Source organism: Equus quagga, chromosome 12, assembly GCF_021613505.1.
Source record: "Equus quagga isolate Etosha38 chromosome 12, UCLA_HA_Equagga_1.0, whole genome shotgun sequence".
In the NCBI taxonomy this organism is placed as follows: domain Eukaryota; kingdom Metazoa; phylum Chordata; class Mammalia; order Perissodactyla; family Equidae; genus Equus; species Equus quagga.
In genome coordinates, this window is record NC_060278.1 from 60,316,323 (window position 1) to 60,447,038 (window position 130,716).

Sequence of the window (130,716 nt, forward strand, 5' to 3'; positions counted from 1 at the left end):
GGAGGTTTCGGAGTAACAGGCTCACTGGCTGGAGGGGGATATGAGGGTGGACCCAGAGGCCAAGAGGCCCAAGGGCGCAGGTCTGCATCCTGGGCAGCATCAGAGGGGTCTGACGGTGGCACAAGCAAAAAAGATGGTGCAGAGAGGGGCAGGGGAGTGGGGCATGTAGACGGGACAGGGCCTGGCGTGGGTTCTGGGCAGACTGGAATACTGGGCACTGCAGACGGCACAGGACACAGGGGCCCTGGGGTGCTGGGGATGCCCAGAGGGCCACAGATCCTTCCAGATGTGCAGGGCTCCAAGGGTGGTCTTGGGGCCTCTGGGACCCCAGGTTCTCCTGGGGACAGAGAGGCTACCAGTAGGAAGGGCAGGTCCGCAGACCAAGCAGGGGGTATGGGGACTTCTGGGTGTCTTGGTGGTCGAGGGGCAGTGGAGGGTGAGGCCTGGTCAGGGACAGCTGCTCTGGACTCTGGGCGTGAACAGGACTCCTGGAAAGCAGGCCCAGGGACAGAAGACAGGGGTAGAGAGGCTGGTCCAGGGGCACTGGCCCCTCAGGGAGCTGGGGATGCACTGCTGGGGGGCAGGAGAATGGGAGCAGGCTCAGGGAGCTCAGCAGGTGCGGGCCAGGTGCTGGACGGCAAAGGGATGCCCGGGGAAAGGGGCAAATCAAGGCCAGGGGCTGCTGATGGAGGAGGGGAGAGCCGTGCTTGGGCCCCAGGCCAGGAAGACCAGCGGTTTGACCAAGACAGCACTGGTGCTGGGAAGCAGCTCCCAGGCTCCAGGGCTCCCAGTGCACTGCAGGAGAAAGATGCCGCTTTCCATGGGACCCATGAAGGACCAGAGGGCTCCAGGGGCTGGGACAGGGCTCCAGGCCAAGAAGAAGCTAGGGGGTGGCGAGGCTCAAGGTTCCCAGATAGCAAAGGTTCAGGTCCTGGAAGGGGCAGATCCAGTGGCCCAGGGGTCTCGGGTGTCCTGGATAAAGAGACTTACAGTGATGGGGAGAAGGGCCTCACCCAAAAACCTGGGGACACAGGACCTCAGGGAGCCTGGAATGGGCTAGATGGTCCATTTGGCATAAAAGACTCTGGGGACAGATCAGGGGGCGTCCAGGACCTTGGAGCTCAGCCAGGCAAAGGGCTGAGAGGAGGAAGGGGGTCCCTAGGGGGTGAGGGGTCTCTGGAGGCTGAGAATGACAAGGCCCGAGGTCCAGGGGCCCTAAAGGAGTCTCAGGGATGGGGAGCAGCAGAGTCTAGCAGGTTAGACGGTAGGCTGGGTGCACCCAGGAACAGGGCTCAAACACAATTGGGGGCCGAGGCTGGAGCTGCAAAGAGAGGAGGAGCGGATGAGGCCAGAGGCCTGGGGCGGCTGCCTGGAGAGACGAGCAGAGGGGGCCTGGGAGATGCTCTGTACCAGGACCAGCAGCAGGACCCCCTGAGCCATCCCGGCAGCAGGAGAGGCGGCAGAGAGGCCAGGTGGGACGCCGACGGCCAGGGGCGAGATGCCACCCAGAGTCCCAGATCCAGATACAGGCCTGATGGGCCTGATGCTGGCCGTTTCTCCGAGGAGGCCCGAGGTAAGTATTTCTCAGCAGGCTGAGTCCCATCCGACGCTGGGATTCCTGGGTCGGTCCCCATTCTGCCTCCAGCCCCAGGAGTTTGTCCCTCCAGTGTCCCCATTTTCAGGGATCTCTTCCCAACCCAGGAAGCAACCTCTTCCCCCTCCTTGGGGGGGATCCAGGCTGCCTGGGGCTCAGCGAGGTGTCCTGGGTGTGCATATTGACACCCTCTGTCCAGTGCACCAGAGCTGTTGGACTGACCCTCTCTGTGTTACACAGACTCCGTGTCTGTGTGATTCAGGGCCCCTCCGTGCACCTCACACCCGCATCTCCTGCACGAGCCTAGGCCCTTCGGGAAAAACTAGGGGCCCGGCTTTGCTGGCACCGGCTGAGCCCAGTTGGCAGGACATGGTGCCCTCCAGGGCACAGTGCGGCCAGGGCCTGGGAGTCTGGGCCTTGGGAAAATCCCTGGGCAACCAGCCCCCAGACGCCCCCTGTGTCTCCCCAGGCCCCGCGGGCCACTTCTCCCAGGGCCTGGTCGACACGGAAGTGCAGTGGGGCGAGGACGCCGTGCTGTCCTGCACCCTCACCCGCGACCTGGGCCCCGGGACCTGGTTGAAGGATGGAGTCAAGGTACTGCCACCCCAGCTCTGTGCTGATGCAGGTGCAGGGAGGGACGGGAGGATGGCGGTGCAGAGGGAAGGGGCTTTGCAAGGAAGACTTTTCTTTCTTGGCAATGAAGATTTTTCCTTCTTCATTTTACTCATCTGCCATGGGAGAAGTCTAAACAGCCAGCAGCTGGGTATGTTTAGAATAAACTGGGTTATAAAATGGATGTGTGTCCTGCCTGCTCCTCCCTCGACACACCCCTTGCCTTCCCACCTGCCATCCAGAATCTCCCCATGCCTCTCTCCCCATCCTTCAAGGCCTTGTACAAATGCGTCTTGTCGGCCCAACCAGACGGGATCTCTGGTATCTCTGAAGGGCCCCTCTGTCCTCCATCCTGGCTGTCATCCCAGGAGGAAGGACGCCCCAGGGCTTCAGAGCATGGCTAAGCAGGGCTCAGATCCCAGGTCTGCCACTGACCACTGAGATGGCCTCTGGTCTCCTCATGTATAAAGCGGGGTTAATAACAGCCCCCACTTTGTGGGGTTGTTGGAACAGCTAAATGGGATACTGAGCATGGACAGCTCTGGCACGTGCCTGCCGTTAGTAAAGGGCCCAGAGGAGCGGCGCCGGGAGGAGGTGACCGGCTCCTCTGTGGCCCTTCTTCCAGCTTGGTGCCCAGGATGGAGTCGTCTTTGAGCAGGATGGCCTGGTGCACAGGCTCCTCATTGCCCACGTGCAGGGCACCCAGGCCGGCAGGTACACCTTTGTCGCCGGCAGCCAGCAGAGCGAGGCCACGCTGACCGTCCACGGTGAGGCCCAGCCCTGCTCCCGGCTCAGCAGACTCCCTGTACTGGGGCATATGCTCCCCTTGCCAACACCTGGATATGTGGCTGGTCTGCACCCAGTCTAATCTCATCCTGAGTTTGAGAAGATGCTTTCAAAAGGCCAGCCCACACCCTCCCCGTTCCATGTTGGGACCTCTCTGTGAGGTCTCCCCCTCGTCCTTCCAGCTGCAGGGAAAGCCCCTTCACCCCGTTAGTCCTCTGGAGGTGGGGAGGGGTGCTCTATTCTTACCCAAACCTCCCTCTCTGGCTCCCACTTCCCCACCCCCCGTGCCCAGAACCTGCCTTTCTTTGAGCCCCTTGCCCTGTTCTGTCTCTAGACGCCCCCGTCATCCTTCCCGATGTGAAAGAGAAACTGCGAGAGCCACTGGTGGTCAAGGCTGGGAAGCCGGTGACAATGAAGGTGCCCTTCCAGAGCCGCCTCCCCGTGCAGGCTGCCTGGAGGAAGGACGGTGCCGAGGTGCTGGGCCGCAGCAGCGGGGGGCCCCAGGTGACCCTGGGGGATGACTTCACGCGGCTGTGCCTCTCCAGCGCCAGCAGGAAGGACCGTGGCCAGTACAGCGTGACGCTGAGGAGTGACGGGGGCTCTGCGCAGGCCGAGCTCACCCTGCAAGTCTTAGGTGCCAGCCCCAGCCTTCTCCCCGCCAAAGCCTGGGGCTCCCGGGGTTCTGGGCCCTCCCTGCCGGCAGGGGCAGCCCCGGGGTGGTCCCCTGGCTCTGTTCTGCATTTGCATGCTAAGATCCGAACCTACCCTTACCGCGCTTTGTCCCCCCCCACAGACGGGTTAGGAAGAAGCAGTTTAGATAAATAAAGGGCTGGGCTGGTGCTGGGAGGAGGGAATGTTGTCGGCTGAGAGCTGATGCACGGGGCCCTCGGGAAGTAGCTGGGATGGGGTGGCGGCCCCCAGCCCTGAGTGGTGCCACTGGAGGGCTGAGCAGGTGCCCATGCCAGCCACTAAGGGAGTCCTGCCCTCCGTGTCACCGCCCCGCATGTATGTGCCTGTGCTGGGGTGGGGGAGACCAGGGGCACCTCTAGGTGATGCCCACTTGGGCACCCCATCCCACTGCCAGCTTATCCACCCATGAGGGGGGATGTCCCACATGGCTCCCCTCCAGCTCCTCTGACCCCCCTTCTCTCCCTGCTCCTCTTGCTGGGTCCAGACAAACCCCAGCCCCCACAGGGCCCCCTGGAGGTGCAGGATTGCCAGGGGGCTGGTGTCTCCCTCCGCTGGCGGCCCCCGCGGGACAATGGGGGCCGGGCCGTGGAGCACTACATGGTAGAGAGGCGGCAGGCCGGCAGGAGCACGTGGCTGAACGTGGGCGAGCCCCCCGGGGACAGCACCAGCTTCACCGACGCCCACGTGGAGCGGGGCAAGAAGTACGCCTTCCGCGTGCGGGCCGTGACCTCCGAGGGGGCTGGGGAGGCCCTGGAGTCTGCGGAGGTGCTGCTGGCTCCTGAGGGTGAGAGGACAGGCTGGGGCTGGGGGTGGGGAGCGCTCCCGGGCTCCCCACCGTGCGCAGAGGACGGGCAGGTCTGCCCTGGAGGCTGAGGGACACCAGACAGTGCCTGGGGGTCTTGAGGTCCTTCTAGAATACTATGGAGACCCCTTGCCTCTGCTTTGTTTGAGATCTGGCTGCCAGATCAGGAAGCAAGGTTGATGGGGTCTTCTCCCAGCTGTGGCTGTCCGGGAGTCGGGGATGGACAGGCAGAGCCACTGCCTCAGGACCCTCCTCCATCAGGTGCCCCTGTCTGGAGCATCTCTCAGGGGACGTGGGGCTGAGGGGCCTCAGGGCTGGCTCTAGACTCCTAGGCCACAAGCTTCTCTGGTCCCGTCATTCCTGTCCCCAAACAGCCAGAACAGTGTCCCAGAGCAGGCTGGCTCGGCCCCCGGACACTCGCACAGGGAAGGACAATGTGGCTGTCCCCAGAGGCCCCGCTCCTCCCCCGAGACCTGGCCGAGAGCTGGCCCCTTTCCTTGGCCTCTGGCTGACCTGCACCTTCTCCGCCCCCCAGCTCTCCCAGGGCCCCCTTCCGCCCCGACCATCCTGTCAGCCTCCAGCAAGGCCATCACGCTGACGTGGACGGCGCCTCAGGGCCCCGGCAGTGCCCACATCCTGGGCTACATGGTCGAGAAGCGCAAGAAGGGGAGCCACACCTGGACAGCAGCGAACGACCGCCCGGTGCCTGGTGAGCGGGCCTGACGGGGATGCTCCAAGCCTTCCCGGGACCCCTTCCCAGCTGCAGGGTCCCGTGGCACCGTCATGCCAGACCAATTTAGTTCCTGGGTCTCCCCTGGGGCAGTGCTGCCCCTGGGGACCTTTGGCAATGTCTGGAGACAGTCTTAGTTGTCACGAGTGGGGGTCAGGGGGAAGGTGGACAGTGGCATCTAGTGTGAAAGGCCAGAGAGGCTGATGAACATCCTACAACGCACAGCACGCGCCCTCCCCACCCCCACACCCTCAACAAAGAATTATCTGAAAAATGTCGACAGTGCCTCCGAGTTTGGGAAAGCTGCTGTAAGAGAAGATGTCTTGGGCTGGAAGCCAGAGATGGAGCTGTTGACCCTGGCCGCTCTCCTCCTGGCCTTGACCTCGGGCAGCTCACTCCCCTCACTAGATCTTTGCTTCCTCATCCACAAAATGGGGGAGAAGTGTCCCCTGCTCCTAAGATCTTTCTAAGGAGCTGCCTTCTGAGGTCATAAAAAACAGGAGAGCCCACACCAGGGCTCGTAGGGAAAGAGCGGGTGGGAGCGCCGAGCAGGTTGTCAGGAGACCCAGTTACCAGCCAGGGACAAGCTGCTCGGGCCCCAGTCTCCTCGTCTCTAGAAGGAGGGAGCTGAGCTGAGGCCATCTTTCCGACTTCATTACGTCGTGGTTCCATTTTATTTAAATATGACAATAACGCTGTAAGGCAGACAGAACCGGAAAGGTTCGGGTGCCTGCCTAAGACCACCCGGCAAGTTGGTGGCAGAACCACAGGGCAGGGACTCGGGGCCCTGACTCACAGAGCAATATTCTCCTCCCCTTGGAGAGAACGGAGCCACACCGGGTGGGCTGGATGGGGGGGAGGGATGCAGGCCCCGGCTTGGTCTTCTCCAGAACTCGGAGCCACCGAGCCGCCTGTCTCCCCCATCGCCTGGTCCCATCAGGGTGGGACTAATGTGGGGCGGGCTTTTCACAGAGAGGAAGTGGACCGTGGCAGACGTGCGGCAGGGCTGTCAGTATGAGTTCCGGGTCACAGCCGTGGCTCCCTCTGGCCCTGGAGAGCCTGGGCCCCCGTCGGATGCCGTCTTTGCTCGGGACCCCATGAGTAAGTACAGCACCAAGCCAGGAGGACGGGGTGGTGGTGGTGAGCAGGGGATGGGTCTGGAGCCGGTGGGAGAGGACAGGCAGCCACAGTTCAGGGGCCGTCCTGAAGGAAATGGTCAGGAGGGCTGGAGGATAAAGTCCAGATGGCCTCTGCGGGGGGAGGCACATCATAGGGGCACAGGAAAGGCACGAGCCCCTGAACTGAGATCAAGCAGCCCCCCAGGGGCCAGGCGGTGGGGATTACAACTCCTTGCCAAGATCACCCCGCTGACCCCTCGGCTCTGGGCGGATCAGTCTCCAAGCTGCCCGTGTCCCTGTGCTATAACCTACCACTACCCCCATCACTGCCGGGAGGGTGAGGGGCCACAGGGAAACCTCAGCATCGCTTCTCTATCCAACGACTATTTGCTCATCCCCTGCAATGTGGCCAACATTGTGCAGGGCACCGCAGGTGTTCAGGCTGTTGGAATGAGTCCAGCAAAAATAGTTTAAGTTTAATTGACCAAGTGGCATCTTAGTTGTGGTCCCAGGAAGGGCAGCGTGTGGTCAGTGGATGGGAGAGGAAAGGGGACCCGTGCATCTCACTCCTTGTAAACGGCCCCAACCTGTCCTATTTGATCCATCTTCCTCCTCCCTCATCAATGCTGGGAGGAGACAAGCAGGACGAGCAGTGTCCCGTAGTCGCCACCCCAATCCTACATTTTCCAGACCCTTGTTGCTAAGCGTGGTCCCCGGTCCAGCAGCACTGGCTGGAGGCTTGTTAGCCGTGCAAACTCTCAACCCTCACCCCAGACCACCTGAATCAGGATCCGTAGTTTTAACGACATCCCCCAGGTGATTTGTGTGCAGATTAACTCACTTCGTGCTTAGAAACGCTGGGGGGCTCTTGAAGGTCGCAGTGCTGTCCAATTGACAAAGCCCTTTGACACGCATCAGACAGTGTTCCCAAACCCCCGGGGGCGGGCAGGGCCTGTGTGATGACGCTCGTTCCCGCGTCACAGGAGAAGAATAAGAACTGTGGGCCCAGAAGGCCGTCTTACTAGGAGCTTAGAGCTCAGCATAAAAAGGTAAAGAGTTCTAGTCCTCGCGGATCTCGGAGCCCGAGAAGTCATCAAGTAAATTCCAGCTTTCAGGAATTAAGGAAGGAGCGTTAGGGGGAAGGGGTTGGTGGGTTGGCGAAGGAGTGGAATGAGTTGGGGAAGGCTTCCTGGAGGAGGCGAGATGGGATCTGCGGTGCCTAAGTGAGGCAGGGGATGGGGTGGAGTCAGGGCTTGGTTCCAGGAAAGTCTACACTCCAAATCCCTCGGTGAAAGAAACCCCCAGCCTCCCACAGGAAAACCAATGAATAGCCACACGGAGTGGCCACCCTCAGGGAGGGTGACGCCATTCCTGACGTTCCCATGGGGCCTGGCCAGGACCTCCTGGGCCCGTGAGGGATCTGCAAGTCACAGACACGTCGAACACCAGCATCACCCTGAGCTGGGCCCGGCCGGACACTCAGGAAGGGGACGAAGCTCAGGGCTACGTGGTGGAGCTGCGCGGCTCGGACAGTCTGAAATGGACCCGGTGCCACACGGGCACCGTGCCCGGCCCCACCTACACAGCCAAGGGGCTCCGGCCTCGAGAAAGCTACTTCATGCGGGTGACAGCGGTGAACGACGGGGGCCCCGGCCAGCCCACCACCCTGGACACGTTGGTGCAGGCCGTGCCTGTCACTGGTGAGTGCCACCCCCCTCCTCCCGCGACAGGCCCTTCCCGGGAGAAGGCTCTGAGCGGCATCTGTGCCCTTTGCGGGCCAGGCTCCCCTTCCGAGGTTTGACGAAAGTGGCATTTCTTGAGCACCTGTGATGGACGAGTGAGGCTCTGGGCCAGGCAGGCCCTGCAGAAACGTTTCCTCATTACGACTCATAAAAAATCCTACGAGGTTAATATTTTATCCCCAATTTACAGATAAGGAAACTGAGGTCAAAGGTACTTTGCCCTGGGTCTCTCCACCCGTATGTGGCAGAGGCAGGTTGTAACCCAGGTGGTGACTCTGACGTCCAGGCTCCCTCCAGGGTTCTTGGCTGCCCCCGAGGCTGGGCCTAAGAAGGCACAGGTGTTGCTCACAAGTGTGGTTCACACTCAGGGCCGAAGCCGCCCAGCTCCCTGTTACCTGAGGGTGGACCGTCCCGCCCCTTGGGCTTTAGTTGCCGGAAGCAGCTGACCCGTCTTTGACCCGAGCCGACACTGGGCCACCCCAGCAGACCCTAGTTGTCACTGTGACACAAAGGAGACCAGTACAGTGAAAAGCACACAACACCTGGCGTCCAGAATCCCGGATCTTGTCCCAGCTCTGCCCCTGGCTCGGTTGGTCTCAGGCCTGGCACTTCGTGTCTCAGATGGGGGCCATCTCACCTGCGAAAGCAAAGAGCTGGGTCCATTTTTCCCTGTCCTGCTCTGTGCCAGCCTCTCCCCACCAGCTCCTGGGCCTCCCAACCTCCTCTCCTGTTCCTTCGGAGCCCCCCCCAGCCCCCATTAGATCTCGGCATCCATTCGGCTGGCCCAGCCTTCCCCTCGGGGCCAGGCCCCAACTGCAGAGGGAGGTGACAGCCATCCTGTGTGTTCCAGTGTGCCCCAAGTTCCGCCTGGACTCCAGCATGAAGGACTCGCTGACAGTCAGAGCAGGCGACACCATTCGTGTTCCTGTCCCCTTCGAAGTGAGTGCATCTGGCAGGGCGTGGGGAGGGGAGCCCGGAGCAGACAGGGAGCCGGACTCAGACCCGTGGCTGTCTTGTCTCCCCTGGTCCTTTTCAGGCCCTGATCTGGGACCTGGGCTTGTGCAGGAAATCAGGCCAGCTGTGAGGAATGGGGTGGGGAGGGTCCTCCTTGAAGGGACAGCCCTCACCTGGCCAGTGGGCTGCCACCATGCTCCTGTGCACAAACCCCTCTCGTGGTAGTTTCCAGTGCTGCACCTCGAAACAAGGCCACCCACTTTTCTCCACCTGCCCTCAGTCTGAGGGTTCAGAGGTCCTGCAGTGCGTGATCCCCTTTGACTTCAGAACTCATACTGTGCGGGCCACCACCTGCGTGTGACTTAGGATGGTTCTCAGGCACCACCACGCATCTCTGGACGGACAGGACAGCAGTACAGTGCCCGGGTCAGCAGCCCAGACGGCCCGGATTCAAATTCCGGTGTCGTCACTCACTAGCTGTTTGACCGTGCACAAATATCTTAACCTCTCTGTGCCCTACTTCCTCCTCTGTCAAATGGGGGTAATAATAGTAACTTATCTCAAAGGGTTGCTCTAAGGATTCATGCAATTAATGCATTGAAAGCACGTTGATATAATTAATTGACTTCTTGACTCCTCAGAACCATCTGGGAGGCAGGACTGTTCGCACCCCTGTTTGACTCTGAGCCCCCTGTGCCCAGGACTGAGGGTCTCGAGGGGGATTGGTGGCATGGCCATCAGGGTCACCACTGTCCCCGGCCAGTCCTCCCGGGCTCCTGCAGGGATCCCCAAGGCACCCCCCCTTAGTCTTGGGCACATGGTGCTAGCACTCCCCTCCCCGTGAGCCCCCTCACTCCCATCAGCCACGTCCCCGCCTGGCCGTGGGAATCCAGATCTAATTATAGCCCCCTGCTCAGAGCCTCAACCAGCAGCTCACTGCTCGCAGAAGAAACTCCAGAAGTCTGTGTGGGTGTCACGTTGAGGACACTTGGCGTTTGTGCCTGACTTCACATCCAGCCTCCTCTCCCGTCCCCAGCCGCTCCCTCCCGCTCTGTCTGCCTCGTTCGTTGCTCAGACATCCGTCCTCCCACAGTGCTCCTCTCCCGCCCGCCCCTCAGCCCAGCTCCCATGCCGTGGCTTCCACACCACTTTCCCTTCCCCTCATCTCCCAGGCTGCCCCCATGCCCGAGGTGACCTGGCTCAAGGACGGCTTGCCCTTGCCTAGAAGAAGCGTGACGTCCACCAAGGACGGCCTCACCCAGCTTCTGGTGCCTTCGGCCAGCCCCTCGGACGCCGGCCTCTACACCGTGGTGCTGAGAGGCCTGCAGGGGAAGGAGGCCACCCACAGCTTCCTGCTCCGGGTGGCAGGTGAGGCAGGCCTGGCAGGGGCTCGGGAACGGCTCAGCCACTCTCCGGGGCAGGGAGCTTTCCCTCTGGCCCGATCACAGGTCTCCGCTGTGCCCCCCAGGCCTGGGTTTGCAAAGGGATCGCCCCCCCCACCTCACCAACCCTCCCTACGTGTTCAAAGAGAGAAAGGAGGAGAGGCCGACGGAGGGTCCCCAGGGGCTCATTGCTCTTCTGCCTCGGGAACTCAGGGACAGCTAAGCCACAGCCCCTCACTGGACCCCAGCGATTCCTCATTTTGGGTCAGTGAGTGGAAGCGGTCACCACCAGCCCCTGACTCGAAAGAGCCCTGGGGGGAGTTGTCTGTGGTCCTTGTAGGAGATAAGGGCCGCCCTCCCCACCGCCACCGCCACCGCCACGCGGGCCCCACCCCAAGGGGCTTCTGGAATACGGAATTATGCACTGACAACGGGGGCTCTGCGGCTCGGTCTCATGAAAACCCCTGCTCTGCCCGTGTCCTGTGTCATTTTACTTACAAACCAGTGAATTAAAATGACTCTTTTGGGGGGGTGCCTCCGGCCCGTGGCCGAGTGGTTAAGTGCACACGCTCCACTTTGGCAGCCCGGGGTTCACCAGTTCAGATCCCAGGTGCAGACCTACACGCCGCTCATCACGCCACGCTGAGGCAGTTTCCCACATAGAAGAACTAGAATGACCTACAACTAGGATATATAGCTATGTACTGGGGCTTTGGGGAGGAAAAAAAAAAAGAGGAAACTTGGCAATAGATGTTAGCTCAGGGCCAATCTTCCTTTAAAAAAAAAAAAAAGACAAGCCCTGAGAATGGGGCTGAAAGAAAAACGATTCATTTGGAGAGGTCTTCCTGCTCCAGATGCAACTGCAGACCCCTGGCTGCGCTCTCTCTGGCCCCAGGTCCCTGCCTGCAAGTCTGCGTTCCCCAGGGCCCCAGGAGACATGGGGACACAGAGATGGCCACCGCCGGAGCACATGGGTGATTTCAGGTGGCCCGCTGGGTCCCCTCAACGTGGCTCCCTGTGCCCTCTGTCCTCAGCGTGCCCGCGGGCTCCCGGGCCCATCCACCTGCAGGAGAACGTGCCGGGGACGGTGACGGCCGAGTGGGAGCCCTCTCCGGACGAGGGGGGTGACTCGCCATTGCACTATGAGGTGTTCACGCGCTGCTTGGGGCTTGGGCCCTGGCGCCTCGCGGCCGACGGCCTGCACACCAACCGCTTCACCCTCCTGGGCGTCCTCCCGGGCCTCGAGTACCACTTCCGGGTGGTGGCCAAGAACGAGCTGGGGGCCAGCCAGCCCTCGGACACCAGCGAGCCCTGGTGCATCCCCCGGCATCGAGGTGAGTGTGGCGGCCGTCCCTGGACCGAGCTCGGAGGCCGGGGCAGAGATGCGGGCGTGTGTGTCTCCCCTAGGAGCTGGACCTGGTGGCCAGCCAGACCCGGAGCCACTGCTGTGCCCCCTTCCTGCCCAACCCACTCACCCGGCGGCCTCTGCACCGTGACTCGGGGAGGGCGGGAGGGGCTGTGTGTGTCCTCGTGTCTACGTCCTTTCGTGGCTTCTCCAGTCAGTGGCAGGCAGCCAGGTAAAGAGAGGTTACTGTTTCTCTGAAAAGAAAGTGCATATTAGTCAAATAGACGTGGACCTTCAAAGCAGCGTTACGCACAAAATTGGGGCTCTGTCGTCTGACACGCACAAAGAGCCGGTTATTAAGGCACCAGCTTTGGGGAAAGAAATCAGCTTTATTTTGCAAGATGGATTTGCAAGGAGGCAGGGGTCATGTGCCCTCAGATCTGTCTCCGGGATCCAGGGCTTGGGGCACAGTTTATAGGATGAAGGGCAGGGTGGTCTGCAGCGTGGAGACGGATGATTGGAGGTGAGGAGAGGAGAGGAGAACTGACGGTCTGCGCAAGCGGAGTCAGACTCCGTCCTCTTCATAAGACGCATGGTCACAAAACGACGGCATTACCGTGAGCGGAGCGTGGAGTTTTCAGCTCCTTGACGTCAAGAGGGTCACTGATGGAGCATCTGCGCAGGCCCCGTTGATGGGCTGGTGGTCTCAACCAGCTTCAACTGGACGAGGGGTCTCGGTTCCTCAAAGACCGCTCTTAATTGCTCTGTTGATAAGATGAGGTCGGTTGAACTGGTCCTGGAGGGTCCGCGGTTACAGGAGTTGCTAGAAAAAGCAGGTTACCACATCGCATCACTTGGTCTCTCTAAAATACAAAACCTCTGGAAGTTTCCACACTAAAACGTAGCGTGGTCGTCCGGAGGTGATGAGATGACCCTTGGTTCTGTTCTTTCTCCTTTTGATTTGCTGTATGTTCTAATTTGTCCACCAGGAATGGGTGTTAGTTTTAGTTTAAAAAAAAAAAAAAAAGCCCAAAAGTGTTTTAAGAAAAGGGGGAAAAAGTGAGTCAGCCGTGGGGGCCACATCTGCAGGTAAGCTGAGGCAGGAAGGAACGGGAGGTGCCTCTGTCACCCTAGGACCGTGCCTCAGCCAGCCGTCCCCACCCTCTGACCCTCCTCTCTCTCTCTCTCTGGTTTTCATCGCAGACACCTTCATGGTTAAGACTCCGAGGCACCGGGAGCCCGACCTGCGCCAGAAGCCCCGCTTCCTGGTGGGGCTGCGGGCCCACCTGCTGCCCCCGGGCTGCGAATGCTGCATGAGCTGTGCCGTGCAAGGCTGTCCCCGACCCCAGGTCACCTGGTACAAGAATGACGAGAGCCTGGCGGGCAACCCCGCAGTGTACAGCACCGACGTGCAGGGTGTGTGCTCCCTTATCATCCCCAGCGTCTCCCCCGAGGACAGCGGCCGCTACAAGGCAGTGGCCGAGAACGCACTGGGCCAGGCTGTCAGCACCACCACCCTCATTGTCACAGGTAAGGATGCTGCCCTGACAGGGGGGCAAGCCGCCCGGTGGGGGGGGAGGGAGGGAGGGAGGAAAGGACAGAGGAGCAGCCACCTGCCTGCCTTTAGGGAGCCCTCAAGGCAGCCCGTCCGGTCTAGAGCAATGGGGCGGGGAGTCATGACACCAGTGCGGTCTGTCTGGATCTACAGAACTCTGCCACTTACCCTGGCCATCCCCACCCTCCTGGGGCCTTGGTTTGCCATCTGTAAGATGCAGTATCTGGACTAGATCAGTGACCAGCAACTCGGCTTAAGGGGCCACATAGCCCCCGCTTGCGCTTCCCCGCGTGGCCTTGCGACACAGTTCGAGATGGGAGATGAGTCTCCTTCTGTGCTGCACCTTCATAAATACGCCCAGATGTGGACATTTGGTGCCCCAAAGCCGTGCCAATTCTCTTGTTGGTACTCTCCTTTCAGGAAAGCAAATAATCTATGTTAATAGGGAGACATTTTTCCTCAATAGGATTTAAAACATCTTATATTTTGAATAGCAAAAAAAAAAGGAACCCCTAGGCATTTTTAATTATTCAGAATTGACCTTTGTGCAAGACTGGCCCTTCGGCCCTGGACCGAACAGCTCTCCTCCCTGTGGCTTCTGTGCCGAGGCATCAGGAGGCCGCTCTCTCAGAGCCCAGCTTGAGCACACACACGCCTGGAGTTGGGGGTGGTCGTGGTGGCCCGAGGGGCCAAGGAGGGCTTTGCCGGGGGTCAGAGAGCACATGGTGGCTGTGGATTTGAACCCATGCCCCTTGATGGCAGAGCCCCCGGGCCTGACCCCCTTGCTGTACCGCCTTCACCGCTTGGCATGGGTGGGTGGCAGCTGCCCCCTGGGGACCAGCTGGCATAGCCCCGTCTCTGTCTTGCAGAATCCAGCCCCTAGCCCCACCTCACCCTGGATGGCCCTGCCCGGCCCTACAGCCACAGCATGACGGCAGATCCCCAAAGCTTCACTTGACGCCCACGCTGGCCTGGGGAGCCAGTCCCGAAGGATGGAGGACACTGGCAGTGCCTGGAGCCCCAGGGAGGCCGGAATGAGGGGGCCCCGGGGAGGTTCTGCCAGCAGAGCCTGGACTGCTGGGGGAAGGAAAAGCAGAAGCGGTGGCCTTCAGCCTCCCAGCCCCAAGCTGAGCCACTGAACAGGATGCCAGCGAGCCTCCGCGCTCGCCGCGTGGGTTCCCTGCTCCGCTTCAGGAGATCCGGAGAGAACCTGTCTGTAGGATGGAGGCCAATCCCCATTTGGGGACCCTTGGAGAGAGGGCGGGAAGAGCTGGGTGTGCTGTGACCACGGGGAGGGAGGAGGGAGGCAGGGCGAGGACCTGGGTGAAGACTGGGGCTGGAGAGCATGTGTGTGAGGCTGCTTTCTGTAGTTTTCTTCTTTAAAAGCTTAGGCTAATACAGGCAATCGTTTGCAAAAGAACTCAGGATTGGTGTGTTGGAGGAAAGGTCCCCAATGCAGAGCCCTCATACCAGCTCTGGCTGGGGGGATGGGTGGGTCGGGCTGGAGGGGAGAATTGGGTCAGAGCTGGGCTCTTCTGCAGCCCAGGCTGCCGAGGTCCCTTGGGGGGAGGGCGGGAGAGCGGAGGGTGGTGGAAGGGTCTGCCTGGTGGAGAGACCTCCCTTCCTGCCAGCCCCTGTTTCCTGTACTCCTCTGTCTGCCAAGAATCCTGACCTGATGGCAGCAGACTAGAGGATTCCCTGGGTGGGACACGGGGCCAGGGTTCCTGGGGTGGCCACATGCATGTCACTCCCGGGGCTGGAGAGAGTCTGGGTTGGGGAAATCCTGCTCCAAGATGTGCTCTCTGGGCCCCGTCAGAGGGGCTGAGAGACCATCAGGGGCGTGGGGATTTGACCTGCCCTCAGGGCCCCTCCTTGCCTTCTCCACTGTCCCCACTGCCCCTTGTCCAGACGGGATGGGGCACGTCCCTTTCCTGGAAAGGACCCCTGTGTGACCCACCACCACCACCAGAAGCTGTCATTCTCCCTCATCCTCAAGCCATGGCCTCTGACCCTCCTGGGCTCCCGTGTTCCTGGGTCTCCAGGGACGGGAAGGAAGGTGACCCAGTGCCTGGTGGGGAAATGAGCCCCACTCTCCCAGAATGTCAGCTCCAGGACCTGGCGGGTCACCCAGCGAGCTGGAACACTGTCCGCTCTTCACACCCCAGCTCCAGTCCAGCCTCCTGCTTCTACCACCTCCCCTCACACGCACTGCAGGTCAGACATGTACCGAGGGAGTGCAGGTCACAGGAGAGCGATGGAGCAGGGACGTCAACAGCAGCTTTCTGAGAAGTGGGCACGTGTGACCCAGGAGGAGCTTTCAGAATCAGAGAGAGAATTGTCCACCCGAAACAGACCAAGAGTGTCCCCCCAGAGGCAGGGGATGGACCACATGACTTTTGTCTACCTGGGCCACAGGTCACTCCTGCCCCCACCAAGGAAACCCACAGGAGCCGTTGTCGTTGGGGGTCTCCTTTGCCCTCTTTGCTTTGCTAACAGGAGCCTAACTGGGGCCATGGGGAAAGAAAGAGGTTCTGCAGATCCCAGGGGCAGTGGCTGTTCCCCTGAGAGCTCTTGGTGCTACAGGAACCTGGGGCGGGCAGGGGGGTGAGCAGGGCTTCAGCCTAGAGTCTGCGGTGTCAGAAACAGGGAGAAGAGGTCTTGCACAGAGGGATGACCTGGTGCGTGCGGCCTGCCTGGCCCTGAGCAGGGCTCAGACAGCAAGGAGGGGAGACAGACTTTCTCTGTACCATGAAGGGTGGGCCTGGCCTTCCAAGGAGAAACAAGGACAACAGACTACCGGTGGTGGCTTCTCCACACACATTCACCCGTCGGATGTGCCTTAAGCAGGCGCTGTGCAGGGAGATACAAAGACGGCTCAGATGTGGGTCCTACCCTTGAGGGGCCCACCTTCCAGAAGGAGGAAAGACTTTACACCAAGAGCCATCACCTAAGTAGAAAGTGATATGTACTCTAAGAAAGGCACCGGGAGAGTCCTGAGGAGCTCAGAGGAGGAGAGATGCTGAGGCTGAGAGCATCAAGGAGGGCTGCCTGGAGGCGGCAACATCTTTGAAGGCTAAATGGGGAGGGAGCAGGCAGAGATGGAGAAGGGGTGTCAGATGGGGACGAGCACAGGCTTGGAGGCGGGAAAGCACAGACTGGGTCAAGGACGGCCAGTGGTTTCGTTTGGACACCTGGGCCCAGGACAGTGGCAAGCAGTGACCTGTTTTGGGGACCGCAGAGCGCTCCATCCCGGTGCAAGCAAGGCCATGTGTCCCCGGGAGAGGGCTCCGTGGTTCTTCTGTAACTGGGGTACAATGTGAAGGAGAAGGGAGCAGTCCCGGGCATTCTCCTTCATTCCTGCATGAACCCTGCTGCCCTCGCCATCATCGAATCTGAGCATGAATTTAAGGGTTTGCGGACTAGTTCTGCTACTAACTAGTTGTGTGACCTCAGCAAGTTCTTTAACTGTTTGTGCCCCATTCTTCATTGGTAAACTAAGAATAATAGTTGCCCAACCCCAGGTCACAAAGGTTTGCTCCTAGAAGTTTCTTGATTTCAACTCTTACATTTAGACCCATCCATTTTGAGCTAAGATTTATACGAGGTGTGAGCAGGTCAGGCTTTCTTTTTTTCTTTTTTGGTTATCTAGTTGGTCTAGTGCCATTTAAAAAATAAATAAATAAAGATCTTCCTTTCCCCCGGTGAATTACCTCGGAGCCTTCGTTGAAAATCATTGACCAGACATGTGTGGGTCTATTTTTGGATTCTGGCCCCCCTACTTTTTTTCTATTTTCTGGAAAAGCTTGTACAGAATTGATATAGCATCTTCCTTAAATGTCTGGTAGACTTTAGCAATGCTCCTCATTCCTTTGTGTAGATCACAGCTTCCATTTGGTGTTATTTTCCTTCTGCCTAAAGAATGTCTTTACCATTTCTCATATGGCAGTTCTCTTAGCCATGCAGCCTCTCAGCTATCACTGGTCTGAAAAGTCTTTATTTCTCCTTCGTTTTTTTCTCCAGAGTCTAGCAAAGAGATTTTTATTCCATATTTTGTCATATAAACGTTCACAGAAAAGTTGAAAGAATTATAAGTGACCCATATGTTGGGTTCTACGGTGGATGTTGGTGGGTTTGCTCTATCACGCATCCAGCCATCAGTGCATCTCTCTGTTCACCCACCAACCGTCTTATTTTGGGATACCTTCCAAAGCAGGTTGCCAACTGGAGTACGCTTCACACTTAAGCTCTTCAGCATAACAAAAGATTTTTCTTCCGGTATAGGGTTTGGCCACTAGAGGGCTTCCAGGTGCCATAAAGAGCACTAGAAAGTAATGTCCTAAAGTGTCACATCCTGGGGACATTCCAGAGTGCAAATGGCATCAATGAAAAGGAGAGAATCACACTGCGATCCAGCGAGAAGGTTGTAACCGTTTGATCAGCGCCCTCAGACCAACTTCCTCTTTTTACAGCCACTTTCGTTATAAAAGAGAAAATGCAACCTTGACTCCTCCTTCCTTCCAACGCTTTGCGCTGTTGAAGGGAGCAATTCTTCAGATCGGTCTCCAGAAACCTGACGAAGTCAGGATGTTATTTGGATGATAACCAGGCTTAAACATGTGCCCATTTGTCGATTGCCACTTCCGTGAGGGCGGGGCTGAGTGGATCACATCCCCAGGCATCCCGAGCAGGCCGTGTAGATAGACTGGGCCAGGCCCACGTCAGTGCTCCATAAACACTTAGGGAAGGAGTGAAGTCAAGTGCTCCATCCGAATATGATCTTCACACGTTTAATGTCATTACTAATCAAAGTTAAGACAATTAGCCTGCTTTTGAAGGTAACAGGACTCAACTCAGCTACATAATATCATAGATACCGCTACATTTCAAAAGGGAAAAAAAATCTAAATTGTAACTTTTTTCCAAACACATGAAGAAATCTTGAGGATTTCTCTAAGTTCTTATTGTCATTATTATTACTATTTACAAAAAGGAGCCTTAACAGAAAACATGAGCCCAGTTGCTTGTCCTTGAGCCGGGCTGCCCCCGTGCACGGGGGGCCACGGTTTCCAGACGAGACTCGAGAATCACATAAGCCTTCCTCTCGCCCCCACTCCTTCACGTCTGAACGGTATTGTCATCAGGTATAGAATTCTAGGCTGTTTTTAAAAAAATTTTCAATACTTCAAAGAGGCCACTCCATTATCTCTTGCCTTGCAGTTTTGTGGAGCTCTGCTGTCATCCTTGTCTTGTTCCTGTCTAGATGCGTCTGTTTCCTCTCCAGCTGCCACGTTAACCCCATGACTGTGGGTACCGGCCCCCGTTCATCCTTGGTTTCAGCTTCTTGCTCAGTCCCGGGTACACAGCGGGCTCAAATATTGCTTGATAATTCCTCAAGGCGTTAGTGTCCCTTCCCATTTCTCAGAGAGTCAACCACACACGTATCTTTTCCTCTCTGGACTCTACTTAGTAAAATGCAAGGAGGTTTAAAGCGGGAATAGAAGGCAAAGGTACAGAAATTGAAGTAAAGTTTGATTTGAATGCAACCTTCAGTCATATTGGGCTGAGGCGCCCTACCTGATTCCATGGGGATAAGGAGAGAGACTATATTTAAAGAAAGGAAAAATTAAATTCTTAATGTGAAAATACAACAAATTCTGGCTCTATAGGTAAGAGGTGATGGTGCTTGGGTAATTGATAAACTATGGGGGAAAAAATTAAGTTGGATGCTTCCCTCGTACCAGGCACCAAAGTCCATTTCAGGTGGGTTAAAGAGCTGATAATAGAACACGCACATAAAAGTAATGGAAAAAATATGAGTTATTATTCAATTTATCTTGGGGCTGGAAAAAGACTTAAGCCTTTTACATCAAAGATAAAAGCTTTTTTTTAGAGGTGATTATATAACAAAACAACTTTTGAATTTTAAAAAGACCATAAGCAAAGTTAAAAGGCAAAGGATAAATTAGTTTAAAAAATTCACAACATTTATGATGGTCAAAATTTTAATAATAAATAGAGTTCTGATAAATCAGTAAGAAAAGGCCAAACACTGTGATAGGCCATTGCACAAAGAGTGTAGTTTACCAAAAAATATGGGGCGAATTATTACAATTATGCACGACTTGTTACTAGTCAGTTCAGCAAGAGTTAACAAGAATAGCAATATGTAGCTTTTCCAGTGCTGCAAAGAATATGAACTTTCATACAGTCTGGTCTGTAACTCGATACTGTATCTCTGCAGAGAGATGAGTTCACAGGTGTCAACAGCCTTAACGTGCATAAATCTCCGGGAGGTGTAGTAATTTTACATCTCTGCATTTATTGTTAGGAGGGCAAAATAGAGACTTTTTCAGAAAACCAGAAACTGAGAGAGTTTACCACCAAGAAACTCTGAGCAATTTCCATGCTATGCTTCAGACGGAAGGAAAACAATTCTAGACATAAGTTCCGAGATGCCAGAAAGGATGATCGCAAAGATATTTTTAAATATTTGGGTCAATAAAAAGTACTGGCTGCAAATAATAACAATAATCATATTTAATAGGATAGACTAGAATAGTGGACAGAAACTAGAGGTAATTGGGGAGGGGTGGGGTCAGAGGTAAACCACGGAAGAGGTTTATTATCTTCAAACTTTCGTGCATTCTAAGAGTAACCCGAGTAATGCCTAAAACAGTAGACTCAGAGTCTTTGACTTCCAGACAAAATACGGAATGAGAAAAATAATTGCAGTCAATCCACAAGATGGCAAGTAAGAAAGAAGAAGAAGGGGGGGGGAGCAGAAATCCTGGGACGAATATAAATAAGTAGAAATAGATCAGTAATCATAATGAATGTAGGTCAGTTCTCCAGTTAAAAGTCACCGGGGCTGTGGGGAGGTCTGGCCGGTCTCAGGGAGCATGTGGGCTGAGTGTGGGAACGAGCATCCTGCAGCGGCTGGTGACGGGGGGCTGCACCCCAGGCACGGGCGTGTGCTTGTGTGGGGTCCTGGGCCTGCTTCCCCTAAGTCCCTCTCTCTAGGCCCCTCCTCAACTTGCATCCTCCGCCCCCATCCTTGGGAGGGGGTGTCCAGGCTGGGCCACCACCACTGCAGCTCTGGGGAGGGTTTGGGAATGGGGTCACTTCGGGAGGTGAAAGCTTCACCTGCAGCTGAGTGTGGGAGAGGCATTAACAATGATTTTCGTCTTCCAAAAACCGGGAGGCGGGGGTTGTCGTGAAAGTCGGGAGCCAGGCGGCTGTTACGTCATCGCATTCGTGCCTGGAGCCGGAACGTGGGGCAGCGTCTGTCTTCTGCCCGCCTCCCTCCAGCTGCCCCTCTGTTCAGCTCCCTGCTGGACGCTCTCCAGGAGCCTCGGCTGGGGCTGTGCACACACAGCCTGTTATCATGTGACGTGGGACCCCCGCCTTCACCAGGTCCTTGAAGACTGCCAGCAGAGAACGAAGGTGAGGCTGCGGGAGGAGCGTGCTGGGGAGAAGACGGTGTCTGGGAGCATCTTAGAGCAGGTGGGGGCAGCGTGGGCACAGGGCCCCCTTAGAAGGGCCCCTCACTTGGTTCCATGCTCTGCGGTCTCTCTCTCAAAATTCTTAATCATTTTTGAAAAGGGGGCCTCGCGTTTTCATTTCCACTGGACCTACAAATTATGTCGCTGGTCCTGGGCAGGGGCGCGGACGCCAAGGAGCAGTAGTTTCCAAACTTTATGCCTGTCAAAATCACTCTGGCTGCATCTCACTAACATTACCACTGATAATAATAATAAAAATCCCCTGGAAAATACTTATGAGCTCTGGAGTGAGGCTTCAGAATCTAATTTTAACAAGGAAACACCCCTCCCTCCCAAGCTGATTCTGAAAGAGCCAGAACCATCGTGCAGAAGCCACCTCCTTAAGGAGCCCATAACGCTGTTTCACAGAGCGGGAAACTGAGGCCCAGAGATGGCAAAGGCCCCGCCCTTCCCATCACACAGCTCGAATAGTGGCAGAGCTGAGCCTAGAACCTGGGTCCTGGACCCTTCCCAAGGGCTCCTGACAAATCCGCATGCACATGGGAGCAAGGACAACAGGCCCTCGTTGATATCTCTCCTCGGACCAGACTCGGCCCGGCCTCCCTAAATAGACACTGGCTGGCTTGCAGTGTCAAAGAAAATCGGGTGTGGTTCTCACCGTCACAGCCATCAGAGACACAGCCACCAGGGCCAGTTATCCTCCCCTCTGGCCCCTGAGCCCCTCACTGGGCCTGGAAGAAGGGCTGCCCCCTCCCCCAGGAGCCTCCCTGCCTGCTGCCCAGGCATTGGGTTGTGGCGCCTCTTCCTGCTGCCCATTGGCACTTCTTCACGAGTTAGGCTTCTCCCAGGATGGGGGCATCCATTGGGGAGGATGGAGCTTCTGGGTGCTGACTCGCGTGTACCCCTGCCCTATGCGAGTAAGAAAGGGGATCAACCCCTCCTCTGTCCTCTCCCACCCCCCAAACCCTAAAGAGGCAGAGGAACAGATCCTCCTTCTGGCTGTGGCCAAGGAGCCACCTGGAGGCGGGGACGTCACGGGCTGAGATGGGCAGAGGGATCCAGAAATAGGAAGGCATCCGGTTCCCGGAGAATGAGGGGCTGCGTTTAGCCCTGGTCCTCCCTGCAACCCGCTCAAGGGCCGTGGACAAGTTGTCTAACATCCCTGGGCCTCGGTTTCCTCCTCCTGTAAGACGGGGGCCCCTCCTTTCCTGTCTTGCACTGCTGGCCCCGGGGAATCACTTGATGGACGTGGAGGGAATGAGAAACACGGCTGTGGCCGTCCACAGTGGGTACCTTCTTCGGGGATGTCAGAGCACTCGTCCTTCTTGTTACCTGGGGCCCGGCTCCAGCCCCCTGGTCTCACTGTGCCCCCTGGGAGCCAACTGCAGACACTGCCAGGCCCCACCACACCCCTCCAGGTTGGTGCTCAGATGGGGCCTTCTCTGTGAGGTCCTCCACGGCCACCCTTTTAAAATGGCGACTCCCTCTCTGCCAGCAACGTCTGTCCCTGTTCCTTGTCCCCTGTTTCCCAGAAGTGTTCATTACCATCTGACACTCATTTACCGATTTGCCTTGCACCTGTTTCCTCCAGTGGGCATAAGGGCATATGGCGTTGGCTGTCGTGTTCCTTGCTCCATCCCCAGGCCTAAGGTAGCGCCCGGCACATGACAGGTACTCAAGTATTCGTGCAGTAACGGATGGAGTATGGGCTTTGGAGTCAGACTGTTGTCTCGACTCAAAAAACTGGCCAGCTGTGTGCTGTTGGCTAAGTTACTTAACCTCTCTGAACCTCAGCTTCCTAATCAATAAATTGGGCACAGACAGTACTTCTTTCAAAGAATTGTGTGAATTAAAAAGGCATAAAAGCGTCCCGCTGGGGCTGACATGAGAATGTGACGGGCGGCTTTTGTAGCTGTGAATAATTACGGGTACAGCAATGGTGTGGGACATTTTCCAAATAGGCAAGTGACCCCCTGCTTTGTGGGTTACGGAGCTGCAGTCCAGGGCTCCTGGAGCAAGAGCTGGCCGAGCTTCAGATGGCTCAGGCCCAGCTGGGGAGGAAGCTGCAAGAAGCCACAGGGGTGGCCGAGCAGGTGCTGGCCAAAGGGCCCCCAGAGAGACTGGCCCTGGTGCCCGGGCCAGAGAGGGGCTGCAGGGCTGTTCCCAAATGGAAGAGGGTTCCCTCCTGGCGAGTGAAGTCAGACTATCCACCAGAAGCAGTTGCCTCACAAAGTAAAGTGTATTTGCAGCAAATAGGAGACCATGAGGAACCATCTCCAGAGTCATGGCTCCCCGAACAGAGGAAAGCAGGGACCTTTTATTTCATCTGGAGGATGAATATTCAGAAGGAGGAGGTGGGTATTTCCTTGCACAGGCTCAGCTGGAAAACATGCTCCCACATACACTGCAGGTTAGGGCAATAAGGCCTAAGCTCCTCCTGGAGAGATCTTAGCATTAAAAATAAGGCAGGGGCCGGCCCCGTGGCCAAGTGGTTAAGTTCTCGCACTTGGCTTCAGCGGCCCAGGGTTTCGCCAGTTCGGATTCTGGGCACAGACATGGCACCGCTCATCAGGCCACAGTGAGGCGGCGTCCCACATGCCACAACTAGAAGGACCCACAACTAAAATATATAACTATGTACTGGGGGGATTTGGGGAGGAAAAAGCAGGAAAAAAACAAAAAGAAGATTGGCAACAGTTCTTAGCTCAGGTGCCAATGTTTAAAAAAAAAAATACAATAAGGCAAAAGTCGGCCATTGCTCTTGTGGTGAGGGCTGGTCTGGTTCAGGGAGGTTGGTGACTGCATCTCCTTAACGTAACAAAAGGGAAAAAGCAATTTGGAAAAAGGGTTAAATGCTTCCACAGCCACCCTTGGGTTCCTCAGGGCAACCAGCCAGTGGCAGGGCCAGCCGTTCATGCTGCGGGAGAGGCTGGTGGAAGCCGAGCAGGGGGAGAATTGTCTGACAAACAAATGGTAAGCAACAGGATCTATTGGAGTAAATGAGGAAGCCATTTGGTGTAAACCTAACTTGGCCTGACTTTGTTTTTCCAAAAGGGCCTGACATGGCCGTTGAGCGCGCATTGTATATCTGCCTCAAGCGTTTGCTATGACAAAAACAAAGGCCCTTAAGATAAAGGTGCAACTTCCCCCCAACATGGCATTTCCTTAAGGATAAGCATCTCTCCCGAGGCTAGGAACTGATGGCTGCGCTCACCTGTGACCACGCAGCTCACCTGTGACCACCCGGCTCACCTGTGACCACCCGGCTCCAGACAACAGACCTGCCACCTGCTGTGTCCACCAAGACAGAAGACCTACCTGTTGTGTCCATCAATCACTGTACCAACAGAGCAGTCTCGTGACCATTGTAAAAGGACATTTCAATCCCATGTGGACCATGCTTTCTGAGGGGATATAACCACTCTGTGCACCCCACTTCTTTGGTGCCCTTTCTTCCTTGGGGAAGGAAGGCCCCAGGCTATATGGTCCTCACATTTGGCTCAGAATAGACTCCCCCCAATTTCCATTTATAGATTGGTTATGGATTGGACTGCAGGGAGGGGTCCCCCCACTTGGTCTCCCCAAGCCTCCTTGTCCTCGTCTGTCAAATGGGGGTAAGAACGCCCGGGCTTTGGGTTGTTGGAGCTCAGTGGGGAAATGCGTGTGGATTTGCTGCCCGTGTGGCAGGTGCCCAGCTGGTGTGAGAACTCATCCTGATGCCTCTTCCTAAGGCAGCGATGAGCGCCTCCACCCGTCTGGGGGCTGGGGGTCTGAATCTGTCAGGGAGCCGGAGGCTGACCCAGGAGACGAGAGCTTGGGGAGCGGCCCCGTCTCCACATCTCCTCCAGCCGCTCCTCCCACCTCCCACTCCCAGCCACTGGGTCACGGAAGATGACCCTGCTGAGAGGTGGGCCAGGGACTCTGATCTCCGTGGAGATGGCTCCTGCACCACCCAGGACCACAGACCTCAGAAGATCGCTGGGCCAGGACCTCTGGCCTCGGACCCAGCTGGGAGAGACTGGGCAAGTCCCCTCCTGTCTGTACCCCAGGGTCCCTTCCCGCCCCGTCGGTGTTTCTGATGCTCTCTGGCTCTGTTGGGGCCTCCCTCCCTCCCTCCCACACAGAGGAGGGTACAGCAGGGGCTGGCAGAGATGTGACAGGCATCTTCCTCCGGCTCCCTGTGATGTGGACTCCTGGGGGCCAGCAGGTCAGGCTGGAGTCAGGATTTGTGGTCTGTGGGAGGAAGAGAAACGTGGAAGGCCACAGCACGAGGAAGCCCAGGGTTTTGAGGGAATTGCCAGAAGTGCTTCCTGGAAGTGGGGAGTGGGGGCAGTAAGGAGGTGTCACTGAAGACTCCCCGCACGCAGCCTGAGGCCCATTTCAGCACCACCCCGCAGAACCCTGGGACCTCAGTCAGCACCTCTGTGGGCACACCTGTGACCTGTGGAAGCCGAGGTGTGCTGCAGCCAGCCCAGCCCAGCCCTGGGCCTGCAGCCTGGACCCCAAGCCCACGGAGATTGTCTGGTATGACGCCCAGAGAGGGGAAGCATCTTGCCCAGTGCCCCACAGCGAGCTAGTGGCAGAGCTGGAATTAAAATCAACTTCTCAGTTCAGTGTTCTTTCCGCTCTCCCCTCCAGGCTCAAGCCTGTCCTGGGACTGTGGCTGCGGACCCCTGGGTACCCCACCGACTGCTCTGGGTGTCCCCACAGGGGGAAGCTCTGGGTATCCCGGAGTGAGGGTTGACCCCAGCTATCATCTGCTGGTTGTGTGGCTTTGGGGAATCTATTTAATACCCCGACCCCAGTCCCACGTCTGCACGTGGAGATAAGCACGGACAGAGCACTGGGCTGAGGAGCCCCTGCCACTGTTTTCCTGGGCTGCTGTCATTCCTAAATATCTCCCCAACCCCAGGTGGAGGCCAGTGTGGCCCAGCTCTCCAACACCACTGGGTGGCGGCTGGAGCAGGGGAAGCTGGTGGGCAGTGGGGGCCAGCAGCGGAAGGGCCAGGAGCCCGGGAAAGCTGCAGGGTGGAAGGCAAGGGCAGGGCTGGGAGAGGGGACAGGAGAGGCCCAGCCCCTCCTCGGAGTCCCAGGTCAACCTGGAGGCCATCCCAGATTGACCACCAGGTGGCAGCACAGGCTTTGCAGAGGAGCTGGGGGAGCTGGCAGGTGGAGGAAGGAGAAAGGGGCCCTTTGTGACATCTGGGGACAGCCTGGGGCTAGGGGAGCAGGGGAGGAGATGGAAGATGGGCTGGAGCTGGGTTCTGGTCGTGGACACCGGCAGGTTCTCCCTCCCCCTTGGCCCTCCCCCAGGTCTCTCGGGACAAATGCTGGACCCAGAAGCCCAGTTCCCGGACCTGGGAGAGGATGTCTCCTTCTCCAGGCCCCACCCCTCGCCGCCCTGTGGTCCTCAGCCTGGATAGACCCTCAGCCTGGGACCTTCAGCCTGGGTGGACCCTCAGCCTGGATGGACCATCAGCCTGGATGGACCCTCAGCCTGGGACCTTCAGCCTGGGTGGACCCTCAGCCTGGGTGGACTCTCAGCCTGTGATCTTCTGGAGGTCAGGGGTCAGGCTGTGGGTTTCACTGGGAGGACCCTCATGGTGGAGGTTGGGGGGACACCCCTGAGGGTCTGGGTGTCCTGCAGGGCCTGTGGGTGAGGAAGCAGCTGCATGGTCCCTGGGTGGGCTCAGTGGGCAAGACCAGCGGGGCCAGCCTGGTGCCGTCTTCCCTCTCCTGCTGCTCCCTGGGCCTGCCGGGCCTCCTTACGGCCCGTCCTCAGCACCTCTCTCTGGCACCTTCCATCCTGGATCCTGGGCAGAATCTGGACTTCCTCTTCTCCCCGTGCTGGACACCGGGGAGGACAGGGTGGAGCAGAGGCGAGGCCAAGGCTACAGACCCTCCTCTCTTCTTCCCTGGTCCGAAGCTGGGGGTCTCCTTGAGGGTCAAGGAGTGGTGCCAGGGGCATGGCCAGATGTCCTGGAGAGGACTATAGAGTGTCCCATCAAAGGACAGGGCTCAGCCTTGGCTAAGGAAGAGCGCACAGAGCTGGCGACAGAGGAAACCAAGGCCGGGCCTAACCAGCAGCACAGGCGTGGAGCCAGCATGGGGCTGCCTGACGAGCGTCCTCCCCGGAGGATGGATTGGGGGTCCTCTCCCTCCACCCTGGCCCACCCTAGCCCATGGAGCTGGTGGGGGGGCCAGGAGGGAGGCACCTCAGGGGCGCGGCCTCGCTGCTGAAAGCTCTGTGGTTCTCCGAGGACAGGGCATCCTGGGTGAGGTGGCTGGGACGTGGGGCGCAGGCTGGGCATGGGCTCAGGGAGGGTGGGGTCCCCGAGGGCAGAAGCAGGTACTTCTCCTCGCCGGTCGTTGGCTCTGATGCTGCAGGAGCAGCCTGGCTAGAAGCCACCAGCATGCACGCAGCTTGGGGAGGGCTGGTCCAGCGTAGTGGTCTCCTCACCGCCCTGGGCTGCGCCTGCTTGCTCCGTCCTCCCCACAAAGCCCCAGACCCTAGAGCCAGTCCCAGCCCTGCCAGTCTCCACCCCCTCCCCACAGTTCTCTATGGGGGGCTCTCCTCCCTGTGTGACCCCTCCCCCGGCCCAGGAAACCCAGCCCTGTCGTCTGTGCCCCTCGCCCCCTCTTCCCCACTCCTTAAACAGTTCCCACATCCAGGGTTAGGAGCTCGTGGGCGCCTCACAGCTCACGGCCAGACTGCGGAGGAGATGCACAAGTAAATGCGCTGTGAAGCAGGAGGCACCCCCCACCCCACCATGCCTCGAGCTGCATCCCTGCTCAGAGGGGGTCTCGTGGTGTGGCTGGGGAGCACGTCTCCCATCCATAGGGTGGTGGCCTTGGGGAGCTTCCAGCTGGCACTTCGTGCCCAGCACAGCTCTGCTCTCCTGTCCCATCTCTGCGGGCATCCTCAGCCAGGACAGCTCACTTGTAGCCTAAAACCCGGAATAAGCGCATGTGGGGAGCAGGATGCACCAGGCAGAGCAGCCACTGGCAGAACTGGGCGGAGGCCAGGCTGCAGCTCCTGGGGCAGCAGGACCCTGGACGGCACTAAGACGGCCCCCGGAGGTCCAGGCGGGTCCCTCCCTCTGCTTCTTGGCTTGCCGGGCGAGAGGAAAGGCCCCCAGTTCTGCTGAGCTTACCACTTTCAAACTCCTTCCTGAGGTTTTTTTTTTTTAATGATTAGGGAGTTGGTCCACGTTGGCTCATCCTGGCAGCATCACAGGCATTGCCAAACTCTCGGAACCGCCCGTGGGGCTGGGGCCCGCCTGGGGCGCTCTGCTCCTCCTCTGGTGGGTCCGACAATGCTGGCCTTCCTCCTGGAGCTGGGGGAGGCCGGGCTTGTTCACGTTCCCAGATGGCAGGGGCCAGTCAGGCCGCCTCCTGGGAGTTACGAGAGGTCAGGGAGGTCAGGGGATGGGTTCGGCCCAGAGAGGTGGGGTACGGGAGCTCTCACCTGCTACAGGTGCAAAAGGTGTGGATTTGTTGTTTCTTGAAGGCTGTGGCCAGTGGATCACCCCTCCCCCAGGCCTGGCCTCGCCCTGGGAGCTGTCCCCCAGGAGCCCTCCTATTCCAGAGTCAGGAAAGCCTGCCCCTTCCCCACCAGGGCCAGGCCCAGGATCTAGGCTCTGGACCCCCTGGAAGAGTGCACTCGGTGCATGGAACCCTCACTGCGGGACACCCCCCAACCCCCTGCCTGGGGGGCGCAGCAACCCTGTGGACAGCCTGCAGCTCCGTGGCAGCGGCCCTGCCTGCAAACCCCCAGCTACGTCATCGGAGCTGTCTGCGCTTGCACCTGGCTTCCCAAGCTATGAGACACGGCTCCCGGCCTGCCTCCCCACGCCGCTGGCGGCTCACACCCTGTCATCTGGGGTGGCCGCAGCATCCTGGGGTGTTCCCCAGAGCCCCTCTCTACAAGGCGCCCCTGACTGCCCCCAACTACCCCAGCGGGGGGTGGACCTGGGACCCAGCCCTCTGGAGAAGGGAGACCAGCTGGTGGCCTGTAGGGAAACGAAGCTGCAGTGGACAAAATCCTCCTTCTCCAACTCAGGGACCAATTCTCCCAGCCTCACCCGGGCTCTGTAAGGGGCTGAGGAGCGGAAAAGGACCAAGAGTGGGTGAGCCTCGACCTGGCCGGGTGCAGGTCTCAGTGTGGCCTGTGAATGGGAGCGCGGCCTGTGCGGGGCAGATTCTGGTAAAAATGTGTGCACAGATGGGTGTGTAGGGCCTCGGCTTCTGGACAGAGAATTGGCCTCTCAGGGCCCTGCTCTGAGGAGGAGCCGCACCCACTTCCCAGTGCTGTCCTGACTCTCAGGCTGCTGTCACACCTGTCTGCTGGCCCAGCTCACAGCGTCTTCCGTCTGAGTCTGTCACAGCAACGATTTTTTTCCTTTTAGCTGTTGAGTCTGTTTTACATACAGTCAAACGCAGACCTCAAGTGCCTGTACAACGTGTACACATCAAGACACAGCACAGCCCTCCCCACCCCCCACTGATCTGCCCCGTGAACGGTCACCTGTGGGCGCGACCTGTGTCCTGGTCACCTGCGTCCCTCTAGCACTCAGCACTAGGTGCCAGTTCGTACGTGGGAAGCTTTTTCTTGACTAACCTGCCTTCCCTGGACGCAGGGTCCCTCACACTCTCTCCCCCGTGGAGGGGGCCTTGGATGCCCTGGGTGTGTCCGGAGACAGCCCCACTGAGTCTTCGGGTCCAGGCTGAATCCGCTTTGTGGTCCTGCCCCTGAGCTCTGCCCACAGCTCCTGGCTCCCCTCTCCGCTGGCACGGAGGCTTCCTGGGCCCCTGACCCAGGGAGGCGGGGAGCCGAGGGTCCTGGCCATCCCCGGGGTGCTGAGAGCTGAGGCTCGGTTTGAGCGCTGCCCCGGGAGGCCAGCCTGCTCTGGCCTGGGAGCGGCTCTGGGGGTCTGACCTCGCGTGTCACAGCCTCCCGTCCAGGGCTGGGGCTCGCCCACGGGCAGCCACGAGCGCTCTGTCTTCAGGGCTGGGCCCTGCACCTCCTTCTCGCTATGCCTGGGGCGAGGCCTCTGTTTCTCTATCATGTGAGGGGGTGATAAAGAAGGGCCTTCAAATTTGGGGGGGGTGCACAAGAAATGTATTTACAAACAATGATATTTGAAACCTTAATACGTAAAATAGAGAAAAGTGGAGCCACTCAGGCAGAATGAGGCATGAGGGGCCCAGAACCCCACCCACCAGGACCAACGCTCTCCCCTTCCCCCAGGAGCTCCAGGGGCCCCAGCAAGATGCTTGGCTTCCATGACACGTGCTCCGAAGTCCCTGGTGATGGGGCCTGCTCCAGAGAGAGGTGTGTGGCCCCCAGACTCCTCCGGTCACCCCGAGATTCCTCCTGACCGTGACGGGGGAGGTGAGGGTAGGCAGGCTGTCCCTTGCGGGGGGATCTCCTAGCAGAAAAGGAGAGGAAGTGACCAGCTATTGACTGAGCACTCACTGATATACTGGAAGTCTTTATCCCCAAGACTATCCCACAAGTGGGTTGTTACAACTCCCTCATACAGATGACAATTTGGCTCAAAGAGTTGAGAGGACTCTGCCCAGGATCACACCCCTGGCTCCCTCCAGGAACGGCAGGTCACAGTGAGGAGTCCAGCATGTGGGAGAATCTCCAACCAGACGGGTGCCTCTGCTGTGTTGGGAGATTTATGTCATCCAATAGTCACTCAACAAACACCCCAGGCATGAAGCAGAGAGTCTGCGTCATGGCAGGAAAGGGGTAGTCTTTGCCCAGAGACTGCTGTCACCAGGAAGCCTGACCTTTCCTTAGGACAGCAGGAGGTGGGAACTCAGCGTCTTTCAGGCCTCTGTGACCAAGCAGACCTGCTCCCCTGGGCTGGCCTGAGGGTGGCCGTGGAGGGGTGGGGCCCGGCGCTGGTGGACCCAGGACCTCGTGAGGGGCAGGTGGGAAGCAGAGTGCTGGATTTTGAGCCCAGGGGCAGCCCGGGCAGGACAGGTCAGGAGGAGAGGGGCTCCTCAGGCCTCCTGGGGGGCTGGTTCTCCAGCTCTTTGCAGACCAGCAGGAACCCTCACGACCACCAAGAAAGTGTGCTGCTCTCTGAGGCGGGAGCCTGGGGAGGGCAGGGGCTGATCCAGCCCGCTTACCACGCTCCCCTGGAGGGGATGGTGATGGGCTGGGGGCCGGAGGGGGCGGGAGGGGGTCGCCTGCAGGAAACCTCGTGGAGGTCAGAGGAGGAGCTCACGGGTGTGGAAGGAAGGGAGGAAGGAGGGAGGGAGGGAAGGTGGGAAGGAAGGAAAGAGGGAAGGAAAGCACGTATTATTGTTTCCTGTCCACACCAGTCTCCCGCCGTGAGACCCTTGGTGTCTCTGTCTTGACAATCTGTGCCGTTCGATACCACCCGTGGCCTCAGAGCACAGGTTTCAAACACCTCATATCAGAAATAATTTAAAACGTCTCAGTCATGTTTACATTTATTACATATTGAAATGACAATATTTTGGATATATTAGGTTAAGTAAAATACGTTATTAAAGTTAATTTCCCCTGTTTCTTTTTACTTTCTTAAGTACTATGGCTAGAAAATTTAAATGACGTGCGCGGTTCACGGGACGTTGGCTGGGCACCATGATCTGAGTGAGTCTCTGGTTGGTTCTCTGCCCGCTCTGGATCCCAGGCTCTGCCTATTGCGCAGCCCAGCCCTGCCACCGGGACTGGCTGACCTCTGGGCCTGTGCGTGGGGTCAGGTGGTCAGAGGCCTGGGGGTTGTGCTCGACTCACAGCCCATCAATGCAAGTGAAGGAACGGCCCAGGGAGGACCCCTGACCACCCGAGGGCCCCGGCCTGAGCCCAGATCTGAGTCGGGATCAGCGAAGGAACTCGGCAAACACGACACACAGGCAGGGCTGACCTTGTCAGGCACCCGCCGTGGGTCAGGCACGACCTCTGCACAAACCCATGCGATCCGAGCGGTAGATGTATGGGGCGGACAGCATCAGCTCTATGTCTGGGGAAACTGAGGCTCTTGGAGATTGAGGAGCTCAGCCCGGGTCACAGGGCTCCTCAGTGTCAGAGCCGTGATTTAAACAAAATTTATTGGACTTCAAAACCTCTCCTCTTCACCTCCAGCTTGTCCATGAGGAGGCTTCAGCCTGGAGGCAGGAGTGGGGTTCAGGAACTCCATCCATGGGGAGGGAAGGGATGCGTTTCAAACAGGGGACAGGACCCACATTCTCAGAAGGCATTCTGAGTCCCTCCACGTGTCTGGTCCACGCGTCACTCCCTGCCGTCTACGGCGGGAAGGGCCACCCGGGTTTGCCAAGGCCACCCAGGGGTGCACAATGCGGCTGCGCTTTGAGCCCAGGACTCCCGGACCACGACACTTCTGCCACTCAGGCGATGACCTGTTTCAACGGGGCTGGAGAAGCCTGGATTCCCAGGGCAACCACTCGAAACTGGGCCCTGGAGCTGTGGGTCCCAAGGCCCTGGGCTCTGGGGCCGATGAGGAGGACAGACCATTTTATTGCCACCTGCTCTGTAATTAATGACTTAACGACCTTTTGAGAGGCCAAAGGAGCCCTTGACAGCCTCTCAGGGCATGACCCTGAGGAGAGCTGAGTCTGCGTGCCCTGTGGACTCGGGTGGGCGTACTCACTGCCAGGACCCGCTCTGCTCTCTCATCTTCGTGGCCCCTCCTCTCTTGGGCCTGGGGATCACCATGGGGGACCTGTGGCCGAAAGCAGACACCTCCCGCTGCAGCTGGGGCTGGCGCTGGCACTCAGGATGCTGTCTGCCGTGGCGAGGGATGGCACCGATCCTAGGTCCCTCCTGTCCAGCCTGAAGGCCATTACACCCCGGCTCTGAGGGCCCTCCCTGCTGGGTTCACGCACAGTCACAAGGTCCTTCCTGGGACACACTCCCCTCGGGGGCCTGCCCCAGAGGCCGGGTCCAGGCACAGCTGGTCGGCTTCCAAGCTGCACTTGAGCTCTGCCCTTGCTTTGTGCCTGGTCTGCCGTGTCCTCCCCCGCTCTCCGTCTCTAGGCTCAGTGTCGTCATCCACAGGATGGAGATGGTCCTTCCCACTCCATGGACTGAGGAAGGTTAAGTAAGGTCATCCATGAAATGCCTGGCAAGCCAGTGCTCTCCACACCTGCCGGTTCTCCAAGGTCAGCTCCCACCCCATCTCCTCCTCCGGGAGAGCCCCCCACCCCCATCCTCAGAGAGGTAGCCTGCGCTCACTGGGGAGGGGGCAGCGTATCCATCCCCCAACAGCCCATGGGCCCACCCTTCCGCTCTAGGACTGATTTTTGGCCACACTCCCTTTAACCTTTCCAAGTAGCGATTTTGACGATTTTTTATCAAAATGGTACATGATTATTACAAAAATTCAGACAGCACAGAAGTCTGCAAAGTAGAAAGCGATGAATCACCCCAGCTCCCACCACCCAGAAATAAGCAACCTAGATACGGGTTGACCGTTGGCCCTGACCTGTCTGTAAGCATAAATACAGATGGACTGGTAGGCGGACGATAGATAAACAGAAATAGCTGTAAAAGAATGGGATCATATGTCACTTGCTTTTAAAACATGAAAAAGTTAAGTTTGTTTGTACTTACATATAACAGAAAAAACTGAAGGCGTTATTCTACCTCGGATAAATTTTTCTCAACCACAGAGGCAGTTGTACCTCTAAGATCCCCCTACAGATAAGAAGATTAATTATTTTTGAAAATCAGAGGTGACATTTGTCGTAGACGGACGGCTGAGCCCTCGAGAGAATGGGGAGAAGTCTGAGGTGAACCTGAGTTCTTCCTCCTGGAAGGACTCCTTTCCTCTGCCTGGAAGCCTGAAAATTCCTCTATGCTTTGAAGTTCAGTAACTTAAACAGGCTGCATTTCAGAGATGCTCTCTCTGTCTGTGTCTTGCTGGTTTGCCACGTGCCCTTCCCATCGGTAAATTCAGCCCTTCCTTTATTTAAGGGAAAATGCTTCTGTGCAGAATCCATAAATATCTTTTCTGCTTCCTTTGTGTGGTTCTCTACTTTAGGGATGTTAATCATTCTTGTATTCGCTGATCTTTGCTTATTTTCGTTTTGTCCTCCAAACCCATTATCTTCTCTCTAATTGCTTTTATCTCTCTTTTTCTCAGCATCAGGATGATTTCAAGCCTTTTCTTGGTGGCGTTCTATTTTTATTCTTGTTTGTTGTTGCTCCTAAATTGTTTGTTAGATAAGGAACTGTATTTAGTTCTCAATTTGTTTTCCTAACCTGCAATCTCTTTCCATCTCCTTCCGTGTTGTTACTGTCTGGTCGTTGAGTTCACATTGTATCAACATACTCTCTCAAACAAGAAACACCGGTGACGACTTTGTTTCTGTTTCCACTTTAGCTTTTCTTCCAGACTGGATTCTTCACCACGATTTTTCATGCCGTGGCCCTTCCTTCCCGTCTCCCTGTCCCCAGAGCAGATTCTCATAGTTGCTGTGCTATTTCTTTTTTGTGTTGCTCATGCTAATGTGAGCAGATGTCCACACCCTCTGTTAGCTCCGATATAACGCCGATGAATCACTTCCATCTCGTAGTGTTCCCTGGGTTGCCTCATGCATGGAAATGTTGCCCTCGTGCCTGCAGCGTCCCAGAGACAAGGACCACGCTTCCTTCTTCTCCAGTCCCTGGGACGCTGCTGGACACAGCTGGACGCCTGAGTCTGACCAGAAGGATGCGGAGTTGGGGCTGTTTTAAACTTTCAAGTCCTGAAACACTTTTTTTTTTTTTTTTATAATTACGGAGGATTCTCCACAGCAGTTCTGGGAGCTTCGTGAGGACAAAACAAGAGAAGATGTGTTTAAATTACGAGAGAAACTGAGCTCACTCAAAAAATATCACTTGCGAAATTCCAAGAGTTTGCCTGCCACTAACTAGTTTTAAAGGAGCAAAAACCTTGGGGTAATTTCAGTGGGGGAGGGGGTTTGGTTTATCCCATCCTCTCGGGGTTCAGAGCTGCACACCTCACATCCGCCCTGTCGGGAAAAGCGATCTTGAATAACTCCAACAAACACCACTGTTTCTTGCAAACCTACTCAGTGCCCGGCTCTTCACACTGGTCCTCTCAAAACCATCCTACAAGGCAGTTCTCATGCATCTCCTCTTGTAGACGAGGAAACGGAAGTTGAGAAGAGGTAGGTGACTAGCCTAGCACAAGGGAATTTCAGAAACAGGGACATCAGCCCTCCCCGCCCGGCCCCCAGGCCTATGCACAGCCCCCACCCGCCTGCCAGGTCGGCCTTCGGGAAGCGTGGGTGGGGGGTCGGAAGAGGCGAGGGAAATAGGATGTGCTCGGAAGACAGCAGCCCAGACAGTGCTGGAGGTAATGGGAGCAAAAAGGATGAAAGGACGGAGTTAGGAGGGAGAGAAGGGTCTGGGTGCACGCCCGGGAGGCCTGAGAGCAGGGGCCTGAGCAGACGTTTGCACTCCTGTGTTCACAGCAGCCGAAAAGCAGAAGTGACTCCCAGGGTCTGCTGATGGAAAAATGGACAAACACAATGTGGTCTATACCTACGGTGGAATAGTATTCAGCCTTGAAAAGGAAGGAAATTCTGACACGTGCTACAGATGGATGAACCGGGAAGACGTGCTCGGTGAAGTAAGCCAGACACAAAAGGACAAATAGCATGTGACTCTGCTTATAAGACCCAGAGTAGTCCAATTCGTAGAGACAGAAGGTAGAATGTGGTTGTCAGGGGACAGAGGCAGGGGGAACAGGGACTTATGTTTTTAATAGGTACAGGGTTTCTCTTTGGGAAGACGAAACAGTCCTGGAGGTGGATGGTGGTGATGGTGGCACAGTGATTCGATGCACTTGATGCCATGGAAGTGTGCACTCAAAAATGGTTAAAATGGTAAATTTTATGTTTGGTATATTTTATCACAATTTTTAGGCCACACAAGGAAAGTTTGCTAGATCTGGAGTTTCTTTGAAAATTCTGATTCCTAGGATTCACCCCAGACTTGAGTAGGTTCCTAAAATGCACCTTTTCAAAGCAGTAGCACCAGGCGATCCTTACGCTCTGCGATCGAAGAACCCTCGGCTAAAGAAGAGGCCTGACGGGTGGCAGGAGAGCCGGCTGGAGGAGTGTGTGGAAACGACCATCCTCCCGAGGTCGGGGGGCTGTGCTCAGGAGCCTTGGGGAGCCTGCCTCATCTCACTCTTGCTGCTGGTCCTGGGCCCTCTCCTGGGCAGCCTGCCCTCTCTGGTAGATGCCCATCTTCCCTGCATTGACCGTGGGCTCCAGGCAGGCAGGGGAGAGCTAAGCCACCTCTGCTTTGTGGACAGGCCACCTGGTTCTTCCCGTCACCGTCAGACTCCTCTGTACGTGACCCTCCCCCGTCTGGTTCCCAGGATGATCCATTAGTCACAGAGCCGTGTCCACAGGGAAGTGTCCGCAGCGAGCACCTGGGACAGGGTGGACACTGGCTGGCAGCCAGGAGGGCCGTGCGTGATCATGTGAGCCCATGCGCAGAGCGTCACCTGCTCATGGAGGTGCTGTCATCATTGTTTTCCTTCCCCACGGCCCAGGCCCCTCCCCTGCTCAAAACATACCCTCATTAGTTATCATGTATCCCAAACAGGAGGCTGCCCCAGGCCCCTGGGCAGCCTGGCATCAGGGATGGGACATCCGTGGGGACTCTCACGGCCTCTCCTGTCTCTGCTCTCTTGGGCTCTGCTTTGCTCTCTTTTTTCGTGTCTCTCTCTATGCCCTGGGTTCTCTGTCTGTCAGTCAACATGGGTACAAATGGGGCCGCCCCCGAGGGGCTTGCTCTCGTGCGGTCCCAGTTCTGTTTTCAGGGTCACGATGTTCTGAGCAGTTGAGGTAAGGCTGGAGCGGTCAACCACGGCCTGGGGCAGGGCCACACCGTAGGAACAGGGCTCCTGGCGCCCCGCTGCTGCTATATCCGCGTAAACTGGAGAGAAGGGTCGTTCTCAAAAAAGACCCCAATATGCTTTCATGGCTCCCGGATACCAGGGTGCACATTCCTTTGTGTGGCACCTAAGACCTGTTCAACCTCTGTGCCAGCTGCCTCCTCGCCCACCACCCAGATCTCCCCACACTGCTCCCACGTGCCTCTCTCTGCACAGGCTCTTTCTGCCCAGGAGAGGCAGAACTGGAGGGAACAGCGTGGGCCACAAACCAGCCCTGGGGATCCGGTTCCCAGCTCGTTCCTCTAGCCTGGGTCCCTACGAGCTTTCTGCACCTTGCGGTTGCTGGCTTTCAAATTTCTTCTGACGCAATCCAGGCTTCTTTCTTCCTTTCCCTGCCATTCTCGTGTGATTAGATTAATCCAGGGGAGGGATATAGCAAAGGGGGTGATGTCAGGAAGCTTCTGCCAGACGAGAGGAGGAAGGAGAAAACCCTTGTGTGGGCTGGGAGAGGGGGCAGAAAAGGCAGGGGAGATGGGAGGGTCCTGGCCTACCCCCTTCCCCACAGGGCTCCAGACAGGGCAGAGAGGAAAGTGTAAAGTAGGGGTGGGAACGCCCAGAGAGGTTTGCTGGGGTTCTTGCTCCCGGCTTCTTAGCATGGGGACCTAGAAAACTGCAAGCCCCTCAGAGAAGTCCAACAGTTCACATCAGAAAGGGACAGAGCAGCAGATTACGAATGACCGAGGGAGCCCTCTAGAGAGGTGATCCTGCCATCGTGCCCCATGGCCCCCATGGCCTTCATGGGGCTTGTGGGGCATCCTGAAGTCCTGCGGGCCCCCGAGGAAGCTGCGAAGGAGGCCGAGGGTGCGGACTGGCAGGTTTGCCAAGGAGCCACCGTTGGGCTGGGCACAGCAGCCAGAGGCTACAGGTGGCCCTTGCAGGCTGGCATGGAGTTTTTGTCATCACCGGGACTCAGGGCATCTTCAGGACCAGTGAGAGCTGAGATGGTGTCTGGCCACCAGGGGAGATGGCCACGCTCGCTGGGAGCAAGCACAGGGCCTGGGCCCAGACACGACAGAGGACCTGCACAGGGGCAGAGGGCAGTGTGCAGACCCCACCCTCAATACCACAAGGGCTCCCGGGAGCCAGGCAGGAACAGCCCTGACAGGGAGTTTTAATTTTGAACTGGTCACTCACCCAATGACCTGTGATGAATACAAAAGAGACTGTTAGAAATAAGCTCCCAGTTACCTTAAGTGGGAAGGCTGGTTCATTTTCTGCTGTTGATCCCCTGCCCTCAACAGAATCAGAAATGGGCAACTGTGAGTTCCATAGGATTGGGTACAGACAATAAGGTCATTTATCTTTTTTTGTTGGGTTTTTTTTTTGCAGATTTAAGTATACTATGTAAACATCACCCATCTGCAGACCTACCCTTCGTATGCAGAAACTAAGAGACATCCCACTCATGGTCAGAGACCCCCGGAGGCCTGGAGTGTGGTGCAGAGTGCACCTGGGTCCCGACAGGCCTGGGCTGGGCATCGGGGTCCGCCTGGGCCCTCCTCTCCAGTGGCTGGGGCCCCGGCCTGCGGCAGGCTGCTGTGCTGTGGCTGGTTGGGGTGCGTAATGCCCATCCCATTGTCAGACTGATGATGACAGTGTCATCAGCGCAAACAGCAATTACGGTAATTGTCCTGTTCAGGCGTAACCAGACTCCAGTGCACGGCTGCGAGCGAGCTGACGCCCGGCAGCCTCTCCAGGGCTGCACACGGCCGTGTCTGCTGTCCCAGTGCCCCCCTGCGCGTGGCTCCTGCTGTGGAGGGGGCGGGATGCTGGGGGTGGGGGTGGAGGAAAAGCCACTGTGGGAGGAAGACCCCGCCGTGTAGGCCTGGGAGCTGGTGGGAGCTCTGAGCCTGCCCCCACCATCCAGCAGGCGCCAGGCCCTCACCGCTGGCTTACACCCACAAACCTCATCGCCATGGAGACTGACCGCGCTCCCGCCAAACCCCAAGCACCTTCAGGCAGCAGGTAGTTTCCCAAGGGAAACGAAACGCTGAGCTGCTGGCCTCCCTCTTGCCCAAACCCCCAGCTCCAGGAGGCGGTGGCTGAGGTCTCGCTCACAGGCCCCCGGGCAGCTGCAGGTGGAGGCACACGCGCCCTCAGGGACGAGGCGGAGGAACTGGTGGTCCAGCCTCCAGGACAGTAGGAACATGGAGCAGCCTGGGCGGATCTTGGGGACCAAGTGGCCCTTACATCACGACCTGGCAGGTTGGACTCCAGGATGAGAGGGGAAAGAAGAGCGGCGGCCTCCCCCGACCGTTCGCACCCTGTAAACGGGACAATGGTCAGGAGGAAGAATGTGACCGGGTGTCTCCCGTGTGCGGGCTCTTCCCGCTGCTGTTTCCCTCGATGATCGCATTTGATTTATCTTCACAACTAGCCCGTGAGGTAGCACCATTGTCCCCATTTCACAGGCTCCGAGAAAGGAGGTGTTTGCCTAAGACATCCTTAGCTGGTGAGAGGAGCTAGAACTTGGTCCTAAACCAAGTCCTTTGGTCCAAATACCGCCGCTCAATCATATTCTTGGTCATCTTTTTACAGAAATACATAATTGTACAGGACTTCACAGCTTACAAAGCGCCCTGATACGAAACAAGGGAATTTGTTCTTCAAACGGCACCCCAGGGATGGTGGTGGCAATGACACGATGGCATTTCACAGGTGGCGGTTGGGTGACTCTCTGCTCCAAGTGTGGGCTGAGGACCTGCAGCAACGGCACCAGCTGGCTGCTGCTGGTTGCAAAGGCAGAGTTGTGGGTCCCGCCCCAGGCCTGCTGCATCGGAATCTGCATTTTATTGAGGTTCCTGGGTGAGTGGATACCCATGAAGATTTGAGAAGTACTGTCTTACAGCCTCCACTCCCCCCCCAACCACCATTTTACAAGACGGAAGCTGAAACCCAGAGAGGGCAAATGATTGTCCAAAGTCACACAGCAAATTGGTGGCCAGGCCAGGCCCAGAGCTCTGCTCTGTACCGGGTAGAGTGAGAAACCAAGGTCTCCCAGGGCAGGGCTCCTTCCACCTCAGGACCCATGGTCTTGTGCCCACTCACCTCCCGCTGCTCCTTAAGCTGGGCAGGCTGGCTGAGCCCCCTTCTGACCACCTCCAAGAAGGTACGGCAAATCCTAAGGACATTTCTGGAAAAAAAAAAAACACAACAAACAAACAAAAAGAAAAAACTAAGCTTCCTGTTGAATCCTGGAAGACCCGACCAATGAGGGAGATAGATGGACCTTCAGAATCCGGTTCTAGGCCAGTAGCGCTGATGGATAACCCGCCCAGAGCCCCGGTCTAGTTCTCTTCCTCGACAGTCCCTCAGTTTACCCGTCTGAAAAGGGAATATGGGGGGGCCTCCCAAGGCTGCTAAAACTGCCCTGGTTTCAGAATGAAAGGCCCCATAGAAAGACAAGGTCCTATTATGTTTCACGGTGGCTGTGCCGCGTCGACTGCCTGAGGACATACCATTAAGTGGAGCAGTATGGAATGATGCCCCACCAGGGCCGAGAGACTGGCGGTTATTAGCGGCTGGGCCCCTCGGACTTCCTGGCAGAGGCGTTCCTGGCTCCATAAATGCCTCCTGCCGGAGGGGTGACGTCTCCTAAGACCGAGTCACCTTTCCCAGAGCGGTTGGAGCATCATTCTTTTCTCGGTCTGGAGCGAAACCAAACCAAAGGGCGGGCGGCAAAGGAGGAGGGGCCGAGGGTGAGAGGCTGGCTGTCCGGGGCCGGGCAGGAGCCGGCTGGCCCTTGGGTGGTGCCATCGCGGAGGGGCTGTGTCATTCCGGGGCCCCCGGGCCCGTCCTGGCTCTCACACCCCCACCGGCCACGTGCTGAGTGGGTTCGTTGAGCAGCGGACAGCTCACACCAGGTGACTGGGAGAGTTTCGGAGTCACAGTCTCTGTTTCCCAGGGTGGCCACACAAATGACCACGAACTCGGTGTCTTAACCACACAAAGTTATGCTCTCACAGTTCCGGAGGCCAGAGATCCAGAATCAAGGCGGTTCCTTCCGGAGGCTCTGCGAGAGAATCCATCCCATGCTCGTTCCAGCTCCCAGTATCCTGGGCTGGAGGCAGCATCTCTATCGTCTCTCCCTCCATCTTCACATGGCCTTGTCTTCTGTGTCCCCGATCTGCCCCTGTCTGTCTCCTGGAAGGACACTTGCCATGGGATTCAGGGCCCACCCTAAATCCAGGATGACCTCATCTTGAGATCTGTCACTTAATTCCACCTGCAAGGACCCTTTTCCCGAATGAGGGCACATTCACAGGTCCCGGGCGTTAGAACATGGACATACCTCTTTTGGGGGAGGCCACCATTCACCCTGCCACAGCGTACCCCGAAGATCGTGCATTCCAGCATCTCTCCACCCCAGACATGTCTTGTGTGCACGTGGTGTGGAGGAGAAGCACCTGACTCGGGTTTGTAGGATGGAACTCTGAGACAGCTCTGCCACTAACCAGTGGTGACTTTGGGCAAACCACACAGCCTCTCTGAGCCTCAGTCTCCCCATCCTTACAATAGGGGTCATAACGGGGAGAGCACTTCCCTCGGGGAATTGATGGGCACAACCCAAGAGATAAAGGACATGAGACTACTTGGCAGATTGTAAAGAACGACGTCGATGTGAAACGTTGTCCTGCTTCTACGTACACAAAGGAGGAAGTGGAGGCAGGCATCACCCACGCCAGCAAGCCATCCAAAGGGCACCCACTCTTCCGAGGGTCGTGGCACAACTTCCCTTCGCAGCACTAAGAGCAGAGCCCTTTGTCCTGGACCACAGCCCTGCCTTCCACAGTTCTGGGGTCTCCAGAGTTCCCTGGTTCCTAAGAGGCCTCCAGATTCTGTCTGCTGTCCCGTGGCCCCGCTGCCCAGCGCCCTCCTCACCCCAGCCTGCGTTCCGGAGCTGGGCTGGAGCTGAGAGTGGTGCAGCAGGCATCTCTGGCTTATGCTGAGGTTCAGAAGTTGCTGGGGGGCGTCCTGAGCTGACCCTTCTTGCTGCCCAATGCCAGTGATTCCTGCTTGGCTGACCAGTTTCCAAGACAGTGGGGTGGGGGACAGAATCTAAGATAGAGGCCACCCGGGTCTTCCTTGGAGCAGGAGGGGCTGCCAAGGGCCAGGACTAGCAGATGCAAAGTGGGTTTGGAGGCCCCGCTGGAAAGGAGGGAAGTCAGCAGTTTCCCCCAGCGCTCCGGGACCCAGGCCTGTCCACCCTGCTCCCTCAGCAGCTGCCACGGCCAGTGGACAGCCAAGACAGGGGACGGCTGGAGGGTCAAGGTGCCATGGAAACCCCCAATTCCTTGAGCTTCTTTGTCAAGATGGGCCCAGGTCCAGCCCCAGCCCAGCAGGGCCTGAGGTGGAGGCCTCTGGCATGATGGTAGGGCCTGAAAAGCGGATGGGGGAAGGTGGGAGCAGAAAGATGCCGAAGGGGGCGTCTGGTCTCAGGGATGTTGTCAGAGAACATGCAGATGGAATGTCGATGGACAGGATGAGCAGTCACCCAGTCAGTGCGCTACCCGGGGCCCTGGAGCAAGCCTGCAGGTGAGGCCAAGAGCTCACCGTGCACCGGGGGAAGCGCCATGTGCTAAGCGGCAGAGAGGAACAATTACCCTAAGGGTTGGGGGAGCTCAGGGCATCTGGGGGCCTGTGCAGGAGGAGGGAGCATTAGAGCTGGGCCGGGATGGGATCTGACAGGCAGAGATGGAGCAGCAGCCCTGCCAGCCAGAGGGGGTCACACCTGACCGTCTTGGCTCCCTGCTTAGGCCCAGCTGGTGGGAGCAGCCTGAAGCCCAGGGCCCCACAGAGCACAGATCTGGGAGATGCCGGGCCCACTGCTTGTTACTGGCCTGCCAAGAAGGCACCTGGGCCGGGCTGTCCGAAGGAGGCCCTGGCGTGGAGATGGGGCAATGCAGACAGCAAGTTCTGCCACTCAGCAGGTTTCTTAGCGTCCTGGCTCCTCATCGGTGCCCAGCCGTGGCCTGGCAGGCTGCCGGCCCAGCAGCTCTGAGCAGAAACACCACCGGGGTGCCAGCTGCCCTGGGTGTGGCTGCCCTGTCTGCAGGCGGGGGCGGGTGACTCATCAAATTACCATCGAGGCCATGCAGGGCTGGGGTTGGGGCTGGGCAGGTGACTGTGAGACAGAGGGTGAGCGCAGGGGCCCGCTCGGCTCTTTGGGCGCACCCCCCAGGCTCCTGCCAGCTCTGCGGCTCGGCTCCCACGGCCCTTCCCTGGGCCCTGCTCCACCCCCGGGTGCTGGTGATCCTTCCAGCACGGGGCAGCGGGAGTGGCCCCTCCAGGACCGCCTCCGGGCTCCTCTCTTGCCTTGGCTTCCCTTTAAGTCTTGGGCTTGTCACCCAGCCCTCCACCCACAATCTCCCCCAAAGGGAGAGGGGCCCATGTCCCCATGGTGGGGGAGGCAGGACCCAGACACCCAGGCCTTCACAGGGCCACGTCCCCGTGCCACTCTGCACTCAGTTGCCTCTTGTGACAAATCAAGGGGCTGGACCAGATGGCCCCTAAGGTCCCCTCCACCTCTGAGGTTCTGAAGCGTCCAAGGGCAGTATCAACAGAGCCGCATTGTAGACAACAGTGACAACAGTGCTGGGCCAGGACAGGAGCAGAGGCGGAGGCCGTCAGAGAGAGGCTGCGAGCAGGACCTGGAAGGAGGCGGGAGGAACATCTGAGGCTCTGAGATGCAGGAGAGACACACGGAGGGGAACGGGGCCTGGATGACAGTGTAGAGAGGCAGGTGGAGGAGACGGCGGTTAGACGGGAGGCCAAGGGCAGCTGCTGGAGGAGGCAAGGAGTTCTGTTTATTATTAAGATTCCACAGTGTATCCAGCACTGTGCCAGACACTTAGTATATTTTTTAATATATTTATGGTTACAAGAACCCTGTGAGGTAGGTGTTACTCACTTAATATTACAAAGGAAGAAACTGAGGCACAGAGAGGTTAAGGGGCATGTTCAAGGGCACACAGCTAACAGTAGCAAAGCTGGAGAGCCAACCTGCTTGGTTCTCTCAAAGCCCCTGTTCTTGTTTTCCAGGCTGCGTCCCGGGGAAGGTCCTGGGGTCTGTGCTCCAGCGGCTTCTGGTCCCACAGGGAGCTGTTGGCGCCCCAGGATCCTGCAGCTGGGGTTCAGGCCCAGCCCTAGTCGCACCAGGGGTTTGCCAAACAGCACTGCTGGCAGAGGAGGGGCAGATGGAAGGGCAGGTCCGGGTACGCCAGCATCGTTGGAGCACAGAGCTGGAATCTGGGGTGGGCCGGGGGCGGGGCGCAGAGCGCAGCCAGTGCTGACTGCAGCCGTTGGGACTGGGACGGGCTGGGTTAGGGTGTTATTCACCACTTGCCCTCGCTCCCTCCCTGGCTGCCACCCCACCCACCCCACCCAGAGAGACCAGAACGGCAGCTCAGAGAGCTCTGGCGTTTCGGGGGGAGCCCAGGTGCACACCCTGGCCTCGCCCCTTAGCTGCCTCTGCCCAGCCACCTCAGACTCATCCAGACCCTGCTCTCAGGCCTCTGTACCCGCCCCCTCGCTCTCTCCTCCCACTGCCAGGCCTTCCCGCTCAGCTCCTTCCAGAGCAGAGCAGGGTTGGAAGGCAAGGGCACAGGCCAGCCCTCGAGTCCCGCCCTCATGGATGGGGGAGCCAAGGTCATATGCTCGGCTCTTCCAATCACGGTGTCGCCAAAGGGCATGGGGAGTAGCCTCTGCTCTTCCATCGCCTCCATTTTCCCTTCCCCATCCATGGCTGGGAGCCTCCCTGTACGCCCTCTGCACCTTCCAGGCACAGCGGCCCTGGATAAGGGACCTCGGAGCAAGAGGGTGGACTCACTTCCACCAAATAAACATTAATTGAGCACCCAGTGTGTACCAGTAAAGTGGATGGTGGGGAAATAAACAGCACACATCGCGTCCCTCAGGCTCAAGTTTGGATAGACCCATGAACACGGTGGCGTGGGGCAGGGGCTGTTCCCCAGGTAGGCACCAGTCACAAGGCACCCAGGAGAGCGTCTGAGTTCCCTTTGGGAGTTCCTCAGTAAGGATAAACAGGATCGACATGAAATTCAGACCCCGGACAGGGGTCTGGAGATGCAGCAGGATCCTGTGCTGTCCGGCACAGTGGCCACCAGTGACACGTGGCTCTTGAGCATTTGATATGTGGCTGGTGCGTCTGAGGAGCTGAATTTTTTATTGCATTTAACTTTAACTGGTTTAAACAGCCAGCACAGATACATAACATTTCCATCATCACGGGAGGTTGTACAGGACGGTGCAGCCCGCCGGCCTCTGTCCATCTTGTGCACCCCCCACCCCTGTACGGAGGCCATGCTGGTGGGTCGGTTCCGAGGACGTGCCCGGCTCACGGCCTTCAAGCCCATTGTCCCCTCTGCCCAGGCACCTGCCCCCACTCCTATTGGGCAGCTATTTCTGGAGTTCCAGGTCTCAGCTGTCGACCCTCTCTGAGCACCGTGGTGAGTGTCGCCCCCCTGGATTCTCCGTCAGCCTCTCGCTGGCTTCCTTCTCAGCACTGAGTATCATAGCTCCTTTATAAGTGTACTCTGTGCATCCCCTTGGAAGGTGAGCCCCATGAGAGCAGGACTGGCTTTTCTCCCGTTCTCTCCCCAGGCACTGGTGTAGCGTGTAGCCCGCTCAGGAGTTCGGTACAGGCTTACGTGACCCAGAGTGCTCAGGCAGAGGGAACAGCACATGCACAGAGGCGCAGAGGCAGGCATCCGCCCAGGGTGGGGCGGGCGGCTGAGGGCTCATAGGGAACAAAATGATAAGGGAGGCTAGTTAAAGATTGGGGAAGGTTATAAGGTTCTGGAGTCGGGCAGCCGTGGAGGAGCCTGCCAGCTGACCAAAGGGACTCAGCTGGAAAAGGCCAGACAGCAGGGAGCTGGCCCCTGGCTGCTGTTCCGGAAGTTCACAGGTGCCTGGAACAGGGGTCGATGCAGAAGGATGGGACCGAATAAGGTGGGGCCGTAAAGGAAGGTTACCTCTCCCAGCATCCTGGGAGAGTCTGTATCCTTTGGGGTTCAGGTGAAGGTGGTCCACTCACCTTGGGGGTTGGAAACTGAGCAAGGAAGGGCTTCAGCCCCATCACTCCTAGAAGCGGCAGGAGCCCAGAGGCTCCTCCCAGCCTTCAGTCCCCCCATCTCTTGGAGGCAAGTCCATAGGGCAGGAATGTGGTTGTCTTCACCATTGCATCCTCGCTGCCTAGGACAGGGCCTGGCTCAGAGCAGACACTCATAGTTACGTGTTGAATAAATGAATCCACATTCCACTTCTAGTGAGCCCTGAGGTCACAGGACGTTTTACTTCCCATGAACACTCCCGGCCTGGAGCACTGGGATGGAAAGATAGTCACAATTAATGCTGTAGGGCCGGCAGCAAAGAGAATCAGAGCCCCACTCACTTCCAATGTGTTTGAGGATGAAAATGGACTCATCTTGTTTCAGAATCAAGTCAAGATTAACTTTGTTCAGGGGCCCGACTCAGTGGCTTAGTGGTTAAGTTCACGTGATCTACTTCAGTGGCCCAGGGTTCATGGGTTTGGATCCCAGGCACGGACCTACATACTGCTCATCAAGCCATGCTGTGGCTGCATCCCACATACAAAATAGAGGAAGATTGGCACAGATGTTAGCTCAGCAACAATCTTCCTCAAGCAAAAAGAGGAAGATTGGCAACAGACGTTAGCTCAGGGCCAATCTTGCTCACCAAAAAAAAAGGAAAGAAAGAAAGAAGGAAAGAAAAGATTAACTTTGTTCAGGAAGCTTTCCCCAGACTACCCCCCACGAATTAACCCACACCCATTGGAATTTTCCACCATCTAAGTCCATGTTCTGAGAGTCACCAGAAAGCATGCCGTTTCAGAGCTCAGCTCCCGTGATGAGTCTCGTGGCCTGCTTCGGAGGCAGGGCCATGCAGGGTGGGGCTCAGGCAGAAGAGAGAGTGCTGGAAAAGCCTGGGCTGCTGCTGCTTACAACCACGCGCTCGACCCCCAGCCAACCGCCCGGCCCGAATATACCTGGGCCGGACCTGGGGTTCCGCGCTCTTCCTTCCCAGGTAGGAAGCAGACCTCGGCTCAGATCTGGGCTTCACCGTGACTTACCCTTTCTGAGTGTGTTTCCTCACCTGCAAAATACCTTCTCGGGTGGGGTTATGGGGTTTAGATAATAATGTCTGCAAAGTGGGCCTGCCGCTGGTGCCAGCGTGTCTCTGCGGGGTGAGCCCCCGACCCCGTCCCCTCCAGATTGCCCTTCGCTTTGACACTGGGGGAGGAGGCACAGAAGTAACGTTGCCCAGAGGACTTGCTCCTAGGTCGCCTGCTCTGAAAACCCCGTCCTTGACACCAAATTCTGGAGGGTTTGGGGAGCTGTCAAAGGTCCCTCCTCAGCTGGCAGATTTGGTGCGGGGGACGTGGGAGGGGCCTTGTCCAACATCGTGAGGCTAGTTGGGGACACAACTGGAAGCAGGACCTGGGTGGTCTGATTTTGGCACCATGTGATGGAAAGGGATGCTGTTAAAGGACGACCCGCGGAAGGCTTTTGAGCCGCTGCCTGTCATGGGGAAGTCACAAGGAGGGAGCCTGGCTGCCTCTGAGTGCCCAGCTCTGGATCCGGGCTCCCTGTCTCTGCAGCTTACCAGCTTGGCAACCCCGCTGAGCCTCAGTTTACTCATCTGAAAAAGGAAGACGATGCTGCTGGTACCCAGCTCCCAGGATGGTTGTAACGACTCAGGTGAGATGGTCTGTGTCAAGGGCCCGGGGCCACGCCTGGTTCGTAGGCGTGATGCTCACGGGATCCCAGCAAATACTTGCTGTTGCTATCAGTATATCAAAACACTGTCAATATCAAAAGAACAGAGAAGCATCTAGAAAAACTGAATTTCCTCTCTGGAAACAATTTTAAAGACAATCAGTTTCAGCTTCCAGGGGCTAAGGATGGCCTTTCATAGCAACACGGGCCACTCCAATCACCTCTTTTGAGGCCCTTCTACATCCTAAAGGCAGCAAAATTGTCCTTATTTAAAGACATAATTAACATTTATTGTAGCTGGCACATTAGGTTTTGGATAGGCAAGATGTGTGACACAATAGAAGCCTGTTTATATGTGCTGTCATGAATACTTTACAGCACATCGGGGCCCGAGGTCATCGGTGTGCCCTGCACTTTAATGCCCACTTTATAGGACTTTTATAGGGGAGGCAGCCAGTGTGGACGGGAGAGCACTGGCCCAGGAGTCACCTGGCCAGATTAGAATGGAGGGCTTGCCACATATTAACCAGGCGACCGCGGGCAAGCTGCCTCCTCTGCTCGTCAGAAAAACGCAGAGGCTGGGCTGGGTGCTGGGTGACGTCCAGGGCTCCCTCCAGCCCTGACGGTCTACGGCCAGACGCAGAATCCTAACATTTTAAGTGATGATAGAGGTTTAGGGGTGTTAAACTTTCCTATCTGTGACGTATTGTTGATCACATCTCTGGTTTATTTGACACAAACTTAGGAACAGAACCCACAATTATAGAACTATTTCTATTGGAAGCTATGATCTGCTTTCTAATATTCTGCTCTGCACGTGGCTCCCAGGACCGCATTATGGGGACCTTCGTGGGGTCCCTGAGCCTGTCACTCAGGCTTCGCCATCCTTCCTTATATAATTCCCAACAAGCGTAGATCCTGATGGTGCTTCCTCTGCCGATGAGAAAGGCAGCTAACAGTGACGTGTGTGAGCTGTGAGTGACAGCTACGGATGACAGCAGAAGTGACAGCTGTGGGAGCATAACACGGCTGGAGGAGACTCAAAGACTGAGATGCTGACCGGACTGCTCTATTGTGCATTTCACTAAAGGATGTCCAGAACAGGAACCCGGAGCCCTCAAGAAGTGCACAAACTATGTTCAGGATCTTGTGCTTAAGGAGGAAAGGCAGAGTGTGATGGCTTCTAGAAAGATTTCCATCGACATAGCTTTAGAAACGCTCGGTTCCTGTTACACGCCAGATTCCCCAGTGTGGGCTGCCTCCGTGCCTGAGGACGATGCGGCATGAATGAAGCATCACCGTACATGTGTCCCAGGGTGGGGGGGGGGGCTGGTGTATGGGAGAACACACACACAAGTCCTCAGACAGAAAGTCTGTGGTGGGTAGTCCTACGGGTTAGGCGGCCTCCCAGACCTTCACACAGGATCTGGGTACAATTCAAGTTAGACTTGATCTTCCTTGAAGCAGCAAGCCTTCACTCATTCATCCATTCAAAATATTTTTTTATTGAACCCCTTATACATGCCAGAGCCAGCCCTGGTGGCCTAGTGGTTAAAATTTGGGGCTCTCACCACTGTGGCCTGAGTTCGTTTCTGGTCAGGGAACCACACCCCCGGTCTGTTGATGGTCACACTGTGGTGGCGGCTTGCGGCTGTGATGCTGAAGGCTCTGCCACAGGGATTTCAAATACCAGCAGGGTCACCCATGGTGGACAGGCTTCAACGCAGTGTCCAGACTAAGACAGACTAGGAAGAAGGACCTGGCCGCCCACTCCCCAAAAAAATTGGCGGTGAAAACCCTGTGAATGGCAGTGGAGCTCTGTCTGATAGAGCAAGGAAGGGGAGAGGATGGCACAGAAGGACGGGGCAGGGCTCTGTCCACAGCGTCGCTGGGATCAGATCAACTCATGGGCACTAACCAAAAAGAAAGCATGGGCCAGGCATCTGTTTTAGGGGCTAAGTCTGGAGTTTCAGAGAGGACCCACTGCTCACATGGCCTTTTCCCCTGGCAGACCCACACATGACAGGTGCCCTGCTTGGTGGTTTTGCATCTCGTCTGTCCTGGGTGTGGGCTTCATGCCCCCACCCCACTCCCTGTAGATTGGAAGCTGCCTTAGAGCAAGTGGGTTGATCCATAAAATCAAGCGCTCCCTCTGGACAGAGGCTGTGCTCCTGCTGTCATCCTGGGAGCCCCCACCGACAGGGCTGGTCTCCTCCATGACGCCAGGACAGAGGGGGACGGGGCATCTGGCTGTCCTGGGGCCCCGTCAAGAAAGAAAGACTCCTTTTTTTCCTAGAGAGAAGTCTGTCTCGGTTCCCAAGGCGAGCACATACTTTCCCCGTGAGCGAGCAGGGACAGGACCGAGGGGCGTCTCCCGGGGCCTCGCCTCCTGCAAGTCTCGGGGAGAAGGAAGGAAGAGAGAAAGGAAGAGCGGCAGGAGGAGGCCGGCCGGCCCACCCCCGGCCCTCGCGGCCCTGCCCCCAGGAGCACGGGCCCTGCAGCCCGCAGCCAGCGCGGGGGGTGGCGCAGGGCAGGGCGGTATATCCAGCCTGACGGAGGGCGGGCCGCGCCAGTGCCGCGGAGGGACAGCCGGGCGGAGGCGCCAGGAGCAGCAGCCGGCCCCGCGCGCGGACCCCTCGCTCTATGGCCATAGGCAGCCGCTGAAGCGCCCCGAGCCCGCTCCGCCGCCGCCCGCACCCCGCGCCGCCCCGCTCGCCCCGGCCGGCCCGCGCGCCTCCGCCGCCATGAACCCCTCGCCGCTCAAGACCGCCTTGGCCTACGAATGCTTCCAGGACCAGGACAACTCGACGCTGGCCCTGCCGTCGGACCAAAAGATGAAGACGGGCACGTCGGGCCGGCAGCGCGTGCAGGAGCAGGTCATGATGACTGTCAAGCGGCAGAAGTCCAAGTCCTCCCAGTCGTCCACCCTGAGCCACTCCAACCGAGGTAAACGTTCCGTGCGCCCCGCTCCGGAGCGCCGCGGCCGCCGGCGGCCACCGAGGGGCGCGCGTCCCGGGGCTGCAGGGAGGCGAGCGGGTGCCGGCGCGAGGCAGGGTCTGCACGGGGCTCCGCCCGGTGGGGCCGCGGCCCCCCGACAGGCGCGCGGCTCCAGGAGCTCAGGGTGTGCTCACAGCCGGCTCGCCGAGGGACACCGCCGGGAGCGTCCCTCCAGCGCGCCGAGCCGTTCTCCGCCCCAGGGCTCTCTCTTCCCCATCCTGCTCGGGCCACAGCCCCCGTATCATGCTGTGTCCCACCTCCCCTGGGGGTCGCGGCCCTGGGCTCGCCTGGTGGCCACCCTCACCCGCCCCATCGTCCCCTGGGCTTCGCGTGCCACTGCGCCTTCAGGAGGCAGCGTGCGCCCAGGCCGGCGGGATCCTGGTCCAGGTGGGGCCAGAGCATGGCTGCCGGGCCGAGGAGGGAGTTACTGAGACCCGGGTGGGGCTCAGGGCGGCGCTGTGGGACAGGAAGGTGGCACAGGGAGAAGGAGAGCCCTTGGAACTCGCAGCACCTTAGCGGGAGCCTCAGGCCTGGAAGAGGCAAGTCTGGCTGGAAGGTCACCCCAGGGCAGTGTGTCCCCTGAGGACCAGGAAGGGGCCCTGGGCTGTGCGATGCCCTCTTTCCCCAGTGGCTAATGCAGAGGCTTCTTTCTCACCGGCTTTTGCCTGCTCTGCTCATCTTAAGCAGGACTAAGTGTCTTAGGGGACAACCGGGAATGAGGTGGCAGGGTTGGGAATCCCACCTGGCCCCCTGCTGAGCCCTCCTGTGGGCACTTGTCCAATGTCAGTGCCAGGCAGACCAGCCACCTGCCCCCACCCACCCACTATTAGGTCCTTTAAGGGGAGGTTAGGAGAAAGGGACAGGACCCCAACATTCAAAGAGGAAGGTACCATATCCGACACGGGCTTTTGTGGAGAACTTTTAGACCAAATCCTTTAATACAAAAGCTTCCCAGTAAGAATTACACACAAATTAGTGAACCTTCTGTTTATTTATCTAAATTTAGTAAAATGCTAAGAAAGACTCTGAAGATGGCAGACCAGTACAGGTCAACCGAGATTTATGGATGGAGTCCAGCCCCCTGAAAGAGTTAGGGAGACAGAGGAGTTAGGAGACCTGGGAGACAGACCCCTGCCCGTCTCCCACCACACATGCATGCACACCAGCTCACATTGTCTACCTCTGGCCACTACTCTGTCTCTCTGTCTCTCTGCTCTCTCTTTCAGTCTCTCTCTGTCTCTGTCTCGTTCCTGAGTGGCCCCTGAGTAGAGCTGAGGGAGAGAAAATGGCTGGATCAGGACTGCCCTGCACCCCAAACCCGGAGGCCTTTTTGGCTCTGTGCGCTCTTTGCTCCGGTCCTGGCCGCTCGCCCCTCTCCTGCCAGGTTTCCACCGGAGCATTCGCCTCCTTCCCTCGTATTCTGTGCCTTGGTAGATGCCTACTAGCATTTTTCAGAAGCAGCTTTGGGATGACAAAGTTCCCCCATTTCTGGCCACAACTCAAACCAACCCACTCCCGTCTCTGCACAAGACACACGTGTCTCCATCTCCGCTCCCAGCCTGAGCTCCAGGCTCACAGCTCTGGAAAATTAGACCAGCCCTGAGTGCCCAAACACTTTGTCTCCCCCTGACCTGTGGGGACACCAGCTGAGTGTCCGTCGTCACAGAGAGCTCTGTTTCTGGCCCTGCCCTTTGTGGATGAAATCCATCTAGGGGTCTCCTTCCTTTCCTCTCCGTTCTCCACCCCGAGGTCCTCAGGGGGCTTCTACCAGGTGAGGGCTGACTCTGATGGCTGCTGCAGACCTCTCCAGAAGTGGGGGTTCTCCCAGGACTGACCGTGTGGGTGTGTCCCCTCTACCCTCAGCCCTGGCGAGATGCCTACCTGGCCAGTTTCCCCGGCGGCATCCTGGCTGGGAGGGGTGGTTAGGGCACTTGGAGCTGGTGTTTCTGGTTTGTCTGGCTCTGTTTTCATCAGATCCCCTCCTCTTCATCAGAAGGGCCTGCCCAAGCTTTCCCTGTTTGATGCTGGTCTCCTCTGCTCGCTCGGCTCCCTCTTTCTGGTGTTGGTTGACATCCCGTGCATCTGCTCTGGTTCCCGGGAGGGGCGAGTGGGCAGCTGTGCAAGGACCATAACCCGGGCCATCTCCTTCGCCCCCCCGGACAGATTCTAACTCTCCTTCCGTCTCCTCCTATAGACAAGAGTCAGATTCTCTGGAGTCTTTGGTTCTCCTGGGCCCTGAATCCCATCCAGGACTCTCTAGTTAGGAACTCCTGCCCTAAAGAAGGCCAGCCACACCCCACAGGTTGCCTGGCAGAGTAGCTGCCGCTCCATGTACCTGGTGAAGGGAACGGGCCACCGCGGTCCTCAGAGACCTCCCCGTGAGGGTCCTCCTCCGTGCTGTCAGCAAGGGGGCATTGAGCCACCCAGGGCTGGAGGAAGGAGCTCCGTGGAAGGAGCCTGGCACCAAATGCCCGTCTTGTCTGTATCCTCCCCGAAACTCAGCAGATGAGACAGATGCCCCACCCTGGTCAGGCAGTCCCCGGGGAGGGCGGGGGGTCTCAGGAGCCTGGAGACCCCACAGAAGGAGGGTGCTCTGAACCTGCCTTCCTATCTGGATCTTTTCTTGAACTGGCCCCTAAGGATCACTACCCGTGTTCACAGAGGGCCCCTGTGTGCATTGGGGTGTCATCTCAGACTGTGTGGGGTGCAAGGGGGACCCAGGGGTATGGGCCGCTGGGCCAAAGATCTTTGCTGGGGACTCTTGGCTCCCCAAGGGTGGGCAAGTCCCTGCAGGGCTGATGGTGAGCTGCCTGTGGGGGTACAGGGCTGTCACAGCGGGTGTCCAGCCTACGGCGAAACACTTCTCCATGGTCAGGCTCTTGCTCACTTTGCCTGGACTCTCTTCTCAAGGCTTCCTCTAAACCTCGCTTGATCCCGCTCCCCTCCCCCACCCCTGTATACGAAGTTTGATGACTCCGGCCTCCTTGCTCTTCTTGCTGCTCACCCGGGGAAACCCATCCCGCACAGTGTCGCTCGCCGGCTTTGCCTGCGATCTTCACCCTCAGCCTTGGGCCTAAAGTCTTCCTCCTCTCTTCTTCTCAGAGGTACCATTTCCCATCCAATATGGCCAAACCCGTGTTTCTCCCTGGTCAGAGATGCGGATGGGCACACTGTGCCAGGGCAGGGGCGTCTGGCCCCTCACGGGGGGGAGGGGGCTGCTGCTCAAGGGCCCCCTGCAGGCAGCTGGTGTGCATTGCCCCGTGTTCACAGGGGACGGTCCCCTCTTGGGACCCACCTTTGCGGGTTCCTCTGTGTCGGCGTCGCGCTGGTCTCAGCAGGAACCTCTGCCTGAGGGAGCTTCTGCTCACTCCGCTATCTTGAAATCCTGTGCTGTCCTGATCGCAGATGGAGAGCCGACACCACTTCTGGGTTGTTTTCTCGGGATCGAAGCGGGGATGGGCGATGGTAAAGGTACCCATGCTGTACCTCGTCCCAGCAGCGAAACAGACACTCACACTGCCAACGAACCGATTCTCGTTTCTCTACGATGTCTCTTGGCTTGAAGCTGAGGTTTTAGCTAGAGTTTCCATCGGCTTGTTACAGCACGTGCAAAAATGCTGAGTGTTCCAGGCTGTTCCACAGCAGATGCCGTTTCCCTGGATCCTGCTCCTTTGCGAAGCTCATTGGCAGAGATTTTAAAAAAGCCCCCCCCCCAAAAAAAGCCTCTCCCCACACACCAAGCTGTAAATATCAGTAAGCCGGTCGTTCCAAGTTGAAAAGTTTGGGAACTACTTCTGCAGTGGGTCTGAGCCCTCGAAGGGGAGTAACGTTTGAACAAAATAAAATACAACGTTAGCTGTCCCCGTGAAGTTCTCTACAGGCACACATCTACACACACATGCATGCCCACACCCATGCACGCATGTCCACATGCATGCACGCACCCCACCTTGCAGCTTGTGTACGGCCAGAGAACAGCCTGCTGGGGAGACTAGAATCCTATCTGATGTAGTGCCGACTGGCCTGTGGTCCTGGGCAAGTCGCTGCCTCCCTGTGCCTCTGCCACTGTAAGACGTGGGTTAGACCGCCTCCCCAGTGCTTTGTGATGGGAATGCTGTTTGGAAATAGATTATAGAGCTCCCAGCTCTGCAAACTACGCCCCACACCGCCTGCAGCTGCCCTGTGAGAGACGTGGCACCATCCCTCAAGCCATGTCCTCCAGTTTCCCTCGTGTAAACATACCCATCCACCCAAAACATCTTTGGATCCACTGGTCTCAAACCTGGCTGCCCTGTGGAATCAGCTGGGAATTTTAAAAAATGCGAGTGCCTGGGTCCCACCCGCAGAGACTCTGAGTGAGTTAGCATAGCGGACAGCGTGGCATCAGGACTTTGCAAAGCTGCCCGCCCTTCTGAAGCGCGGCAAAGTTCCAGAGCCGTCATCCTGGTTCCCGTCCTTCGTTCACACGTGGACCCAGCGTGAGGATCGCTGTCGTGTGCACACATCTCTCACGCACACGCATTCATGGGCACACTCGCACTCACACATACACTCACACACACGGAAAGGCACCTGATGTAGTCCTTGCTGGTGATGATTTTCTGCTCTGGACCCCTCCAGTGCCTGCATCCTCTCTGGCCGTGTCCACACTCACCCACTGCCCTGACCCCACAGATGCTCCTGGCTTCTGCCCAGTCCTTAGGTTTAATGGTGGCCACGAGCAGATCATCAGAAACAGAACAGGGTTCCCTTGGAGCCAGGCTTGAACGGGTCCCAGCAGAGCCCAAGGGAGCCACGTGTGCTGTGAAGGAGAAGAGAGGACGCGGGCTGTGCAGCCCAGTTTATTTCGGCATTTCTGTTCTGTGCACGTGCCCAGAAAAAAAGCCAGCATCACCCCAAAGTGCCCTGCAAGGTTGTGCTGAACTCCTCGCCCACTCGGGCTTGTGGAAGCCCCAGGACAGGGAGGCACACCTGTGGTGCTCCCAGCCAGCCTGGGCAGAGGGGACCAGAGGATGCTCCCTCCGGCCACCTGAACCAATCACAGACACAGCTCCGGCCCACGCTCGGACATCTCAGAGGGAGGCTGTCTCCAAGGGTCTCCTGGCAGTTCTTGTCCTTTTCTCACTTGAATTCCTCCTACTGTGGGCCTAGCCTCACACGGGGAAGAGATGTCAGGGGGTGAAGCGAAGGCATCTTCAAGGCTGGAAGATAAAGCATTTCCTTTCTCGAGCTTTTTGTGCTGAAGAACAGATGGGCTTTGCTTAAGGACAGAAGAAGCTAGAAGAGACAACGGCCTCCGGGAGAGAAAGAATCGGCAATAGACAGACCTCGAGCTGCTTGCCCCGTGACAAGCCCTCCTGACTAGCAGGGGAGAGGGATCCGGGGGAGGGCGGAATGGAGGAAAAGGCTTCCAGGTGACCTCTGCCCTGCGGGCAGCCTGTTGGTTAGGCAGGCCCGTGAGCCCTGAGCCTTCTCCCTGTGGAACCGGCTTGGGAGGGGATGGGGGCCCAGTGGAAGCAGGATTCCTTTCTTCAGGGAGTTCCCGGCCTGACTGGGGAGACCCAGGGCCTGTTCTCTGGGAGAGGGGTCCATGGCTGTGCACCCACACACGCCCGTGCTTAGTGTGCAGAAGCCACGCTCAAGGAACACACCGGCCAGCACAGAATGCGTCGAGCCGTGGGACAGAGTGCTGACGTGGTTGCGCTGGAGGGTTAGGAGCGCCTGGAGCTGGGTGCGGTCATCTCTGGGAGAAGCCGCCTTTTGTGCAAGGTTTTGAATGCAGGGAGAGGGTTTGGCTGAGAAGAAGAGCAAGAATGTTTCAGGTGCCGAGGGTGTGACCTCTTTAAAGCTGGGAGGTGGGGGAGGATGAGTCATCTCTGGGAAGGTTGGCCTCTCCCCATCAGAGAGAGAACTCCATGTCTCCTGACAAAGGAGCTGCCTCCTCCATTTTCTCAGCTCCTGTAGGTGAGAAAGCTTGGGCGGCCCTATGACACAAGACACAATCAGGCATCGTCTGAGGCACGAAAGGGCAGCGGCATCCAGGGATGCTGAGCGTCTGCGTGGTGGAGTTTCCGCGATGGCTCTACACTGTGAAACACTGACACACGATGGGACAGGCTGTGGGGACAGAGCAGCTGGTGTGGCTCATGCACTGGAGAATGCAATGTACTCTCGGAGACATTTGCTCCTTGACCTTGAGATCCTGTAGGTGGGCACATGCCTCCTGGGGACCCCGCACAGGTTGGGCCGGCAGTAGCTTCATGGAGAAGCCGCCATCTTTGCTCATGGCCAATGGACCCTTCTGAAGGGGACAGTAGGATGCACACGCTCAGCTGGGAGGGTGGGGGTGAGGCTGTAGGGGAGCTGGGTGCTGGAGTCATCTCTAGTTCCCACCCCTGGACCAAGGATCCTCCTCAAGGAGGCAGCCTTGGGTGTGCTGGAGCCTCACGCAGCTCCTCTCTCTCCCTGGTTGACCCGATGCACCAAGGACTTTTCTGGGTGGGAGGAGGGCCTGACTGAGCAGAGTTCAGGGACCCTCGTCCCGTTCTGCTTTTATGGGACCATTGAGCCTCAAGGCCCCAGGCCCCGGAGCACCCTTACCGAGAGGATCAGGCACGGGAGAAGAACTGGTCAGCGAAAAGGGCCAGCTCACTCCGCGTAGGCCCAGCCCCATGTGAACAGTGCCTGTGCCCAAGACTCCAGGGGGAGAAGAGTTGTGATTCTGGCTTCAGGGAGCGCCCGAAGCCCACACTGGCAGAGCCTGGCACACGCGTGATGGAGAGCCGACTGCAGCTGGCCATGGCCTTGTGCTGGGAAGGCCTGGCAGGTGCTGGAAACCAGCACAGCCCATCAGGAAAGGCTCCCTCGAAGTGAGTTCCTGAGAAGTCGGGGACCAGGTGGAGCGGTGAAAGCCGTCAGGTCCATCCCCGTTACTCCCATTGAAAAGCCCCATGTTCTTGCAGTTGAACTTGACTTTCAGAGGGTAGCACTTACCAGTAGGACACCCCAAGGTCAAGAGAGGGAAAATTCACCTCTGTTGTGGGAGCAGAGCTCCCCTCCCACTTGCACCCCTTTGGTTACCAGGCACACTGCAAGGGGTGCCTTCACATGTGTCACGTCTCTGGACTCCTCCCCTCCCGCACAGCCTTGGCCCCAGGTGCAGCCACCTTCTGCCGGAGAGGCAGTGCTGGCTGGTGTGATGGCAGCCTCATTCTCACAAGGAAGCCACGCAAAGCAGCTTAAGGTGGGGATCGGGTGGTCTGACCCCCAATTGCAGATAGATCTTAGGGGGTGTCTTCAAGAACTGCCTGGAAGGGTCTGGAGGGCTTGGCCCAACCAGAAGTGAGAGTGACAGCCCATGCTTGTGATCATCGGAGTCCCCACTGGGACGCGGGGACTGGCTTTGAGAATCATAGGGCATTCCACAGGTCGTCTTGTCCACTCCTTGCCTCCGTGGCAGAGAGCTCCCCACCTGTCGCATGGAGAAGAGGATGTGAGAGGGTGGCGGGCAGACGCGGGGCGTGGAGGGAGCAGAAGCTTCTTCTGATGACGGAGAGGGCGAGTGACATCACTGCTGACAGATTCCCTCTGGAGAAGGGGCGGTGGCCCCGTGGGAACCTGCCCTCCTCAGAGCCTCATCCTCGCAGGAGACCTCCCTGGGGCTCCAAGAACTCTGTGTCTGTCACCGCCCTGTATTTTCCACATGAAAGCAGCTGGCTGACCCACTCCTGCCCTTTGGTGAGAAATCCCTGCCCACGGAGAAAGAGACAAGTGAAGTCTGGCCGAGCCCTGGAAGGGATGACGAAGTGGGCTGGATCGAGGGGAGGCAGACAAGAACTGGCAGTTGGCTGCCCAGGGTCCAGGCTGCGGCCCCATCTCCCGGGAGAGCTAGTTCTGGGCATCTGAGCCCACGAGATGGCCCCCAGTCCCTCCTGACAGAAGCAGCCTTTCAACAGGGGCCGCTTCTGGAACAGGGAGCTTGGAGAAAGTGGGAGGTTCGGCGGAGTCCCTTCAGGAGTCAGGGATGGGGCTGAGCCTGTCAGGGACGGGGTCGCCCCCGGCAGAACCCTGAGGCAGGCAGCAAAGAGGTGGTGGAGTTGCCTTTGATGTCTGCCCTTCCTCCTGGTATGCTGAGCCCCATCTCTAGTAAAGAGGAATCTGGCTTCTCCAAATGCCATCAGGCGTGTGTCACAATAATCACACAGCCACAGAACATCAGAGCTGTATGGGAGTGGCCGTGTATGGAGGCCAGCCCCTTCTTTTTACAGAAGAGGTAACTGAGGCCCCGAGAGAGCCAGTGAGTTGCCCAAATGCCAGAGCCAGGACCCGTTTGAACCCCTCCAGCCTCCAGCAATCGTCTCTGCCACAGCCGATGGACCAGTGGCCAGTTGGTCCTCCGTGATGGGGGTACAGGGAATCGGGGGCAGTGCTCCCTCCTGTGAGCTACAGGGTGGTCACCTGGCATGGGACCAGGAAGGTGGCACCAGGCAGGGACACCTGCTGTGTTCCGACACTGCCCGTCTGCTGTCCTTCCACTTCTGTCTCGGGTGTTCCGGTCCCCTGGGAAGGCTCGGGAGGCTGCGTGGGTGTGGAGATGCTGACAAGCTAAGTTAGCCAGGAGGGAGCATCCCGAACCCTTCCCCAGACAGGGCTCTGTGCTGGAGCCTGCCCCCCCCGCAGGGGAAAAGCGGGGCTCATCCCCCCGAAGGCTCTCATGGGAGCCCACTTTCCCTTCTTCCCGGAGGCCATCATTTGGCTAGAGTCGGGGGCAAGCCTTGCCCTGGACGGCCAGGCCGTGGAGCCACAGCTTGCCCCTCGTGCGGCTCCCCCTGTGGGGACTGGAACACCAGGAGGGATGTGAGTCGGGGTATGGACAGCAGGAGGAGAGTGCCTCGGGCAGGGCTGGTCAGAGAAGGCTTCCTGGAGGGGACGCGGTCTGGAGCTTGGCTTTGGAAGATGGGCGACATTCGATGGTGATGGCTGAGGAGGGGCCAGACTTGGCACATGGCAGCGTGTGAGCAAGGCTCGGGCGGGCCACTGTCAGCCACGCTCAAGGACAGTAGGACAGTGGACAGATCAGCTTTCACGGAGATGCGGTGACTTCTAGGGCCCCCTGCCATCTGATGAAGAGGAGAGGAGAGGGGTGGCCCAACGGGGAGCCCAAAATCCAGTCCTGCTTTCTGCAATTCAAAGCCACTTGTCTACTAATAACCCTAATGACACTGTGCCGTCCCGCGGAGCCTGTCATTTGTGGGTCTCCAAGCACCCCGAAAACATTAATTAATCCTCCCAGGGGCCTTTGAGGTTGACGCTCCCCCTTCACCAGCTGGAGCGCCTGGGAGATGAAGGACGGGGCAGAGGGTCACCTCGTCACTGGAAGGGGCCGGGCTGAGCTTGGCAGCCAGAGTCCTGCCCCGAATTGGACCCTGGTCGGCCGCCACCGCTCTGTGGCCCTGACCTTGGGGCTCTGGACCTGGGATGTCAAGATCCTGCCTGTCTTCCCCCAGTGGGAAGCTTATCCTGGTGAGACGTGGAGTCATGATGCCCTGGAACGGAGCGGCCATGCTCCTAAGTCCCCCGGGCCAACTCCTGCCGTGTAGGTGTCAACCTGCCCCAAGCCTTGGGGAGACATCACGTCCGCAGGAAGGGGCCGGCCGAGACTCTCCGAGCCCGTCCCTGCGGCATCTGCCAGGGCCCTTCCCTCGGCCCCGGCTGTGGGGGAGGTGGGGTAGAGGGAGATGGCAAACAATGGCGTCTTCCCCATCCTCCTCCTCCGGGAGCTCAGACCTGGCTCCTCCACGGGGCGCAGTGGACCCGGAGGCAGAGGCGATGTCCTGGGGAAGAGGGCAGGCAGAGAGCGTGGCCGTGCTGTCCTAACCCTGTGCCTTTGCCTGCAGGCTCCCTGTACGACGGCCTGGCCGACGGTTACAACAGCTACGGGGCCAGCGGCCGCAGCAGCTACTATTCCAAGTTCCAGGCCGGGAATGGCTCCTGGGGGTATCCGGTAAGAAATGCTTCCGTTCTACAAGAACTGGGGTGTGCGTGGGGAGGGTTTGGGGTTTATGGGAGAGCAAACCGGCCCCGGGCGCTGAGAGGAGCGATGTGAGGTGGAAAAGGGCCGCTTGGGTCCACAAGGCGAGGCCGCCAACTCCAACCAGGTCCGTTGCGTGGCCGTCATTTCACAGATGGCCCTGAGTGCAGCCTCCTGTTGGGCTGGTTGGATTTTTCTGAATGTCTCAGAAGAGAACATTTTAGAAAAAGCATAAAGAAAAGAGCATCTTTCAAACAACAAAATCCGTTTCCCAGTATGTCTGATTGGATCATGGATTTGAGAGAAGTGTGAATTCCTGGGGTCCACTTGTGGATTAATTTAGACGTTTCTAGGAAAATCCTGAAAGGACCTCTCTCTTCGGTTTGTGCTGAGGACCTCGGAGGGGGCTCTAGAAGGCCCCGCGGGGCCAGGAGAGCACGTCACTGCTGTGACTCTTGAGTAAGAGGGTGAATGCAGAGTGGAGCGTTGCTAGAGTTTTGGAATTGGACAAACCTGGGTCAGATTCTAGCTCTGCTACTCGGCTGAGCCTGTGAGCCCGGGCGAGATGGTCTGCCTATGGGCCTCAGTTTCCTCACGTGTAAAAGGGACATGACACAGTCTGCCTGGTGGGGTTATTGTCAGGATTCGATGAAATAGTGTGCATGAAAAAAAAGCCTGATTATAGTCCTTCTTAAGATGATTTTTTAAGTTCACATGGTCGAGAATATTCCAGGTCCTTTACTCCAGGCTCCATCACCTTCTTTCTAAGTGCTCTCAGCCACCACACCCGTCCATCCTCACTGAACAAGTGTTTACTGAGCTCTCACTCTGCACCGAGTGTGTGGGAGATGCCGTCACCCGCACCAGCCCGGGCAGGAGCTGTCTTCTCTATCTTGGGCGATCGGGCTCCATGACACCCAAGTTTCTCCCAGTCCCCCAATTCTATGCCTTTCTTTACTTTTGCCGATTTCAACGTTCGCCTGGATTGTTCTTGGGAATTCTTTCCGGCGGCCCTTGAGATATTGCACTTTTCCCTGCGAACCGGGGGTGCTGTCCTCTTGGGGGTCCCGGATTTCAGCAGCTGTTGCTCACAGATGTCACCCCTGTCGGGGGGGTCCTGTGCAAGGCAGAGGCGGGGTGGGTATGAGTCGGGTATTCCTGTGTCGTTGGATTTCTCTTTCTTGCCTGTTACAGGTTAGGGGCTGGGGGGGAAGAATCAACTAGTTTTGCTGAAAATTTACCCCCCTCCCTCCTTTCTGGTTCTTGATGTCCACTGATACCCTGAGTGCCACATAAACACAGTTGATGGAGCCCGACCGGCTGGCAGGTCAGACACAGATGAGAATCAAGGGTTTTGACACGAAGAGCGAGGGCCAGACAGAATCAGAGAAGGCGCCTGAGTGATGCAGTGTGAAGGAGGAGGCGAGACCCGGGAAGGCGGGTCCCTGCCCGGCTCCTCATCGCAGCAGTCCATGCATAGTGACGCTGACGGTGCTGATGGGACTGGCTCTACACACAGCGTGCCCCCAAGTCAGAGCTCGGAAGCCTTGGCTTCTAGTCCTGGTTCTGCCCCTCTCTGGCTCTGTGACTTTAGATAAACCCCTCAACCTCTCTGGGCATCAGTTTTCTCATCCGTAAAATGGGAATGATGACCCCTGTGTGTTTACTCCACAGACAGGTTGATACCATGTTCCGCTAGCTGTGGAGTCTTATCAAATGGCAGGGCGGGGTTGTTATGCCTGGAAATCTGTAACCAAGAGCTGTAAAGGCACTCGTTTAGAGGTGTTTCTTTAAAAAAGTGTCTCCATCGGGCCCACGTTGAGCCTTTCTCCGGGTTAATTAACTCAGTCCTCAGCCATCTCACCCGCTCCCAACGCCCCCACCCCTGCCTGGGCCGACTTTCCGACAACCAGTGAAATGCCTTCCCTTCCTGCCCCCCGAGGCCCAGCCCTGCTCGCCCTTCATCTCCGCTGGGCCTTCAGACGTGACTCACGTCGGGGGAGCTGCTGGGGCGCGTCCCGTCTCCTCTCCGCTCGGGAGAGGCTCTGGGAACAGCGAAGGGCTGAGCACACACAAGGATTTGGCAGAGGGAGGGGGCGAGGGATGGCAGGAGTGGAGTAACTGATACGGCAGCCAGGCGTGTAATCAGCAAGGACGGGCGCCCCCCGGGCAGGGGCGGGGCTGAGGGAGGAAGGCAGGGAAAGTGAGCAGAGACCCATCTGCCGCTCGGCTCTCCCGGGACAGGGGGGCTGGCACAGGACTACTTAGCGCCTCCATCTGCTGACACCAAGACGGCGGCAGGGGCAGGGGTGGGGGGACAGAGTGTGGCTCCCCTCACCCTGGTCAGCAGGTTTCAGGGGCTGGCCCAGTGGCGCAGCAGTTAAGTGCACACGTTCTGCTTTGGTGGCCCGGGGTTCGCCGGTTAGGATCCCTGGTGCGGACATGGCACCACTTGGCACACCATGCTGTGGTAGGCGTCCCACATATAAAGTAGAGGAAGATGGGCACGGATGTTAGCTCAGGGCCAGTCTTCCTCAGCAAAAAAAAGAGGAGGATTGGCAGTGGATGTTAGCTCAGGGCTAATCTTCCTCAAAAAAATAAATTAAAATTAAAATAAAATAAAATAAAAATTCAGGAGCTTCTAAAAGCGGCTGGAGGACCATTTCCCCTGGGTCAGCCCTCTGTATTGAGCAGCTGGGGGCCAGGACCCCAGACGAAGAGGGTCTTTGCCCTCAGTGAGCTCACAGAGGCCACAGACAGATCGAACACAGGAATTAGTGGCCACTCTGTGGCATTCCACCGGTGCTGCCCTTACTCAGATGTTTCTAGAACATTTTTTTAAGCACAGTTGTCATCAGTGTCACTTTTGGGGCCGTATAAGAAAATCAGTCTCATTTATTGATTGTCGGGACCTGCGTTTGGCCAGAAAGGAGGTGAAGCACTTCCAGCAGCTCACCCCAGTTCCAGACGTCAAATCGCCCTCAAATAACAAGGATTTGTCACCACTGAGTGTGTATTTTATTTAAATATGGAAAAGGCCTAAAAGCAGTGCCAGATACAACGTTCTGAAAAGGTTTAAAAAGTAGTGGTGTTACCTCGTGGTTTAACCTTATATATATTCTACATCAGCAGTGGCCATCTAATTTTTCAATATACATATAGATCATCATACCACGTATAATCTATGATCACTTATGTCACAAATTAAGAAAGTTGAATATAGAGAATCTGGTAATAAGTAGAACCTAAAACAGAGTTAGTCTGACAAACAAAAAGCATGAAGGGCATAAGGAAAAGGAAAAATTAGTCCAAAGATGAGCTGGCCCCATGGCCTCATGGTTAAGTTTGGTGTGCTCCTCTTTAGTGGCCCGGATTCAGTTCCCAGGTGTAGACCTACACTACTCGTTGGTGGCCATGCTGTGGCAGCAACCCACGTACAAAACAGAGGAAGATTGGCACAGATGTTAGATCAGGAACGATGTTTCTCAAGCAAAAAGAGGAAGGTTGGCAACAGGTGTTAGCTCAGAACAAATCTTCCTCAGCAAAAAAAAAAAAAGTCCAAAGAAAGTCATTGGCCCATTGGCCCAGTCACTTCTCCACTCTCTGTTGGACATTCCAGCTGGACACATACCTGCTGGATGACAGTGTGGAGCCCCAGAGCCCCACGGGCTGCAGGGAGAGGGAGGAGCGGGGAGAGGGGCTGAGGACCTGGCAGGATTCAGCCCCACTGCCCGACCCCTCAGGTGGGCAGACTCCACCATGCTGCTCACGTTCTCAGAACCAGATTCGAGGAACATTAGAGCCCCAGCGAGGTTTCCATTCCACAGTCGTGGAAACTCAGGCCCAGAGAGGCTAAGTTACTCCTCAGGGGTCACACAGCTGGTTAATGGGACAGCAGACCAGACCCCTGGCCTCCCGACTCCTCACCTAACGGAGTCCTGTTTTCGTTACTCCAGATATTTGCCCGTTTTTGATGGTCATTTTATGGTTTTATGCAATCTCGGCGTTTTAACATCACCGCCGTGTTCTAGGCACTTGCAAGAGACCCACAGGTTTGGATCCCGTGACTTCCTCCCTCCCCTGTCCCCCTCCACGCCTGTTCTTTCCTTGAGGAGTCAGCCGAGCTCAGAAGGGGCAGGAGAGTGGCCCTTTTTGTTCCTTCCTAGATTCAAGCTGGACTCACTCAGCTGTAAGCGTTAACGGGGGTCGGCCGGAGTTGCCAGGCAAAATCCAATATTTGGGACACGCTCGTACTAACAAGTTGTTTATCTGAAATTCAAATGCAACTGGGCATCCTCTACCTTCATTTCCTTACCCGGCACCCCTGGGTGCCAGCATCTTCCCTGTAATGAAACCCAGGCTCCTGAGGTTCCTCTCCCAGGCTGGGCACCGAGCAGAATTGCTGCAGGCTACAGCCACTGCTGGTGAGAAAACGGAGGCTGTTGGCCCCCTCTTACGGGTCCTCGTAATGGGTCACTTGGGTCCCTTCCTCTGGGTCCGCTGGGGCCAGGATGCAGAGAGTAGAGAGCTGGGGGCACCGGGAGGCACAGCCCTTCTGTCCCAAGGCTGTCGGTGGGCTCCCATCACGCGGGTTTGTCCCAGAGGAAGCTGAGGCAAGTGGGACGAGTCTGATTTCCAGGGAAAGTTTCTGGATTAAGATGGCAGTGTCCTTTTCCATCAGCTCTGTTCTAAGGGTTTCCTACTTTCCAATCAAGACGCACGTCTTGAGCGTTCAGTTCTTCTGGGAGTCGTACCCAGCGAAACGTTCTTTGGTTACGGATTGGTCTAGACCACCCTGCCCAGGATCTGATCCGTAGAAGCCACATGGGCATCGTCAGCAGGAGGTATGGGGCCACCATATTGAATCACTCAGTCACGCTGTTCGAGTCAGCTCAGTGCTCCTGAGGGGCAGGGCCCTCAGGAGGAGCCGGGGAGAATCTCGCCTCTGTCCTGGCTTTGTTCTGTTCCTAGACCCTGTCTCTCCACCGGAACCCGGGACTCACCCGCACATCTTCCTCAGTTGCACTTGCTAACTGACTCGCCAGCGTTTGATTACTTGGTGATCCCACCATGGCAGGGTCTTGTGGACAATGTACTAGCGACTCTCACCGTGAGGAGAACTGGTCCTGCCCCTCAGGCCCGAAGCCCCCCGGGTGAGCCTCTTTTATAGGTGAGAGGGCTAGGTTGCATCAACCTGCCACCGGGGCTGGGAAACCCAAGCGCAGTTGTCTCCCATTAGCCGTGTAGATGAGGCGTCCACAAGGGCAGGGCCCTGGACCCGGGGCTGCCAGAGAGACCAGGGCAGGACTGGTGCCCTTGGAACCACAGACAGAGTTCCCAACCCACAGTCAACACAGTCTGTTCCCAGAAACAACTGGTGGGCCAGGACAAGCGCTGGACTGTGGCCCGGTACCTCAGGTCCCAGCCCAGCGCTGCCCCTTCACTATCTGCGTGACCCCAGGCAGGCTCTTAGCCACGCTGAGCCTCAGCTTGCCCGTCATTGACAGGCGTGAACATTCCTGTTTCAGAGGGCATGGAGGGGTGTGGATGTGACCTGTCAGACCAGCAGTGGGAGGCCTGGCCTCCAGTCTTGGCTGGGCAGCTGGGCGGCTATGCACTGAGGGACCTGGCGCGGCTGTCACCCCTCCAGACCTGTAGCAAGGCAGGGGGGGACCCGATCCCAGCCAAGGTCTCGGGGTTCCGTGTGGCTTGAGAGCTGACTCTGAGTAGCCCCAGTGCTCCGTAGCCAAAGTCTGCATGGTGGTCTCCCTGGGGACAGGGGTAGCTCCACCCGCTGAGACCCCCACTTCAGGCCCATGATGGATAATGGCTATGGCACTTCTTCTGTGCTTTCTTCTGAGCATCTCCGGGCACCAGGAAAACAGCAGCTAATTAACCCTCAGCACAGGATGGAGAGACCGTAGGACATTGTTTACTTGAGTTTTATGGGGGGGGGAACAGGCACGGCAGAAATGGCCCCTCCTAGTCACCACCCTGACTTAACCTGTGCACGACCTCCTCCTCTGCTCCCATTTCTCAGCTGTGAATTCCGCGCTCCAGACGCCCCAGCTGGGTTCTTTGGGTGGTGCCTGCTGGGCCTCTGTCTGTCCGTGAAAAGTCCGGGGGAGGGAAAGACAGAGTGGACACAGGCTCCTTCTCCCGAGCGGGCACGGCTCCTGCTCCAAAAGGAAGCGATTGTTGTGTTTGCCAGCGCAGTGTCCCTGCTGCCAGCTCGTGACTCACTCCCACCCAGCCCTTGGAGATAGGAGGGTCCCACAGGGCCCCAGGCTGCACCCAACAAGAAGAGACAAGGCTCCTACTTGCCGAGGGACAGGACGTGCCTGAGAGAGAATGAGGCAAGGGAGTGAGAGCTGGGGCCGGCTCCCAGGGCGCACCTCCCTGGAGAGAGCAGCGGCCGGCATAGGGCACCTTTTCAGACACATTGTTCGGACCGCAGAGGAGGGGCCCAGGGCAGATGCCGGTGTCTGGGGTGTCCCTGGGGATGGGCCCTCCCGTCCACTGGAGTGGCCCTGCTTTTCCCGAGAGAAGTTCCTGCTCCCTTGGGTTGGAGCCGAATGCGAGCTGCTTCCTTTTGGGCTGATTTTCTCTGCGTGGCTGACTTCAGCCCCTCAGGCAGGCCTGAGGCCCCTCCTCCCGGCTGCGGTCCGGGTGAGCCAGCGAGGGTTCCTTTGAGGCCGTAAGCGCTGGCCCGAGCGCGGGGTTCTCCACCCCTGCCCCGGTGACTGTAGCTGGGACCTCGACCCCCACGGGGCCTCAGTTTATCATCAGCAGGACCAGACAGTTGCTCAGACCATCTCCTTGCAGCTCTGACCTCCACATGCTGTGTCCTTGATGGTGCGGGGAGAGGTCAGAGAATGCCCCCAAATCAGCCCCACGGGCTTGCAAAAAAGGGCATGGTTCCAGTGAGTAGAGGCAGGTGGTATCCACGGGCGGGGCTAGGTGGAGGAAAGCCGGGCGGGCGCCTGGAGGAGCTGAGCTTGGAATGGGAGTGAAAGGAGAGCAGGGGGCAGAGGAGAGATGCTCCTGGGCGTGGGGCTTGGGCTCACAGGAGCCCCTGGGTCCTCTTCTCTGTTTACAGAGATCAGGCATCACCAGGAGGGCAGCTGGCCGCATGTCGCCAGCTCCAGAGGTCTCGGAAGCTGCTGGCTTTCTGCAACCTCTTCCCGGGGGGAGGGGCACAGAACCCACGAGGCCCCTCTGAGCCGAGCGAGCACGCTGGCCCACTGCTTCCTCCTGCCCCAGTGAGGAGCACCAGACCCAGAGAGGGCAGACTGTCACGTGTCCCTGTCCTGGCTGTGTGGACCCTTGGCGGGGTGGCGGGGCAGAGGCCAGGCAATATGGTCACCCAAAACGTTCAGGCAGAAATGTCCCTGCCCGGGGACTCAGTGTGGCAGACGTGGAGTTAGTGGGAAGCAATGGGCTTTGCCAGCCCCGGACACGGTGGGCAGCTCAGACGGTCCCCAGGAAGGCGTTCCACCATCCTCACGAGACAGCAGCTGCCTTGGGTTTGACATCTTCCTTTAGCTTAATGGGTCTCCATCAATCCCTTCCCTTCAGTTTGCGTCGAGCTCTGAGTTCCCGGCTGGGCTGGGAGCCAGTGCTGGGGTGGACCTGGGGCCCACTGAGGCAGTGTGAGGCAGGTAATTCTCTGGCCATGAGCGGGAATGCTGTCTTCTCCCAAGAAGGAAGCTTCTGTATGGGTTGGGTTCCATATGGGTTGGCCACTGTTCTCGCCTTCCTCCTCACACATAGACTCAACATAGAGCCTCTGAAACTTGAGAGGGGAGTTTGGAAGAATCAAGGATGGTGGCAAACTTCTTTATTTTGCTCCCGAAGAAAATTAGTAGAGCCTTGTTTTCGGCCCTCTTTTTTTTTTTTTTTTTTTGCCCTGATAAGACCCAATCTACTCAACCAACCAGTCTTTGCAGTTCTTATACTATAGTCCAAAACAACTAACAGGTCAAACAGCAGAGCATCAGAGAGGATAGAATTCATGCCGAATTTTGCAGCACATGCCATCAGAAAGCTCGTCAGCATCCTCGTCTGTAAATGGCGGGATGGGACCAGTGCTAGCCACGGTCCCCAGAGTCCTAGAGGTTTGGGGCCGGGGCCCTCGGGTTCTGGATTAGCAGGCAAGTGGCAGCTTGCAAGGCTGCTCAGGTCCCAGCGCCTTCACCTTACGCTTGCTCTCCCGCGGGAGGAGCTTGGGTCTCCAGGACCCCATCATTTCCCAATCCCCCGGAATTAGTGCAGCATTCTGAACTGACACAAAGTGCTCGTGTTCTCATTTCCTTGGTCTCTGTGAGATCGTAGGCGAACCAGGTATTGTTCTTCCAATTTTATTTGCAGGGCAATCAAGCTACAGAGAAGCGCAGGGGCTTGCCCCGTCCCTCACAGGTGGGGCTTGGCGGAGCTGAGTCCAGAGCCCAATGGGCTTTGCGAGGCGTGGGGGCGGGGGGAGCAGGGGTGAGGAGTGAGAGGAGGAAGCAGGCACCAAGGGCTGGGAGACGAGTCGGTCACCATCTTCTCTTCTGCCAGGCCCAGCTGCCCGTGCTCCAGAGCCAGGAAGGGGGCACACGACGGAGGGGCGTCAGCACAAAGCCCAGGGGAGATCATCCGGTGCCTCTTTTCTGCTTTGCGAGTTTTCCTTTCGTCGCTGGGCCCAGTGAGACAAAGGCAGCAGCATTTCCCAAGTGGGTGGAAGAGCCGGCCCCGCCCTTCGCTGGGTGAGGCTCAGCGTTCTCCCCGAGGGCCCTGGCATGTCCCTGCAGAGGCCTTCCCGCCCCGGAGAGCAAACTCAGCTGAAAAACAGAATCGAGTCGGGTGGTGGAGCAGCGGGGTGTAGAGACGCAGCTGGAGAGCGAAGTAGCTGCAGGGCTGTAGATGGGAGCGCCTCCCCTCCCACCCCCCCAGTGCACAGGGCCGGGCCTGGGAGGGCCTGAAGACTGGGCCGTGAGCTTTGTTCCGAGGCCCTGAGCTAGGCTGTGAAGGAGGCTGTCTGGAACTCCAGCAGGGCTGACCTGTAGACTGCCGAAAGTCCGAAGAGGCCTTATAGGGCACTCCATGGTTGGGGAAACTGAGGCTCTGAGAGGTGAGATGACTCCCCGAGCCTGCTCACCTGGACAGGGAAGAACCAGACTAGAACCCTGATCTTCCAACCCCGAGCCCAGTCCTCCTTGTCACACTGTTATATCATGGAACTCTCGCCACCATGGCAATAGCATCTCGAACTTGGGTCATTTCCATTTTGCTGTCACGATTTTTGTGAAGTCATCACACCAATCCTTACTTATTTACTTTTAGTGGACTCGCTTTTAAATTTCTTTTGAAAGGAAACTTTATATCACTAACTCAAAAGAAAAAGAACAGTATCCTTTGCCGTAAATGAAAGCAAACCATCACATAACCAGTAATAATAAATAGAATGAAAACAAATCATTATTTAATTCCAGCTAGATAATTTTTTTTTTCCCTTTCTGCTCAGAAAGGGAGGTTTGCAAGTGTTAAAGAAACATACTGGCACCAGCCAAGACTTTCTCTGCATGGGAATCAAAGCGGAGAAAGGAAGAGGGGTCTATGTGTTTCTGTGTTAGCCGTTGCTGTGCTCTTAAATGCACTGTTGTCCCCTCACAGCCACAACAGTGCATGTGCCACAATTGGGGGAGATTCTGGGTCATAAGCTTGTCATGCAGGATGATTTTCCCAAAGCTGATCCATGAGAGCAGGGAGAGCTGAGGGCCGAGGAGAAAAGTGACAACGTGGAGCCCCCTCCCTCACCAGGGTGACCAGACTCCTACCTGGCTGCGTACTTTTCTTAATGGAGCATTTCAAGGTGAGGCTTCTGTCTGAGCGTCTACAGCTGTCCGTACTAGTCAAGGGCCCCACAGTGGGCTGAGTTCTGTGGGATTACTCCTGGGAGGCTAAGCTAGAGAGGGCCCATGAGAAATCCCAGGCCTCTGCCACATTTCCTTGCAGCCCTAACCAGCTCTCGGAGGCCCCACAGTGCTGGGGGAAGAGAATCGTGCTGTGGGCGGAAGATCGGAGAGAGTTGGGGCGCTCAGGGCTGGCTAGTGTCCCATCCCTCCCTCCTGCTCCCTCCTGACTGCCCCCAAGGCTTGGAGCAGGGTGGCCCAGCTTCTAGAGCCCAAAGAATTTCCTACCTAATTCCAGGGGACCCCAGGCTTGGCCTCAGCCACCATCTCAACGTGACTCCCCGTTTTCTGTGCCAACGTGTACGTGCTCACTGGTGCATTTGGAGCAAGGTCTGGTAGAAGGGGTACCAAGAAGTCACTTTTCCGTGCCTGCCTTCTCATGGCTCTGGCCAGAACAGACCAGTTGTGACTGCTCCTTGCCCACAGGTGTCCCTTGGGACAGAGGGCCTTCCAGCCCAGGTCTTCGGGCAGGAGAGTCACACAGCTGAGCAGCCACACTCTTCTTTAATGTCTCCAGGGACCTCCTACAATTGACCAAAAGAGAGCGACAGGCACGTCCCATGTCTGGAATCCCTGGGGGAGGGGGTTTTCTAGGGTTCCGGCCCTCGACTAGCCAGAGATGCTGGCGGTGTTCCTCCAGAGCACCCCCTAATAGCAGGGGCTCTTTGCCATTTAGACGTCATTCGCGTCATTGGACCCTAGGGGCAGAAGGGCTAGAGGACCAACACTGGGAGGGAGGTTGGAGACCTGAGTCCCGGCTCACGGTCAGCCACATCTTAGCTGTGTGGCCTCAGCCCAGCCTCCAGGTCTCTGAGCTTAATCTGCTCACAGAGAGAATGAAAATGCAGCTCTCTGCCCTGACGCTCACAGGCCGGGCGGGAGATGGGGAGCCGTGAGGTTCTAACAGGATGATGAAAGGAGAAGCTTTGTGCAAACTGTAAAGGGCCGGACCCACTAAGGGGTTCTTGGGATATGCTCAAAGAGCTTCCAAGACCTTCCCCACCTGAGTCCGCCCCTGGCGAGGTGACGTGTGTCCCGTATGGGCAGGTGTGTGTGTGGGAGCACACAGCCTCGTTTTCCAATGGGGGGAGCCATCACCCCAGCCCTGGAGGGTCACTCCCTGCGTGTGACGTTCTTGGGTGTCTCATCCTCGGGAGTGATTTCCTCCCACTGTTGGTGTCTCCAAGGAGCTCCTTTTTGGGCCAGGTGAGCGTCTACCCCTGGGGATGCTCCCACATCCCTGCCTTTGGCCCTCTTCTTCCGATGGCTGGAAGCACCTCCCAGCCTGGTGCACAGTTCAGGGGCCAGTGGGCCTCCCCCAGAGTTCCCAGCACAGGTTGGGGGCGTCTGGCCCAGTGGGATCTTCTCCTCCCTCAAATAGGCTCTTCCAGGGAGCTGGCACGTCATCCGAGATTCCAGGAGTCATATCACGGTGGGACCCTGTGCGGCCCCTTGCTTTTCCCTCCCCGGGATGAACTGCTGCTGGGACCATGGAGCCGGCCTCTGGGTTTGAAAGCCAGAGCTGTGACCACAGAACGAGGGTCTCTGGAGGGCGGAATGACCGTCCCTCTGACCATCTGTGTCCGTGAAAGAGACGTGGCCGAGCTTCATAGCCACTTGGGCTTGTGAGAGACCCGTCTGGAGGGCAGACACGCACCAGGGTCTCCTCTCTAAGATGGAGCAGATGTCTGCATATGAAACCTAAGGTCCTTGATCCCCAAGCCCCTCCTAGGGGCGTCAGGAGCTGAAAAAACCCAGTTCTCAGGGGTGGAGGAGGAGAGGTCCTAGAGAAATCTTCAGAAAATCAGTTTTTCCCACAGTTTAGCAATGGAGCAGGGAGCAGGCCGTGTGGGCAGAGCTGAGGGTGGAGCTGGCACGGCTGGTTCAGAATCAGATGTCATCAAGCACCACCCTCAGCTGGGTGCTGGGGTGCACAGTGCCTTTGTCCCCTGGTCCCCTGTAGCCCCAGGAGCCGCAGTGGACGGTGGGCCTGACCCTGAGAGGCAGACGTGGGGCCCGAGCCCACAAGGGCAAGATTTCACCCTAGAGCCACGGTCTGATCGATGTCAGCTCACAGTTGCTGCCTTCAAAGGCTGTAGGGGACACTCGCTGTTATTAATCGGATCTCTGGCGAAATATGTACTCCCTAGTGAGCATCCAAACTTTTCTTACATTCTAAAAATTCAGGTGATAAAGGATGCCCACCATCCGGCATCGGGCTGCTTCAGATTTCTGTCGTGTCTCTTCTGAGTAGACAGGGAGCTGGTCGTCCACCAGCCATTGTCCTTTGGTTCACAGAGTGGGGGTCCCACGAGGGTAGGCATTGCTGGTCTCAGGGGGCTGGTGATGGAACCGTGGGGGCAGCTCCTCCTGGCCCTCAAGGGCTCCACAGCTGGCGCGCCCACCCCTGCCGCCTCCGAGCCCGACGGCCTTGCTCTTTGCCCAGACGTCCCGGCTTCTGAGCGGTGAGGCCGCTCTGGCCTCCATGTGCCCCACGAAGCTGCATGCCAGGGAAAGAAAGGAGGGCCAGCCTGGGGTGGGACCCCGCTGCTCTGAGCCGGAGAGGGAGCCGTGCCCAGGAGGAGGTCGGGAGCAGCACCCCACGCCCTGAAGTCCCACCTTTGGTGACTCAGGCTCCCTGACGTGGTGGGTAATTCAGAACAAGTTTTCTAAAGGATCTGACTCAAACCGCTGAGTAAGCAGCCACCCCATCCCCAGGGGAACCCCCCCACGCCCTGGGGCCCTGAGGGCCCCTCCTGGGCAGCCCTTGCTGGGAGAAGACCTATGCCCTCCAGACCCCCTGGAGGGGGTGGAGCAGAGCTTGTAAAGGCCACTTGCCGCCTGGCTGTGCCCGGTCCTGACCAAAATCCCAGGAAGAGGGGGCTCCCACGGGCACTGAGTGGGGAGCAGCAGAGGCTCGGGGACCCCGTGAAATTGTGTGTGCTCGCTCTCTGGAGAAGGGCGTCAGAGGTTATATAGCTGAAGGTGGCCTGTCGGCCGGCCGGGTGTGTGACTGGGCAGGGAGGGGCAGGGCGTGTCCCACCCCAGAGCCGGTTTGGCCAGCCCCACCTTGCTGCCAGAAGCTTGGTTTCAAAATGGGCTAATAGCTGGGGCCACAGACGCTCTTTTCATCTTGGCCTGCCCAGCACATACCCAGCTCCCAAGGAGCCAGGCAGCTTCCCTCTGGTCAGCCAGGGCTGGAATAGAACTCGCTGGACGCAGCCAACTGGCTGCTGTCGCCCAGGTCAAGGGGTGAAGGGAAGAGTCCTGGACCTGAGCCCGAGCCCGAGCCCCCGCTGGGCGGCCTCCTGGACGGCTTGCCCCATCGGGAATGCCCCACCTTCCGAGCAGCTGACTTGGTCTGCAGTGGCTGCCTGTGCCCATGGTGGCCAAGGGAGCCCCACTGCCAATCAGCAGCCCAGATCTCCGTCCCCAGCACAAATGCCACGGCAACTCCCAGCGCTCCTTTGTACTGGGCGCATGCTGCGAGCCCAGCCCTGTTCCAGGCACAGTAAAGGGCCTCTGCCCTGGAGAGCCTGGGGAAATGGCAGAACCCGACATTAGCTACTAGAGACACCGGGCCCACGGGGGGCTGAGCAGGAGCGGCTCCAGCTCTGAGCACCACCGGTATCTGGGGAAAGGCTTTGGGCTGGGTATGAGCAGGCTGGGTGGGGATCACAGGTTGGAGAAGTGCAGGATTTGTGAGGAGGGGGCCGTCCAAGATGGAGACGCGTCTGAGCAGAAGCAGGAGGGCCAGGCGGTGGCTGCAGTCACCGGGCAGCATAAAGCGGCATGTTGGGGAGGGGAGAGCTGACTGGATAGACGGGCCAGGCTGCTGGGTTTGTCTTGTAAAGGGCAGAGAGACCCTGGCAGATGTCAAGCAAGGCTAACGAAGGCTTTGTCTGAGGAAGGGCAAGGTGGTGGCACCAGCAGGCAGGCAGCAGGGTCCCCGGGGTGGTGGGGGGCTGGCAGTTGTGTGGTGGTGGACCGATGGTGAACCGATGGCGGCCGGGACCACCGTTTGTGCAGTGGGATCAGAGAGGATTCTCAGATGGAAGGATAAAAGGACGCCGTCCCTTTCTGAGTGGTTAGTCACCGTCCTGTCCGGCGATCTTGGGTGAACGGAACCTCCTCCGGTTTGGGGGCCTCTTCAGACTGAGGAGGACTCGCCACGGGAGTGGAAACTGACAACGTTCAGTTGCTTGAGGGCCTGGATCTTGAGCTCATGCTGCTTTACTTGGGCTTAGGCCCCTGCAGAACTGTTTCTTTGCCTGCAAAATGGGGGGCGTGGCCCCTGAGAGCTCCCTGACCTGAGGAGGAACAAGAAGAGACGATTATGTTGAGGGGCGGGGAGCGTTCCATGGGGGGTCAATTCCACGCTTCTCCAAGAAGGAAGGGGACCAGAGAAGAGAAGTGGGTGAGTTATGAGACCTCAGTCCTTAGAGAAGAGGGGAGCCGAGCAGAGCCCAGCTGGGAGAGGCTCCTCACTAAGAGCAGCCCTCTCAGGCCCACCTTGGAAGATGGTTCCAAGCGTGGACCCCATAAAAGCCCCACTGGGCTCCCCGGTAGAGAAGCATGTCTTTGTGGACACACCAGCCCGGGCTTCCCCCTAGCTGTCCAGCCCAGCCTGCTGTCTGGTTGAGTGGTCAACTCTGCTCCCAGGAAGTCAAGTTTCCACCCTCCGGAATGTTCTGATCCATGGACCGTTCCACCTGAGCCTGGAGCTTCCCAAGGGAGCCTGAGACAACCAGACAAGGAGTGTGTATGTGTCTCACTGTCCTTTGTGTGCGAAGTGGGGGAGCTGCCAGCAGATTGCTATCTGAGCGTGGGGTGTGCCTGGGAGACCTGGCGTTGGCACAGGGCTCCCCACCTGCGGTGGACACGTGGGCTCGCACACACAGCCCTTGCATTCCATCCCGGCCGCAGCTGCCCGCTGGGGACCTGGAAGGGAGTGTTTGCAAATAGGACTATGACTGTGAGGCGTTATTGGCGTTTAGGGCCTGGGGGCCATGAGCACTAAGCAGCCTGCAATGCTTGGGGCAGCTGCACAATGGAGAATTGTCCGCCCCAGACGCCCACGTGAAGAGGTACCACACCGTCCATCATAAAGACTGGCTTCATGCTGGGTGACCGTCTAGGCAGCCCACACTTCTCTGTTTTTCTGAAACCTATGAGGCCTGTCCTGTGTCCTTCGGGGGAGACCAGCGTGGGACTCTGAATACACTCTGCACCCCTTTTGTGGGCTGTCCTGGCTTCCTGGGTCCGTCCCCCGCAAGTGCCGACCCGGTGACTCCTTCAGGTATGGCGTAGGCTCGCAAACCCTCAGCCAGGTCAGAGAGGCGGCCAGCCTGTCCCCAATCTGAGCGTCAGAGGGATACAGATGTTCCCCCTGAGCCAATGCTGACATCCCACTGTCCCCAGCGCGTTACGAACATTCGTTCATCGATTCTGCCAACAGCCCTGTACCCTGGGCACAATTATTAGACCAGGTTCACGCATGAAGAAACTGACACACATTGGGTTTAAGTGACTCCCTCAGGACCACCTCTCAGGCAGTTGGCTAGGTCTCAGCCCAGGCAGTGTGGCTCCAGGGTCCCCGTGCTGTGGAAGTCAAGATGCCCCCGCCACTCCAGCCTGATAGAAAAAACGGGGGAAGGTCACAGGCCATCCGTGCAGGGAGGGCTGGGGGCAGCCTGCCCTGGCTGAGCCTTAGAGGGGAGCCAGGCCCCGTGTGGCTCTAGGAGAGGACGGGTCCTGGCCCAGAGGAAGCTTTGCTCCCACTTGTCTAAGTGACATGACTGGAGAGTCATCTCCAGCAGTCCTCAGACACACAGCCCACCAGCAGCCATGACACAGGAGCTGGGGTGGGGTTCCCAGCAATGGTTGACGCCACTGGGGTGTGGCTGATGGGGGGATGGGAAAACTCGGTCCCATAGGGGCATCTCCACCACGCCCGCACCCTGCAGACACAGCCAGCACCCCGTTCCCAGCAGGTGGCCTCCTCTTACTGAGACCTGGCGGGGCTGCCTGCGGCTCCCTTTCCCGGCTCAGGAGAGCACGCCCAGAGCCTCTGCCGGCTGGCTTCATCAGCACCATCACGTTCTTGCTGGGTGTGGACCAGGATCGGCGTTGGACTCGGCAGGTGTCTGAGATGACATCCAGGAGTGTCATTTACTGAGAACGAGAGCGTCCCTTGTCATATTTCCACTTCAGGCTGAGCCCACCTTCCCTCCAGAGTGCCCTCGACACCTTCCTCCCCCTGAGAGAACAGAGCCCAGCCGGTGTGGCCACTGGCTGAAAGCCGTGGGGCCAATTGCGTGTTTTGCATGTAATCTGCAAAGTGCACGTTGCCGTCCACATGCTCAGAAACCTCCCGGCTCCTCTTCCTTCTGCCTGTCGTCCTCCATTTCTGCCTCCCCAGTGCCCACGCACCAGCTCCCTTCGGAGTGGGTTGCTTTGACCCCATTTGGGGAAGAAAGTTGTGCCCGCCTGAGTGCACAGCTGGGTGTGTGCGTGGAGGATACGGGCGCGCCATTGCCAAGGTTAGCAGTTTCCGGCTTCTCGATTTAGATGCCACTTGTAACTGCAGCTTGACCCTCGGTGGTTCTTGCTCTCTAAGACTCTAAGACTCCCCCAGGGCAGGCCCCTCCCCAGCCTTCATGGCTAGACCCGGTGTGGACGGGAGTTACTCCGTTGCCTAACACCTCTCCTACACGTGCACACAGGCACTCACACACACACACACACACTCCCTCTCTCGTGGGGTGGGGCGGGCAGGCTCCAGGCTGCTGGACTTGGCCCTGCCTCATCCAGGCAAAGGCGAGTCCACGTGCGCACCTGTGTGGAGACATTTCATCAGGCCCCATGTTGATCCTCCAGTCTCGGGACAAGTCAGAGCAGGCGGACCTGCCAGCCTGTGGGCTCCCAGGGAAGTCCTCCTTGGGCAGCTCTGTTTGGAGCTCCTTCCTGCCACGTCTGCAGCTTTGCAGGCTCCTCCCAGGAGGTGGACTCCCAGGGTGGGCTCCCCCAGAGCCCTGGGGCGCCCATTGTTTCACGTCTTCCTGATGGGTTGCTCCTCTGCCCGGCCTGAAGCAAAGCCCACCCTGCAGCCCCCTGGCACCTTGAGCGCAGGTGCCCGTGGAACAGAATGCCCAGGAGCAGGAGCGTTTTCTCCGTTTGGCCTTTGAGGGCCTGTTACAGTTTCTTTTTGCCCCGGCCAAAGGGAGGCAACGTGAGGAATAAGCAGAGAAATGTCAGTGGAAAACCGATGTGACCAGAGGAGGAGAAATGTCCCCATGCTGGGTACAGTGGCCAAGGAAGGCTGGCTGTCGGAAGCTGCTGGCGTCTGCGAAGGCACGGGGCTTGGAGACACGGGCGAGAGTCCCCCCTGTTGCTCTGACCTCACCGGGTGGGTGTTGGCAGCCCCTCTGCTTTCTGGGCCCCTGACACCCCTCCGGGTCTGGCCCATGTGGGGCAGGATCAGTGGCTGCTAAACTTTTTTGACTGCAACCCACAGTAGGAAGTGCATTCTACATTGTAGCAAGCACCCATGCGTCATTTCACAAAACAGCACGCACCCTTGCTAAGCTACATTATGCTCTGATATTTTGTATCCCAGTGTAGATGATTGGATCCTATTTTCTTTTTATTGTGGTGATAACAGCTTATAACATTGTGAAACTTCAGTTACATTAATATTTGTCTTACACCGTATCAGGGTGGCCCTTCGCCCCTTGTGCCCACCCTCCACCCCCATTCCCCTGGTAACCGCTAAATTTGTTCTCTTTGTCCATAAGTTTGTTTATCTACCACATGTGAGTGAAATCATATGGTGTTTGTCTTTCTCTGTCTGGCATATTTCGCTTAACATGATGCCCTCAAGGTGCATGCGTGTGGTTGCAAATGGGACGATTTTGTCTTTTTTTATGGCTGAGTAGTATTCTATTATATATATAGATACACCACATCTTCTTTGCTGGATCTTATGTTTTTAAATGACAGTCACAGTCTCCTAAATTGATTCCATAATCCATAATGAGTCACAACCTGCAGTTTGAATGATAATATATTCGATGATGGCTGAGGTTCCTTCCGAACAGACATCTGGGATTGCATGAGCATCATTGTGGGGCCGGGGCAGGGCTGTATCCTATGGGAGACGGATCCGGGCTCCCTGGTCAGGCCCCCTGAGCGAGCCTTTCTCCCTTTCTCTGCCAGATCTACAATGGGACCCTCAAGCGGGAGATGGACAACAGACGCTTCAGCTCCTACAGCCAGATGGAGAACTGGGGCCGCCATTACCCCCGGGGCAGCTGTAACACCCCCGGCACCGGCAGCGACATCTGCTTCATGCAGAAGATCAAGACGAGCCGCAGCGAGCCCGACCTCTACTGCGACCCGCGGGGCACCCTGCGCAAGGGCACGCTGACCAGCAAGGGCCACAAGACCACCCAGAACCGCTATAGCTTCTATAGCACCTGCAGCGGCCAGAAGACCACCAAGAAGTGCCCCGGGCGCCCGCCGTCCTGCACCTCCAAGCAGGACCCGGTGTACGTCCCACCCATGTCCTGCAGCAAGGACCTGTCCTTTGGCCACTCAAGGGCCAGCTCCAAGTGAGTGCAGCTGGCTGGGGTGGGGTGGCTGAGTGCGGCCAGGGGAGGCAGAGGTCAGCCTGGCTGTGCTCTGCAAGGGAGCTCCGGAGGATGGGAAAGATGTGGCCTCTGACCCCTGGGAGTTCACTGTCGCTGCCTGGGGAGCTCCTGGCCTCGGGGAGTTCTCAGTGTGAAGGGGGGATGGAACCCTCACACCAGAACAGATGCCGTGGGCGTGGAAGTTACGGGGTCGGGGTTATGAGCAGAGGGGGGCTCGTTAGAGAAGGTGAGCCAGGCCAGCGGTGCTCACAGTGGGGTCCTCCCACCAGCAGCCCTGTGAGAAATACTGGTTCCTGGGCCACTCCCAGACCCGCTGACTCAGGAGCCCGAGGTGGCCCAGTGGTGTCACCAGGCCCTGCAGGGGACTGTAATTCACACTGGGGTTTGAGACTCTCTGATCTTAGTCACGTAAATCTATCCATATTCTGATGTGGACCACGGGAATGGGGCTGTGCTCCACCTTATCGGACAAAAGACAAGCAGGACAAATGGACATAAAGACCGAGGGATGCCATCTAGCATTGGGAAACAGGGAGCAGCTCCTGTCTGTAAACCCTGAAGGGCCAGTGCCCAGTGGGAAGGAGGGAGACCAAGTGGGGTGTCCTGTAAAGAGCCACAGGCATGGGCCACCATGTCTCGAGGACGCTGGGCCCGCCCTCCAGGGCTCAGAGCCCCGTGAACCTCTGCACTGCCCTGTGTCACCACCTAATGATCATTTATTCATTTGATTGACACATTACTGAGCATCCACTATGCTCCTGGACCCGTGGTGAGGGCAGGGGACACCGCCATGAGCAGAGCAGTCCAGGGCTGTCCTAGGCTGCACGAGGAACCCCTGAACCACTTCCCATGGAGGTCCCGGGAACACTGCCTTCTTCATCTCTCATCCTCATAGCCCGTTCCTGGCAGGTGCTAGAATCCTGTTAGAGGAAACAGATGTTAAGCGGCTTGCCCAGGGCCACACAGCCTATGCACCATCCTGTGCTCTTCCCTACTTTACCACACTGTTTTGACAATAAGCAGAGCCCCATTCTAAGGCTGACCCTCTCCTAGCTACTTAAAGGCCATAAGGTATATTTAGGATGATTTGGAGAACTAAAAAAGCTTTCTCCCTTGGAGACTGGTCAGGTTCTTGTCTAGCCCTGAGAGGACAGGGTCTGGGTGAGACAGGGAGGGGGGGTGAGTGACAAGCCATTTAGAGATGACGTCTGACTGGCAGATGCTGGGTGACATCTCAATGTGGGGCGGGCTGCTGCTGAAATAAGACCAGAGAGCTCTGGCCCTTGGGAGATTTTTCCAGAAGTCGAATTGGATTGCCACACTAAAACCACGAATATTTCTTGAGCACATACTGTGGCAAGACGTGAGGCCGGTACAGATGAGGCGAGGGCTCCCTCTGGAAACACTGGGAGATTCTAGTGGCCTAGGGTTGGGCGCCACAGAAGGGGCTGCCCCCTGCCCTCGGGGAACCAGGACACAGACAGCCAGACAGGCAGCCTGTGAGTCAATAGCAGGGAGCCGGGGGGTTCCCAGAAGAGAGCTTTCTCATCCCTGGGAGGGTTCATGGAAGTGGCACTTCAGCCGGTCACATGGGCAGTGACGGAGACACAGGTGTGCCCTGATCAGGACATAGTGGAGAGAAGAGTCTTACTGGAGCAGATTCTTGGTAGGGGCTGGACAGTCAGGCACAGCAGAGCCAGACTATTAGGTTAAAACATGAAATTTCTGCTTTTGTGGCACAAAAAATGTTGACTATCAGGCATTTCATATGGTTCACCCTAACACGTGCCTTTGGATGTGCATCTGTTTGAATTTCACCTGTAGTATGGAGTAGCCGCGGATGAGAAAAACACAGGGAACAGGGTTTTAGGACTGCTAATCTGGTAAAAGTGTGTAAAATTGTATTTAGGGGAGTTTGGAGAAGAGAGCCAGTTGTGAGGGATCTCTTGCTGCAGACACCATCGGAGTACTCATGGTCAGAAGGAAGGCAGTGGCCCTGAGGATGGGAAGAAGGAATAGATGTGAGAATTTTTGTGCAGAAGAATTAGCTAGACTTGGGAATGGAGGGAGGAATGGAGGAAAGGTGGGAAGATGGAGGGAGGAAGGGAGGAAGGGAAAAGGGATGGATGGATGGGTTGATGGATTGATGGATGGATGGATGGATGAATGGATGGATGGATGATGGATGGATGAATGATGGATGGATGGATGGATGGATGGATGATGATGGATGAATGATGGATGAATGATGGATGGATGGATGGATGGATGGATGGATGGATGATGGATGGATGAATGATGGATGGATGGGTGGATGGGTGGATGGATGGTGGATGGTTGACGGATGGATGACGGATGGATGATGGATGAATGATGGATGGATGGATAGATGGATGATGGATGGATGAATGATGGATGGATGGGTGGATGGATGGTGGATGGTTGATGGATGGATGACGGATGGATGATGGATGGGTGGATGGATGGTGGATGGTTGACGGATGGATGACGGATGGATGATGGATGAATGATGGATGGATGGGTGGATGGATGGTGGATGGTTGATGGATGGATGACGGATGGATGATGGATGGGTGGATGGATGGTGGATGGTTGACGGATGGATGACGGATGGATGATGGATGGGTGGATGGATGGTGGATGGTTGACGGATGGATGACGGATGGATGATGGATGGGTGGATGGATGGTGGATGGTTGACGGATGGATGACGGATGGATGATGGATGAATGATGGATGGATGGATAGATGGATGATGGATGGATGATGGGTGGATGGGTGGGTGGATGATGGATGGATGGATGGATGGATCAAGTATGGATGACAGATGGATGATGGATGGATATGGATACATGGACAGGTTCACAGCCGTTGTCTTCCATTTTCCCAATACCAGGCACAGACATGAGAGGTGGCAGAGTGGGTGGGGAGCTTTTCCTCAGGAATAGGGCAGAAATTTTTCTCAGCATAGAGGTCACTCACCTGCTTGGACATTACCCCATGACCAGGGCTCATCACAGCGAGTGCTCACCATGGATTGAGGCTTTTCCCTCCTCTGGAGGAGCCGTTCCACAAGGAGTGTTCTCCCAGGTGCGCCTGGGGCTGCCTTGGTGGCACTCTCCGGAGGGAAGATGAGGCTGTGGAAGCTGGGGAGTGCATGGGGGAGTTCCGAGCCCCTGCCCCAGGGCTCTTGTCACCCACACCCTTTGCCCGCTCCCCGCAGGATCTGCAGTGAGGACATCGAATGCAGTGGGCTGACCATCCCCAAGGCTGTGCAGTACCTGTGCTCCCAGGATGAGAAGTACCAGGCCATCGGGGCCTATTACATCCAGCACACCTGCTTCCAGGATGAGTCTGCCAAGCAACAGGTAACTGGTGGCACCCCTTCCTCTCCTGTAGGCCTGGGTAGGGGCTGAGTGTGTCAGCCCAGCCTCACATTTCGAGATGAGAATGGGCATTTGCGCATAGCTCCCTCTCACTCTGCCTGGGGCGAGGGGCGTGCTTGACATTGGCCAAATCAGAGCTGGGCATCTGAACCCTCTGTGCAGAGCAGAGCCCTCTGCTGGAGTGGACACGAGCCAGGCATGTTTCCTCCATTGCTCGTGGAAGAGACACTTCGGGGACAGCCGTGGGTTCCACAGAAGTCCCCTTTCTCACGCTCCACTGAAGAACGTGACTACTGCCCATTCCTCAGCTTCCTCCCTGACCTCCTTTCTGCCTGTCTGTCTGTCTCTCCCCGAATCATGACGCCCTCTCTCACCAGGCATCTATGGTGGAAATAGGGCTGTTGGTGCCTCCCAGCTTGGCTGGCATGGGTATATGCATTTTCTGGAAAGTCCAGGATTCAGGGCTCACAGAGGAGGGTACCTTCTGAGGGTCTCCCACTGGGATGCAGGAACACGAGGGTCCGGGTCCCTGTCTTGGCTCCTGGTCTGGTCGGTTACCATCACCTCGCACTGCTTATTTGTTCTGGTTGGTGTGGATGTCTCTGAACTGAAAGTAGGCTTTTTGGTCTGAGAAATAGCGCTTTGGGCAAAGTTAGGAGACCAGCCTCCCCTCCCTGACCGGGCGGCGTGCACCCCTGTCCCCACAGGTGTATCAGCTGGGAGGCATCTGCAAGCTGGTGGACCTCCTCCGCAGCCCCAACCAGAACGTCCAGCAGGCCGCGGCGGGCGCCCTGCGTAACCTGGTGTTTCGGAGCACCACCAACAAGCTGGAGACCCGGAGGCAGAACGGAATCCGCGAGGCCGTCAGCCTCCTGAGGAGAACCGGGAGCACCGAGATCCAGAAACAGCTGACCGGTAGGAGCCCCAGCCACAGAGGACCCGGGTGGTGGGGCGGGAGCAAGACTGCCAGCCGCGGCCCCAAGATGCGGTGGGACAGTCCCTCCAGGCCGGGCCAACCACAGCTGTGCAGATCTGGTCTCAGGCCAATCTCCCAGGAGCCTGAGAGGCCGGGTTAGTTGTGTCCAGTTGGTGACCCTGGGTGTTGTGCATACCCACAAGGGGTCAACGTCCTTTTGAGGATACAGGGCAAGGAGTGGAAGGCTGGGGTCCAGGCAGGATCCGTACTCCACAGACCCTGAGATTTGCAGGTGACAGGGAGAGAGTCGGGTGGATGAGGAGCTCAGAGGTCTTAAGCATCTACCCTGCATGCAAAAGATATCCCTAATACTCAGGGTGGGGGCACAAGAGATAGAAGTCACTGTGAAGCCCTCATATTTGACTGGGAAGATGAGACCGTGCACAGAGGAATGAGGATATGTATTTCTGGAATGCCTTTCAGGTGGGAAATAACATCAGAAGATTGAGTGCTGAAATTTGTATTCAAAACCACTATCAATCAAATGTTTTTTGATCATCTTCTGTGTGCATAATGTTGGCCTCAGAGAGAGTTGCCCTCTGCCCTCCAGGAGCCTGCAGTCTAGTTGAGACGCTGGGAAATGGGCTCCTGAGACAATCAGACACTGGATTAGATAGACCCTCCCACCCAGAACGTGATAGCTCAGTAGGGCTCACGGGCTGGAGCGGGTGGGGTGGTACCTCGGCCCCTGGGGCCCTCCTGAGCCTGGCGTGTGCTGGGTTGACTGTCCCCACCCCAGGCCTGCTCTGGAACTTGTCTTCTACGGACGAGCTGAAGGAGGAGCTCATCGCCGATGCCCTGCCGGTCCTGGCTGACCGCGTCATCATCCCCTTCTCCGGCTGGTGTGACGGCAACAGCAATGTGTCCCGGGAAGTGGTGGACCCCGAGGTCTTCTTCAACGCCACGGGCTGCTTGAGGTGAGGGAGGAGGGCCCTTCCCCGGCAGCCCCATCTCAGCCAAGATTCGGTCGGGGCAGGGAACCCAACGTCCGACATGACCCTCGTGGGCAGACTCCAGGACGAGGGGCTGCATTCCTAACTCCCCTGGATCTGGATAAGGCGCAGGACCCCACAACCTCCTTTGAGGGGTCGCCACAGACTTGGTTAGGAATCTCCCCGTGGAAGCACCTGGATCTGAATATCTAAGCTGGTGCAACCATTTGCCCCTCCTCCGGCCCTGAGAAATGCATTTCTTGTGCCATCTTAAAGAGCTTTCTTTTAGACAAAAGTTACTGATTGGCTCCCAATGAGTCACTTCCTGGCTCTGATTGGAAAACCATGTGCAATATTCACTGGCGTGAAGATGGCACTGCTTTGCCCCCAAGGTCCCTGACTTCTGCATGGGGTGTGGCAGCGTCCCTGGGGACCTGGGGAGGGACCTGGACGTACTCACTCGGGAGAAGGTTTACATGCTGGCGGGGGGCCCAGTGCTGGGGTGGAGGTGAAGCAGCTGAGCAAATCCCCCTTGGGGTCAGACCTTGCTCTAATGGGGTTTGTCTTCCCAATCCTGGGAGCCCCAGAGTGAAGGGTGCAGTTGACATGTGCTCATGTCTCGGCCTGTGCTCCTCCCTACCAGCCCCCTGTAGCAGCCCCCAGGGGGGCAGAGAGGCTGGGAAGATGAAAAGCCAGGGTAACTAAGGCCTTATTGCTGGCTGCCACCCACCTGCACCCAGCAGATGGCCCCAACTGCTTGGGAGCAAGCCCCCTACTGGGGGCAGACAGCTTACCCCAGGAGGGGCGTGCGGTCCCAGCCCAGCCCCTGCTGGCTCCATTCTGATCCAGCGCCCAGCCCCAGACCCCACAGAGCTTCTTCTGGCCCCACAGACTCCCTGGGCAATGGACAAGCTGAGCTTCCAGGCCCCATTCAACAGGGTGTCAGGTGCAGTGAAGCCATTGACAGTCATAAAATTTACTGTCCTGGGGACTAGGTGAGAGGAGAGAAGGGCGAAAAGAACTGAGTTCAAAGGAGACTCCATCCCAGCCTCAGTAGGGGCTGGGCAGAATTGGCCGAATGAGTTTTCTTTCCTTCCTTCTTCCTCATTTCTTTTTTTTTTTTTAATGATTTTATTGAGGCCATATTGGTTTATAACATTATGTAATTTCAGGTAATTATGTAATATCAGTTTCACTGCATTGTGCTCACCACCAATAGTCGTTTCCATCCATCACCATATATACTTGCCCCTTTACCCCTTTTGCCCAGCCCCCCACACCCTTCCCCTGGTGGCCACTGCACTGTTCTCTTTGTCCGTGTGTTTGTTTTTCTTCCGCATATGAGTGAAGTCATGTGGTGTTTGTCCTACTCTGTCTGGCTTATTTCACTTAACGTCACTCTCTCAAGGTCCATCCATGTGGTTGTGAATGGCACGATTTTGTCTTTTTTAAGGCTGAGTAGTATTCCATTGTGTATATAGACCACATCTTTATCCATTCATCAGTTGATGGGCACTTGGGTTGCTTCCGCATCTTGGCTACTGTGAATAATGCTGCAATGAACTCGGGGGTGAATAAGTCTCTTTATATTGTTGATTTCATGTTCTTTGATAAATACCCAGTAGTGAGATAGCTGGGTTGTATGGTATTTCTGTTTTTAATTTTTGAGAAATCTCCATACTGTTTCCCATAGTGGCTGCACCAGTTTGTATTCCCACCAGCAGTGTATGAGGGTTCCCTTCTCTCCACATCCTCTCCAACACTTATTATTTCTTGTCTTGTTACTTATAGCCATTCTGACGAGTGTGAGGTGATACCTCATTGTAGTTTTGATTTGCATTTCCCTGGTAATCAGTGACATTGAACATTTTTTCATGTGCCTGTTGGCCGTCTGTATATCTTCTTTGGAAAAATGTCTGTTCACATCCTCTGCCCGTTTTTTCATCGGGTTGTTTGTTTTGTTGTTGTTGAGTTGTATGAGTTCTTTATATATTTCCTTTTCCTCTTCATTCCTTTCCTCTTCTCCTCCCACCACAACCTCCAACCTCCACCCCTCCCGCCTGCCCTTCTTCCCCCCGTGCTGTCTCCCCGCGTGTCCCCACCATACTCTTCCTGCCCTTCTCTGCTCTCTCTTCCCTCCCTCTCCGCATCCCCCTCCATCTCTGTCCTCTCCCTCAGGAACCTGAGCTCAGCTGACGCCGGCCGCCAGACCATGCGCAACTACACGGGGCTCATTGACTCCCTCATGGCCTACGTCCAGAACTGTGTGGCAGCCAGCCGCTGTGATGACAAGGTAAGAGGGTGGCACCCAGGGGGTGCCCCGGCCCCCACCCCTCCTCTCTGTCTGGAGCCCCAAGGCCCAGGGCCTCTCCTCGAGTCAATGAGGGCAGCATCTCGGATTCCAGGCCCTGACGTTTTTCTCTCCCAGACTCCACGAGGTGGGTCTGCACTTTCTGGGAGCCTTTAAGGCTTGGCCTGGTGACAGGACAGGAGCCCAGAGCCTGGCCCGTGGAGCACTGGATGCTGAGCACTCCGACCCTTCCCCCAGGGCTGGAGGCACAACCTCTCCCTCCTGTTGGGGCTGTGAGGGCAGACGGGCCATGACCTCTCTGCTCCTCAGTTTACACTCTGCTCAGACGTGGGTGATCACAATCGTGTCTACCTCTCGGGTTGCTTTAAGGACTCAGTTAATAAGCAAAACATGAAAAAGCGCAAACAGGCTTTCCAGGAGCACTTGCTGCCCGCAGCCTGAGGAGTCCACACTGATGCCCCAGGGCCCCAGTCCCTCCCTGAGCCGACCACAGCTGTCTTCCCAAAAAGGCCATTGGCTGAGCCACAGCTCCTCTGGACTTTTGGACAGACTAGCCCAGACAGGCAGAAAGGGAGCATGGCGGAGGGAAGATAAACCGCGGGCTGAGACGGTTCCACCACGGCAAACGGTGGTGAGGGAGCACTGATGGTCAGGGCAGGCTGGGCATCGTGGACACGGGTCCTACACACGATTTCCTCGTGGAGGGTTTTGTCTCCTGCTCCCCCATTGGAAGCGACAACAGGGCCTCAGGAGGGAGCCTCGTCCATCACCTGGCTGCCCAGCCAGATCCCAGTGGCATAAAGCTTCCTATGCCTGTGTACACCCGGGTCCTGGAAGTCAGATCCCCTCAAACCGAGGAGGGCCAGACCTCATCAGGAGGGTAAATCAGCTGCCCCAAACCCTTGCCTGGTCACTAAAGGACAACGGCGTGGACCTGGGAGCAGCCGCCATTGCGAAGTGTCGGGTCCCGGTTCCCTGGGATGGGTTAGCACCTTTGGCATTGAAAGCTGAGGACTCACCATGAAAAGAGAGAACTGTGAGGGCATTGGGACTCCATGGCTTTTGGACCTAAAACTGTCAGGGCTGCCCCCGAAGGAGTATGTGCCAGGACGGAAGGCGGATTTCTCAACGGCCCAGTCTGACCATTGGCACATTGCCCGTAGCAACACACACAGTAGCCACTGTCTGTCATGTCCTACTGTGTGCCAGGCCCCATGATAGGGTCTTTCCATGTATAATCTTCCCAATAGCCCAGCGAAATAGACAACTTCTGCCCCATTTTACAGCTGAGGACACTGAGTCCCAGATGGTGAAGCAGGTCACTCGAGTTCACAAGGGCAGGAAATGGTAGAACCGGATTCAAATCCAGGCTCCTGGGGGTGTCAGCGGGAGACCTTCCCAGACTGGGGAGGGTGCCTCTGCTCTTCCGCCCCCTCCCGTCACTGAGGGCAGGGAGCGAGCCCGTGGGACATGGGTGGAGGCTCAGGTCGTGCGTCTCTCGGTCCCCAGTCCGTGGAGAACTGCATGTGCATCCTGCACAACCTCTCTTACCGCCTGGATGCCGAGGTGCCCACCCGCTACCGCCAGCTGGAGTACAACGCCCGCAACGCCTACACCGAGAAGTCCTCCACCGGCTGCTTCAGCAACAAGAGCGACAAGACGATGGTGAGCACCATCCCTCCACTGGCAGAGCCGCCCGCTCCCGGCCGGGCACTCCTCTGGGTCCCTCGGCCTCTTTCTGCCTTTTCTCTCTGCCCAGCCGGAGCCTGACACCGGCCCCAGGGGGTGGCCCGTGCTGAAGCCTTGTCCTGGGATGCGCTGCACCCGGGAGCCGGGTGGAGGGCCCTCCATCTTGCATACAGAGGGATCCGTGTCCTTGGGGCCCCTGAGGTCAAAAGCTCAGCCCTCTGCAGTTCCCACCCTCTCTTCCTGTCTCATTGGAAAAGTGTCCCCATCTTCTCCGTGCCCCCTGAGGACATGGGGGTGGCCAGGACTCTGTACCTCTCTGGCCTGATTCCACTGCCTCCTGAACATCCAGGTTTCCCCAGAAGCAGGAGGGTGCAGGGAGAGGGAGGGCAGCCTCCAGGCCCTGGACCACCCTGTTGGCCCTGTGGGGGTCAGGCCCAGGGTCTGACTCTGGGCGGGAAGGAAGCATCATGATGTGAGACCCAAAAGCAGCCTCATGCAGCTGAAGGGTTTGGGCAGAGGCCGGCCTGGAGCATACTTCCCAAGATATGGGATGCTCTCTGCCTCCCTCGGGGACAGCCCAGAGGACCATGGATGTTCCCTCGCTCTGTGGAGCTGCCGCGGTGCACGGAGGAAGGGGTGCAGTGGGCAGGAGCGTCCTGGGTCCCTCCCATCTGGGAACAGGACCCTGAGATTTGGGGGCAGCAGAGTGCTCCCTACTGATCTGCTGTTTGTCCTCAGAACAACAACTACGACTGCCCCCTTCCCGAGGAGGAGACCAACCCCAAGGGCAGCAGCTGGCTGTGCCACTCGGATGCCATCCGCACCTACCTGAACCTCATGGGCAAGAGCAAGAAGGACGCCACCCTGGAGGCCTGCGCCGGCGCCCTGCAGAACCTGACCGCCAGCAAGGGGCTGGTGAGGGGGCCCCCTTCCCTCCCGCAGCTCCCCCGACCCCGGTTCTCTGACTCGCGGCCCAGGCGCGGCCCCTGCTTCCCCCTGAGCCTGTCCCGGTCTGAGTCCATCAAACACGGAGGGCTTCAGAGCCTGGTTCTGCGAACACGGGTAGAGGGTCTGACACAGGCTGGGCTCCCGGCTGGGCGCTGGAGAAATGATGACGGGGCAGAAATAGCCCTGCCTGCCGGGGTCTCCCGGGTGCTAGGTGGGTCATAGGCAAACGCCCTCCTGTTGGATTCTGTCTGTGCCCACACAACGCCCCTTGCCTCGTGACTCCTGGCCCCGAGCTGGCCGTGGCTTGGGTCAGGTATGGAGATCCGGGGAGTTTTTGTGGCAGGAGGACTCTCCCGTTTGTTGAACTGACAGAGGTATAAATAGCGGGTTTGGACAACGGTCTGGTCCAGAGGAAGATGTGGCAGAATCGGTAGAGATGTGGAGGCCAATTATGGTCTGGAGGACGTGATGAGACGGGTGGAGCCAAGGAGGCCTGTCTGCAATCAGGAAGCACGTGGATGGGGAGGCAGCCAGCCAGGCCTCATCTTAGGACAAAAGGGAGCGGGGTGGAAGCGGGGCGAGTGGGAGTTGAGGGGAAAGAAGAAACTCTCCTGACTGAGAGGAGGGGCTGGGGGTCTTAGGAATGCCACACCAGCCTGGCTCAGGTCACAGCCAGGATAGCTGTGTTGCTAGAGGCCCGGATGAGCTGACCTTCTCCCAGGGGACCCTGGATCCCATGTCCGTGTGGCACTGACCCTCTCTTATCCATCTTTGTCTCGGGCAAGTGCTCCCAAGTCATACTGAATTCTCCGGAGGTAGGGAAGTGGGAGCAAGATGGTCAGAGCTTCTCCAGTTGACAGATGCCCTCGACCATGTGGTTTCACGCGAGCAGATGCTGCTGAGCCGTGTAAGGGAGGCAGAGCCAGGACAGACGGGGGTGCAGTGGCATCTGACACTGCGCTCTGGAGGTTGATTCTGGGCCCCCACGAATGAGGAGACCAAGCCTCCCCTCTCCTTGCCCACTCGGGCTCCAGGCGGCTCCGGGAGCCGAGACCAGGGTCAGGGCAGGCGAAGGTACATTTTCGCCCGGCTGTTCTGTAGTTGTCGGTGTGTGAGCAAATCTGTGTCTGTCTTTGCCTGTGCTCCCAACGTCCCCAGAGGAAAAGTTCTGGGGCTCCATTGTTTGGGATTACCCGGCCCTTGTCTGCCCCCGGTGCCTGGGAAGCCACAGGCCAGGTCCTCACTTGTCCTTCTTGCTCAGATGTCCAGTGGGATGAGCCACTTGATCGGGCTGAAGGAGAAGGGCCTGCCTCAGATCGCTCGCCTCTTGCAATCTGGTAACTCCGATGTGGTGCGGTCCGGAGCCTCCCTCCTGAGCAACATGTCCCGCCACCCTGCGTTACACAGAGTGATGGGTGAGTGCCCCCACGGCGTCAGAACCCCCACCTGCCTGCCCCTCTAGAGAGGGCTCGGCAGACCCCCACTTCCCAGAGCCCGCTGGAAGGTCACCCTCTGACGGTCCCTGGGGTGAGCATCCCGAGAGGGGAAGCTGGCCCGAGACAGGCTCGGGGGTGGGAAGGGAGGGCCACCTAGGGATGGGAGCAGGAGTGTGAGGTCCCATGGGGGTCCCAGCCCCACGTTGGAGCTGGAGCAGACCCTCAAGGGGCCGCCTGGCTGGGAGCCTGGCTGATGGCCGTCCAGGACTGTGGCCCCCGAGGGAAGCCCTCGCCCCCTTTCCCTCGGCCATCTGACCCCATGTCCTCCACTCGCTTCTCTCCCAGGGAACCAAGTGTTCCCGGAGGTGACCAGGCTCCTCACCAGTCACACTGGCAACACCAACAACTCGGAAGACATTCTGTCCTCGGCCTGCTACACCGTGAGGAACCTGATGGCCTCCCAGCCGCACGTGGCCAAGCAGCACTTCTCCAGCAGCATGATTAACAACGTCATCAACCTGTGCCGCAGCAGGTGGGCGGGAGGGGACGGGGACCCGAGAAGGTGCAGTGGCCAGGGCAGGGGGAGGGGGGGACAGGGACCCCAGAAGGGGAGTTGAGGTGGGGGGAGGGCCTGAATGGAGAGAAGGTCCAGAAGCCTGGAGCACCATGAGCTCAGGGTCCAGCAGCCAGGCCTCAAGGCAGCACGCGCCTCGGCTGGGAGTCAGCAGGGGACACTGAGTCCTCGGAGGGCCAGCAGGAGGCACGAGGCCACAGGCCCAATGGTGTGGGAACTTTATTCCGCTCCATCTTTATTCCATTCTGTCCTCTGAGGCCAAGGCCCGGGGCAGAGCATCTCCCCGTCATGGCCCAGAGAACCCTCTAGGAGGGCAGAGCGTGCGGTTGTGCCCACTGTGTGGAGCCAGCCCAGGGGGCTCCTCGCACCCACTCTGGGGCCGCCCCACGTCTCCAAGATCTGGAGGGGAGGGGCGGGGGGAGGAGGGTGCTCATTCGGGCCTCCCAGAGTCTCACCCCACAAATGGACTTCCCGCCCACCAGTGCCTCGCCCAAGGCTGCAGAAGCTGCCCGGCTCCTCCTGTCTGACATGTGGTCCAGCAAGGAGCTGCAGGGCGTCCTCCGACAGGTAAGCGCCCACTGTTGACCCTGCTGGCAGGGCCCTCCCTCCACATCCCCCCTGTACTGAGTCAAGTCCAGGCAGATAAGAAGAGGGAGGCAGGGGGCTGGCCATGTGGCCCAGTGGTTAAAGTTCCACACGCTCGGCTTCAGTGGCACAGGTTTGCCGGTCCGGATCCCCAGTGCAGACATCCTCTACTCATCAGCCATGCTGTGGAGGCGTCCCATATGCAAAGTGGAGGAAGACGGGCACAGATGTTAGCTCAGGGCTCATCTTCCTCAAGCAAAAAAAGAGGAAGATTGGCAACAGATGTTAGCTCTGGGAGAATCTTCTTCACCAAAAAAAAAAAAAAAAAATGGAGAGAGAGACTGGTGGGCCTACCCTGCTCACTTGGGGAACCTGAACCCCACTGGAGACAGAGGCAGACGTGAGAGACAAGCGTGCGTGACCATGAAGGTGATCCAGGCCCGGAACACATCCCTGGGCTCAGAGATCTAAGCAGGTGCTGAGCGCACGGAGGGCAGGGGAAATCAAGGAGACGAGTCAGAGGCAGGGGGTGGGATCCCTTAGGAGCAAACTGAGAAGCAGAGTGGACGAAAGGCACTAATTCGTCTGAGGGCGGGACGTGCCCCCCGGCTGGAGAGGGAGGTTTGGCCAGATTTCAAAGCCCCTTGCATTTCAGACTGAAGAGTTGAGAGTTTGCCTCTAGCCCTGGGGATCCAGCGGGGGTCTGAGTGGAGGGTTTCGTGATGAAAGCAACACTAGGAAGACCCCTTCCCAGCAGCCTGCAGGGCAGTGTAGACCGAGAGACCCTGGGCTGCTGCGTGTGTCCACTGGGGACCTTGGGTCCTCTCTGTCCCCATCCCCACGAAGTCGTAGTGCAGGTCAGTCCTTCTCCGCCGTCCTGGGCGGTGGTTCTAGACTGAGATGTAGGCAGCGGTGAGGCTGGGAGTAAAGGACAGGACCACAGGAGGTGGACTAGGGGGACCAGCGATGCTCGAGCTGCCAGCGGAGACGCTGCGGCTCCATTAACAGACACAGCGGCTGGCAGAGGTCGTGAGGGAGGAGAACTGATCTGGGGAGGTCGAGTCTGAAGGAACAGGCTGGGGGCCCAGGTGTGGGACCCGGGGAGAGAGGCCAGGGCGCCACACAGACTGGAGCATTGATCAGATTGTTGGGAGAGGAGAAGCCACGAGAACAGGCAGGGCCATCGTGGGGCGCGTGTCTGCAGAAAAGCCATGGAGGATGGGGAGGCATGGAGAGACGCTCTCCTGGGGGCTCAGGGAATCGGGAGGAGCTGTGCAGGGTGCCCAGGAAGGGGCTGAGACCTCGTGGGAAGAGCATTTGCTAAGGGAGGGGGGCAGCAGTTTCCAGGGCTGCAGAGTGGCCGAGGAGGACAGAGACCCAGGAGGCCCTGGGTCCAGGGGTTTGGAAGTCCCCTCACCTCTCAGAGCACCGCTGGCAAAGCAAAGGGTGGAGGGGAGCAGGGTGGGGCGTGAATGGGGAAGGGGGCATGGGGCCAAGGGGGGACCCTGCTCACCTGGGTTTGGCCCTGAAAGGAGGGGGATGAAAAATGGGTAAAAAGACACCTGTTTAATGACAGAGGGGATCCCGGCATCTCTGTCGCCAGGTGGGAAGGAGACAGAGAGGAGGGGAAAGTGAAGGGGTGGAAGGGTGTGAGGAACGGAGAACCGAGGGTCTCAGAGGATCAGGAGCAGCCTGGTCAGGCAGAAGAGGGGACGGAAGCCAACCACATGGGGCAGGGGGAACACACTTTCCTCCAGCCCAGCAGGGAGATGGGAGGGAGGGCCAGGAAGCTGCTGGGGTCAGCGATGGCTGGAAAAGTCTGAGGCTGAGGTCAGTAGCATCCTGTCTCCTCCGTTAGACCATCCAGCACTCTTTTCTGACAGCACCACGGTGGGGCCAGTTGTGGGCACATGGCAGCTGCCAGGGCGGCCAAGGGGAAGGGAGTGGGCCAGGCTGTTTCCACCAAGTGCAGCCACGCTCAGCAGGAGCAGGCAGAGCTGCCGGGGCAAAACGACCTCACGTGAGGCACACCCAGCCCGGGTGGGACGGGGGCTCCGCACACCACAGTCTTGGTGCCTCCTATCCCCGGAGGTCAGTGTGAGCTGACAGGCTCTCAGAGCTCGGGGCCACACCAGCGGCCTCTTCTTAAGCTGCTAGGCCCCTGCTGCTATCCTCATTTGCGCCAGGCGTTCATTGAGCGCCTGCTGTGTGCTAGGACAAGCAACAGGGACAAGACCCGTGTCCACCCCGCAGGAGCTCAGGGGCTGGTGGGGCCGGAGGTGGGAGAACAGACGAAAAGACAGCCTCCTGCACGGGGGCTTCTCATTACCAGCGGCAGCCCCTGCTCCGGCGTTTGAGAAATGCTGGGCGAGCCCTCCCCACCCAGAGCTCGTCTCTGGATTTAAAAAAAAAACAGAGAGTCAAAGGGAAGAACTCCCAATGACCCTTCTAGTCTGATTTTGGTGGTGGTTCTGTTTAAAGAGTGATACTTAAATCCTCGCGCCTTGATTGGGATTTCTGCAAATGCAAGAAGGAAACTCCAATGTGTTGGGCGGGGTGCAGACGTTTCACTGACTCGTGGCTGTCGATGGCCTGCGTCTAGCTGCTCACTTCGTCAGGCCAGCTTTAGCCCTGACGCACACACGAAGCGTGTGTGCAGGGCTGTGGTTCAAGCTGGGGATGCTCTGGGAGGACGGTTTCCGACCCCGTGGGAGGCCCCAGGACCCTGCTCCATCCCAGGATATTTCATACAGCTGCGGTTTCTCCTTTTGCAGCAAGGTTTTGACAGAAACATGCTGGGAGCCTTAGCTGGGGCCAACAGCCTCAGGAACTTCACCTCCCGATTCTAAGGAGAGGCTGCCCAAGTAAGTCAGCTTACAGGTAAGAATCGGCCCTCCCCCACGGTGGGGGCACCTCCAGAACCCCTGCAGCAGCCTCAGCCAGTCTCAGGGAGAGAGGCCAGGCCCGTGCGCCCCAAGGACTCAGAAGCATCCTTCAGCCTGGCAGACAGCCTGGCTCTGGCCAACACAAAGCCTGTGAGGGAAGCAGTGTAGACTGCTTGGCCAGCATGCCATGGGCTGTCCCACCACAGGACATTGGACATATGTGATATCCTGGTAGCATCAGCAGGCCAGAGGTCTGGGCAGAACTGCTGGGTACCTATGTGTGGGTTGTGCACTGCACAACCCAGGTGGTGCCATTCACATGGACTACGGTGTGACTAGCCACCCTAGAGTTATCCCATATGTCATTGTGGGTTTGGGATCCACAGCTCACCTTCTTATCCTTTTTGTAATCCACTTCCCGGTTTCTGCACATGCCTAGTGTAGACAAGCTTATTTCTAGCTGATGATTCTAGGGACCAAAAGGTCAGAACCAACATCTACGACAGAGGCCCACAGGCCTGAGCTTTCGTGATAATCACCTGGGATGCTTGCGGAAATGCACGCTCCTGGCCCCAACCCCAGCAGTGCTGACTCTGTGGCCCTGGAGCGGGGTCCAGGAAAAGGCATTTATAAACAAGCGCTCAAAGTGACTTTGGGGGCAGGTAAGCCAGCGGCCACACTTAGCGCTCAAACCAGGCATCGTCCATCCTAGACAGAGTCACCAGGGGCGGCCCCGGTGCAGAGCCATCTGCAAAGAGCCAGGGACGACGACGGGGCCTCCTGAGCTGAAGGGGGTGTCTTAGCACCCTGGCCTTCTGCCAGCGTCCTAACCCCGACCCCCAGGAGGGTCCCTGTGGGGGAGAGGGCTGTCACTTTTGTCCAGATGAGGATTAAGTAAGACTTCAGACACCCGTTCCTGGGAGGTGAGCCTCAACAAGATGAGGACGGGAAAAGGGAGAAGGCTAAACCCGTCAGATTCTTCACGAGCACAGTCTCGATGCTTCGTGCTGCGCTGGCCGCCGTGCGGGTGGAACAGGGTGGGCATGGCGGCCGGGGGAACAAAGCTGGCAAGCTTCCGAATCAGCAGGAACGACCTGTGACCTGGCCCTGAGCCCAGTCTCAGGCCAGCGCCCATCAGTGCGTACACATGGGGGGATGGGTGGCAGGTGCGGGATGGAGACCTCTGGGGGTGCTGATTATGGGATTTCTCCTCTTCCAGAGATGAAATGACCCAGCTGAGAAGACCACAGGCCTCGCTGGAGGGGTCATTCTGTCCACACCATGCAGTGTTTGGACAAGTTCAAACGCAAGGAGAACAAACCTGGACACTGCAGATGATGGAGATATTTTTAGATTTTTTTTTTTCCTTAGGGGAACTGGCAGAAAATGGGGGTGGGGGGGGGTGGGGGGGGCCTTTCTTGAGTTAAAGGGGCTTGTCTCTGATGTTGATACTTCTTTCGCTGAGAACTGGTATATACGTGTGTATAATGCGTGCGTGTGTGCGGGTGTGTGAACGCGTGACCGCAAACTGCAAACAGCGGGGTGAGCTGTCCGACTGCGGCTCACGAGCGGTGACAAGGACTCCTCGTGTTTCTCACTCGTGGGCAAGGACGATGCGTGCTTCTTGTTTCTCTGTGCGTAGTTCCCGAAATGCATTGTGCCCCGGGCAGGGCCCTCACGGGGGTCAGGCCCCGAGGAGGCTGCAGGGGGACTGTCTCCCAGGGGGCGAGGTGGCAAGGGAGAGGTGGCAAGGGTGTTGGGGTGCAGTGTATCTCCTGGGAAAATCGGGTTGTCCCGGAACGCCCCCCTTCCCCCAGCACCGTGAGGCCTGGGGCGGGCGGGGTGTGGGCCCTGCAGACGGGCAGGGACAGCCACACTTGCTTTGCTGTAGGAAGTCTGTCCCGGGGGGCTGGGAGCGGGAGAGGGGGCTCACCATTCTCTCGGGCCGTGTCCCCGTCAGAGCAGCTTCAGCCTGCAAAGGGGCTGGTCATCCTTGGGAAAGAAAGCGGATGATGCTCGGAGCGAGAGAGCTGTTCAGGGCCTGGCTGTCTGGTCTTCATCGTCCTGCTGGAGGGGGACGGCTGGGGCTGAGCAGGGACCCGCTCCAGCCTCCAGGGGCACAGGCACCTTTTCAAGGTTAACAGGAGGATGCTTCCCTGCCTGTCAGGGGAGACTCACCTGGGGAGTGCTGGGGGTCCCCGGAAACGTGGAGCAAGGGGATTTGGAAAGACCAGGAGAGGGACTGTCATGTCAGGGCACCAGCAGGTGGCTGCCCCCACCTTCCCCTGAGCCCCAGCCGCAGGGGATGCCATAACAGAGGCCCGGCCCCGCCGGGGGCACCAGCCGCAACCCAGACCCCAGAGTCGTGTGCATTTCAGATGAGAAGTAGTGGAAGGGCCTCATGAGCAAAGCTGGCTTAAAGGGCCCTCCACATGTCCCGAGGGACCGAGCAGGACAGAGGGTGCCGGGCCCCCCCGGCCTCAGCCTCCACCACCGTGCCCACGCTGTTGGTATCAGATAGGATTTAGCGGCCTGGTCCATACCGTCCTCTGGAAGATGGACGGTGCTCCTCGCTCGTCATGGGCACGGCCCCTCGTCCTCCTCCCAGGTCTCCTTCCCCCGCTGCCCCGCCCCTCAATGCGGCCCCACTTCTTACCCAGCCGTCAGAACCCCAAAGCACCTCTCTGGGCTCAGGGTGTGCTGTTAGGAGATGCGACAGCTGAGGCTGGGGGAGGCCAGACGTGAGGACAGGCTGTTTAACCAGGTGTCTGTGGGTCTCTGCCATGCTCCCTCCTTCTGCTCCTGGCTCACCCCTCCCTCTCAGCCCGCGAGGGAGCCTGGTCCCCCAGACTGTCTTGGGTGCAGGCATCAGAATGACCCCTCTGCTGGTCATCGGGGCAGAGGAACTCATTTCTTTAAAACACGTGTCTGGAGCACCAAGATGGGCCGGCACCTGTCACTGTCCTCACGTAGCCCCCATTTTCTTGGAGGAAAGGAAAGACAGGGGTCCTTGGCTTTAGGGCTCCCCAGTGTGAGAGGACTGTCCAGCCCAGTCAGGGTGAGAAAGACGTAGCTGCTCCAAGCTAGTCGGCGATGGCCCGCGAGGGGCCCCAGCCGCGGTAGCTCTGCCCTGACGTCCCATAGCAGCTCTGCCCGCTTTCCCTCCCCGCAGGGTTGCAGAACCCAGGGCCCGGCCCTCTGCCTGGGGACGGGCAGCTTTCCAGACCCCGGGGGTCCGAGGTGGACAGTGAGGCTGGGCCTGATTTTGGTAATGTCTTTCATGCCCTATCCTTCGGAAGATGCGACCCTGAGAGGGTCGCTAGAAAAAGGGGTATGGGGTTTGCCGGGCTATGTGTCTGGGCATGTCTCAGTATTTCATTTCCACGTGGGCCTCTCACTACCGCAGTCCACACCCAAAGCAATACGCTCCAATCAGGGGCCAAAGGAGGAAGGACACGGACCACCCAGTCTCTCCCCATCCCTGCCCTGACCCCGGGATCTCCCGTGTTAAGGCAGATCCCATCAGTGGCCAGCAGCAGCCTGTCCAGGGCAGAGGGGGCCAGACCAGCAATGCAGACCCCGCACTTCCCCCCGGGACATGGGAGGCCATGATGCTCTCTTGTCCACCATGGAGCCTGGCTGAGAGATAGGGTGGCTGGGATGAGCAAGATCGGGACTATGGGATGGGCAGGGAGGTGTCCCGGACCCACCGCCCCCCTGCGCCGTGTTCGTGTAAGAGCCACGTCTGGCCAGGCCTGTCTCCCTGTGTGATGCACTGTGTATTCGCTTTGTTGGAAATAGAGGAAATCAATAAATTGCTGGCGTTTCTTTGAACCTTTTCAAGCAGTGGATTATTTTGGGGGCACGACGGGCTGCCCGCTTCCCTCCAGGGTTCCCTCTTCCTGACCCCGTGCCAGGCAAGCACTGGGAGCCCCCTGACGGGAGAGAGACGCCACCACCCAGACACCTGCTCCGCGTCCGCGCCCCTGATCCTCACGGTAGCTCCATGACGCTGGCATTGCTCCCCCAATCTTACAGATAAATGAGGCCCCGGGAGGGAGCAGCTATGCCCACTGTCACACAGCTTGTAGAGGGAAAAGCCACCCCAAGCGTGGACGCCCCAAGGCAGGGTGCCCATGGGGACATCGGGATGTCAGGATGTGTTCTCCCTGGGGGTGAGGGAAGGTTGGGAACGCTCGGGGAGGGAGCTGGAGCTGAGCTCTCCCCAGCCTGGGAGGTGGTGACTGGCGTCTCTCTGTAGAGCCCACCGCCCTGACCTCCTGGGCCCTCCCTCCGCTGGGTGATGCTCGGGGAGCAGGCAGGACGGGAGGCCTCAGCCCAGGGGGAGGGACGTGGCCGTCTGTGGCCCAGATTGTTAATACACCAGGTCTGGGCCCTCCGAAGATGAATGAGACCTGAACACATGGATTGGCTCCAAAACGTGAGATCAGATTACGAATTCAAAACCAGTGAAGGTTTCACGGTTCGGCTTTCACTAAAACGGAGCGTAGAAAGCACACGGCACCGCTTAAATGCGCGCAGCTCTACGAGTCTTCGCGAACTGAACGCGTCGCGCCACCAGGACCCGGATCAAGAACGGAGTGTTGCCAGCCCCCAGAGCTCCCCGAAGACCTGCCCGTAACCACCCCACTCCCCAGGGGAACCCTATCCTGACCTCTGACACCACAGGGTGATTCCGCCTGGTTTGCGCTTCCTATCAGTGGAGTCAGTGCGTCTGTTTTGTGTCTGGCTTCCTGAGCTCGTGTCTGTGAGATTTGTCCGTGACCACTGTGTGTCCGGGTCACTGCCGGGTGTCTGTCCGTCAAGTGACTGTGCGCAGGGCAGAACACGCTGTTACATCCCTATCATCGTTGCATCTTTTACAACATTGTGTTTACAACATTTGGAAACCATGTTTATCTTAGTCGTCCACTTCCTGGAAGTTCCCCCGTGTGATGTGATTACCAGGAAATTACAAGGAATGGTAAAGAAATTCGATTCTCTTTGGGATGTGAGTGCATTCAATGTGCAGGCCTGCCAGAGGGCTACGAAGGCCTGCGCTCAGCCATCCCTGGCCGAGAGGGCGGCAGGCCCTTCTGGCCCCTCCGAGGACGGGCCAGTGAGAGTGGGAGGGCCTGGGGCCCAGGAGCAGAGGGTGAGGCCAAACTGGGGGCACCGGGAGCAGCCGGAAGCCGCGGCCAGAGCAACAAATCACGTCCTGGAGGCCGAGTCTTCCAGACCCCAGGCCCAGGCTGCCCGAGTCTACCTGCCCTGGGCCTCGGAGCCGTTTCCTCCCGTCGGCTCTGCAGGTGAGGTGGCAGAGGCCCATTGCCCGCCCTGGAGTCCACGCTGCTCTGGAGATGGTCGGGCATCACTTCTTGGAACACAGTGCGCTCCGGCGCCCAGCATGGCGGAGAAAGCGGGAACAGAGGTTGTTAACAATGGCAGCAGCCTTTTCACTGGAGGGGCCACAAATCACTCTCTATCTTTCAAAGCCTCAGGGCGTTCAGCTTCTGATTTGATCTTTACTTGTCCTGGGGACACAGCAGAGGGCAGAGCATCAACTTGCAATTTCTAGACAAGGAAAGGGAGACGCAAAGAGAGAAAGGGACCCGCCCAGAGTCACTAGTGACTTTGTGACAGAACCGATACTGGGACCCACGCCTCCTCTGTCCCAGCCTCGGGGACCCCGATCCACTCCCGTGAGTGTCTCAGACGTCCCAGCCTCAGAGCACAGTTAGAGAGGCCTGACCCCAAGGTGGCACTGCGCAGAGCTCCATCTCTAGTGACCCAGAAGCTCGTGCCACCTTGAGACCTCCTGAAGTTACACATCTTGTGAGCGGGGCTGCTGTGCAGACGAGCACAACTGGGAAGTTCTGGTTCACGCGCATCAGACCCCATAGAGCTGCCGTGAGGATCGGCTAGTGTGGGGCCAACCCGTTTGGTCGGTTAGAATATGGGGCTAAAGAGACCAGGGTCACAGGGCAAAAAAATGCCTCAATGACCCCACAGACACCCACACACACCCCCTAACTGGTCACCCTGCAGACAACTGCCACCAGTTCAGCAGAATACGAATGTTACCGAGGAGCGCGTCAGCCTCTCGGGGAAGGGGGTCCAAGCTGACGAGCCCCCATGACAGAGGATCGGTAGAGACATCCCGTATACCATAGGACTTCATGCTCCCGAAGTCCCAAACCCGTTAGTCAACCATTAAGACGTTTCACGACTGGTGAGTTAATCAAAAAGCACTTCAGGGGCCGGCCTGGTGGTGTAGTGGTTAAGTTCACACGTTCTGCATAGACGGCCCGGGGTTTGCAGGTTCAGATCCTGGATGTGGACCTATATACCGCTCATCAGCCATGGTATGGTGGCATCCCACATACAAAATAGAGGAAGATTGGCACAGATGTTAGCTCAGGGCCCATCTTCCTCAGCAAAAAAAAAAAAGGCACTTCAGCATTTGTCAAGTGGTTCTAAATCTCTGGCCCTGAAGGCTGCCCCCTCTGCACAAAGCTGTTACAATCCCGCTCTCCACACATCTCAGAAAGGAAACTTGAGCTGGTCTCCAAGGCCAAGGGGTCTACACTGAGCCCACGTGTGTCATTCTGGATCCTCTCAGGCTCACATTCCTGCTTTCTGGGGCCCAGAGTTTTCCTGAAGGACAGCTGGGCTGCGGGGCACAGGTAGAGACTTAGAGAAGAGCCATCACCTGTGACGTGACTGCATATTCGTTACCTTTAATCTCTATATCGATGCCACAAAGTAGGTACGACCACTCCCATCTCACAGATAAGGAAACTGTGGTTCAGAGGGGTTGAGTAACTTGTTCAGGGTCACACAGCTAGTAGGCAACAGACCTGGAATCTGAACCAGGTCTGAGGCCAATGCCCTACTCTTCCCCATTCACTACAGCTGCCATCTGGACAGCAGCTGCCAATAGTTAGATTGACTCCTAAACTGCCCGCTAGTGACTCCATCTTTAGACGGTGATGCCCCCTCTGAGCCCTCTGTCACCTGGGTCTGAGACTGGGACCAGCCCCTGGGCCCTGGTCCTGTACTGCTTACTTTTTTTTTTTTTTTTTTTTGGTGAGGAAGATTGGCCCTGAGCTAAAATCCATGCCCACCTTCCTCTATGTTTTGTATGTGGGACGCTGCCACAACAAGGCTTGATGCTGTGTGTACGTCCGCACCCAGGATCCGAACACATGAACCCCAAGCCACTAAAGCAGAGTGCACAAACCTAACCACTACACCATCGGGCCAGCCCCCTGCTCATTTTTTTTTTTTTAATTCAAGAAATATCTGGATAAAAAAAGTTCTCGTCCTCCAGGAATTCTCTCAAGAGACAAGAATAGAGGCCAACCCCCAACTCTCACCGGCTCCTCTGAGCTGATGAGAGATTTTCCAGACACCTGGCCAGTCCCGAATCTGAAAGAGGTCATTTCTTCCCACTCTCCCTCTTTCTCTCCTCCCAGCGCAGAGCTGACCCCGGCTGGGCCCCACGTCTGTCTGGTCGGGGGCCCTCCTGGGGGCACAGCCTCTATTCTCGGCCCCAACAAACCAGAGCTCCCTTAAGGCTGGGATGACTGGCAGGACCGGGGGGAAGCGGGGTTGTGGTCCCAGGGGCTGGAAGGCAGGCTGGCAGGGAACGGGACTCACCATCCAGCATCTGGGACCCACCCCCTGGAGCTGGCCCATGGCAGGGTCACAGACGTCAGGGTTGGGAGCGTCTGCAAAATTCTCCTCGTTGGGTGATTTTCACACGTTTTTCAGCCACAGAGTCCCTTAGGGATGACATCTAACGCGGAAGGCTAAAACACCAACGGTAACACCGAGGCAGCCCCAATGAGGGAGACTTCCTCCCCGGGCGGGGGGCGCGTTCTCAGAACCCCAGGCTCCAAGGAGCTGGCGGAAAACCTCTGGGCAAGTCCCTCTCCTCGTTTTGCAGGTGAGGAAACCAAGGCCCAGAGAGGGGAAGACACTTGCTCGGGGTCGCCAGGCAGTTCCAGTGGCAAAGGCAGATCTAGGACTTCAGCCTCCTGAACTGCAGGCCGGGCCTTTCTCCGGCTCTGCCCTGGCCTCCTAGCTGCTCCTGTCCCCTCCACAGGGGACTGAGTGTGCCTTCTGGTGTCCCGTGGCACACGCCGGAGCCTCACATAACGCTCGCCCACCCAGGAAACTGTTGGGCCTTTCGTCTCCGTCTGCACTAGCTGGGCCCCTGGAGGGCGGGGATCCGGCAGTGCCAGGCCCGGAGAAGGGGCTGCAGATTGATTTTGTAAAATGAACGAGGACGGAAAGAAGGGAGGCAGGGAAACGAGTAAGAGGACAGGGAAATATTTTCTCGTGTGGAATATTGTGTTATTGGTTTCCAAGATTTGACAAAACATGAGACTCTAAGGTAGGGAGACAAACACACACACACATGATCGAGCCCTACACGCGTGCACACATGGCCACAGGGAGGATCTGTGACAGCACAGGGCACCGTGGGGGCAGACCAGAGCCTCGGGAAAGGTCAGTGTCCCTGTGTGACTACGTGGGACGCTCCTTGTAGCCCCAGCATTGGCAATCAGGACGCAGCAGGGACAAACTGCTGCCAAGTGCCCGCATTCTAAAGAGTCTAGAATAATCGGGGCCTGACACCAGCCGTCTTTGAGAAAAGATCGGAGAGCTTTTAAGCCGTAAGACTAGGTGAGGTGACCAAGGGAGTGAGCACAGATGGAGAGAGAAGAGGCTCAAAGACGGTGGAGAATCAGCCAAAGGGAACGAGAGCGGCCAGTGAACGGGGTGGGGGGGCACCCAGGAGACGGTGGCGTCCGGAAGCAAGTGAGGGAAGTGTGGCTGGATGCGGGGAGGGACCCGCTGTGTGAAATGATGCTGATGGGGCCACAGGGGACGAGGAATGAGGCTTGGAGGCCGGATGCATGGCTCTTTTCTTCCCTCCTCCTTCGTCTCCTCCTTTTAAGTAAAATTTAGATACAGTGAAATGCACAAATCTGACGTGGACTATTGAATGCATTTTGACAAATGCACGCACCTGTGGGAGCCAAACCGCCATCAAAATATAGAAGGCCACCATCACTGCAGACGCTCCCCCGCCGCTTTTCCCAACCTCCCTTCCCCTGAGAGGCAGCTGCCGCAAGGAGATGCCTCTTTCCTTCCTGGGATTGATAACCCGCGTTCTCTCTTGTTTTCTTGAACAGACTAGCAAGGAGTTTATGTTCAGAAAACCAACTTCTGACCTTTTGAACTTTCTCTAGTGTTTGTTTTCTATTTCGTTAGTTTCTGCTCCTTCTGATTTCCTTTCTTCCACTTACTTTGGACCTATTTTGCTTTTCTTTTTCGAGATTCATGAAGTGGAAATTTAGGTCATGGATTTCAGACTTTTCAAGCATTTAAAGTTCCCGTTAAGAGCTGTTTCAGCTGCCTGAGTTTTGACATACTCTCTTTTCATTATCAGCTAGTTAAAAATATTTTCTATATTCTCTTGTAATTTGTTATATTTTTTGTTCGTTCGTTTGTTTGTTTGTTTGTTTTGGTGAGGAAGATTGGCCCTGAACTAACATCTGTGCCAATGTTCCTTTATTTTGTATGTGGGATGACACCACAGCATGGCTGACAAGCACCCAGGATACTAACCTGTGAACCCCGGGCCACTGAAGCAGAGCGTGCAAACTTAACCACTACGCCACCGGGCCAGCCCCTCTTGTGATTTTCTTTTGAGTCATGTGTTACTTAATTTCAAACATTTTGGAGTTTCTAGATACTTCTTTTTTTTTTTTTAATTTCTAACAATTCCATTCCACTCAGAGAACATATCTGTATAATTTCAGTCCCTTTAACTATATTGCAATTTGTTTCATGGCCCAGCACACAGTCTTAGTGACTCGCCATGTGCATAGACATTTTTCATTATATCTTCCTGACAAATGGACCCTTTTGTCACTTGGACATGTCCTTCTCTGTTTTTGTTAATATTCTTTGCTTCAAAGTCTACTTTATTTGGTATTCACATAGCCTCAGCTCTCTTCTTATGGTTCATGTTTGCATTCCATATCATTTTCCCATCTTACTGCTTTGGACCTGTCTGTGTCTTTATATTTAACACGTGCCTCTTGTAGACAGCAAGTAGGACTCACTCTGATTTATTCTGACAATCTGTGCATTTTAAGTGGAGTGTTTAATGAATTTATGTTTAAGGTATTATTGTTGGCTTGAATTTAAATCTACCATTTCACTATTGTTTTCTGATCGCTGATCTCTTTTTGGTCCTCTGTTTCTCCTTTCCTTCCTTCTTTTGGGTTAATTAAATATTTCTCAGAATTCCATTTTAATTTATCAATTAGCTTTCAGCTATTCCTTTTCGCATCTTTTTGTGATTGCTCTAGAGATTACAGGATACGTCCTTAAATAGTCAGTCTGCTTAGAGTTCATATGGGGCCATTCAGGTAAAATGTGAGAATCTTGCAACCATATAGGCTCATTTGCCAGCCCCTTCCCTTTATGCTATATTTGGTATATGTGTTATACCTATATATTATAAAACCCACAATAAAATGTTATGATCTTTGCTTTAAATGCCATATGTATTTGGAAGAAATTAAGAGGAAAATAGTCATTAATATTTACCATTTCTGGTGCTTTTCATTTCTTCCAAAGATTCAAGTTTCTATCTAATATTATTCCCTTTCATCTGAAGAACTTCCTTTAGTGTGTCTCCTTGGGCAGGTCTGATGGTGAGGAATGCTCTCATTTTACAGTTATCTTTAAATGTCTTCACCTTCATTCTTCAAGGATTATTTCTCTGGATATAGAATTCTACTCGATGTGTCTTTTTCTTTCTTCGCTTTAAGGATGCTGTTCCACTGTCTTCTGGCCTCCATCAGGTCTGATAAGAATTTAGCAGTTGCTCATGTCTTTGTTCCCCTGTGTGCTTTGCGTCATTTTTCTCTGCCTGCTTTCCAGATTTTCTCTCATCTTTGGCCTTTGACAGTTTGACTATAATGTGATTTTCTTCGCGTATATCTTGCTTGGTATTTGCTGAGCCTCTTGGATCTATACATTACATCTTTCACCATGTTTGGGGAAATTTGGGCCATTATTTCTTCAATTATTTTTATGTTTGCATTTTCTGTCTCCTCTCTTGGTGGGACTCCAATTACACATTTGTTAGACATTTTGATAGTTTCCCACAGACCATCGAGTGTCTGCTTATTTTTATTCCTTTTTTTCAGATTAGTTTGTTTCTGTGGATTGGTCTTCAGTCCATGACACTTTGTTCTGTTGTTGTAAATGTGCTGTTGAACTCATCCAGTGAATTTTTATTTTACATACTGTATGCTTTGGTTTCAGAATTTCCATTTGGTTCTACTTAATGTTCTGTATTTCTTTCATAAGATTTCCCATTTATTCATTCATTATAAATATAGTTTTCTTTACATCTCTGCTCAAAGTTATAATCTCCTCTTTAAAATCTTTGTCTGCTAACTGCAGCATCTAAGACATTTCATGATCAGTCTCCATTTATTGCCTTTTCTTGCAAGTATGGGTCACATTTTCTTATTTCCTATTTTGTTGGTAAATCTGGCTTGCATCCTGGACATTATGTACACTGTGTAGCTTCTGGATTCTGTTACATTCCTCGGAAGAATATTGTTTGTTTCTTTGTTTTTTGAGCAGGCAGTTAGCTGGCTGAACTCAAACTTCCTTTTTGGTGAGCAGCAGTGAAATCTCTGTTCAGTCCATTTAGTTTTAGTTGGTCTGCTTGAATTTTTCTCCATGCATAACAGTTCAAGAGTCAGTCAGAGATATGGGCAAAGCTTATATGCAGAATTAGAAGAACTCCCTCTCTTTTCTAAAATTCCCCTCCTGCACTTTCCAGCTGCCTCAAACTCTCACCTCTAACCCTTCAACTCAGTGAGACTGTGAGTTTCTGTTTGAGGCTTAGACGGTCTGCATGGAGCCAATTGCAGCCTGCCCTTGGGTGGAAAGCTATAAAAATAGAAAACCAACTCAATGCAATTTTATTCTTCTGAGTGTCAACTCCCTCAGCTTCTGACTGCTTTTAGCCACTCTTCAATCCCTTCAGGAAGTGGTCACTGTCCATATTTTGTGGACACTTTATAGTTATTACCTGCAGGAAAGATGATCTGATAGGGGTAATTCCACCACTACTGGAAATGGAACCTCCTGACCATCAAATTTAGTGACATCAAAGTCATTGGTGCCTTGACAAGAGTAATTTTGGTGAAGCGGTAGAAGCAGAAACTTGGAGGCTGGCCCCGTGGCCGAGTGGTTAAGTTTGCACGCTCCGCTGCAGGCAGCCCAGTGTTTCGTTGGTTCGAATCCCGGGCGTGGACATGGCACTGCTCATCAAGCCACACTGAGGCAGCGTCCCACATGCCACAACTAGAAGGACCCACAACAAAGAATATACAACTATGTACCTGGGGGCTTTGGGGAGAAAAAGGAAAAAAATAAAATCTTTAGAAAAAAAAAAAAGAAGCAGAAACTTGGCTAGAGTGGGCTCAAGAGAAAATGGGAGCAATGGAATTATAGAGAGTGAGTAGTGACAGTTTTCTGAGAAGTTCTGGTGTAAAGGGAAAGAGAGAAATGGGGCGGTTTCCGGAGGTGGATGTAGCATTGGGAGAGGGTGAAAGCATGTTTTATATGCTGACGAGAATAATCCAGCAGAGAAGGAGACACTGATGATCTGGGGAGAATTGCTAGAGTGGTGTTCTTGCGTCGATGAGAGAGGACAGAATGTGCCTAAGCGGAGATGTCGGCCTTGGTGGGTGTGAACATTTCGTCTCCTGCCCCAGAGGCAGGTGGGTGGGCAGGCACGGTGAAGCGAGCTTGTCGGGGTCACCTTTGTTTTCCTCCACATTCTCAGTGAGATGGGAAGCCCAGTTATCACCCGAGAATGAGGATAGAGGAGGGCGTGTTAGATGCTTGGAAGAGGGGAGAAGGCGTGAAGTCGCTTTCTAGGAAAAGTAAGAAAACTAAAGAACTAGGGATGCAGGAGTGCGGGCAGCACTGAGGGCCCCCTTGAGGTTGGTGGTCGTGAACGTAAAGGGAAGCCAGTCAGCAGGGGCACGATCTTCTCCACCCAGGTTTTGCTGGCACACAGGTGCAGGTATAGCGTAGGTGACGAGGACGTGACCAGCGGTTTGTGCAGGCAGGTCCAACGAGGCCAGAGAGGAGTCAGGGAGTTAAGGATGCATGTGAGGGAGGGATCATAGGGGGACCGCGGGCTTCAACCCGGGTGAGGAGCGAGAGGACGTGAGAGAATGGAGAGCTGATTAAAATGGAGGTGATGGAATGAACGGGCTGCAGGATCTAAAGAATTATTAGAGTCAGGACACTTGAAGGGCTGAGCTGTAAGTTAGGAAGAGGTCACAGAGAGTGTGTTGTTTGAAACTGAAAATACGGAGAAAATATCATTCTTGGTAACAAGAAGCTTAGCTGACCGTGGGCGTGAATGGCTGAGACAGGATAGAAGACAAAATCGTTGGAGGAGAGGAGATCAAGGAACCAAGAGGCCAGGATATTGGAAGGATCGTGCTCTTGGGCGTTGAAATCACCGAGAATGAAAACAGAAGTAACGTTGAGAAGGTGACGGCAGACTGGAGCCGAAGTTCTTCCAGGAAAGAGGGGGTGGCCTGGGGATCTAGAAGTGACAGCAACTGGGGGGCAGTGATGGCGACGGCGTAGTGTGATGACACAGGACATTTCTTCAGCTGAACTGCAGTAAGGCTCCCGGGCAGCACTAAACTTTCTTCTCCCCCCCACCTCCGCCCCGGCCTCCGCCTGCAGTAGTTTCCTTCAGGCCCCAAGCACCTGCTGGGGACGGGGACAAGCTCCCCTCCATTTCCCAAATGTGGCCAAGAGCCAGCCGCTGCTGGAGTTCAGAGCGAGAGGGGCTCCACACTTGGCGTCCGGGGGTCTGAGCCCTGTGGACCCACGTGTCCGGCTGGTGGTCACACAGACTCACAGTGAGGCTGAACTGTGGGCGGAGGCCGGTGCGGGCAGCCCCACACACATGCCTCACCATCGGCCCGCGGGGTTATCTTGAGAGGGGAGCTGCAAAGCTTGGTAGAGACGTCGGGGATGGAGCGAGAGATTCGGGAGTGAGAGAGGGAGGCCGAGGAGAGGGTCTGGGTCCTTGTGTGCGCCTCTGCTGCTCATTCAGGGGAAACTGAGGCACCAAGAGGGGAGAACTCACGTAGCAAGCTTCAGACCTCTTGTGGCTGCCCTCAGAGCTTCTCGCCGGCTTCCCAGCATGGCCCTGGGCCTTCCCTTCTGCTCAGGGCTCCGTGATGTTTAAAACAAGCCTGAGCCACACAGAGGGTGGTTTGTTTGCTTTTGAGAAACAAAAAACAAAGATTATTGAAATCGCCACCCAACCAGTCACCCAAGCAAGAAACTCTGGCCTCCCCTTTAAAACCTCCTGTCCCCCCCAGGCGCCACGGCGGACCTCTCTGCAATGTCACCTCACCTCCATCCTCACTGTCTTAACCTGGGCCACCTTCCAGCCTGGCCTCGGCCACGGCAGGATGCGGGCGTCTCCAGCTGGCCCCTCCTCCTCCTGTTCCCCAGCCACCTCCCAGCCTCCCGAGCGTGCCACCACCTGAGCCATCGCTGAAAACAATGCTGATCGCAGCCTTTCTCAGCCTAAACCATCTGCCGGCTCCCAATTTCCTGGAGCTAGAATCCTTAGGGGTCACCCAAGGCTCTCCTGGGCTGGCCCAGTCCACCCTCTGTCCCCTTCCTGCGCACCCCACCCATGCTAGGCGTCTCCCCAAGACGCAGTGCCCGTTTAACCCGGCTGTGACTGGTGTGTCAGAGCGTTCCCTCTGCCTGGTGTGTCCTTCCCCAGCTCTGCCCGTCCAAACCCCATCCGTCCTTCCCTCTGAGAGACCCTCACGCTTACACCCGCACAGAGGCCACGATCGGGTCCTGACCTGCGGGCGTGTCTACCTCACCCCTGTGGGATGTGGGGGTTCCTTGTGGGCGGGAACAGCGACTTACTCGTTCTCCAGTCCCTTCTCAACACCCAACAGGGGGTCCAGCACAGAGCGTGCGCTCAACACTCGTGTACATGGGATTCAAGGTGACTCTGGGTCTAGAGTCACAGAATCTCGTGTTGAGCTAATCTTAAGAGACTTCCCTGCCTCCCTCCCCACCAGCTGACTCTGAAGGCCAGTGACCACAGCCTCCAGGCCGGCCAAGCAGGCCCTCGGAGCCCCTCCAGGGAAGGACAACTTGAAGCTGTCCTGGCTGTTAGACACGTCTAACATCTCTGATCTGCTCCAGCCTCTGGGTCCCTATAGCTCCACTCCCCGGCCCTCGTCTTTGCCATCTGGGGCCCTGGAGAACAGGCCCATCTCTTTTCCCCAGGACAGTCCTTCCAAGGACTGACCACAGCCATCCCGTGGCCCCGAGCGTCCTCAGATCCAGGCGAGACCTTCTCAGTGTCTTTCCCTTTCCTTATAGCGCAGGCTGCAATGCCCCTCCCACTGCCTCGGCCACCCTTCTGCAACCACGTCTCAGGCTGTCATCGTCCCTCTTAAGAACGGAGCTCTGAATGGGGCCTCACACCAGACGTGGCTGATGGCACCGAGTACAGAAGGACTGGAACCTCGCAAACTTGGGCCATCCTTTGCTAGCCTGCCCTGTCCTCCAGGCCTGGAAATCTCTGGGTTCCTGGCATCTCCGAGCTCCCGTTCCTTTGAAACTTATGCAAAGGTCTTTTTTGACTGGGTGGGGCCCCAGACGTGTGGCGGGTCCTACTCTGCGACCTCCTCAGGGAGCTGGGTCTCGTAGGAGCAAGGAAACAGAGCACGCGTGTGGGTATTTGGAAATGGAATTCTCCAGTGTGGATGGACCCAGCTGTGGGATGAATCCATTCTCAGGTAAGTCATTTTTGGCTGGGGAAGCAGCCCAGAAGCCATAAAAAATGACGTCTCAATACCATTGTCAGGAAATCCCAGCTCTGCCAGGAGTCGATGTCTGGCCTTGGGAAAGGCTTCCCACCGGTTTCCTTTCTGCTAACATGGGGTGTTGGGGTCTGGTCCAGTCCGGCCACTCTGTGCTGACATCTGATGATTCTCCGAGCAGCAGGACTCTCAGAGTCTCCTTTTCCCAAGCCCACAGGCTCCCCGGATCTCCATTAGCTCCAGCCTCAGCCCCAGCCCACCCAGCGCCCCGGCCAGGGCTGGGAGCCCACAGTCTGGCATTCCTGCATGCATTCCCACACCACACTGTGCCCGTGGCGAGAGGCAGGGGGCCGAAGAAGCTGGTGAGTCAGGCTGTCAGAACCGGCCCTGCCAGTTCCACCTTCCATCTAACCACAGAGTCAGCACAAGCCCAGGCTAGGGTTTGGCTGGAAACCTCCTCCAGCGGCTGCCACACTCCCTGCAGGTGGACAAGGCACGGGGTTTCCTGCAGACGCCCGGGACAGCTGCTGGATCTGCTGGGGTGCCTCTCCCCCACCCATCCCTTTCCGGGTGGGGATCACACCCTGTTTTACAAAGGCCATCAGGACACAGGGATACCAGCCCTGGGACTCCATGTGGATTTTGGAGGTTCAAAATGGAAGCTGCTGAGGCCCACCTGCCCACGGCCCCTGGGTGAGGTGACGCTGGGCACCCCAAACGGCCACTGTCCAGAAGGGCTTGGGAAGAGCAGCTCCAGCAGCCCCCCCTCCAACACCACCACACTCAGCTTCTCCCCTCAGAAAAGGGCTCCTTAGCACCAGGGAGCCACACATGAAAGTCTTAGCAGCTGACGTATCTGTGTGTGTGTGAGTGTGTCAGCAGAAGGGAATCAGATGAGCATTTCCCAGTTATCCCCACAGGATGTTCACAGGTGCTAAGTGACAAAGGATGTCTAAGTTTTGGAAACTCTGGGCTAAATGAGGTTGAACAGCTGGTTTTCTTTTTTCTTTTTTTTTTTTCTTTTTTGAGGAAGATTGGCCCTGAGCTAACATCCATGCCCATCTTCCTCTACTTTATATGTGGGACGCCTGCCACAGCATGGCTTGATGAGCGGTGTGTAGGTCCACGCCCGGGATCCCAACCAGCGAACCCCGGGCCGCCGGAGTGGAACGTGCAAACTTAACAGCTGGGCCACTGGGCCGGTCTCAACCAGCTGGTTTTCTTGACTCGTGATTCCCGAAGCTTTAACGTGCTAACGTGCATTGCAGCAGAGAGAGGAAGAGAGGGGAGAGGGGTGACATGAAGACCCCCCCAACACAGAACCCCAGCGTTGCAGAGAGCCCGTCTGGGCAACACTCAGGTGTTGAAGCTTAGTTTCGAAGGCAGATTCTGGAATCCCAGGCAGGGACCCTCCTGGAACAGGGCAGACCAGAACGGCGTGGCCTGGGACAGCCCACTGTCTCTGCTGACCAAGTCGCACAGTGAGGGCTTCCAGGGGGAGTTCTCGCTTGTCCAGCTGCCGTCAGCTGGAGAGGCTGTTACGAATGTGGGGATCAGGTTGGAAGACGGGAGCGGGGTCTGCTTCATCACCCACAGAATTTGAAATGCTCTCTCTGCTGCGCCCCGTCAGCCTGTTACCAGCTGACCCAGAATCTCCATCTTTTGAGGGACTGGACTACAAGGGTAACCTAACGTGATAATTCTCAGGTGTCGTGTCCGTGTGGACCCCTGGGGACCCCCTTGTTAAGATCCTTCATTTCCGCAAGCTCCCAGGTCGTGCCGTTGCTGCCACTTGTGGAACACTCTCCGAATAGTGAGGTCCCACCAATCCGGGAAGGCTTCCTGGAAGAGCAGACCTACAAGAGAGAGAAGAGACTGAAGGGAAGAGATACGAGAGAGCCAAGCTGGGGCTGCAGAAGAATAAGAAAGTGGGGAGAGACTAGGAAAGGGAGGCGGTGTTGGGGGATGGTGGGAACGAGGAAGCCAGCGTGGTCAGGGGCCCAGATTTCAAGGTCAGGTACGAGGAACGGGATGGGAGGTGCAGAGAAGAGCTGGAAGACGTCGTCAAGGTGGAGGGCTGGCAGAGTCTCCCACGGGCTGCACAAGCGAGGTTGACAATAATCTGGTGAGGCCCCGGGGACCACACCCAGGGTGAGCCCTAGTTCTGAAGAAGAGTGGTGTGGCAACCTGGGGCTCCTTGTCGCTCCACTCTCCAGAGGAAACCTCGACGTCCTGGAAGGAGTGGGGTGTCGTTGGCACTTTCCCCTGGCCTCCCCTCGCCGGCGGCTGCAGGGCGAGGCGGGGTGGGCTGACTCACTGGGCCGGGTCCATCTTCGCATGAGCAGTGGTCCCAGGCTCGGCTCAGGGAAGGAGGGGCCCGGCCAGGGCCAGCCCTATGCCCCGGGCGTGGGAGGAGAGGGACCTAAACTGGAGGAATCTGAGGGGACGCAGGAGGAGGGCGGCATCACGGGGAGGGAAAAGGTCGAGGGGACCAGACTGGGAGGGGAGCCTTTCTATCGGCTCTCTATCCCGGAGACACCAGCAAACACACACCCCACGGCGTGGCAGCCAGTGTTCTGAGCACTTGCATTTAGATCAGCCCATTTCATCTCACCACAGCCCAACGAGGTTAGCATCATCCCCATTTTCCAGATGAAGAAACTGAGGCACAGTCACTTGGCCCAGAGAGTCCCCCACGCCCTCTGCTCGCCTTTCCAAGAGGCAAGATTATCTCCAGCCCTTTTAGAAACTGTCCAGCGCAACTGCCACTCCCTGGGGATAAACGCCATTCATTTATTCATTCATTCATTCAGCGAGCAGGTACTGAGTGCCCCAGTGTGCCGGTCCCTCTCTGGGTGCTGGGGGTTCAGCAGGGAACGAAGCAGACAGATCCTGGACCTCCTGGAGCTTGCAGTGAAGCGGAAAGAGACAGAAAAAAACAAGATAGATAAAAACATAAAAGACAGTGAAAACACTAATGGAGAAAAATAAAGGAGCCGAGGGGCCAGAAGTGCAGGGAGAGGGGAGGGCACCCCGCAGGGGGTGGAGGAAGGACCTGCGGAGGGCAGGTTGGACGGTGACGTGCTCATTTGCCCTGGGGAAGCCCTTCCCAGCTAGACAGGGGTTCTGCTAAAGCTTCCCAAATTTTCGGACATTTTTGCTTCTTTCAGCAGTCACGTTCTAGTTATTAAACCTCTATCTAGTCCACTTCAACTTCCAGCCTCACCTTCAGATCGCAGTTCCCTCCCTCCTTGTGCCCAGCGGGCTCCACCTGGATGGTGGGGGGCTCCCTTCTCAGGCCCCTTTTCCACGAGGCTCCTCTAGGTGTCCCATCCCCTGTGAAGAGGCCCCTCTGTCAGCTCAGAGGCTGTCAGAGGAGGCCTCAGGAGGCCTGCGGGGAGGAGACAGTCCCAAAGAGCAGACTCTGGCACCGGTGGTCTCCAGCCAGGCTCACCAGACCTGCAGATGTGACGCACCCACCTTTCTTGAGGGCACTAAACTGTCCCCAGAGGGCCCACGTCGTACACCCAGGCCCCTCTTATAGATCTCCACGGTGAAGCCCCCCAACCTGCCTGCTCCTGCCCCAAGGGGAGGGGCAGTTACTCTGAGCCTTTCCAGGACTTACAGTAACCCCGTCCCTATTCTGTCACCTCCGGGAAAAGCCAGGCCTCCCCTAACCTTGGCGGCCGAGGCTCTGGTCAGCAGCCTGCCCCCATTTCTTCCTGCCCCACGTTTGCTGGGGCGCCAGGAGGGCCTTGAGCCCCACCCCAGCCCCACCGCCAAGCTCCGTCGGCCCCCCCACAACCCAGAAGCAGTCACCCCCAGATGCCCCTGGGGTGTGGGAGCACACACACAGGTGATGTGGTCTCCCCTCTGGAGGATGCCCTGGGTAGAGGCCTCATGGACCCTGGATTATGCCTCGGGAGCCATGTGGCAGGAATCGGGGGTCGCAGGTGCCCCGAGTGTGGCCTAGAGCAGCACTGTTGAGAGCCGAGGCGCTGCTTCCAGCCCAGGATGATGTGAGGAGTTTGGAGAATGCAGACCGGCTCCATCACCAAGTGACTGCAGAGTCCGCTGGTTTTGGGGGCTTTTTTCGTAGAAAGACTTTCCTGATGGTGGAAGCAGGGCATAGACTCATCTCCTGTGCAAATGCCTCATCTCACTGTGAGGGTCTGGTTTAGAGCGGGCGGGGTCTGGGAGTGCATGGCCCTTGGGCCTGCAGACTCCTGTCCCAGGGGAGGGAAGCAGCCAGAGACAAGCCAGCGGGCCTTTAGGACGGGGGCCCATTAAGCCTCAGCTGCGGACTCAGCCAGCACACCTCCCTGGCTCATCTGCCACCTCCCCCTGCCCCACTCTTTCACTCCCGGGTCACCCCGAGCTCCCCTCTGCTCCCAACCTCTTGCCTGTCTTCCCTGGCCTGACCCTGCTAATTCCGTAGGTGTCAGCTCAGTGATGGCTCCCCCACGGAAGCAGTCCCTCACCCACCCCCCCACTTAAATTGTGTCCACCCCCTTATTCTCTCTCACTGCAAGCTGCTCTTCTCCTTGGAATTTCTCTTACAACCTGAAACACACATGTCTGCGTGTGTACCTGCATATGCATGTGTCTACCTGTATCTATAGCTGTCTATCTACCCATCAGCTTAATGTCTGTCTACTGTCTCTCTCCCCCAGTCTGTGAGCGTGGGGAGCTGTCTCCATCTGTGCCAGTTATAACACAGATAACCCATGAGACCCCCCCATAGCGTGTGCGCCCAAGAGATGAGTGTTGGGTTTACGGATGAGCCCTTGCACGAAAGCATCGGTGATCAAGCGGGCTCACTGCTTGCACTGATGTCACGGGAGTGCGGCAAACAGCGGAGTCTTTCAAGATCAAAGGGGATCTCTGTCTAGTTTCCATTGTTCTGTTTTGGTTGACGGGGCTTTGTCAATATTTGATACCCAAGTGATCAAATCCCATACGTACCAGCTCCAGCGAATGAGAACGCTTCCCTCCTTCTCTCTTTCAGCGTGCACGGAGGGCCCTGGGGCCGGGGGATGAGCAGCCAGGCTCAGTCCCGGGAGCACCCAGTCTAGATGGGAAAGACCAGGAGATCCCCGCATCTGAGTGGGTGAGGCCCAGGCTAACCAGCCCGTCATCTCATCTGAGCCAGGAGCCGCCCGAGATCCTACCCTCCTCACCCTGGGCTGCCCCTCTGAGGGACCACAGGTTTGCCACAGACAGCCCTGAACGTCACTTCATACAAGCTCTTCTACGACAAGGGTTGACGCACACACGCTTCGCGTTAGACAGGCAGAAATTATTCAAATACTTGTTGGCTAAAATGCAGAAGCAATTTCTTTAAAACATGCTTTTCTTTGTTTCTATCAGATATCCAATTTAATTTGGTAGAAAACGTGCTGCACAAATAGTTAAAAAAAAAAAAATCAGAATCGGAATCAGAATAACCAGGGTTCTGCCCTGTGTGACCTCAGATGAGCCTCCTGACCTCTCTGAGCCTCAGTTTCCTCGAGTATAAAATGGAGTTATTTAAGTAGGCCCTACCTTTACATGGCACTGTAATTAGAGTGTGTGTAAATTGCACAGCATACAGTAGGTGCCTAATATGTGCAGGCTAGTACCGTCTATTAGTATTACCATAAAGCTGGCTTGTAAGTTACTAAGTTATGCCCAGTCTCTGCAGCAGAGTCTACTGCTCCCCACTCACCTGGGCCCTAGGAGGTGGGAGATGAGGCCAGAGGGGTCTCCGTGTCTAGTTCAGAGGGAAAAACTGCTTGTCCACTACCCGCAAGCAGACATGAGTGACCTCCGCACTTTATCCTCACCACCAGGCTGCCCCGCCCACCCCAGGCAGCCGCCTCCTTCGGGGGAATTGGCAGGGTGGGGCGGGTGGGGAGAGGAGAGAGGTGAGGCAGCCCATGCTGAACAGGTCTGCCTGGCCCCGTCTGCAAGGCCAGTGCGACCTCAGCAGGATCGCAGCCTGAGCGGCCTGGGAACTGCACCACCTCCCCGCCCGGCCCTCCTCTTTCCTGAAGAGCAGCCCCAGCCCTGCCTGCCCGCCGCCCTCCAGTCTGCAGAGCCCAGGCCTGACTTTCCTGGGAAACTGCTCTGGGATTGGGGTGTGCTGCCGGGGCGGCTGGTGTGGCCGGGGCAGGCACCAGTGCAGGGCTGCAGGGCGGGGCCAACTGCAGGGGCCTGCGAGCTTAGCACAGGTGTGGAAACGTTTTTCTCCTGAGTCTTCAATTGGAGCAATTTGAAGTCCTGTAGCTGTTGGGGGGGGGGGGGGGGGGCTGAGAACCAGGGCTGAGCAGGAGCGCGGGCCTGAGGCTCGGTAACCGTGCCAGGGAGGGAGGGAGGGCATGGCTGGACACCCAGACCTGGTTTCTGTGAATCCCAAGCCCCAAGTGGATGGGCCTTCAGGGTGGGGGTCTCCAGGCAGCATGGGGGGCTTTGACCAAGGAAGGCACAGAGTGGTACAGAGTGGAAGATTTATTTTTGGGAAACAAAACCAGCCAGCTCACCTGCGGGACAGAAAGATCGCAGGTGGACTGTGCCGGGCCCCTGGAGCATCCTGCCTCTCAGCCACAGCCAGGTCAGCCACACTGCTGGCACTGCGGCCGAGCCCCTGCCCACCTGGGGTTCACTCTCTGCAGAGTTGGGAGTGACCCACTGGCAAAGCAAGGACAGGGGCTTCCGTGATCCACAGGGCGCCCCCACACCTTGGTCATGAGAACGGGCTGTAACCACCCCGGAGAAGGAGGGGGCTGCCTGACTGTGCTCCTCCACTCTGGGCGAGGCCCCCTCGAAAAGCCCCTTCTGCTGTCCCTTGCAGAGCCACCTCCAGGCTGGCCTCCCCGTGCTGGACTTGGCCCATCCCCTCTCTGGCCACGGGGCGTCCTGGTGGTCAGGAAGGCCAGCCTCTCTGGCTGAAGGGCACAGGGCAGAGAGCCTGCTGGGAGGGGCTGCCCTGTCCCCGGGGTACACAGGGGGCGGGAGGGAGCAGAGCCAATCCCCTGAACTTGCGCCTTGTGCCCTGAGCCCTGGGCCCACTTCCGGCTGCTCATAGGGGGCTCTGACTCTGGTGCAGGCACCACAGTTTGGGAGATTTGGGTGCTCCTCAATCAACAAATCCCTCGTGCTGGAAAGAGTCCTCACTCTGGCGTCAGAGACCTGGGCTCGAATCCATGCTTCGCCACTTACAAATGAAAGGCCCTCGGCACGTTGCTCAAACCTTAGAACCTCAGTTTCCTCATCTGCAACATGGGGATGTGAGCTGGGGTCTGCGGGCGGTTGGCCCAAGAGAACCTGGGAAAGCAGCCAGCACAGGGCCTGCCACGGGGGCCAGAGGGGGGGACGCAGGGGCACGTCGCAAATGAGGAGCAGCGAGTTCACCCCTATCGGCAGCGTTTTCTGCCAGTTCCCACTCTGCCTTCCTCCTTGAAGGGCTGACTGGCAGGCTGGACTTCCAGGGGGAAACCAAGTCTAGAGGGGCCAGTGCCCACGGCCACTCTGCAGGGATGTGGACTCTGGCCTGGTCTGCCCTGCGCTTCCAGCCAGCCCCCACCCCCTGCCTGGGCCAGTCAGAGACCCTGGCCCTGGGGCCTGCCCCCGAGCCCAGCTGTTGAGGAGAGCCACCAGCCCCACCCCAGGGCGGGGCCTGCCCCAGCCTTTCCAGAAACCTGGCTGCAGTGTTGGGGTGGAGCACCCCCCGGGAGCCAGTCTGCCACCTCCTCCGGCAGTGGCACCCACCTGGGCCAGCTGCCCGGAGAGACAGTCAGCAGCCCCCAGCAGTCCGGTCAGGCAGCAGCCCTGACCCTGGAACCCAGGGAGAAGAGAGGCTCCTGGGGGCTCCATAAACCCCCCAACAGGAGGGGCCAGCCAGGAAGCAGCACTGGTGACCCGGCTTCCCCGACCTCGAGGCCTTGGGGGGGGCTGGTAACACATTACAATGAAAAGAGCACTAATAGCAGCCACTGTTTGTTACACACTTGCGCGGCTAGTGCACAGCGTTTCATTTAACCTTCCTGATGAGCCCCGTCTTTCAGAGAAGGACCTTGAGCACAGGAAGGGAGGGACGCTGCCCAGAGTCGCAGGTTTGGATGTGACAGGGCCAGACCCCGATGGGAGGAAGCGAGAGTGGAGATTCAGAACAGAGGGCTCCAGCTGGAGAGCTGGGCCCCCAGGGAGCCCACTGCCCCCCTCAGCTCTCCCGTCTCCAAAGTGGGTACAATATGAACGCGCTCTGCCCATCACAAGCACTGGTTTGCAGAGAAAATCGGACGGCAGCTGGAGACAGGGCCTCCCTCTGTCTGACTCCGGCCGACCAGAGTGTGGAGGTCATACCCCACCAAAGGTATGGGGGTACCCAGGGTGCCAAGAGATGTGAGGCCAGGGGTGCCCGAAGCAGCGTGAGATGGGGACCAGGCGGAGGGTGAAGCCCGGAGTGTGTAGGGGACGGTGGGCGGGTGCAGCATGGGCCAGAGTGTCTGGGGGCATAAGTGCCCCCACTGCAGCCTCTCCCAGCTCCGAGTGGTCAGGAGGCCTGGGCTGGCCCGTGGCCATCCCTGCACCTGCAGTGTGAGCAAGCACAAGAGAGGGGCATGTGATGAAGAACTGAGGAGGGGGCGTGCCTGCCTCTGGCACATCACTGCCCGTGAATCCATGCCTGTGTGACTGCGTCCGTGGTTCCTCTGGTCCCTACGAAGCCCATGGAGAGAGTACAGGACTACTCAGCCTGAAGCCCATGCCCTTGCTGGTTGGCCTCAGAAGGCGCCCTGCCCGGCCTGATGGCCCAGCTATGCCCCCGTACTCTGGCACCCGCTGGCTCTCTCTGTGGTGAGTGGACAGGACAGGGCCACCTGCCCAGACTCTTCACTGATGGACAAATGCTCCGAGCTCCGTGCACACCAGGGCTCCCGCCCAGGGGCAGCACTCGGGCCCACCTGCTGTGTTCCCCCTAAGGTGCCAGCATGGGGACCTGGCCCGCATGCCAGAGTCAGAGCATGGTCCGCACTGCCTGGGGACAGTGTCTGGGGCACTCAACAGCTCACTCCTGAACACCAGATGACCTCAGGAGAAAAGAGGTGAGTGGGACCTGCGCTCAGGGCAGCTCAGAGTGGGCCACCCAGGGCATCCTTTAAGAGCATACGGGTCTTGAAGGAGAGACCCCGTGTCCTAGGGCTCAGGGCTGATCACGGGGCTGGTCCTGCTGGGAGAGGAGGCACAGGAGATGGGACCCAAGACCCCGCCCAGGTTCCTCTTGCTCCTCCGAGCAGACGCTGAGACACAGGAGGTGGAGCCACCACTGGCACTTCATGGTGTTTGGGAAATTCTGGTGTCCGGGTCCTGGACTCGCTGCCCCTCCCGTGGGTGGCAGGTGAGGGTGAGGCTGTGGTGCCCCGTCACGGGGAGAGGGGCTGGGGCACTGACTCAGCTGCAAAGTGGGGAGAGTGGGGCTGGGGCCACGCCCAGGAGCTGCCGGTGGATCTCCCAGAGGCAATGGTGAGCGCCCTCTGTGGGCCCAAGGCCCTGTCTCCTGCCTCCCTGTCCTCTCAGACGAGTGCAGAGGGGGCCTCCTTGTCCCCCAGCAGGAGACCTGGCATTCTTTGGTAACTGTGCCTCTTCAAACACCAGGTGCCTCATGCTTCCAGGGCTTTGGGTGTGCTGTTCCCTCTTCCCTTCCTTGCTCTTGTCTTTCACTGTCCCCTCCTCACTCTCTGGGACTCTGGGGGGGGACACCTTTTCCTCCAGAAAGCCCTCCTGCCTGCCAAGGCCAGGTGGGTGCCCCTGGTCCGTGCTTCCTCCCCACCCTGCGCCCGCCTGCTGTCCCCCTGAGCTGGAATCTTCTGCTGCTGAGGAAAGAGGTGCCACCTAGATCGCAGCGTCCCCTGCACCTGGCACAGCGCCCAGAGTGCATTTGGTCCTTGGGAGGTATTTATTGAATGAATGAGTGAGAGAATAAGAAATGAGGCCGAGAGCCCAGGCTAAGCCCATCCCCGCTGCCCAGGGGCGATATCCTTCTCGTCTCCGTGTGACCAGCATCTCTCACAGAGCCTGGCGCACGGCACGGGATGAACAGGACTATACTGTTTCTCGGGAGGACCAGGGTGACACCTGGAGGGACAGATCATGGAACACACGGTGACACTAGGTGGTGTCACGGTGACGCAGTTGTGACAGCGTCCAGGGTGCCCAGAGCAGGGAGAAATGGAGTCACAGTGATGGAAGAGCGTGCAGAGCCTTCTAGAGACAGGCTCCCTGAGCTCCTTTGGGGGGATGATGAGTGGGGAGTGGGAGGAGGCCTCCAGGCAGAGGGAACAGCCTGAGCAAAGGCCTGGAGCCACGGGAGGGGCAGCCCCAGGAACCAATGCCACTAGGCTGTCCTCTTCACTCGGGGACACCGGCTTGCAGTTCAAGCCCACAGGTCACAGGAAGGGGGAAACTGAGGCACCCAGACTCGCCCACACCTCCTGGCAGCTCGGGCTGAAAAGCTGCAAGGAAACAGGCCCTCCTTCTTCCTCCGGGGTCCCCCTGCCCCTCAGATGCCCCTCCTCTGCGTCCTGGCCAGGATGAGAAAGAAAATGGCCGTCCCAAGAGGCCTCCGTGATTCACACGAGTGACTCACGCAGGGATGGCTCCGTCCCCACGTGTGTGCGATCTCTCTCGGTGACTCACAGAGGCTGACGGCACAGCCCTTCTGCGCTCTGCGCCTCCCTCCCGCCTCCCAGGCCAGCTCTAGAAACGTGCGCCCAGCCATCGCCTCTCCCAGCCCGGAGCAGGTGGGAGGGGCCGCATGGGAGGGAGCTCCTTGGGGTTTGGCAGACCCCAGGGGCCTGTGTCCTGAGGGTCTGCTGTCTGCCCTGACTCCCTGTGAGACCCGGGGCTGCCTCAGTTTCTCTCCCTCTACAAGGGAAGTGACAGAAATGCCATTCGATGTGCAGTGGCTTTTTATTACGGGCGTGCTGTGGGCACGTGGGGGTCAGGCGTGAGTGAAGGCTTCCAGCTGGGCTGGCTCCTGTCTTCCAGAAGAGTCTGCCTCTGGTGCCCAGGAGCTGGGGGCGTGCAGGGTGAGGACACAGCGAGGAGCAGGTCTTCCGGGAAGGAGGCCTGGCCCCCAAGGAGGCTGCAGCCTCTACTTCCAGCGCCCGGTGACTTTGGCCTTGCCGCGGGTCTTGGAGCTGCAGGAGGAGCAGGACCCTGTCTCATGGGGACCCAGGGCAGGGCAGCAGGTCCCCATAGCGGGGGGATGCTGAGGGCTGGGGGTGCAGCCTGGAGGGAGGACTCTGGCTCCACTGGGGAGAGGAGAGGGAGGCCCCGGAGGGAGCCTGTGAGCTGAAGGAGGGGAGTGGATGGCGGGGAGACCAGGAGAACGGAGGCAGGGGTGGGCGAGGGAAGGGGGGGGCTCTGTTGCTTACACTTTCTGGTTATCATTGATCCTGTTCCGGAGAACATTGATCTGGAAGAAAAGTGGGAAAGACAGAGTCACACTGGAGCTCACTAGGCTCAGGTCCTGGGGGGGGCCTGGCCATGGGGGAGAAGGGCTCAGCGGTGGGGGAGGAAGGAAAAGGGAAAGAGGAGTGGGAGAGGAGAGGAGGGAGGAGGAGGGGGGGGGGAGGAGGGGCGGGGGAGGGGGGGGGGGCGGTGGCCGCGCGCACTTCGTATTTCTGCTGCTTGAACTTCTCCTGCAGGTCGAACTTCTCGGCCTCCAGGTTGTAGATGCTCTGCCACAGTTCCTTGGCCTTCTCCCTGCACGGGCCAGAGGGGGCAACAAGGAGGGCCCTCATCCGCCTTCATCCTGACCCTGAGCCAGCCCCCGTGGGCCCCAGCCTTCCTTCCCACCCCCAGGCCTGCAGAGGGGCCCCCAGCACCGGGCTGAACATGGGGCCCAGATGGCCGTGCCCAGTGCTTAGGAACAGACAGGGGGGCTGCCAGGACAAAGTCCCGGGGACGCGGAGGAAGAGGAAGCAGGCTTTCGCGCACTGCAGAGCGTCTACTCAAGCCCCCTGCCCAGCACCTGTGTGCAGGTGGGTCAGGGGAAGCTCACAGAGGTGAGGGGCCTGCTCAGTCCTTTCCCGCCAAACAGGTCCCGGGAAAATACGTGAGGCGGCAGCGCCCCCTGGTGGTGGCGACGAGCCCTGCCCTGCCCCCTCCTGGAGCAGCCCGGAGGAGCCTGGCCACCACCGGCCCCACCTCAGCTGATCTTCATTCAGGTGGTCGATGGCCAGCACCTTCCTCCTCTCCGCCAGAATCTTCTTCTTCTTTTCCCGCTCTGTCTGCCGCTTCCCACTTTTCCGCTCCGTCTGGAGGGGTGAGAAGCAGGGAGAATTGGCTGGAGAACGCCCCCTCCATCCCCTGATCCTCCCATAACCCCGTGGGAGCTGGGCAAGGCCTGCAGAAGGACCAGGTTCTGATTCTCTTCTTCCTGCGACACCCACAGCATCCGCTGCCTGGATCCCTGGAGACACTGAGGCCAGGCGGGGAGGGCCGGGCCAGCACCCCTTCCTCTGCCTCTCCAATCTTCCATCTCTCTCCAGGCTCCTCCTCCCGCCTCGCCCAATCCCCACATGCCTCCCTTCCCAGGCCAGGCTCCTTCTCCTCCCGGGGACCGCCCCCCCCCCCAAAAAAACCATGAGGAGGAAGAGGGTTTGAGGTTTGGTACCCACCTCGGCCTGCAAAGCCAGGACAGCATGAGAGAAAGACCCAGAGAGAAAGACCGAGACCACAACAGAGACACAGAGAGAGGGCAGGGCACAGAGCAGAAGACAAAGGTAGAGAGACAGGGGGAAGAGGAGAAGGTGATCAGACGCTCGCTGCGGGCACCGTCGTCTGCTAGGACACGGGCCTGGCGCTACGGCAGCGGCAGTTTCCACAGCAGAGCCACGCCAAGTTTGGCTGCTACGGTCACTGTGGGGGCCAGTGCAGGGGGCCGGCCTTGTGCTCAGCTGGGGACGTTGGAAATCTAAGGGATTGTTCTGACCCCTCCACGGCACGGAGAAAATCAGTCTACAGCACCCCTCCTCCCTGGCGAATATTTAGTAGGAGTGCGGCACGAAAACTAGGAACGGAGAGGGAGTTCCCAGGAATCAGCCGCCTCCATGTGTGCACACACGGATGCTACCAGTGTTAGCTCATCTGACTTTCCCAAAGCCGGCGGGGCGGACAGCACCAGCCCCACGGTGGACAGGAGGAGACTGAGGCGCCGTGCACAGCTGTGTGTGCAAATCGGAGTCCCCACCGGGCCCCTGACAATAGGCTCAGGGCTCTCCAGCTGCACCTGGCCACCTGGGCTCCTGGGCCGGCTGAAGCCAGGGGTGGGGAGGAACAGTGGCATCCGGCCTCAGCCCACAGGACCACCCCGGCAGGGCCCGGCGAGCAAAGGCCGCAGCGTGGCTGAGCGAGCCCCGGAGCGGGGCGTGAGGAGGCCGGCTCTCACCCAGGCACCTGGGAACCTCGTCCTGGGACCAGCCTCCCGTCTGTCTGCTGCAGCGGATGCCTCACTCCTCGAGGCACGTCCGGGTGCCTGGAAGACCACGGCTGCCCCCACCTACCCTCTGGATATAGCCTCCAAAGTGGATCATGTTGGACAGAGCCTTCTTCTTCCGGGCCTCGTCCTCGGCCTTCCTCCGGTTCTCCTCTTCCTCTCGCCGCGCCCGCTCCTCCTGGTTGTCGGCGGGGAGCAGAGGGCATTAGGGGCAGGGGCAGGACCCCTGATGCTGCGTTGCAGCTGGCGGTCTCTATGGCAAGTTGATCTGAGCCTTCTCTCCCCTGGGTGCCCCTACCCCCCGTTCACAGGGCCTGGCACTCAGCCGTGAGCACTTCTGTTCATTGAATGAATGACGAGCGACCGACTGAAAGAACGTGGTCCTGATGCCTGAGTGTGAGGCCCATCGCCCCCAAGGAGGTCTGCAGCTTCGGCTCTGGGACCTTCCAGCCCCTGGTAGCCTGCGCTGGGCAAGCGATGAGGATGGAGGGCCTAAATCCTAAGCTCACGAGGACCCCAGCAATTCTGTCTCCTTTTCTGTGTGTCATCAGAGCCAAAACAATGCCCAGGGCTCCTAGGTGCTTGCTGTCTCTTGGCTGAATCGATGTCTATGAACAGAGGGGAGCCTGGGGGCCTGGCAGGAGCTGGGAGCGTGTTGGGGGGCTCTGCGGGCTGGGGCCTGGGGGCACTCACGGCCAGGCGGGTCTGACGCTCCTTCTCCCGCTCGTTCCGGATGCGCTGCTGTTCGGCTCGCTCAGCCCGCCGTTTCTCCTACAGAGAAAGAGGCCAGGCCCACCCGGTGTGCACAGGGAGGAGGTGTCATCAGATGCGCAGGGACCCACAGGGGGGCTTTCCCTCCAGAGTGGGGGCCGTGACTGCCCTTCCTCCAAGGGCCTCCGTGCTCAGCCAGCCCCCTAAACACAGGCAGGGACAGCCCCTCGACAGCTGGGCCAGCGCAGCACGCCCCGGCTATACAAGGACGGTCCATGCCGGGCACGTGCAGATGACCCGCACAGAGCATCACTTATTGTGGAATTGTCCTCAACAATTTGAAAAATGTCAGGCAGGCTGCTCCCACCTCCCACGGGGGCTACGCCCGAGCGGCTGCTTTGTGCTCAGAGATAGACGGCCAAGTCCTCAGCTGCCACTCAGAGCAGCAGGTCACCAGTGGGAAGGCCAGTTTGGCAGAGAGAAAAAAAGGGAGTCAAGATGACCTCTCGCTCCCCTGTAGAATGATCTGGGATTCTCGAGGTCACTCTCCCTTCATTACGGGGGGATTTGTGCCCAGTGGGAGGGAGGCAGGGGCAGGCCTGGGACAGCTGAGGCCTGAGGGGGCCAGAGATGAATCGACTCGGCTCCAGCCGTCAAGGAGCATCTGGTCTGGCGGGGAGGGAAGGTAGGGACCCAAGAAACCACAGTGCAGACCCTTTGAAGCGGCTCCTGGCTGCAGGTTCCCGATGGAGAGCCCACTTCTACCAGGGTAAGGGGCTCCAGGGAGGGCTGCCTGGAGGAGGCAGGGCCTAACCATGGAGGGTGGAGGACCAGCTGGGGCTCGACACCTACGATCCTGTCTTTGAGTGAAACGAGCTCCTCCTCCTCCTTCTTCCTGTTCTCAAAGTGAGCCTCGATCAGCGTCTGCAGCTCGTTCAGGTCCTTCTCCATGCGCTTCCGGTGGATGTCCTGCGGGCGGACCACCTGGCTCAGAGGCTGCCATGCCCCACGAGTCCAGGGGAGAGACAAGGAGGGGGACACACCACCCCCCTCAATGCAAAAGGCCTCTGGCACGGCTTGGGGCCTGGCCAGGGAAGGGACCACTGTGGCCTGAACCCGGGTAACGCCCAGCCCGGCCTGTGCTGGACACCAGCACACAAGGTCGTAAGGTCTCTCTCATGGGGGGGTCATGTGACCACCCCTAGCCTGGCCTTCTCTCCCAGAAACCACCACTCACATCGAAGTCTACTCTCTCTCCATCGGGGATCTTGGGCGGCACCAAGTTGGGCATGAACAGCCTGTCGGGGAGACAAAGGCAGAGGGGTGAGCATCAAGCCGTCCCTGGACCCGAGGGACGGTGGGGGCCTGGGGCAGGCCGGGCCCATCTCCTTCCTGCAGAAACACGGCCGCCCCGCTGCACAGCCCACCCACATCACAAGAGGCGGCTCACACGTGCTCAGCTCCTTCACATGCGTCCTTTCATTTCATCCTCACCAGACACCTGGGAAGTAGGTCCCGTTCATCTCATTTAAGAAACCGAGGCCCAAAGAGGTCGTGACTTGCTCAAAACCATGCAGCCAGGAAGCAGAGAAGCTGGGACCAGGTGACATGCTTGTCTGACTCCAGATACCGGGGGTTGACCCCGTGAGCCAGGAGCCCTGCGTTTGCTGCGGTCCAACACGCGTGTGCTGCGTGGTGCCAGGCCCAGTGGGCTTCCCTGTCTGCCCTCCGGTCTGTGTGGGGCTGAAATGAGAGGCTGCAGTGGACGGACAAGAGGCCAGGACAGAGAGGGTGCTGGACAAGGAGATGGAGCTGGACTCCGGCTGGATTCCGGCCGTCTGGATGACGGGGGAAGCAGCCCATGAGCGTGCTGGGGCGCCCTCTGCTGGTGGGTTTGGCATCGCCAAAAAGGGAAACCCTTGCGGGCCCGCGCCCCACCCCAAGACCCACAGCTTCCCAGGAGGTTTCATGTGCGTGGGACCAACTTGCCCTGCTCTGCCCCTCTGTGGCTCTTTGAAGCCACCACACCTGGGATGGCATGGTTTCATTGCTTGGCTCCCCCAAATTTTCTTCCGTCTTCCCCCAGGTCCCACCTCAGCCACGGAGGAGGATGTTCTAGCTATCCTGTGGGATGTGGGAGGGCCATGACTTGTCCATCACTTTCCTCTAGATGAACTCAGTGCTGTCCATGCCAGGGCACGAAATTGGTAATGAAACGTGGAATAGATTTCAGTCCCCACTACCCTCCCCCCAGGTAGAACCTCTTGTGCAGTACACAACCTGTACAACCATACATGGTGCTCTGTGCCTGCCGCACCCCCAGCCCACACCCACTGTGCCACACTGCTCTCCTGTCCTGTCCTGATCATCCTCCCTCACTGGCCCTCTGCTCCCAGGGCTTCACCACAGCTGCGTCCCACTCACCTGGGCTTGGGTTTGAACTCTTCCACTGGGCCATCTGGAGAGGAGAGAAGCACACAGCCACAGGGTCAGGAGGCCCTGCATCTGGGTGCAGCGCTGCCCCTGATTAGCCGTGCCCCCATGGGCCTCTGTTTCCCCATCTGCCCTGTGAGTCCCTTCCAGCCTGGGGACCCTGGTTCCAGGAGCATCAACGAGAATGACAAGCCCCCTGCTCCCCCCCATCACAGGGGCTCCGGGGGGACGTCTCAGGGACGGCTGAGTCCTGGCAGGGAGCCACACACGCAGTGTGGACCGTCGGAGCCTTCTCTCGTTCACCCTTCTCAGGAGGCAGCTTTGCCCTCTCGGCCGCACAGTGGGGTGGGGTCCTGTGGCACGGCCCCTGGCATCCTGGACCCAGAATCCCCTCCCAGGCTCTGTCTCCTTGCCTGACCCCGGACTTCCTGGTGGCCACAGGGCCAGGGAGCTGATGGGCATGACTGCAAGTCCTAGCCGGCTGCCCCTCCCCTCCAGAAGGGAGACTGTGACCCCCCTGGACCCCCAGGAAGGCTGTGGTGTGACAATGACCACAGCAGTGACCCACATGGACGTCTACGTCTTGGGATTTCATCCTCCAGACACCACACCCACCAGTGATCTCCCTGAGCTCCAGAAGCCTCATGTGTGGATGTGACTTCTGGGTGACCTGCCCAGACTGGGGCTCGGACAGGGGTCCCCTCTCCCTCTGGGCACCGCCCCGGCAGCTTCTGTTGACGGAGCAGGAGCCGAACTTTGGAGCCCAACCTCTCGATCCTACGTGGTCACCACCAGTTCTCTCTTCTCCCCCCGAGCCCCTCCTCTCCCCGTCCCTGGAGGGGGCCCCGCGGGCAGTATCCCCCAAAGCTGCTTGGAGGGGTCCCCTTGCCACCCCAAGACGTCTCTCCCGATGTCCAACAGTCCTTACCTTCAGCCTCTTTAGCTTCCTCTTCTTGTCCATCTTCTAGACAGAACACGAGAAATCAAGAAAGGTCCTCGTTCTGAGCTCAGAGCCCCCTGCCAAGAGCCTCCCCCACAGACAGGTCCCAGCTAAAGTGCACCCTGCTGGTTTCTGGAGTCAAAGAGCTGTCTAGTCACACTCACACACACATGCACGCATGCCCCTGCCTGACACAGAAGGAGTATGCAGTCAAGGTTCATTGATCGGACAATTGACAGTTGAATCCCCACCCAGACAGGAGGCGCAGTTGCACAGGTTGGAAAGCCTGTTCCAGGTGGGTTTCTCGCTGCCGCAGGAGTGGCGCTGGGGGGCCCTCAGCACCGTGAGCACCATGACGAAGCCCCCTGCCCCCGCCCCCGGAGCCTCACCTCCTGCATGGTCCTCGGCCTCAGCCTCGGCCTCACCTTCTGCTGCCTCTTCCTGATCTGGAGGAGGGAACCAGACACAGTGAGCAACCAGGCCCCACTCGAGCCAGCGGGCAGAACCCAGAACAGGCAGGTTGGTCCCAAATCCAGAGGACTGTGTCTCAAATCTTGTCCCCCAAAACCTGTTGTCACGAGCTGGCAAATCCTCCAAAGCAGAGGAAAACCCACCCTATTGAGAGTCTGTGTAGGGGCCCAGGGCACGGCGGAGCCAGCTCGCTTTCTGCTTCGCGTAGCTCCTGGAGTGTGTGGCGCTCCTTGAAAACCGGAGGGGACTCCGGTGGCCCCTCTGCCTGTCGTCTGTGAGTTTCCCCATGTCTCCTCTTTGGGACAACCCGAATGTGCAGAGCCCCCCACTTCCCCAGAGGGCAGGGGGACAAGGGGGTAGCTCTCCCCCGGGACCTTCCTGGAGACCCCCCTCCTCAGGTCCTCACGCCATGTGCCGAAGTGATATTTCAGAGAAATTGCGGAGCTTCTAAGGGGCAGGGTCCACCCTGCTGGGGGTGCAGAAGCCCAAGGGGGCCGGGGGGCCGTTCTGGGCCGTTGGAGGGCTGGGCAGGAACTGGAGCGAGGCCTCTCCATCATTTCCATGTGTCAAGGACTCAGGAAAAAAGAAAAGTCGGGTGATCTTTCAGTGAGATGTGGGTACAACACTGAGTGTGAACGGATCAGAGTAGAAATAGCACAGATCTACAGATCGAAACAGACCTTTGCAAGGTAGCAATAATGCTAATAATGCTCCATGCCCGGATAAAGTGCTTCAGATAACTGAACACTGTCATAATCTCTCTCTGTCTCTGTCTCTCTCTCTCTCGCTTTTTTTTTTTTTTGGTGAGGAAGATTGGCCCTGAGCTAACACGCATGCCAATCTTCCTCTATTTTGTATGTAGGATGCTGCCACAGCATGGCTTGATGAGCAGTGTGTAGGTCTGTGCCCAGGATCCGAACCCTCGAACCCCAGGGGGCTGTGGAAGCAGAGCATGCACAAACTTAACCACTAGGCCACCAGGCGGCCCTTTCATAATCTTATTTGACAAACTATTACATTGAATGTTTTTAGGTGTGATGATGGTATTAACAGTTACGTCTTTTTAACAGCGCTTATCTTTTAGAGCTAAATACTGAAACATTTAAGCACGAAATGATATGACGTCTGGAATGAGTTTGGATGTCGGGTCTAAGTAAATGGGGAGAGTCGGAGCAGAGGTGAAAGATGGGCCGTAGTTTGATGAGTAGTGAAGCTGGGTGACGCCTGCATGGGAGGTGCATTATTCTATTCTTGCTACTTTTATATGCATTTAAAACTTTCCATGGTAAAAAAAGAAATTAGAGAAAGAAAGCAAAAATAACTAATCAGAGAAAGCGGCGACTCTGTCTGAACAAAACGGCGGGCGCAGAGACAGGCTGAAACCTTCTGCCTCAAGACCTGAGCAGCAGGTTAGGACTGATCCCCACTGAGGGGCCACGGTTGTTGGAGGGTCCTGGCTCAGCTGAGAGTGAGGGGCGGGGACAAACAAGCTGTTTACTCAGGGCTCCAGGGAGCACGGGATTCCTGGGACCACCCCCCCCCGCGCCCCCGCCCGCCTCCACCTGCCCAAGTTCCATACCTTCCACGGCTCCGTCTGCTGGAAGGGAAGGCCGCGGCCGCCAGGGAGGAGAGAAGAGGGGGTCAGTTTCAAACCAGGCTGTCCTTCATCCAAATGAGTGTATAGGTGTGTGCTTACCTTCCTGCTCCCTGCAGGGCAGAAGAGGACGCTGTCACTAGCACACACACACACAGAGGCACACACATGCATACACACACATGCATGCACACACACACGCAGAGCCACACACATGCATGCA

The 130,716-nt window shown here is 57.6% G+C and overlaps 3 protein-coding genes and 1 long non-coding RNA gene across 25 annotated transcripts in view; 2 read left to right on the plus strand and 2 right to left on the minus strand.

Annotated features, from left to right (window-relative positions):
* Positions 1 to 14,730, plus strand: part of IGFN1 (immunoglobulin like and fibronectin type III domain containing 1) — a 35,112-nt gene extending 20,382 nt beyond the window's left edge. The window contains exons 13-25 of the mRNA XM_046679013.1: positions 1,447 to 1,573; positions 2,064 to 2,188; positions 2,832 to 2,973; positions 3,327 to 3,626; positions 4,167 to 4,466; positions 5,020 to 5,193; positions 6,187 to 6,315; positions 7,730 to 8,032; positions 8,925 to 9,013; positions 10,201 to 10,396; positions 11,445 to 11,744; positions 12,959 to 13,285; positions 14,180 to 14,730. Of these exons, the coding sequence (XP_046534969.1) occupies positions 1,447 to 1,573; positions 2,064 to 2,188; positions 2,832 to 2,973; positions 3,327 to 3,626; positions 4,167 to 4,466; positions 5,020 to 5,193; positions 6,187 to 6,315; positions 7,730 to 8,032; positions 8,925 to 9,013; positions 10,201 to 10,396; positions 11,445 to 11,744; positions 12,959 to 13,285; positions 14,180 to 14,193 (2,526 nt within the window). The 3' untranslated portion in view covers positions 14,194 to 14,730. The remainder of the gene's footprint in view (positions 1 to 1,446; positions 1,574 to 2,063; positions 2,189 to 2,831; positions 2,974 to 3,326; positions 3,627 to 4,166; positions 4,467 to 5,019; positions 5,194 to 6,186; positions 6,316 to 7,729; positions 8,033 to 8,924; positions 9,014 to 10,200; positions 10,397 to 11,444; positions 11,745 to 12,958; positions 13,286 to 14,179) is intronic.
* A 35,513-nt stretch (positions 14,731 to 50,243) lies between these two features.
* On the plus strand, positions 50,244 to 98,757 carry PKP1 (plakophilin 1). Of its 2 annotated transcripts, none has more exons than XM_046679743.1 (14): positions 50,244 to 50,495; positions 60,443 to 60,549; positions 78,747 to 79,141; positions 82,425 to 82,569; positions 83,295 to 83,502; positions 84,303 to 84,480; positions 86,674 to 86,788; positions 88,316 to 88,471; positions 89,234 to 89,410; positions 90,705 to 90,858; positions 91,225 to 91,411; positions 91,936 to 92,020; positions 94,813 to 94,902; positions 96,143 to 98,757. In XM_046679743.1, the coding sequence occupies exons 1-13, from the start codon at positions 50,294 to 50,296 to the stop codon at positions 94,885 to 94,887; spliced, it is 2,184 nt and encodes a 727-aa protein (XP_046535699.1). In that variant the 5' UTR covers positions 50,244 to 50,293; the 3' UTR covers positions 94,888 to 94,902; positions 96,143 to 98,757. The 2 variants fall into 2 exon arrangements, with proteins under 2 accessions (XP_046535699.1, XP_046535698.1); XM_046679742.1 differs by having other exon boundaries at positions 50,245 to 50,495; positions 94,813 to 94,918.
* Positions 98,758 to 99,137: 380 nt separating this feature from the next.
* On the minus strand, positions 99,138 to 111,141 carry LOC124248259 (uncharacterized). Its single transcript, XR_006890964.1, has 3 exons — positions 110,900 to 111,141; positions 109,151 to 109,287; positions 99,138 to 100,457 (listed from the first exon to the last, which is right to left on the minus strand). It is a non-coding gene; the product is annotated as an uncharacterized LOC124248259 (long non-coding RNA).
* A 10,651-nt stretch (positions 111,142 to 121,792) lies between these two features.
* TNNT2 (troponin T2, cardiac type) overlaps positions 121,793 to 130,716 on the minus strand; it is a 14,734-nt gene continuing 5,810 nt past the window's right edge. For 2 of the 21 annotated variants that reach the window (XM_046678383.1, XM_046678381.1), the window contains exons 3-16: positions 130,596 to 130,606; positions 130,479 to 130,493; positions 128,854 to 128,874; positions 128,417 to 128,452; positions 127,480 to 127,513; positions 126,293 to 126,353; positions 125,908 to 126,024; positions 125,038 to 125,115; positions 124,412 to 124,522; positions 123,527 to 123,532; positions 123,054 to 123,163; positions 122,519 to 122,609; positions 122,279 to 122,319; positions 121,793 to 122,041 (exon numbers count right to left, since the gene is read on the minus strand). In XM_046678383.1, coding sequence (XP_046534339.1) covers positions 121,996 to 122,041; positions 122,279 to 122,319; positions 122,519 to 122,609; positions 123,054 to 123,163; positions 123,527 to 123,532; positions 124,412 to 124,522; positions 125,038 to 125,115; positions 125,908 to 126,024; positions 126,293 to 126,353; positions 127,480 to 127,513; positions 128,417 to 128,452; positions 128,854 to 128,874; positions 130,479 to 130,493; positions 130,596 to 130,606 — 778 coding nt within the window. In that variant the 3' untranslated portion in view covers positions 121,793 to 121,995. Of the gene's footprint in view, positions 122,042 to 122,278; positions 122,320 to 122,518; positions 122,610 to 123,053; positions 123,164 to 123,526; positions 123,533 to 124,411; positions 124,523 to 125,037; positions 125,116 to 125,907; positions 126,025 to 126,292; positions 126,354 to 127,479; positions 127,514 to 128,416; positions 128,453 to 128,817; positions 128,875 to 130,478; positions 130,497 to 130,595; positions 130,607 to 130,716 lie in introns of all 21 variants that reach the window. The other 19 variants (XM_046678375.1, XM_046678373.1, XM_046678384.1 and 16 more) reach the window with 13 other exon arrangements.

Coding starts and splice junctions, on each gene's coding strand:
- PKP1 (XM_046679743.1), top strand. CDS start 50,294: ATGAACCCCTCGCCGCTCAAGACCGCCTTGGCCTACGAATGCTTCCAG. Junction 50,496..60,442: donor CCTGAGCCACTCCAACCGAG/GTAAACGTTCCG, acceptor CTTTGCCTGCAG/GCTCCCTGTACGACGGCCTG. Junction 86,789..88,315: donor CCAGCCGCTGTGATGACAAG/GTAAGAGGGTGG, acceptor CTCGGTCCCCAG/TCCGTGGAGAACTGCATGTG.